At 35.1% G+C, this 142,082-nt stretch overlaps 7 protein-coding genes, 1 long non-coding RNA gene and 2 other non-coding genes across 18 annotated transcripts; 5 read left to right on the top strand and 5 right to left on the bottom strand.

Moving 5' to 3' along the window:
• The first annotated feature begins 36,024 nt into the window (after positions 1 to 36,024).
• Positions 36,025 to 40,467, top strand: LOC145964265 (spermatogenesis-associated protein 17-like). 5 transcript variants are annotated; one of them, XM_083086820.1, is made up of 7 exons: positions 38,565 to 38,654; positions 38,985 to 39,112; positions 39,200 to 39,236; positions 39,335 to 39,489; positions 39,548 to 39,629; positions 39,741 to 39,999; positions 40,141 to 40,466. In XM_083086820.1, the coding sequence occupies exons 2-7, from the start codon at positions 39,057 to 39,059 to the stop codon at positions 40,353 to 40,355; spliced, it is 804 nt and encodes a 267-aa protein (XP_082942946.1). In that variant the 5' UTR covers positions 38,565 to 38,654; positions 38,985 to 39,056; the 3' UTR covers positions 40,356 to 40,466. The 5 variants fall into 5 exon arrangements, 4 of the variants coding, with proteins under 4 accessions (XP_082942948.1, XP_082942946.1, XP_082942945.1 ...); XM_083086822.1 differs by lacking the exons at positions 39,200 to 39,236; positions 39,335 to 39,489; positions 39,548 to 39,629; positions 39,741 to 39,999; positions 40,141 to 40,466 and adding exons at positions 36,025 to 36,307; positions 36,683 to 36,899; positions 37,702 to 37,866; positions 38,259 to 38,338 and having other exon boundaries at positions 38,541 to 38,654; positions 38,985 to 39,106; XM_083086819.1 differs by having other exon boundaries at positions 39,200 to 39,489.
• LOC145964684 (5S ribosomal RNA) lies at positions 37,040 to 37,159 on the top strand. Its single transcript, XR_014436537.1, has one exon. It is a non-coding gene; the product is annotated as a 5S ribosomal RNA (ribosomal RNA).
• A 2,204-nt stretch (positions 40,468 to 42,671) lies between the features above and the next one.
• Vgn (vitellogenin) lies at positions 42,672 to 49,753 on the bottom strand. The gene is made up of 7 exons (XM_083087693.1): positions 49,648 to 49,753; positions 48,597 to 49,342; positions 47,554 to 48,417; positions 46,369 to 47,407; positions 44,541 to 46,298; positions 43,496 to 43,917; positions 42,672 to 43,396 (listed from the first exon to the last, which is right to left on the bottom strand). The coding sequence occupies exons 1-7, from the start codon at positions 49,676 to 49,678 to the stop codon at positions 42,824 to 42,826; spliced, it is 5,433 nt and encodes a 1,810-aa protein (XP_082943819.1). The 5' UTR covers positions 49,679 to 49,753; the 3' UTR covers positions 42,672 to 42,823.
• A 3,165-nt stretch (positions 49,754 to 52,918) lies between these two features.
• Positions 52,919 to 60,226, bottom strand: LOC145964679 (alanine--glyoxylate aminotransferase 2-like). 2 transcript variants are annotated; one of them, XM_083087695.1, is made up of 9 exons: positions 60,105 to 60,226; positions 57,398 to 57,497; positions 57,125 to 57,243; positions 56,757 to 56,991; positions 55,414 to 55,507; positions 54,723 to 54,931; positions 54,322 to 54,547; positions 53,384 to 53,782; positions 52,919 to 53,161 (listed from the first exon to the last, which is right to left on the bottom strand). In XM_083087695.1, the coding sequence occupies exons 2-9, from the start codon at positions 57,457 to 57,459 to the stop codon at positions 53,054 to 53,056; spliced, it is 1,452 nt and encodes a 483-aa protein (XP_082943821.1). In that variant the 5' UTR covers positions 57,460 to 57,497; positions 60,105 to 60,226; the 3' UTR covers positions 52,919 to 53,053. The 2 variants fall into 2 exon arrangements, with proteins under 2 accessions (XP_082943821.1, XP_082943820.1); XM_083087694.1 differs by lacking the exon at positions 60,105 to 60,226 and having other exon boundaries at positions 57,398 to 58,675.
• Positions 60,227 to 67,466: 7,240 nt separating this feature from the next.
• Positions 67,467 to 67,548, bottom strand: Trnas-aga (transfer RNA serine (anticodon AGA)). The gene has a single exon. It is a non-coding gene; the product is annotated as a tRNA-Ser (tRNA).
• On the top strand, positions 67,481 to 69,822 carry LOC145964682 (uncharacterized). Its single transcript, XR_014436536.1, has 3 exons — positions 67,481 to 67,582; positions 67,956 to 68,117; positions 68,490 to 69,822. It is a non-coding gene; the product is annotated as an uncharacterized LOC145964682 (long non-coding RNA).
• Positions 69,823 to 73,629: 3,807 nt separating this feature from the next.
• Positions 73,630 to 128,103, bottom strand: Dora (zinc finger SWIM domain-containing dorado). Of its 2 annotated transcripts, none has more exons than XM_083087699.1 (21): positions 127,711 to 128,103; positions 84,806 to 85,060; positions 83,614 to 83,783; positions 83,081 to 83,391; positions 82,585 to 83,011; positions 82,234 to 82,485; positions 81,855 to 82,145; positions 81,135 to 81,749; positions 80,871 to 81,047; positions 80,600 to 80,786; positions 80,309 to 80,435; positions 80,066 to 80,222; positions 79,792 to 79,988; positions 79,204 to 79,696; positions 78,996 to 79,124; positions 78,712 to 78,922; positions 78,314 to 78,597; positions 78,138 to 78,242; positions 77,687 to 78,054; positions 77,406 to 77,555; positions 73,630 to 77,321 (listed from the first exon to the last, which is right to left on the bottom strand). In XM_083087699.1, exons 2-21 carry the CDS (start codon positions 85,047 to 85,049, stop codon positions 77,255 to 77,257), a joined length of 4,962 nt encoding a protein of 1,653 aa, XP_082943825.1. In that variant the 5' UTR covers positions 85,050 to 85,060; positions 127,711 to 128,103; the 3' UTR covers positions 73,630 to 77,254. The 2 variants fall into 2 exon arrangements, with proteins under 2 accessions (XP_082943825.1, XP_082943824.1); XM_083087698.1 differs by lacking the exon at positions 127,711 to 128,103 and adding an exon at positions 100,352 to 100,623.
• Positions 128,104 to 132,022: 3,919 nt separating this feature from the next.
• On the top strand, positions 132,023 to 135,080 carry Mre11 (double strand break repair nuclease mre11). Of its 2 annotated transcripts, none has more exons than XM_083086691.1 (12): positions 132,023 to 132,240; positions 132,384 to 132,555; positions 132,621 to 132,757; positions 132,830 to 132,912; positions 133,104 to 133,305; positions 133,409 to 133,666; positions 133,743 to 133,824; positions 133,919 to 134,060; positions 134,143 to 134,306; positions 134,392 to 134,518; positions 134,585 to 134,800; positions 134,888 to 135,080. In XM_083086691.1, the coding sequence occupies exons 1-12, from the start codon at positions 132,141 to 132,143 to the stop codon at positions 134,951 to 134,953; spliced, it is 1,749 nt and encodes a 582-aa protein (XP_082942817.1). In that variant the 5' UTR covers positions 132,023 to 132,140; the 3' UTR covers positions 134,954 to 135,080. The 2 variants fall into 2 exon arrangements, with proteins under 2 accessions (XP_082942817.1, XP_082942816.1); XM_083086690.1 differs by having other exon boundaries at positions 132,024 to 132,240; positions 132,830 to 133,020.
• Positions 135,081 to 135,263: 183 nt separating this feature from the next.
• Positions 135,264 to 136,836, top strand: Rps14 (ribosomal protein S14). The gene is made up of 4 exons (XM_083087425.1): positions 135,264 to 135,375; positions 135,658 to 135,808; positions 136,162 to 136,249; positions 136,562 to 136,836. Exons 2-4 carry the CDS (start codon positions 135,660 to 135,662, stop codon positions 136,778 to 136,780), a joined length of 456 nt encoding a protein of 151 aa, XP_082943551.1. The 5' UTR covers positions 135,264 to 135,375; positions 135,658 to 135,659; the 3' UTR covers positions 136,781 to 136,836.
• On the bottom strand, positions 136,458 to 139,559 carry Dctn4-p62 (dynactin subunit 4). Of its 2 annotated transcripts, none has more exons than XM_083087423.1 (9): positions 139,300 to 139,559; positions 139,072 to 139,142; positions 138,806 to 138,999; positions 138,544 to 138,686; positions 138,305 to 138,473; positions 138,042 to 138,225; positions 137,753 to 137,939; positions 137,486 to 137,676; positions 136,458 to 137,410 (listed from the first exon to the last, which is right to left on the bottom strand). In XM_083087423.1, the coding sequence occupies exons 1-9, from the start codon at positions 139,426 to 139,428 to the stop codon at positions 137,194 to 137,196; spliced, it is 1,485 nt and encodes a 494-aa protein (XP_082943549.1). In that variant the 5' UTR covers positions 139,429 to 139,559; the 3' UTR covers positions 136,458 to 137,193. The 2 variants fall into 2 exon arrangements, with proteins under 2 accessions (XP_082943549.1, XP_082943550.1); XM_083087424.1 differs by having other exon boundaries at positions 138,305 to 138,470.
• Between the last annotated feature and the right edge of the window lie 2,523 nt (positions 139,560 to 142,082).

Genomic DNA, 142,082 nt, shown 5'->3' with positions numbered 1-142,082 from the left:
TCCACTATATGACTACAACCGCATAATATTATGCACGACTATCAGCCGCATCGTTGACGGTCAATGCCGTGAGCGGGACGCCGTAGAATTCGATCAAGGCGCTTGACGAGAGGCAACCACGGCCGGTTAACGCTTTATTTGCATAACCGCAATGTTGCAAAGTCCCGAATATCATCTTCGACAATCCACGTCAACGGAATTGGACGCTCGAGATTTCAAATCGCGTCAACAAGCCCCGTTTCATCAAATTTGGATTTCTTCGCGCAAATGTCAAAGACGATAAAAATGTCTATAAGTAAAAGAAATGTTTTTTTCACCTAAACAAGATAGAATAATTATTGTTTCATTTTTTTCTGAGGAAAGCTTCGCGCTCTTTTACTCGATTTGACGCGAGATCCAATTTATGATGTAAAAAATGCATGTGTTAAAAAATGCAATTCCGTGTGCGAGAAATCGTTTGAAATATTAAAGATAAGAGAATTGACGCACACATCAGCATTTTCCCATTACACGTATGCATTTACATAATAACGTCGATACGCTGCATAAGATATAGATTCAATAATCGCACTGTCACTATCGGACGTAAGCAAATGCATTCATTTATGAAAAAAAAATTAAATAATTCTTACAAAATCAATTATCATAATCATACTAATTTTTTCATCTGATTCTCAAAATCATGTTACAATTTTACTAATCCATTAATTCTAGACTTCCAGAATTTTGCGAGAGCGTGTGCGCTGAAGTAATTGATTTTTCTCGCATCATGCTAAAAATGCACGTATACATTACACTATGTATTATTCCTTTATGTGATATATTGGTTTCGCATGTAGTAAAACGCAGTAAGATCATGTAAATCAGGCGCGACACGATGTTAACGAATATAGACGATAATATAGTCGCGTGACGAATATCGCGATGTAAACATACAATTCATAACGTCGTTTGCCTTGCAAACTAACGCATATACGCGGGTGATATTCGATTCTCATCATGAATTATTCGGATAATCATAGATGATAATGTATGGGTGCGCGAAACAAGAGAAATGCGTTCCGTCAAAAATTCGCCAATTCGATTGTCCCAGGGTCTTGTTTGATCCATTGATGACGTTTCGAAAAAACCTGAGCATTTTCAAACCAATTTAAATAAGATCGGTTCAATTTCCAAGGTCGCAAGTTTTATGGCCGCAGAATAATCTTGCATATCGTATAATAATTGGACAACAGAGAGAGAAATGCGGGTCGGTGTTGCCCAAGTAATAGCCCAATTCGATAACACGTTCACGATTAAATGTGCGAGAGCCCGTTTTAATTAATTAACTTATCAACAGATTTTGCAAGATCATCTCGCCAAGATAATTTAAGTGCGAGTGCAAGAAAGTGTTCTATCGTTTCGTTTTAATTTTCACTTTAATCGATGTCGACACATCGTTCGTCCTTTCCCATTCACGCTCACATGATAATGCGTCTCGTGATATAAGGCTTGATCAAATTTACACGATTACGGGCACACAGTTATTTCCACAACGGTTATCGAGAAACTAATTAATGACTCGGAACCGCAAACAATTGCGACAATTTCAGCGAGTTGGACAAATTTCACCCAATTGGAATTTATCTCCAAGATTTTTCCTATTGACATTTTTTTTATTTTTTTAATTGAGTGCCAGTGGTTAATGACATAAAAGGTTGTTATTTGTCGATGCGTCGAGTTTTTATTCAGAGGTAGATGTAAATTGCGAATACCCGGTTGCGTGTACGTGTGCGCCGGCTTATGTCACACGTGTGTGTGTGTGTGTGGCTGTGTGTGCGGCTAATGGTTTTCATGGTCCCGGGGTGCCATGTGCTCTTTCGACGCGCCGCAAGCCAAATAGCGCGACAGCCTGATCAAGTTTTATTGATTCTGAATTGCCTCGTCTCCGACTAACTACGTTCGGCGCAAATAAAATCCCGCAACATCAAATCAAAACCGACTTGCCGCGTTACTTGAGCGAGAACAACGTCATCTCGAGGAGAAAGATATTGTTCTTAAAATATATCGCGAAGACCCCCCTCCCCCGTCTGTGTCCCCTATTTTTATCAACATGCAAATGCTTTCGTTTCGCGTCATGATCGCTTTCAGGATCGGGCTCCGGGAAGGAAGCTCGCTCTATTCACGGCCACGAATTCCGGTAACTTGGACCGCGATTTCGCGGTGATGGTGGTGGTAGACGCGAAAAACGTGGTGAAAGCACCAAACTCCCCGTTCCGGAATGCGACGACGATGACGATGATGGGGACGGCGATGACGAGAGTACGGTAGAAAAGCTCTTTGACGCCGCGGCCGGCTTTGACTCCTGAACTTTAGAAGCTTTCGACCGGCAGGAAGCGAAAGGAAGGGCGTGGCGGGACGGAAAGAAGGAAAAGGTACGAGGAGCCCCGTTCGGGTTAAGAGAGACGAAGATGGACGTTGTGTAATACGTTTCGAGAGAACCCTTAGCGGGCGATAAAAAAGGAAAAATTGCAATAATTGCTCGGTGAAAGACAACAATTTCCGCACGGAATTAATAACATGAAAGCTAATAAATTTATATAGGATAAATCCAATAAAAAACCTTTAATGAATTCTCCGAGATATTTAAAAAATAGATACTTCTTGTAACAAAAATTGATTAAATACCATTTTTTTATTTCACAATTTTTAACATTAAATCTTGAGACTCTTCATTGAGCTCCTTGACGTTTATCTGAAATGATTTTATTATCATTTCGCATCGTGCGTTGAAGCTTAATTTGCAAAAAGGTTCGTTTCAATCATAAAAACACTTAATATTCATTTGATTGTTAAATAATCTCTCCAACATAATTCTACTCTATAATTTTACATCGTGGTAAATTACGATGATGGCTTCTTGATCTTTGGCGAAATTACAGCAGATTATATAACGAAATAATCCGGAAAGGCGTATTTATCCAGAAATTAATCAACTTTCGCGAGAACATGAAGTATCTGCTCAGATCACGGCTGACATAACGCGAGTCAATGATTCTCTACGCGCGGTTTATTAGTGGATGTGAAAACGCGTTCCAGCGTGCATGGAACTGTTCCAAACGAGACGAGGAAATGACTAATCGATCTCTTTCTACCCAGACCACGGTCCAAGACCTACGCTCTATTTACAGTCACCGGACTCGTACGTAGGATATCTACGACATCTCCATCCGACGTGTACTTTCACGAGACACGTGACCGATTTGGATCGCCATTTAACTCGGAGCAATTATATGTGTCTGATGTGTGCATGCTATATGTGTAGTCTGGACGCATACGTATTAAATTGATATATCCGTCTAATTATGTATGCATTGGAAATATTGCAAACGCGTTGCAAACGATTCTTTGCTACATTTATACATCTATAATTAAATGCTCATTAATATCCACAACGTTAAGTAATTCCAAATCGATCATATTTAATTTTTTTTTAATAAAAAAGAGATCCGTTCTCTCTAAATCTATCTTGCAAAATTCGACGCAAGGCAACGTATCCTTCACATTTATCTTTCATTCATGACGTCAGGCATTCATTGTAATCAGTCGGTGGATTAGCGCTATCTTTCGCCCTGTTTATCAAGCGTATGCAAATATTACGTGCGCGTCGAATCGATGCGAAATCGCAGTGAGACGGGGCTACAATCAACAGTCGCCCGGTACAATTAATTACGATTAAATATGATTGCACGCTGGCAATTAAGCGCGATTCATTATTCGTCCGCGGCAAGGACGAGAGAGTCCGCGAGATATCCACATTCTATCACATTTTGCGAAATGCAATAAAGCCATTTAAAAGCTATGAAGAAACGCTGCGAAATGTAAAATAAAAAACAGCAGTTCATTTTCGAAATAAAAGCGCAGCTGAAAATAATGTTCGAAGATACGTTTTTTAATTTCATGTGAAAAATTGTGATATTATATATATTATTTTTCTCTTATTTCAAATATCTTATAATAAATACTTTAAATAAATTCTTTAAATAAATACTTTATTGAATTAATTGTTAAGTATTATATAAATAAATTAATAATAAATTGTTTAAATATGATATAAAAATGATATAAATTTAAATATGATATAAATTGTTTAAATATGATATAAATTGTTTAAATAAATACTTTATTGAAATACTTTATTGAATTTTAAGATTTATCGAATTTTAAAATTTGCTGACAAGAGAGAGGAAGAAAAAAAAGAAAGAGAGATGCTCGAGCTTTTAATTTGAATAGACGTACATGAATGTCATCATCTATCAATGGCAAACTATCATTCATAACTAGCTAAATTTAAAAAGCGCAAAGAGCTATAAATATCGTTTCCTTTCCTCGGCACCTTTTCCATTTTTTATCTCCTTTCACCACACCTGCTCGACAATATTCTATTATATGCTAATTACGTAATGTCATTCATCCCTTGATGCAATGTTTTACCTTCGTGCAAAAATAATTATCAAAGTGAAATAATATATCTATGTCATTGCTGATGCATTGGGTGAAATTTATTCAGTTTTTATAATAATGGTCCAACATTGTCGCCATTCATCGTGGCACAATTAATCTCTGACATGCTCACAAAATCACCTCTCTTTGGTCCCCTTTCTCCTTCTACTTCTTAATTCAATAAAATAATTTTCTTTCTTCTGCGCACAACTATGGTTAGACAGATTGCATCTCGTTACTAAAAAAAGAATATGTTAGATGATTCAAAACATTGCGAATCATAATAAATCACATGTTACACGATTGTATGTCATAATCCTTGGGCGAGAAGCATTTCGTTACGCGTGACGCGTCGTGCATTTAACGTTGCCGATTTCGACTGACAAAGAGTTCTGCCGACGAGAGAAATCCTCTGTCGCGGTGGCAGTAACGAGGAACACAAAGATTTTCCGCGGAAAGAACGGAGGTGTTCTGGCGCGAAACCAGGAATCGTGTCTTTCTGGCACAAGCGCGGCGCTCTTTCGCAATAATTTACTCGCACCCGGTAGGTAGGTATGCATGTAGACGTGGGTACGAGTATCCGCGACGGTTCGCAGCTCGAAATGCATACCGTTTTCAACGAGATGCTCGGACGATTAGTCTCTCGCCGCTCTTGCACCACCGGATATCGAATGCCCATGCATACCGTATTCATGGCGAGCGCCCCAAGACGAAATTCGAAGCCACCGTCGCGAAAGTTTGTCGACGTATGCCAAAAACTCGACCAGTCTGCTCCGCAACTTGTCAGTCTTGTCATATATATATGATCAGTCCTGTTATATATATAGTCTCTGGCTGAAGAGACTCCTCCTCTGCTGCGATATGAAAATAACAATGTCGTAAAAACAATAATTTATTGCGAGCTGCGATTCCTACGTCGCAATTAAATTACCGCGGTAAGTATTAATTTTAAATATTCAATGACAGACGTAAATGCAAACTCCGTCTGACACATGTGTATTAAAGTGATATTCGATGAGTGGACGAGCGAGGAGAAAAAGAGGCGAATTGCGCTTTGCTCTCGCGATAGGTTTATTACATCTCTCAGTCAATAAGCAGAGCTCGTTGTAATTATTTCCCGAGCTTTGTAGTAGCACTTAAGGATTTAATCTCCGCGCGTATGAGTCATGGTCGAGGAAATAGCTAGTGTTTATTTCTTATTACCGTAATCTCGCCAAGTTCACACTCGGCACGAGCCAAAAATTGCTTTTACACAATAATACCAGTAATACATACAATGACTAGGATCTTACCAAAGAGTGACTTGCGTCATAAACTTTCAGAAAAGTTCAATCAGAAAAAAAGAGATTGTAATATGCGTGATTAAATAACACGTGTTTACATGCTCCGTTGCAAACTATTGCGTGTCAACTAATTTACTAGAGTCGCTTGAAATATACATATATAAAGAAAGAGAGAAAAAGAGAAAAAGAGAAAAAGAGAGAGAGAGAGAGAGACAATTATTTCAATTTTCTCTTAAATGCAATCTCATAAAAGAATGAATGAAAATTAAAGCACTCATAATTGCACAGAAGAAGGCCATTTTCAGCTCAAAACTGCCAAACACGAATTATCCAACGTATGAATACCGCCGCACGTGTCAAGAGATGCGTTTCTCATGTCTCGTAGAGAGAAGAAAAATACAGGGTTTTTTTTGCAGATGTGCATTCCAATGCACAATGCTACGTATGCATCCGAGAGTGCATGAAAAATAAAACGGCAGGGGCGGAGAGAGGCGGAGGGAGAAAAACAGAGGGAAAGAGAAAAGCGTCGGTCAATGTTAAAAATGAAATGACCCGTTGCGAATGCATTGATGGACCCGCATTGTTACAACGAGCGTGCTGACGAAATGAAGGGAGAAAAAAAGTCATCTTCTACCGCCATGCACTCTCTCTCTCTCTCTCTCTCTCTTTCTCTCTCTTTCTCTCTGATGAATATAAAATTATTACTCCACTTTCTTTGCGAATTTTTCTTTGCCTCTTTGTTCAAAGCGCCCGGAAAATACGCTTAAAAATTAACCATGTATTGGATTAACCATTATAAAATACAACATTGTAAAATATGCAAAATCTCACGAATCGCTCGAGTCGTCTAACGTAACGAGGAGCGACAAGGAAACCTTGGGATTAAAACGAGATTATATTATAATTGTATTGTGTTACGCGGACACACGTGGCATACAATGACAATGTCGGAAGAAACACGTACGGAGGAAGAGATCGACGATCGCTAATTCTCGAGGGGCTGCGGAAAGACGCGCATATCTATCAAAACGAGATGTGAACGTGGAGAGAATTATTGCACGATCTCCATCCATACGAAAGAGAGCGCGAGAAGCGGCGCGATTGAAGATTGAAAAAAAAAAATTAAAAAAAAACAAAAAAAAACGAAATTCAATTTGCGTTGCTGTCGTTGTTCGATGCGGATCTGCGGTGCAAAATAAAAAATGAAATAACTCGCACGAGAGGAGGGGGGGGGGGGGTCAAAGCTCCCCGCACCCTCTGCCCGGAAGTTAATCCGCGCGGATCGGCGAATTAACGTTTGGCGACCTAAATTCCGCCTTTATTGAGAATTATATACTCGCATGCGAAGTTGATTAACGGCAAATTCGGAAATACAGCGCGCGAGAGTAATCAAGAAGAGATTATTGCGCAAACTTTTCGAGACGAGTATTAACTTTGCTCGATTAATTTAATCGCTAGTCAAATGTGTAAGCAAATTTCTTTCGCTAAAGTTTAGCTCCCGAATCTATCATTAATCAAGCCCAATTGGGGATCGATAAACCCAACCTTCGTTCCTCAAGAATAATTAAATTACGCTCTTACAACTTTATAAGATTGTACAAGGAAATTAAAAATTGTCTTAAAAAGAGGACAAATAGAGGAAACGTCAAATTAAAAAAATAATTTAAAAAAAATTAAAAAAATAATTAAAATAATTTTTTAAAAAATCTCGCTGCTGTCGTCGAGTCAGAGGGGCAATTTCAAGTATCCTCGATAAACGTAGAAAGTTCGAAAAAAAAGATACGTGTGGTTGAGAGATGGATCGGTAAGAACAGGCTTAATCTGATGGACGCTCTGATGGGCGCACGATGTCGTTTTCGCTCGCGTGATACGGGCTTAAGAAGGAGGGAGCGAGAGAGACGGGACGTCTTCTCGCCCGCACGCATGCGCGAGCGTATCGATTGGTGACGGAACGCGTCGCAGGATGAAGAACCATCCCGTTCGCCGCGGCTTATTGTTAGTCGACCATCGCGGGTCGACCGGAGCCGAATGGCAGGAGCGGCCCGTCTGAATCGAGCCTGGTGATCGAGCATCGCGGTCTCGATCGATCGGAGAGGAGGATTACCGGTGCAGGGCGCCTCCTTATTCCGGATCACCGGAGCCGAAAACGTCGATTTGGGAAGCTCGCCCGCACACGAGGACGATTCGTAACAACGGGAAATAATTCAGACCTCGGATCTTGATCTTCCGCCGCGATCGAGATGCGCGCCGATCGAGCTTGCGCACCCATGATTATTGAATCAGATCGGATCATGTTTTATGCAGCTCTTATGATATATCTATATATTGAGGATATCTAGCTAATGGCTCTAATGGATCGCATAATCATCTCTATTATAGCAATGATTACATCTAAAATTAGTATTATTTTTAAACACATCATCATTCTTATTGCAAGGCTAGCTGGAAAAATTCAGTAAATAGAAACCATAGTAAATTCTAGATAAATTCTCTTTTACTGTTCCAAACTTATTCAATGGAATAAACTGAAAGCAAAAGCTATGAAAATAATTGATATGTAAAACTAAAATATATTTGCGCAAAAATGAATTTTTGCTTTAATTAATAATTATCATTATAGTTTGGAAAAATTGAAATCATATCATCTAATAATAAAGTCTTTTTTAACTCAATTAAATATGTTACATTTTTAAAATAAAAAAAACTGGAAATAAATGTTAAATTAAATTTTTTATTAATTTTTAGTTTAATAAAAAAATATATATAATAGTGACGAAATTAAAAACTTTTATCAATTTAGATCGAGTCCAGTTTAACATCGTCTAACAAAAACTGATTTATTTGCTATGTCGATTCTTAATCGATTACGAATTTTATTTTAATTAAACTTAAATTGGGAAATTCTTTCAATTGACGAATAAAAACATTTTCTGTTGTTTTTAATACTTTTAACAAAAAAGATTATAGTTTTTGCTGATTTTTTCCGGAAAATATCAGTTTTTACCACTGGCATTTGGATTTTATCCAAAAAATGTGGAATTTTGCCAACCTTGCTTTATTGTCTTATTTCTGCGAGATGAAGTATTTTCGAATTTTGCAGAAACCTGGGGGGATAAAATTGTTCAATGGGTTCGCGAAAACGCGTCAATATCGGACAGATAACATCGAAAGAGCAAGAGAAACGAGTCCTGACGATGACGCGGAATATCCGGTTTTCTCAGGCGCGGATCCTCGATTTTCCAAGGCATTAATCCGTCTGGACACGAGGAAACGTCGGAAATGGCGAAACGTGGGCCAGGGTCTGGAAGGAAGGGAGCCAATTCAATTTTCGTGACGTTTCCTCTCCGAAACCGAACCTGGCAGGGAAGCGACACTTTCGTGTAAATTGAGCGCTGACCTTTCATCGTCGAGCATTTGAAAGAGGTTAATACGACGATAACGACAAAAAATGCGACGCTTCCAAGTAAATGTGTTACATTGTGATGCTGCGCAACCAGTGATATATTTATCTAATAAAGCCCGATAGATAACGCTTTACTTCGGACATACGTCAATCATCATATAAAAAATTATAAAACTGGATTCTAAAAATTATACAATCCATTTGAAGTATTTTGAAGTATTTTAATTTTTTCACCGATCTTATAATGGATGAAACATATTTTTCTCAAAAAATTCGATGCTATTTATTGATTTGAATATTTGACAGTTTACTCGCATAATAATAATTAAAAAATAATAATTAAAATAAATGATAATAATATAAATAAAATAATAAAATAAATAATAATAATAATAATAATTAAAAAAAAAAGGAATATTTGTGCACCCAAAATTTTTTGGATGAGTTTATAATATAAATAATCATATTAATATACATATTATATATGTGTAGATATCTGTGTGCATTCAGAGTATTTGAGAAATTTAAAAAATGTAAGTAGATTTAATCGAGATGCGTGGGAATTCGGCGTTTCGTCGAAATGCCGGATGTTCTTGCGTGGAAAATCGACATCCTCGACGACTGACTTTATATGCGCGCGGAGCGAAAAATGTCCAGGCAATAAAGTTGCTAATTTAACCGCCCGCTCGACATCTGGCGCGCGTTTCCTCGCATTATGCGACTTGCACACGTGCGCTCGCTCGCGCAATCACGACGATATAATACCGCCCGCAATAACTATCGCACGATTCCGCCGGCGTGTTTTTATTACATTTTGTACACAGGATGTATTATATAGAGTATCTACTTAAATCTTGGAAAAAAATTCCCTGACCTTTTAGGTATTATTCAACCTTTCAGGTTTTATTCAAAATTCTCCAGATAAAGAGAATATTTTAAAGATTTCTTGCAAGAAAACCCGGCGCGAACTGAAAAATTCTGACGTTGGTGAAATTTTATTTCAATAGGGGGATAAATAAATGAACTTGGGAATTTTCAATTATACGGTCCAAAAACGATTTTAAGGGGTGAAACCTCTCCCCTCATATATAGAGCTTTTCCTCTTTTCGATATATCTCCAAAATTATGCGTAATATCAAAAAAATGTTATACTTCATACAAAAGTTTCATGGTAAGAATACTTTTATTTAATCCCATTAATAAAAATATTTTTTTAAAGATTCTTGAAGAAATTTTCTTCAAAAGTTATATTTTCAAAATTTTATTAATGTGAAAGTGTTCTTACGATAAAACTTTTGTATAAAAATGAACTTTTTTCGACGTTTCGAATAATTTTTAAAATATATCGAGAAAAGCAAAAAATATCACTCTACATATGAGGAGTGGTTTCATCCCTTAGAAACCATTTTTAGGTCGCAATCGATAATTTCTAAATTCATCTATTTGTCCCTCTACATGTGTGTAAAAAAAGTTCCATCAAAATCAGAATTTTCCAGTTTGAGGAGTTCCCTTGTTGGTGCAACTTTTTAAAATAGAATTTTTCATTATTATGCGTTTTCTAATATTTTTCATTCATATATGAAAGAAAAATGCAGAATCTCGCTAAGTGCTAAATTTTCAAATGTACTGAAAAAAGAATTAAATATCTCTCATAAATAAACATTTTTTATTTGCATAACATTTTCATTTGTTTATCATTAAAAATTATGATAAAGAATGTGTACTGCATATTCAATATTTTGTTACGACACATTGAATATATAAATAGAGACAGATTTAAACAGATATATATTTAATGCATAATTTACAATTTGGATTGCCGATTATAAGAGCAAAATTATCAAAGAGAGAATTTTTTTTTTAATTTCTCCAAGTCTCAATAAAATTCCATGAGAATCCTTGATTTTTCTAGATACAAAAAACCCTGAAAATTTTAAGTTTTCAAGAAAGAGTAGACACTCTGTATTATATTTCGCAAAATAATTGATCTTACTGGTGTGTGCGTCGCTTAAATAATCGATTGCCTTCGATGCTAGACTTTCGAAGTTAGACCCTCTCGTTAGAGTCAGATCAGTATCTCTAAAAATTGAAGTGAAATAAAAAATATATACAAGGGATAGATAAAATAATGTGAACACCTGAAACATAAATACTATATTTATTTATTAATATTCCTCCTTGGAATCATACAATTTTTTGAATAGTCTCCAGTGAAATATTGTCTCATTCTTCTATCAAATAATGCCAAATTTTTCAAGATGGTAACTCACACATAGACCCAGCTAGAAAAGTTCAATCTTGATTTGTATCAAAAAAACAACAAACTTCAACATCTTCTCTAATTAGCACAATTATCCAATTTAAATATCAAATATGGATAGTTTTGGAAAAGAGAGTATGAAAAGCAGATCCCCTCCTCCAACATCTCTAAAGCAATTGGCAGGTATATGATAAAACAATAGGACAATATTCTACTGGAGATTATTCAAAAATTGAACGATTCTATTCTAAGAAAAATTGAAGCTATTAAAGGCAAATGGTGGCCCAACATCTTATTAACAAATAAGTGTATTTTTCAGGTATTCCCATTATCTACCCCCCGTATATAAAACTAAATCAGATAGAAAAGCGAAAGTAACGCTTTAAAGTTCGTGATATAAGCGCAACGTAAATAGCGAAGGTAAATAAGTCGCGAAAATAATCTCGCAACATCGATCGTATTCCAACGATAATAGGGACCGAGGGTGTCCGAGCGAAATGTTATCCTTACGGGGCCTCCTGTCGGAAGTGTGGTCGATGCGGGGGCAGTGACACGTAACTAAGATGCGGAGACCCGGTTGCAATAAAGAAAAATAGCCCGCACTCGAGGAAAGGAGTCGCGGGGAAAGAGCGAGAATGGCCCTCGAGGCTCTCGTACGAGCCACTCGTGCGGAAGACAGAATGGAAGAAAGGATCGCCCGGGGAAGAGCCTCCTGAGCGAGAAAGAGCACGAGACGCTGCGCGCCCTTTTCACGTTAAGACAAATTGATCGCACGTATTTATATCCGGCGGTAAGGTACATCCAAGGACGAGCCCCATGAGCTGGGTAAAATGCGCGTTGGATATAGATATGTTGTTGTACATACAATTCAAATTATGCTTTTGCGACAACTCGATCATTGGCACGTGAATTGAATTTTAAGTCGCGGTGTAAGTACTGATTCGAAAACTTTGTTACCATCTTTTCGAGATTTTAAGCTCCTGGGAATTACCAGCAAACATCCCGAACTTATCAATTACACAGTCTACTTAAATCTTGCAAAAAGAATTCTCGGATTTTTCAGATATTTTTGTTTAAAATTCTAGAATATTTTAAAGATTTTTTGATAAAATAAACTTTGTAAAATAATTTTTTATTACATACGTTTTCTGATATTTTTCACTCATTTAAAGAAAAAACGCAAAGCCATTTAAGTTTCCAGTGTGTTATAGTTACAAGTATACTGAAGCTTTCGTTAAAATAAAAATTTTTCATAACATTTTCATTTTTGATCATTAAAAATCAAAATAAATATTACATACTTTATATTCAATATTTTGAATATATAAACAGAGAGATAAACAGATATTTATATTTGAAACATATAATTCACTTGGCTCTTGCTGATTATTTACAATAAGAGCAAAATTATCACAGATATATTTCTTTAAAAAATTCTCTGAGTTCCAATAAAATTCCACGAGAATTTCCTGATTATTCTAAATACAAAAGAAATTCCTGAAAATTCTAGATTTTCCTCGCTTTTCCAGTGAGTAGACTTTACATTATATTAAATCTTATAATTAATTTTTAACGTGATAAGAGATATCTCCATTTTTTTTACACATGGCTGAGATATTTTTAATATCTAGAAGATACTTCCTATTTAAAATGATAGATGCGCGTATATATTTCACCGCGTGAGCGTAAAATGTAATGTTCGGATGACATACGACGATGAAACGTGAATCGTGAAGCGGAGAGTATAAATGTCATCCGATAAGTAGGTAAGATTAATTCTCAAATCGAGGACGCTCTTTATTTGCCGCGCAACGTTGCTTACTATGTTCGATACTACGTCGATAACCTTGAGTTTATCAAGATTCTGCGTCAGTGAATTATATCCGTGGACAACGCAGATAGCCCCGTGATTGCAGAAATAACATGATACTTGAACTTTATTGCTCAAAATAAGTATATCGCTCTTGTGGAATCGTCAAATGTTACGATTAAATAATTATAATATCAAAAGTAGCAATTATTAAAACCGATTAGCGGCTATTTTATTTTAAATTATCCATCACACATGTGGAAATTTATCGTAATTGTGGAAATTTTCATGAAATTACATAATTATATTTTATACAATTGTAAAGTTTTCATGAAATTACATAATTATATTTTATACAATTGTAAAGTGATGTCATGATTCTCATTAAAATCCAACGTTATCTCTATAAAAGTCATCTAAAAATATATTTGTTAATAAAATTTTTCAAAAATTTCAGAAATTATGCAATTTTCTAACCTTAGAAAAAGTTTAAAAGTTGCATAATTAAAAAAAAGACATTTTATTATTCATCCCATATGCTTAATATTAATTATTACGATATATCATATAAATATAAGTAGAAAATTTCAAGATCACAGTCACAAAATATATCCAATATATTCGGATATTTATTCGAAACCGATATTTCCGCATTTCAGCGTCTCTTTTGTGTACACGATTCGCATATGAGTTTTCTCCAATAATAAGAAATATCGTAAGTGATATTCATACAACATGCAAGGATAGAAAAAGAAAGAGAGGGAAATTATAAGATATTAAATTACAGACTTGACGTCTTCATTATCTTTCCGAATCAACCTAAAGATCGAGGAAGCGATGTGAGAATTGCATATAACCAAGAGCATCGAGATTTTCGGGATTTTTTCCTACCATTTAAGCATAAACGCGAGCGCGAGAAGATTGATCCGGGAGATATGGACGATGGGAATCGCGAATCGAATGAAAAATTTATGGCGGGCAGCCGGACAGACGCAATCTCGAGTTTCCCAGGCAGGCAGGAAACTCGAGTTCGTCGAACTTCCCCGTCCTGGGCAAGGAAGTGTCAATAAAGTAAGAAGTTCTCGACTCAGGAGAACCGCGCGAGCCGTTTTGAAGGATCCCTCAAGATGATATGTCTTATGGACCCTACTTTATGTACCTGTATTCCTGAGAAACCGCGTGACAGACTAAAGTGACGGATTAAGTGTCAAGTGACAGCTTTAGTGTTTATGCATATTGATAAGGAAGATAATCGACGTTAAATGATTCTTTTTTCGAATATCACTAACTTATTTAAGAATGTTAGCTTAATTCTTGCCCGTCAATTAAAGACTTTTCGTGATCTTTCCTCCTCCTATTGAAGTTTACGTATCTCATATGATTTATGTAATTACAATAAAGTCAAATCTATGATCTATAAAAATTAGATCGTAAAATACAAAAAAATATAATAATCATATTAATTTATAATACATAAAAATATAATAATAATTATATTTTGTACAAATACAATTTTTTATCACAAATAAAAAAAAATGGTTTGGATTTAAACACATCTAATTTAACAAAATTACAAAAATTTATAAAATCGAGTTATATTTTTATTTAAATTTCTATTTTAATTTTTCTCTCCCCTTCTGCAGCAACAAAGAATTAATACATCATTGTTCGTCATATAACTGTTTTCGCGATAGCTCACTTAATACTTCGCACTTGGTTCATGATAATCTCTACCATCATGGCACAACAGCGTTTTATTTATCTCGTGCGAAAGACTCGTGACGCCTTTCCCGCGGGGATGCATAAACCCTTATTATGAGAAGAAATAACACATTTTCTCTCCTGTGGCTTACCGTGGACGATCGCCACAATTTTTTCCCGCTTAGTTAAGTCTGTCAGAAGAGATCCAAAGTGATGTTATAAATCTTATTCGATCCAAGCGATATGATGCCACGTGTTTCGTTTCGTGATAGTGATATTTTTATACATATATATGTGTGTGTGTGTGTATGTGTACACAGATATAATTATAATGACGATATAATAAGAATATAATATATACAATAGTAATAAAAATATAAAATCATATCAATGTGCAAAAATTTCCTTTTTAAACGAAAACACAAGTTTTTTTTTATGTTTATGAATTATTTATATTAGAAATTTATAAACTATTATATAACTATTTTATAAACTATTATGTAACTATATATTTCAAAAAAGTTTATATATATATAATATGTATGATTCCTTCTTAGTTTATTATGGAAACATTCAGGTAGTGTCCGAAATGATTGGAAAGTTTCCGACAAGTTGCCTCGAAAAGGGACGACTTCGACAAAACTGCGAAAGATTTTATGTAGTGATTGAAGAAGACCGCTGCCGTTTGTTTCAAATTTAAAAAAAGTTTAATTTGTTAAAAAAACACTGTACATTGTCAGTGGGAAATGTAAGTAATCCCATAATAAATATCCAGTCACATTAAATTTTATTAATATAAAATAATCTTAAAAATATTATAAAATTTGGATTTATGTGTATTAAATTATATCTAAAAATGATTCAATGTTTTGTGCTCTGTTAAATTAATCTGCACAATTCAACGACTGATTTTATAAGAAATAATTCATAAAGAAACGAAAATAAAGGAATCATCGTATCGTTAATCGACGTTTCGCGAAAGAATCGCTGGCCTCGTTCATCTGTTTGTTATTTATGACGATGATCGGATTGAATTCTGATCGCTCGTATCGTTAAAGCGACCGTTTTAAGCTTCAGCACGCGAGATGCATTTATACTATCGCGAACACGACGTTGAAACAATCTCGACAACAAACGCGGCGACGAGAAACGAATTTATTCATACATGTGCAATACATTATCGCAATAAAATCCAACAATAAACAGGATTTTAATATTAATTATAATTAATCGACCTCAAACTTTCGCAATGTCGGTTTGGAAAAAATCCTTTGGAAAGTAAATCGCAGACTGACGAGTGCAATTTCGGGGGAATCTCGCAGAGTTTTCTCTGAAATTCTTTTTTTTTTTTTTTAATTCGTTGTTAAACACAAGTTGTGAGGAAACAGTGGAGACGGCGGATACGCTATGAATAAGGTAATCTATACGATACTACGGGGTTGGCCGTGAGTATTGATCGGGCCCCGCCTGCCTCTCTCGCTCTCTCTCTTTCTCTTTCTATTCTCTTGCACTCTCCGCTATCTCGCTCGCTCGCTCGCTCGCGCGCGCACACAAACACGTATACGGACGTTCTTTCTCTCTCTTTCTCTCTCTCTCATCGTCTCCTCGTGTTTTCTCCGATCCACCCTGCCCGATCTCCTCCTTTATCCGCCCTCAAAAGACTCGAATATTCCGTTTTCCCGAAGGAGGAGGGATTATTTCTTGTTGCCCGGTCGGCGCTTGTCAAAAGAGGCGCAAGATTGTTGCCCGGAAAAAGGGCACGCACCTTTGAAAACTAATAACGATCATTTACCTGTTGATATATGAATTCAAGGACTGATTATCCGCGGTTTTATGTAATAAGAGAAAGCACTCTTGACATATGTTGCTATAATTTAAGAATTAACTCATGACTATATCTGTTGAATATATTGTGCAGTTATAGGTTTCTCTTTCTCTTTCTAAACTTTATACATGCTAATATCGTTAGAAACTCATCTAACATAAAACAAAAATTACGCAAAAATATTTATGTCAACGTGGCATCTTTGACAAGAAATCAAATTCAAATATGGCATAATTAAATATTAATATATCGCTAATTTGTGACCTAAATTTTGAATGTATTCCTTTAATTAACAAAATTAATATGTGAATGCTGACTTGACATTACGCTAGCCTCACAAATCAATTTCGAAAATTTACATTTTCGTAGATGTACCAACATAGATTATTATAACATTTTATATATATATATATATAATTTTACCTTTATTATATTTATATTAAATTATTAATTACATGTATAAAAGTTATTAATATTTTATTGGATATTTTAATAAGTATTTGAAAATAAAACCAAGAGAAAAAATATTTTATACGTATTTCATATTACACTGGATAATGTAAACTGGATCAAAACATAGATGAGCAATTCATTTTACATCTTAATAAAATTAAAAAAATTATAAACTACTCACTTTATTGTTGCTATTGCTCGATACTTTCCTAGATCTTCTTTCCCTCTCTTATTTATCCTTTCCTGCTCCATTATAGCACTCACACGACACATTCACTCGCGAAAATATGGTTAATTATAATCGTACACGCGTTTACTAATCATTAACCATCCGAATACGATTACGCAGTATTTTATACAACACCAATGTTAATCCACACGACGTACCTTTTATATTGGAATGACGCAAAATCCACTCAGCGTTTAGGAATTCGCACGATCAAGTTCATTCAACGCTTCATTGATAACGAATAGTATACGCAAGAATTTTACGTCTATTTTATTACCCCCACTCCTCATCTCACCTTCTCGCTCGAGTCTCACCGCGCGAATGACAACAAACTCACCGTACGTAAACAACGCGCGTTCAAGGCCGCCGAACTTTTTGATCTGTAATTCAGTGTCATATTATAAAATGTTTAATGTATTATAAAATGTCGATTAATTAATTACCGCGATTAACGTGTTTCAAATTATCATTCAATCATAGTATCGTATAATATTGCGTAATATTATTTTTCTGGAATTTCTTCGTCATTAATAAAACATCACGGATTAGATACAAACGAATTGATTCTTTTAACTGAGCGCTATTAATTTATAAATATAGCTTCGTTCGTTATTATATTGACACCATATTTTAATATTTATTAAAATCGCATAAATATAAATTTTTCGCTTACATCATAATTTGTTGTGAAGCGCGTACATTTTACGTGATTTATTCAATCAAAGTAAATCGAGAAAGCATATTCTTGAATATTATATTCTGCAGATATGTATTCTTAATTTTAATATGTACATTTAGTCACTCTTGTGTTGTAATAAGATAAGATTATCGTCAAATGCTTGTGTATATTACTCGTTAGCGATAGAGATAGTGTTTTATCGCGCAATTTTCCAAGTATAAATCTTGGTTATAAATTTTCGTTTTCGTATCTAATCCTTGAGGTTTTATTAATGATTGAGAAATTCGAAAATAATATTGGCTTTATCCGATATTGCAGGATACTATGATTAATGACTACTTGAGACACGTTAATCGCAAAGGGTAATTAATCGCGCGGGTGCGATTTAACATGTTATAATATAAATTTACATTGACTTTAATACATCGAAAAGTTGAGCGGCTTACAACGCACTTGTTTACATACGATGATCTTGAAAAAGTTTTGCCTATTCGTTATCATCGTGTGAACTTGATCGTGCGATTTTCGCAACTGTTGATTTTTGCGTTATTCCATCGTAATATAAAATAAAGTGTACAATTAACATCGAGAGTTCTATATAAAATTCATCGCATTCCAGTGATTAGTACGCGCGAGAAATGTAATTAACAATATTTTCACGTGTCGATCAATTGAAAGAGCAACAAAGTGTAAATAAGATAAGAGAAAGTATCTGATGGCGGAACAATCATGGTGAATAATTCACAACTTTGCTAATTTATTATTTGCAATTTGTAAAATTGATTATTTGTTTATTTGTGCAATAGAAAGTCTAGTTTGCATCATTAATGCATATAAAATATTGTTTATAATTAATTACAAAATAAATGTAAAATATTTGTAGATATATAAAAAAATATGAAATAGAAAGTATAAAATTTATTTAGCTCATATTCTAGAAAATTTATTTAATGATAATCTCGAAAAATAATTTAGAATTAATAATCTAGAAAAATAATCATAATCTAGAGAATCAATAATCTAGAAAAATAATTTAGAATTAATAATTTAATACTTTTTGAAATTTCTTTACAAAAGCTTTGAACAGTTGATTAGCAATTAATTCTAGTATATTTGTTCTTCATTTATGATTCAATATAAATATTTTTTGCAGACCAATGCTAATATAATATTAAATCAATACTCGCATTTTTTCAATATCAATTCCTTATTAATTGATAGATGCAATAAATTCGGAATTAGAAGTACAAATGAGCAAAATTAGCTTTTAATTATGATATATATCCGCGTTTGATTTCTCGTAATACGAGTCAAATTAACGGAAGTCACAAAAGCTCACATATGCGCATTATGTAATACTACACGAGAGAGAAACGCTGTAGTCTTAAAATGTTTTCAGGCATCACGCAATCAATATATCGAGTTTGTTCTTTCCTTCTCTGCTCTCTGGTTTTTGTTATCAGCAGAAAATTATTGGCATGTTCTCGTGACACAATACAAAAGCATTCGTACCACCTGATCTGTCATGATGACGAGTTTCAAGTTCGTCTTCAAGAAACGTTATAGAAAGAGAAGAAAGATAGAGAGAGAGAGAGAGAGAGAAAGAGAGAGGGAGGAATAGAGGGAGGGGGGAGAGGTGGGGGAAAGAAATTGTAGATGCCAAGGATTAATTAGAATGTCGTCGAGCTGCTGTCTCGCGCTACAGAATAGATGATCAGGCTGCAAGATAGAGGACTTGGGTGCAAGAAGCAACGAAGAAAATAGCCATGGGACAATTAGTTCGTTAGTGTCTATCTGCATCAGTGCTCTGCGGAGCGTCGCGACGTAATCACGCGGACCGAGAAACATCAACGAGAAATGGCATAAACGCGAACGGATACCGGCCATTATTTATGCGGACATAAATCAAAATGAAGCGACGCACAAGAAAATAAGGCAGACGCGAGAAACCAATCCAGCACGTCTTCTCAGGTCGTTGAAGAGCACTTTTTCGACCATTTCCAAGGTAGAAACGAAGCAGTCCTTTGCAAAATCTACTAATTAATTAGGTGTCTGTATTTCCTTTAAACACAGAGTACATACACATGTACAAAGCTAATAATTTGTTACCGGGTTACGTAACTAACTTTGCACAAAGGATGTATCGAGCAAATTATCAACAATTTCGTTGATTTCCCCACTTGTTCTCTCGTACAATTGCCAACATATTCTACCAATATCATGAAATATGTACCCAATCGTTGTGTATTTCTCTACTTAACGTAATTTACCATCTGAGCAACCTGGAGACCAACATGGAGACGCTAGTTGAACATCTTCCCTCGATTCTGGTGCCTCGTAATGAAACCAAATCGTAAAATTGGTCCAACTTGGCGCCTCTATTCGAAGGCAAAGTATATACGACGGTGAACAAATCGCTTCCGGCTCAGAACATGTAAATGAAGCGTCGTTATATATTCAATCCTCCCTCCTGCCCTCAAGGCGCCGAACACGGATCGTGAAAGCAGGTTAAGAATCAGTCGTGAGCGAACGTCCGTGAGGAAGGCCAAGTGGAAAAAGCGGGAAACGATTTCGCCGACCGGATAGTTGCCTTCGATCAGATATATTCCGTGACTCGAAAAGCGGGCCACGTAATGAATTCGTGCGCCCTTCGCGTCGGCTGGCCTGGTTTCGTTGCGGACGACGATATGCTAAATGAAGGTACGACCTTCCTTCGCAAGGGGATGGGATTCGCGCGAGGTCACGGATCAGCCGCTCCTTGGCCAGAAATTCCAGCGAGAGCCGATCGATCCAATCGCGAACGATCGGCCACGATCGACATTTTTTTTAGCAATTCTTTAGCAAGGTGTACGCAGAAAAAAATGGAACTCTCTTCCCCTCTACCTCCTTCTTCCTACCTGGAAAAGGGAGAGGGAAAATCTGTTCCGGGGCGTATTAAGCCCCGGATGAAAAACCGAGTCGTGGCCGGGATTAAAGTTCGCTCGCCGCGCGATGAGAGCAGAGCTGAATCGACTAATCCAATTTAATCACCGTAAATATAAAATTTTATTTCCGGCATACAGTACGTTTTAATTTCTCCGTGCAACTCACTTTTTCGCGCGCGATATTTATTCCGCGAGATCGGACATCTCGCTCTTGCCAAGAACTCGCGGGGGCAAATTTGAAGGACGACGCTACAAAAAAAAAATCGAGAAAAGTTGCGAACATTGATATTATTATCGCGCAGCTTTTCTCGATAATCCTTATGATGGCTAATTATTTTCTCTCTCGATAAAATACATAACACGATTAAATAGAGAGTAACGATTTGCTTTTAGCAGCATAAATAGGATCTGACAAGGCAAACGCGTTATATATAGGAGCCGTATCGATCTCCGTAGGAGAAATTCGCTGACAAGGTTGCAAGGTTGCACTAATTGAGGGTTTTAATTTCCTGTCCTATCATCCCAAACCGCCAATTTATTTGTATACGCGTAAACACACGACAGTCTCTCTCTCTCTCTCTCTCTCTCTCTCTCTCTCTCTCTCTTGGAAAATGTCGATCGTGTCGAGATTCAAAGATGATAGTGTTCAAGAGCTACGCGTACATAATTATATCATGAGAAATTACGAAGATTAATCGGGAAAATAGACACCCACCTTCGCGGCTGAAGTTCCTTTCTCGCATATAAATAAATGTTGAAGTTTATACAACGAGTCTGGAGAAAGCTTACGGTATCTCGATCTCCCTGGAAAAGATCAATTTGATAATCGCTTTTGTATCGAGTTCATCTTTCTTAGGACTAGTGCAACTTTGCAACGCGTAGGAGTGCAGCGTCTGCTTTCGCGAGAATTTCCAGAACTTCAGAGGCAAGATGCTACTTCGCCGCGACTTCGATGATCTTCGGCGCTCGGTTACGTTGCCGAGTATTAGCATATCGAAGTTTACGCATTCTCATCTCGGCGCGTACAACTTGTTTACAACGTGCCGCCAGTATTCCTACAAGGAATGCCGTTGTGCCGTAAACGTCTGTCGCCCAACACAATGCACTCATTGTGATAAAATTGTATAGTAATGGAGTCCGCCGACGCTCAGGCGCGACAGACGTTAACGTCTAACGAGGATTCTCAGCTTCTATGATTAAAAAAAGTAAAAGTAAATTGTATTATATTATTAAAAATAAATTAAATTATATTATATTATTATAAAATATTCTTCATAAATTTCCCCATGACACTTTAGAATCATATCTCTTGATTAATTCCAAGATTCACTGGCTTTATGCTCGCAAAGAACGAGAAGAATTAGAGTCAAATATCATGAAATATTCATGTAAACGTGGGTGGTCGTTGATTTCTTTTTTTTTTTTTTACCGCGAGGAGTTCTTGAGGCTGCAGCAACGATTGTTCCTTTCAACCCTCGCGATCGATAAGCAAGATTAAGAGAAAGGAGATCAATCCGAGAGCCTATCTCTCCTCTTGGCGAATATTATCCAGGTTCGTCGTCCACGAAAATAAAATTCCCGGTCGACACGCCTCATCGACCTGAGGGGAGAGAATGATAGAACGCACCCAGGCGAACACGTGGTACGCACAGAGTCGTGAAACAGAGGACCCGGCCGGACCGGCCGAATGGGCTCGCTCCTTGTTTATTTATTCTTTCGTAAAGTCAACAAAAATTTCGCCACCGGCCAGCCGGACCCGCCACGAAGCGAACAGTGGACCGCGGCCGAGCCAAATGTAGTTGGCCGACCGGCCAAATGAGAGTTTGCGTCTATTATTACACATCGCCCAGCGACCGTAAGCCGCTCGAAGAAGGAGCCGACCGACGAGGAACGTATGTGCGAGCGATACGGGATTTATCCGAGAAACGGTGAGATTGTCCGACGACAGAGTTTCCTTGGAACCCAGATCGGAATCGATCTTTATTCGAGGGCACCTGTTCACTTATAGTAAAATTTTACTACATGTAAAATGTACAGTACCGGGCCAAAAATATATCATCTTCAATTTTTTGAGGATACCTTAATTCAAAGTGCATACATTTCTATCTAGTCACATATGTTTTAATAGCAGGTACATGGATTACCGAACAATGGACTTTTCATTCAATAATGGAAACAGCAATTTGGGAAAAATAATTAAATATATGCACTTTGAATTTAGTTATCCTCAAAAAAACGTAAAAGTGATATGACTTTTGATCGGTATTGTAAATTCGCCTCTCTGGTGATTTAATATTTTAAATGTTACGTCACGGGATCGCGCATGAAATTTTTGCTGCGTACTTCAAGAAATTGACATATATATCTCTGAAATCCATGTCGTTTTATTTAATGTTACCCAAAGAAATATAGTGCAGATTTGATAACGCGATTTTTGCGTGTGTTATTGTAGAATGAAATTAAAAATGCGACGTCCTAATAAATTCGTTTTATGTAAGCAGAGGTATATTAATTTCTTTTATAAAATGTCTAGATATTATTGCGGATAAAATAATTACGCAGGAGTAAAATTTACAAAAATATTATATGCAAATAAATCCAATCCAGTGTCCCACTTTTTTTCCGTTCTATAAATACATTTCTATTTAAACTTGTCCCTTTTTTAATAACCGGAAATAAAAAAAAAATTCCCTCTCTCAAATATATTATTCCATGAATACTAAAAAATTATATTTGCGTAATTTTACAATTCAGATGTACATAATGTATATTCGTTCAAAAGAAAATAAAAAAAGAATTATACGCGATTTGTTATTTTTAATATTAAGATATAGAAAAGCAAAGGTTACAATCCCTCATGAGTCAGAACGGCTACTACGGTATATCCATATTCTAAATATTCATAAGCTTACAAACGTCCGGCTATAGACTCCATTTCTACACAAAACAGAATTTTGTAAAGCTTCGGATGAGAATGAGGTAATATCGTTACACTGCGCCAAACGACGTGGATTGTAGAAAGACTGTTATCGACCGCACACGTTGACATAGAAAATTCATGAGGGAATATTTAATTGAGAATAGCATGATCCCGACACTCGCGCTCGTCTATTTAGCGGAGATTGAAATATCAAAGTCCGTAGAAACGCACGAGCCAATATAACAGTTATGTCGATAGTGAAAGCTCGTGTAAAATTTCCTAAAAAAAAATTCACTTCACTTTAAATGTTTTTAAAATTAAAATTAACAAAAGATTAAAATTAAGATTAAATCGGATTTTGTAGAAAATTAGGATTAATTTAAGATTAATCGACAAAGGAATTAATTGAATTGGAGCGCTAATAACGTGGGTGTTAATTGCGCGATATTTGGCGCAAACAAGCCGAAGAATCTGCCGAGTCGGCGATTAGGTAAGACGAAAACACGCATGCGTGCGTCACGCATCGCGCGAACACGCCGCCTGATAAGATCAATGGCAGTATCGCGTAATCGAGAAATCCGTGGTCGTGATAATGATCTTGCGGTATATCTCGCAATCGAATAATTAGCTCCCAGATAAACGCGAGCTGTAAAGAAGTTCATTCACACGGCGCTTATCAACGCAAGTGGAACCAGCATTAAACCCCACATGTATTGTATTTTTAAATATGTGCATAAAACAGGACCAATGTTGACGACTCTCGAGGAGGATGATAATTAAAAAATTCAAAGGGAGGGGACGAGTTACATCTCTAATTATGCGTCGAGAATTTAATTAGACTTTTATTTTGCACGTTGACAATTTGAAATGTCTGTGCGACGTTCTCGGAATGAATGTATTTATGCAAATTACCGCTCCGAATGATAGGTATTTGAAGGAATACGCAAATAATACGCGGCCGTCAAGACGCTGCTAGCGAGCAATATGCGCGACGATATCACAATATGCGATGGATGCCGTAATTTATCGCGAGCGAGCGACGAATTTAACGCGCGAGACGCGTAATAAACGAAAATAATCATCGCGCGCGCGCGCGCGCGCGTGCGCGAGTGTGTGTCATGTATATGTGTGTGTGTGCGTTAACGCGACGAGTGTCTGAAGCTCTAGTTGTTGGAAAACTGCGTTCTTGGCGGTCGAAAAATTCGAATTGTATACGACTATTGTATTATAACACGTGGTACAAACCTTCGCGAAATCAAGTCTCTCACGAGACAACACCAGCTGCTTTGTAAAATCTATAGTTCGCTTTAACAAGCATACACCGACCGAATTTGAGGCAGTTACTGTTCCTTGTAGATCGCATCATTTACATATCTACCATTGGGGATGTAAACAAAATTGATTTTCTCCAATTTAATAATTTATAAAAACCGTGCTCGAGGATTCTCCAAGTTCAAGGACTCTCGAGATAATTGCGATTCGATCCTCTAACGTGGAAAATATCACTCTCGCAAAGTTCGACAAACATGTCTGGAGGATAAATATTAAGCGTAGTTCCTTCGCGAGTCATTAATGCGGCCTAAGTTCGAGAACGTCTGTCTCTCGTCGCGACGCGCCGTTATTTATCAATGGTAAACAGAAACGAGGCGAGCGATATAAGCGGCGGGCGCGGCAGAAATGCACGGGCACTTTGCATATTTAATGCGATCAGAATGCATCGGGTCAAGAATATCGTGACGCGCTGCGCTATTTTTCTCCGCACAAAAGAAATGTCACGCAGGTGACGCACGTCACGTATTATCCGCGATACTGTGGCTTCGCGCGTTGAAATATGCACGCTGTTCGATTGAAAGAGAAACTGATGCGATTCTAGTTTACTCGGCGGAATAAAATTCTCGAGATATTTATAAAAAAATATATACGTTCCATGTCGGACGGACGCGATCTTGACGAGAGGCCTAGCTGTCGCTCGCGCATAAAAAAATATTTCCAGTAAAGATATTCATCTCGATTGCTTTGTGCGACGAATATCCAGGTCAAGCATTCACCGAGAAAGAACTTCCTCGTTAATTTATGTCAAAATTATCGCTGTTTTATAGAGAGTATATATTTTCCCGAATAAATATTTGGGTAAAATTTCATGAATGTCAATTTCAGAATTGTACAAATTTCCCTCTTTCTGTATAATCGGAAAAAAAATGGAGATCGGGGGCACCGATGCACGATGGACAATGCGATTACAACATGGCCCACCCACGACGGACGCAATTAGACTGCAAAAATATTAGCACGGTAACGTGAGAGCGGTCGTAACGTGATGCCTTTTAAATTCGGTAATTGTCTCGGCGTGAGAAAGCGCGGCCGACGTAATTGACGACGCGTCGCGACGCTACGAGACGCCCTAGTCTAGCTTCGCCTCGCCCCCCTTTTTCGCGCGCGCGTTGTCGTCAGATTCTAAAATAATCCCAAGCCGAGCCGGCGACTGCTAGAGCAGCGCGACTTTTGGCAGCGACTGTCGTCACGATTAGACGGACGAATCGATTGTCATCGACGTCACCGGGCGTCATTCTAATGACGAACGGAGCTTACGTAATCTAATTTTGACCGGATTGATTCAACGACACATATAGATCAAACGAGATGCTCGCATAAGTAGCCGGAATTGTCCGGAATTGTCCAGAAAAAATTATGGTAAAAATTCCGGTTTCTAATTTTATTTACCAGAGTAAACTGGTAAAAATTATAAGAGTAACTAATATGCAATACTAAAATATATCTATATAACTAAAAACATTTTTTTTTTGCTTTAATTAATAAATTCATACTCATCACAGTTTAAAAAAATAAAATCAATATAATAATAATATTACTAAATTTTATATTAATTTTTGATAAGAAAATATAATAAATATATTTAAGAAAATAAGAGAAAATTAAAAAGAATAAGGATATAATAAATATTTTAAAAATATATTAAAATATATAAATATATTAAAAATATATTAAAAATATATTAATTTTTGATAAGAAAAATAATAATAATAGATAACTATAAGAAATTAATAATAGAATTAAATAATAATAGAATTAAAAATTTTTCTCAATATACATCTTGTTTACTTTTCCTAATAAAAAACTTTTTTTAATAAAAAAATTAATTTTATTTTGAATAAATCTTATTGTTAAATTAAAAAGTATTTTCTCAATTGATAAATATCGATAAAAAGACTTTCTATTTATTTTAATAATGACCAGTTTATGCTGGTTTTTTCCCGAAAAATAGCAATTTTTGCCGGTGGCATGGATTTTATCCAAAAGAATGTGGATTTTTGCCAAGCCTGATAAGTATTATTGCGGGGAATCTCACGATCGAAGCGTGATCCAATTTTCAACCGTGGAATTTTTCTCCCGAGGAACTCCTTTTCAAAGAGACCGTGCACACAATGTTCCGAGAATGTGTTTTGCATTAAACGCGCGCGAGGTCGCGCTCTTAAAAGCTAAAGCTAAAGCGGTTTATAATATTAAACGCATACATCTCGAAACGCGTCGACCTGAATTTTAACTTCGCACACACCTCTCTCTCTCCCTCTCGCATCTCATCGTGAAACATCGAAATTACGAGTACACGTTCGCCGAATAAATTACGACAGGGACCTCTCGCACGCAGCTCGATTCCTTATTCGGGTGACATTTCGAAATTACGTAAAGGATAACCGAGGATTCGCGTGGAACGCCGGACGCGCTCCGTTTATTCGCGTATCAGGGAAAGCCGAGATAAGCCATGGCCCGAAGATCATTCCTTACGATTTGGCACGTTCGAGGGGAACGATTACAACAACGTGCTCGGCGCTAAATGCTTCCCCCTACGAGCGCGTGCATTTACAACGAAAAATCATGCTAATGCATCAGCCACTTGGAGATTACGATACGATCTTGAAACGATGCGGGGAAGAGAGGACGCGAGGGGGGAGGAGAGAAGAAAGATGGGACGTCGAGAGAAGCTGGCGGTTAAAAATCATCGATTACCGGATACATTCCGACGGCGTTCTTGGAGATATTCCAAATTTTACACAACTGTACGCGATATAAATATTATCTAATCATCCGCGCTGCGGACACAATGAATTACGGCCGTGAGATCATTATTTACGCGGCTGTGGACATTTGCGTACGGAGAGTGGGACAAAAATGAGTGGGGGTGCAAGCTTACACCCTCTGTAAGCCAATTACGACGGTGACAAAAACGACCTTTCGCTCGCGGCGTTTCTCAATCTTCCGGATAAAAGAAGTAAACAGCTGACGCTTGACAGATGTTTATCTGTCAAACGAGAGGTACACGTGTACTCGCTCCGCGTTTGGTCCCTTATGGAATGCTTTAATCGATTTTCGATTATCCCAAAGAGAGACGTTTAATCTGTCTCGTTCGATTCGCGATACGAATCGTTGTGTGCGAACGAAACTTGCTACTATCCATTGTACGTACACACGTATTCTGATACACATCTATCTCTAACTACATAATCGGCATACTAGAGCCGGATTATCCGGCGCTCGAGTATCGGATTACGCCATTAAATTTTACGATCCCGGTTAAGCCGCCGACATTTCAGACAAACGTTGAGCCTCGCGCGAAACAAGGTTGCGCATAAAGCGATGACACGGCAAATAAACGTACACGTGGAGAAGAAAAAAATGAGAAAAATAAAAAAAGACGCGCAAATTCCCGCTCCCGTGTTTTGAAAGCGTCAAGTCAAACGCGAATGATTAAATAATATTTATTATCGCGCGCGCGCGCGCACAGTTTTGTGCGTGAAATTCGGTTTCTCGCGTCGAAAAAGATCTCCCCCCCCCGCGACGCGGCGTTAAAATATTTATCGTTTGCGCTTTTATTTCGTCAATTTCGTGACCTGGATATTCACCCGTCGAGAGAATCGAAGAGTTATGCGTTCGTACAAAGCCGGAAACGGGATGCCGGAGATGCGGCATTCGCTCGCCTATAGAGACCATAGGGGTAAAAAAAAAAAGAGGAAGAGAAAAAGCGAAAAAAAAACGAGCCGGAAAAGAGCGGAGAAAAAAAAGAGAGGCGAGCAAAACAGAAATAAGCGCTATTCGACGGAGGTCAATGACCCGAGGTACCATACCACCTGTGCGCCCTAAACCGGTCTCATTTTCGACGCTTGTTTTCGGTGATAAACTGCAACGCTCGCCTCCTCTCCCCTTCCCCTCCCTCCCCGGATATCGAAGCATCGATATCGTCGTAAAATTTGTTTACTCTCGACGTTTCGAAGAGAACAATTCGCGCGAAATACGCAACAAGTATCTCCGGCCGTAGTAAAATATTCGATCTCTCAGTCGTCTAGATACGCTCAGTGTTCGTGGTTTCTTTAAATGACGATGATGTGCCGCGTTTCGAAGAAACGCGCACACATATTAAACGACACACGTACGCGCGCGCGCGCGCGCGCGCGCGGCCTGTACGTGACAGCGACGCATCAGCTGTTCGAGCGATGCGTCGGGTCCGAAGAAAGGGACGGAGAGAAGAGAGACGAGATCTCGCGCTCGTCCTCCGAGACGATCGCGTTCCTCGACCCCGCGGAAACGAGGCTAACCGAGCGCGCCGCTCCTCCGGGGATGAAACCTCTGGGGAAGATGGGGCAGGGGTGAGGGGGAGTCGATCGCGCCGCGTCGAGGTTAGGCTAGGTTAGGTTAGGTTACCGCTGGACCGCGGCCTTTCAACCCCGAACGCGCGAGGGAGTCGAATTCTCTCTCCCCGACGAAGACGCGAGAGCGGAGCTCATCAGGAATCATCCCCGCGGTTCCGCTCCGCTCTCGCGAACGAACGAACCACCGCCGAGGCACCGGCGGGCCAGGTCGATAGCAATGGCGTCGCCGAGCGGGCAGGCAGAAAATCAATCGCGTGCACGACACGCGGCACCTGTTTTGACGCGCCTATCTCGCTCCGTGTCGGGAGCGACGTCGGGTCTCTCGCGACCGACGACGGGGGGAGGACAAGGCGAATTTGCCTCTCTCTCGGAGAGAGCCTTGGAATCTACGCCTCCGTCGGAGTCGCGACACCGATTTCGATCCTCGTCGTCGAGAGTCGCGAGCGAGCGAGCGAGATGCGGAACGGAGTAAAGAGAAAGGGGAAAATAGAGGACGGAAGGAGGCGACGTTACCGACCGAGAGACGGCCGGAAAAGACGGGGCCGCGGGGTCACTCACTCACTCACTCACTCGCACGCACGCACGCACGCACATTTACATACTCGCGAGTCGCGCGGTTCGACGGGATCGCGGGTCCCGTCGAAGCGCTCGCGCTCGAGATCGTTAACTTATTGCTTGTTGGCTTACTTTTAATCACTCGGTCCGTCGTGGGGAGCTTCTGCGAGTTGTTGGAGGTCATGCTGTACGAGGATAAATGACGAGTGGGCGCCTCTCTCTCTCCCTCGCTCTCCTCTTCTCTCTCTCTCGCGCGCGACGGGATGGCCTCTCGCGCTGTCCTTGTCACTCGCGCCCGCGCTCCGCCGTGTGTCACTCCGCCCGCACCGTTTCTTTTCCGCTTTCTTTCACTGTTACTCGTCTTCCTCGGATCCTCGTTCCTCCTCGGGTCGATCTATCCTCCTTCCTTCTCTCTCTCTCTTCGTCCTCCTGTTCCTCCTCCCTGCTCTCGCGTGTTCACTCGCGCGAGAGTTATAGCGGCTACCTTCGGAGGGGTTGGGTAGAAGGAGAGGGCGGTATTTTCACCTCGAGAGCCCGGCGCGGCCGCCACACACACACATGTAACACACGCGCGCACGGAAATACGCCGCCGGGAGGGAGAGAGCGGACGACGGGGGGCCGGGGGGAAGGGAGGGTGGCGGCGGAGAGGTGACGGAAGTTATCGCACGGCGCGGCACATCGGTGCCTAGGAACTGTTCACGGGCGTTCTTGACGGATCTCGCCGATCACCGAGAAGGAGAAAGGGGAGACGGCTGCTCTCTTCCTCTTCTTCTTCTTCTTCTTCTTCCTCTTCCTCTTTCTCTTCCTTCAAGGCGGTCCCCTCTCGGCACACACCCTTCGCAGGGGGGTAGGCGCGACCGTGCACCTCGCGAATGCACGCGGATGCGACGCGGGGGATCCTCGACGGAGCTCTCGCTCGCCTCGGGATCGTTGGACCACGCGCGAGCCGCACGACGACGACGACGGCGACGACGACGACGACGGCGGCGACGACGACGACGACGACGGCGGCGACGGCGACGACGACGACGACGACGACGACGGCGACGACGACGACGATGGCCGATTTAGATGGCGACAACTCGATTGACAGAGAGAACGACGACGACGACGATGACGGTGACGAGGACGACGAGTCGAGCGAGCGTCCGCTCCTCGCAAACGCGACACTAACGCGTCGCGATTACGGACAGTAGTTTGAAAACGAAGAGACGATTACGATCTGTTCAATAGCGGCGGCGGCGGTGGCGGTGACGAGAACGATGTGAAGTACGTCGACGACGGAGACGGCGGCGGCAACGGTCGCAAGGACGACAACGCGGACCGGGACCCCGATAACGATACGAAGCACCGCGACACCGACACCCACGGTCGAGACACCACGCCGCTAAATTTTATCTACAAGATGTCTGTCTCTCTGCTTCTCCGCGGCGCGCACACTGACGGCTCCCCGCGGACAGGAGGACGAACGGTCGCGCAGCCCTCCGCGCGCAGCGATCATTCGCGACAGCCGATTGGCCGCGCCGCCACCAGCTGCCGCCACCCGCGGCGCTATAAGAGCGACGGTAGAGGCGCCACCGACCACTGACGGCGCGAGGGCCTTCCTCTCCTCGTCGATACTCGGCGCGTCTCGCGTCAGATTAAATCTGTTCCCCTCGGCTCTTGTTTAGCTCGCCACGTTTCCAACGGTATGGAATAAGGAACGCGTCGTTCTAGATCCGGATAGAATCTGGGAAGGAACGGAGATTAAGTACGGTTGGAATTATCGAAATAAAATATGTATTTTATAGCCCGACATTTTTGAATTTTTGAATATGTCATCAATCAATATATGAACTGTATAAAAACTCGAGCGTAAATTGTAGAATTGCTCGAGCGGTATTAGGGTAATTTTATTATTTATATTATATTAATGATACTTATACATGCGAATAGAATATTTTATTTTTATTTTTGCATAAACAAATGGACATCAAGGCACAGTAGTGTTATCGGGTATCCTTTATGTGAGTCCGCGGGATATCCGTTTACACGCGTGAAGAACCGAGTGTTTGAATGCAATTTCAAAGAGAGATGAACGAGCGATTTTTCAATTCTGCGATGCTCCAGTTTCACGTACAGAGAAAATATCCGCTCGTCGCGTTTTAGAGGAAGAATTGAATATAGCAAAATGTAATTATCACATTTTTTTCTTAATCTTAATTATATTAAATGAAATCTCGTTTTTATTGCATTTATTATTAAATAAAATTCACTTTGATAGAGGTTTAAATAAGACGGAGGATTTTAAAGATGCGTCTCTCTTGATTTTTCTTGTGCACAGATATTGATAATATAGAGCACAATGTGATTAAAGATCATAAAACATTACATTAATTTTATCCAACGTTGGTAATAAACAAACGCATATAAACGACAGCCAGTAAAGTTAATATCTGTTTTCGCTTGATAAGATATTCAATAAGTAATGTGCAATATTTGTCAGTTATTATATATTGTATCTATAATCATAGGAAAAATGAACTTTATTCTATAAGATAAAAAACATAGATGTGTGATCAATACAAATATGAACCATTTTTTATATTAGTAGTTATCAATTACATCACTTTAAAAATAAAGTTATTATATTCAACAAAATCTATCAATCAAAATATAGAAGATTAGAAATTAAGAAATTATAACGTTTTATAAATTTATGAAGAGTTTTGATAGGATTAATCCACAAAACTTTGTACAAAATAGTGCTTGTCTAACATAATAGCAGATCATTATGTCCGTACAAATCTCGTCATTCATTTCCATAAAGACAGCCGGCTTTATTGACGATGATACTGTAAAAGAGAAAAATATGTTATATATTTTGAAATAAAAGACAGTATATTAAATTTAAAAAAATATACATAAATTAGATAATAGGTTCTTATTTCAATTCACATTTTATTCATATTTAATTGGTGAAATTTTATTTCGATTTTTTAATAATTTAAAAAAATAGAAACATTTAGGATTAAAAGCAAAAAGAAGATGGAAAGAATATATGAAAAGAATATATAAAAGAAATCAAATTTATATAAATAAAATGTTTAAATATATTAAATAAAAATATTCATATATATATTAAATAAAATATTTATATTATAAATCGAAATTAATTGCTTTGTTTCAGGAATTAATGAACGAGCTCTATAAAAGAATAAGCTTTCTTTACAAAATCTTCTTGATAATAATATTAAGTTCAATCTTCAATTTAAGCTTTTCGACAGAATTAATTTTTATAAAATGCTCCTCACTTACATAAAATGGCATTAACAGGATTGCTTTCTTTTGCAGTTGTATTTTTTCGATCTCATTTTCCTGTCTTCTAATGTTGCATATATCCTTCCGATTGATGAAAACATTTATCGTTATTGTCGCAGTATATTGGGAATTGTCGAAAACTTTTGGAATCGCATCAGAGGACCTTCGACCTTATATTGTTATATTTGTTATTTTCACCATTATTCCTTATGTTGAAAGTTATCTCGTTGGATGAACTTTCACATTTTCAATATTATACATTTCCATATTTCCTATGGTAAGCGTCAAGGAACATTATGTAAACGAGTAGAAGGAATATAGAATGTGATCGTGAATGGCTCGGCGGTAAAATGATTATCAGCTAACAATAAAAGGGAGCTCTTACAAATAAAAATTGTGCGTCCATATGTTAAAATTTTCTTGTGTTACCACGTTTTGATTAATATTTCAATGTAAAATTAACGTACAACTGATATGTTATTATTTTTATAACGTTTTCATGTGTTACATTTACGTCAACTTTATAACTTAACACTTTGTATATGTCTCTTAGAAATGGAATATTATTTTGAGTATTTTTAACATAATCATTTTAAACAATCAACATGTCTCAAAGTCAGTTTAACATTCTAGGAAAAGTTAAAGTAAATCTTCAAATAATCTTGAACTTTGACGTACAAAATAATCAAATTTACTAAAATCAAATGTTTCTATTACAAATAATTTAAGTCAAAATAATGACTATTATATGTTAATATCCTACAACAATTCTTACGAGTTATTGTAACTATTTTTTTATGTAATTTTTAATTAATTTGTATGTTATTTTTACATTACACTTAAAGTCACAATAACAAAAATAAATGTAAAGTATCGTGTCAATTATTTAACATTTTTAGTTTGTCAATAAGTAACATACGACGAATGAGTTATTTTAACTTAAAATTTAGAGTGGATTTTCTGGGATATGTGAAAAATGTTATAATTAACATTTTATTTTTTACTGTGTACTTAAGATCAAATCTCCGATTTGAAATATTGACTCTCGGATGCTGCATATATGGAATTCTCCAAGGTCTTCAATTTGCCTCATTCCATTCTCTCTTGGAGAGAATTAAAAAAGTAAAATTGACTCGATTTTTCCCTCATATTGATACCACTTACAATTTGAAATGTCATTTGAAATGTCATTCGAATTTATCAGTTATACCTGACAATGTGGTAATTATCAATATGACAGAAAAATCGATTTAATTTTACCACAATATTAAAAATTATTTGAAAAAGTAATCTTGGAATGCAAAATCTCGAGAATTCCTTGAAATCTTGCGTTAAGCTGATTTTGATATCGTCGAGTTCATGGACCGATGCTGTCCGGATTTCCGCTCGTCAACGTCCGACAAAAAGACACAGCTTTCATGATTACATACTATCATAATTCAAATTCGCTATTATTTCTCTCATATAAGAAATGCTACAAAGAATTTGAATAAAATATGACACATAAATGAAAAACCATACTTCTTTTTATTAGGAATATTTACAAACAACTATTCTATAATAACATAATTTATTTTCTTTTTTAATATAATCAATGATAAGAATGAGAGGATCAAGTTTGATCGATCCCGTACAAATTTTTCTTATGATAAATGTACGAAAATTATGAAATGAAAAAATTTAACTATACTCAATTTTTCAATCATTCATCTTTCGTTCAATGTTTCCAATCATAGGAGAATAATTTTATTAATATGATGTACGTAACAATAATATAAAAATACATTAAAAAAAAAAACAAATCGAAAGAAGCGTCATAATTATTACGATTAAAGTAGTTTTATGTGTTCTTTTTGTACTATTATTCCAATTCTTGCATTTTTTAATAAACATCCAGAAGCGATATGAACACGAGAGTGAGCAATATCGAGGAAGAAGAGTTTAACACTTTGACTGACTCTAAATAAATTCATAGAGATTCGATCAATGATTAAAAGCGATCGATTTTGTGCTCTGTGTTTTATGTAGTGTGATTTAATATTACTAATAATTTTATATTACAATTATTTGTGAAAAGTAATCAAGAAGAAAAAGGATACAGCACATTTATAGTGTACAAACGTATGTAGATTATACAATACACACACTATGTAATAAAATATCAAATAAATATCGGATAAATTTATTTATGTATATAATAATGTTCTTTTTTATAAATATTTCACATAAAAACTGTTCAAAATGAGAGATTGCATATATACCTTTGCCTTTCGAAATAAGAATTATGTCTTTATGACCTCTGATTTCAAGCTGCGAGAGATATGTCTTTGGTATATTTAGTTGCCTAATCAGGTGACAGATAAACTCTTCGCAAAAATCGAGAATTCAGTAGACGATCAATGGGGTGATGCAGGGAGTGTGTCTCTTGAAACAATATTTGTAATCCGCCAATGTTCATGTATGGCATGACACGAGCGTGTTGTTATCGACTTTATCAAAATCTCTTTCATTACTCGTTGGGCTATGTACAAGCTGGCGTAAACAGCCGGCAGCGTCGATATTCGCTGCCTCTGGTGTCTGCGAGAGTGCGATAGTCAGTCTGCCTGTCATTCGGCCGCGGCGAGAGTGTCTTCTCTTCAATATAATGGAAACGAACGGGACCGTGCATTACGCTCTGGTGGCCCTTTGGGAGAAGACCGGCTGCAGGATCGTCGCGGATTATCCCGCAGATCAGGACCCGACCTATCGTGCTCTCACCCTCAGCACCGTCGACGGCCTGAAGACGATCGAGGACGAGAAAATCAGCGTCGATCGGGGCAAGTAAGATCCTCCTTCTTCGCATTAGCTTGTGTATTCGATCACACACGAAACATTCTTCTCGTGTCGTATGTGAAGGATACATATTTATGTCGTAATAATAAGATTGATATTTATAGAAGCAAAGTTCTTTAGAGATTTGTACATTTCCAAAGTTGTTTTCTGATTAGAGGGAAAAGAGTTAAATTTATTACGAGATATATTAGAGATATGCGAGAGTCAGCGGTTTTTCTTGTTATTGCATACTACGAGCTAAACAAGTATTATAAAATAATTGTATGAATTATATAATAGGTTGCAACGGATTGATTATGCGGGATAAGATTGCTTTATTTTTTTGTTGTTATTTAATGAACATAAAGTTGAATTTTTCTACAGATATACGGTGCATGTGTTGATCGGGGAACTTCATTATGCCTGTCTGACATCGAAATCGAATTGCCCTACGTCAGCAATACAAATAGAATCTTGTTCTCAAATTTTTCTTCAGAAGCTGCGTGACGTTTATAGAGAATTACCGATATTGGCGGACTTATCGAAAGACCTGACCAATCTCGCGGTGGCTGATTTCTCGAAACCTTTAAAGAAAATAATTGTAAGTGATCAAATAATTTTATGGCACATCAGGTGAAAAGAGGCAGTAATATAAAATTTATTATTTTTTTTTTTTAGTCTCATTAAATTTTAATATCGATATAATTGTATATAACAATTTACACATATGCACTTATTTATGCCAACAGTCATACCACGTTGTAAAGCACCAGTTCTCGTCCGATCACTGAAGTTAAGCAACGTTGGGCATGGTTAGTACTTAGATGGGTGACCGCTTGGGAACACCATGTACCGTTGGCACTGGTTTTTTTTGCTAATGCAAATATTATTAATAATATATATATATATACTCCTGGACAAAATTAACACATAATTTTTTCTTTAAAAGCTGATATTTAAATTTTAACGAAAAATTTTAAAGAAAAAGTGAAAAAAAATTATGCGTTAATTTTCTCCAGGAGTATATTATAGATTGTTAAATTTCCTATGGATAAATTAAAAATATCGTGTATATATATTATATTGTATATACATTTATATCGATATCAAAATTTTATAAGGTATGACTACAATACTGAATTATTTTATATATCTGGCTGACTTACACTTACACATTACTTTTTACTTACACGTATATAAAGTATTATAATAGAAGATACCACAATAGTTTATCAACTTCTGCTTTCTCACTAAAAAATTCATAATATTATCTTCTCGTCTAAATAAACAATTCTATTATTATTGCAAAATTGATCTTTTAAAAATCTTTTAAAAGAAAAATAATATAAAAAATAATATAAAAAAATGTAGTCATACAAAAAATGAAATTGATGTTATTTCAGGAGGAGTATAATTGTCAAGATATTAATTCTAAGAGTCTGATCTCGCGGTTAGAGGAAGATTTGGCCGAGATACGTGGCCTATTGATGGATGGAGTTCAAAAGTTGATCGATAGGGGCGAGAAATTGGACGAACTTCTCCGAAAGACGCAGAGTCTCGAAATTTCGGTATAAATAAATTATCGTTTATTTTCGTCTCCTTTTTCTCTGTTAACTATTAATCATATTGTTCGTAAAGGTGAAACGTTTTAATTAAGCAAATAAAAATGGAAATTGTGGCGCAATCCTATTGATACCAATGTTATATTTAATTAAAAATTGCCAATTTCCGCAATAATTCATACGATTTCCAAATCGATTTGTTAAACTCATTTAATACGATCCTGGTAATTTAGTTCCAACGTGGCTTCGTTTATAGATAACTATAAAGGTATGAAGAAAGGAATTATAGTAATCTTGCGTGCAGATTATAAGAAGCCACGAATCATTGACCTCGAGACGATTATGGCAATCGCCACTCGTTCGATACATAACATTTATGAATACTTTTTTTTTTACAGACACGGGACTTTCACGTAGTGAGGATTCCGGAGAAGAAAAAAAAAAGCGTTTTCGTAGCAACCGGTGGGGCACTGTTGATGTTAGTATCGACTTCTCTGTTAATAATTCTGATATATTCAGGAATATTGTGATCATTTCTTACATAAAAACATTCGAAACAAACATCAAGACTTCTCTTATATAAAATGTTTCAAAATGTATGATTAAAATATTTATTAAAAAAGTGTAATAATTTTAAATGTGTCCTTTGAAAGTCTATATTAACTTTTTTCTCTTAATAGAATTATCAGCCAGATAAACAGAATTATTTCTGCCTATTTGAGAATAGTGTCAAGCGAGCGGCCTACGTTTCTTGATTTAATTTCTACATTGCATATTTTCTATATTATTTATTTGTAAGTATGACTGTGAAAATGACTCTCTATAGTATTTTCTTTAAATGAGCATATAGTAATATATAGTAATATATATTTTATATATCATGCATATCATATAAATATTTTATGTATCATGCATATCATATAAATATTTTATATATCATGTATATCATACAAATATTTTATATATATCATGTATATCATATAAATATGTATATTTTATATCTATATGTATTGTATACAATTCTCTTTAATTAAACTATATTCATGTTGATTGTAAAAGTTCCCAAAAAATTGTGGTTCCTATATATTTATCATTATCAAAAACACATATTTTTCATTCATTAGATGTAAGAATGGCGTCGATGTTGAGGTTCGTAGTTAATCCTGTTGAATTGCAAAACGCGATTAAAGTTAAACATGATTTGGCCGAATCGTCGAGACGCTTGCACTTTATCGCGGCTCGTAAAATTCAGGTTAGTCATAATAATCTGATATAATAAAGCGACTCTATGTCTTGATGCTACTAATAAATATAAAATTTCAAAGTTTGTAAATTCTAGGCTTGGTTCCGTGGTATCGTCACTCGCAATCATCTCCGTAAGCTCCATGAAAACGCGACGATTATACAACGTCATTGGCGCGGTTATCGCGCCAGGATGTTCGCTAATCAATATTTGATTCAACATGTTCAGCAGATGTGGCAGGATTATTATAATCGCATGGCGACGAGGATCCAAGCTGTTTGGAGAGGCTACTGGATTAGAAAAACACAGATAAACTTTCTACAGTTACGACGATGGTTGAAAGACGTTTATACGAAGAACGATGAAACTTTGGAGAACATGAAAAAGTATGTTCGCATGCGTCCATTGTTTGCTCTATTGTTAGCATGAATTATCTTTTTATAGATTTAGACAGGGAGAACTTGAATATGCGGAAAATGTAACTGAACAAGAAGCGATGCTCGGGATTTTATTCATCTTATTTAAAGTAATATAATTGATTACTTTTCCTCTTTAGATGTTTGTATCATAATTTTTTATCTGAAATTTAATATGCAAATATTGCTGATACAATATTTCTGTCTTCGTCTTTCTGAAGCTGCATCATCTGTTGAGGACCAAGTGCCGTCCAGGTGTCATCACGCGAATCGATAAAACTCGTTTTACATACATCGAAGAAATGTTGAAGTGTCTAGAATACGATCAATATATTTCCAGAGCAAAATCTACTTGCAAAAACTGTCAAATCGATCGTAAACCTTCCTTAATTTTTCGTGGCACTTATTTCGAGAGATATGAAAAAGAGATTCGAGAGTTTGAGAAGAGTTTAGAAGCTGGGAACGTATCCATTTTTAGAAGTATAACTGATTAGCAAATTAAATTATGATCATGTGTATTAATTTTTCAAAATTTTATGCCATCCTGATTTGAAAAAAAATTAAATATATAACTTATAGTTTCAAAGATAATAATTGTACTTCTCTCTACATTTTCTTTAGATCAGCCTTTCAAAGAAAGAAGTAGAAATATCATCAAAAGTAAAATTTTAGGTCAACAAAAATATAAAGATTTCGGAAAATGTTTACAAAATTTCACACAAATGCAATCGAGTGAATTGTATGAAGCTATTAATAAAATGGATTGCCAAATGCATCGATTTTCCTTAAACTGTCCAATCCACAACCATAACTTATCTTTTAAAAGCCTGCATTAAGGCAAAAAATTCCACATGTAAAAAATATCAATCACATTTACAGGGTTTATACTTTAATATAAATTTATATTAAATAAATATAATCTTCTATTTTAAAATATCTTTAATCTATTTGACTGTGTATGATTTTTAAACATAAAAACAAGAAATTAAAACAGTTTAAAAGTTTATGTTATTGTATACATTATTTTAATTAATAAAAAAATATTATTTGCAAAAAAATTGAAAGAAAAAAATGTATAAATAAATTTGGCAGTTAAAATTATGTTTCCTCCAATATGTAATTTGAATTAAAGAGAGATCATAAAGTTGATTATCCAATTATTGTAGATAAACTTTTTTGTTATTCATTTGTCGGATTGTGACAAACACTCTCAATTTTTCCAGAATAGATAATTGTTTGTCAAAATTATTAAGACATATGATTATTATCACGTGTTAATATTTTAAAAGATAAATTTTGGCGTCAAAATTAATAGATTCGCTGAAACTGCATTAAACTTCAGAAAAAATCACAATAATTATATATATTATATATATATTATATATATATATACACACACACACACACACACACACACACACACACACACACACACACACACACACACACACACACATATATATATATATAACATTATAAAAATAAAATATATATATCTCCGCAGTATTTCCGGTCATTATAACTCACAAGATTGTTATGTAATAAGTTGTGATTAGTAACAAGATGATAATCTCCTTAATTGTAGAATGATTTTCATTGTAGATAATCATTTTCTGAATATAATATGAAAAGATCGAATAGATCTAACTATAATATACATTGATATACTATCAATATATTAAACTATCATTATATTTTTGATTTTCGATATTTATCATTAAATGCATTTATTTTTATAAAAAATCTGTAATTATATTCAAAGTAATCCCATTAATTCCTAAAAATCGTGCATATTCATGCTCTTAATTTTTCTTTATTCTAATCGATTAATCGTTTCTGAAATTATAATATTGAATCTCTGTCATTTTTCTCGTTATTTCTCAAGAATATTGAAATACTGTCGAGTTAAAGATTTGCTTATCATTAGATGTGTTTACTCTCTCTTCTTTAATCAACACTTTGCGGATATTCTAATGCACATATACATACATCATTAGCTGTTCCGCAGTATCTGATTTTATGTATCAATCAATTTTTGTGAAATTGTTTCGAAATAAAGATCTCTAAGAATAACTGCTTTCGATCTATATTTGTTCTCTAAACTTTAACAGTTTTCCAACGTGTCCAGCGCATTCTCTCGATTTCTTTCTTTTCCAACCGCATGTCTCGATTGTTTACCTTTTCAATAAAGAATTTTATACGTCACATGTCTTTTCATATGTCTTTATATTTTCAATATAAAATCCTAAAATTATTATAAAAACCCTAATTATTTTGTTAAATATTAAAAGAAACTAATCTGAATCGCAAATTCTATTTTAGTTTCGAAATTTATGTGAGACTGTTTATTCATCTCATCTTTCATTCTCTTATGTAATCGTAATCGTAACATTAGATATAGATTTTGCAATCTTTCACAGCTGTGTTTCCACAATGTATTAATATATTTGCTGTTTAAGTGATAAGCAGAAAAACAGAGAACATAAATTCATAACAGGTCATTGATAATTCCTTATAAATAAACCGTTATTTTGTAAAATAATCACTATTTGTAAGAACTGTTTTCATAACGATTGCTAAATCACATTTTATCGTCTTTTTTTCTTCTCTTTATTTTTACATTTAAAGAATAAGAGCGTTTGTGCGATTTCATTTCTCTAATTTTACAAATTTAAATTGTATTCTATTTCTTAGAAATTATCGTAAGATTTTGTTTTGTTTTTTTTTTAATAAATTAAATATTTGCTAGAAGAAGGATATTATTCATTGGATATTATTACCATAATTCAAAATTACTTATTATTACTGTAATTAAAAACAAGCGCTGTTTCAATAAATAAATAAATATTCTTGTAACTGTCGAAATTTGCATGCAATAGAAAATGTAAGATTATTATAAAGCTATCGACAAAATGATCTTTCAACTAAATTATCCTGATCTAAACTATGTTTGATTTATTCGTTATTTAAAATTTTCTATTGCAATTTAGAAGAAGAAATTTGAAAATGTAAATAAATGTAAATAAATATTATATCAATAAGATCCACTTTTGCTTCTATCATTAAATATGATCATAAATATATATCTCGTGTATTTTAATGTGCTTGTAATTGATTTGATTGAATATCATATGAGAAGGAAAAGACCGTAATCACGAAAATATTCAACTTTATTATTGCTTACATTTCTTTACTAAATTACTAAAATAACATATCTGTTTCCTAAAAAAAGGAAGGAAACAAAAAAAGGGTCGTTTCTTTCGATTAAATATGCGCGGTCGGTATATCTATACATATCATATGATTATGCAGCTCGGCAACTAAGAGGAACTTCGTAAGCCTTCTTAAATGAGACGGATTTTTGAGAGAAATCTGGATTGGCTCCTTTCTCGATCCTGAGTTTCAATTGTTCAGAAGCTTCGTTTTTCGGCAAGCAGAAAAATTCAAAGGTCTTCGATTTTGTTTTGGTAGGTAGACTGGTGGCTTCACACAATGGGATAGGTCTGGTAGAGAAACAAAGCTCATCATCCTTTGCCTGGATCTTTGTGCGATAAATGAATGAAATTTCAGTTTGAGGATCTTTGATTTCCTTGCGCGAAGCCTTCTTGCTATATGGACTCCAATCCAGTGGAGATCTTCCCGCCTCTATGTCACTAATAACATTGCTCCGATAATGCTTTTGCTGAACGCATGGATATTGTTTATCTTTGTTCAACGCACAATATCCTTGCTGGCTGTCCTCCACCAAAGTATACATGGCATTGAAGTCTTGAGGTGTCTGTGCGATGCAATTTTGCGGACTGAGGAAATCGTTATCGGGTTTAGAGTCATAGTTGCCACAAAGGCCGATTAGCCTATTGATATACTGATCAGCTACCTGTGATGAGAAAATTTATGTTGATATTTATTTCTTGTGTTATCATAAATAATCTTCAATCTTACCAATTTTTCCTTCTTCGTTTTCCACTTTACTCACCTGAATTGCAACAAGTTCTCCATTATATACGACATTGGTTCCATATTTGCAAGATTTTATCTCGATTGATTTGTCTGGTAGTTCATAAATTTCGACATAAACTTCATCATTGTCACGGATCTGATAGCTTGTGTTGTCTGGCTTATCTTGCGTGTTATATTGCTTCACTGGACGTCCATCAACTAAGACTTGGATATCATCATTCGTTTTCCGCACATCAACGTCTTTAGAACCAAGGAGGAAGCGGAGCTCTTTGAGGCCATCATTTTCCTTAATTAAGATACTCATTTCCTCGTTTTCCGGAAATGTCCCCTCATGTGGCGGAGTAGGAATCACGAGTATTTGCCAATATTTCTTTCCATATATGGGATAAGTTTTACCGTCAAAGGTAGTAATCTGATGTTTACCGACATTACATGTAGCTGCGAAAAAAAATTTAGCAATTATTTGCAATTGTTGCGTTATAGAATTGCTTCTATAAATGATTTATCTGTATGAAATATACGCTTGTTATACATACAAGCATAATATATTTTTATCAAATTAATAATATGATTGTAAAAAAGTATATGCTTATAGAATAGATGAGAAAACATTAAAAGATCAAATGTAAATATGGTATAATCATCATTTTCCGTATTATTATTCGAACGCATTATCTTATTTTCAAATTAAAACACATGCTATTAATATATTAAATCAAAATAGTATCCTCTCTTTTAATATTTATTTTCCACTTTATACGTGTCTCTTATGCTGCATTGGCTATTATATTCTTTTTGTGTTCGATAGTTTACTAAAAATGGCTTAAAGTGGATCGAAATGAAGTATAATAAACATTAAATATTTTTATTTACGATTATTACCGCGCGTTTGATTCTTATAGTCGGCTTTTGTATATTATTCAATTTATATTATATTATTCAGAACCTATTTATATATATTTATTGTTAAAATACTCTGGTTTTCTCTTTTAATATTTGATAATATTAATAAGTGTTTCTATCTTTTTCCTATCTTATAAAAATTTACATGTACAACTTACATGGTTGCTGTGCGAATTTTAACAGAGAATCGATTTGCTTCTCAAGAGATAATAATTTCCATGATGGTGCCCATTGTGATTGTATGCGTTCCAGCCATCCCGATGATAGCAATCCCGTTGCTAAATGCTGCCCTACTTCTACTGGCAATGGCCATGACAATTTTGATACAAGTTGTGACACTTCTGATAGCCATTCCCATGACAATGTCAATGGCGATAACTCCAGCATTGGTGTATTGGAATGACTGGATAAGGAAAGAGAAATATCCTTGTCATAACTAGATACAAAAACGTCTGCTTGATCACGATCTTGTGACATTTTAACTTCCACGTCGATTACATTCTTTTTATTCGCTCTTGGGCTTATTTTTTCTACTATTCTGTTATACATGCGACTAAAAAGATCAAAAAGAATTTCAACTATCGTTGTTTGTGTGTCAGAATCCGTAGCTACTGAGAAATTTATTCGATCTCTTAGCCGGACCAACTGAGTTGCCTTTTGACAAGCTTGAGACTCTTTGTTAGCTTTAATATTTGTTAGGCATTCCTTGATAATTTCATTATTTCTTAACGTATTCTTCAGATCGTTACTTTGTAACGTATTTCCTTTGATATGCACTTTTTCGCCGTCAACATAATTCTTTCCATATTGCAGACTACATTCGAAAGTGTCTCGTTGTTCACATTTGTCTAACATTCTTTCGATATCTAGAGGAGTTTCTCGTGATAATTCCGTTATTCCAGTACTGCAAATTTCATATTCGACACTTTCATTCGTCGCCGGCTGGATATTCCAGTAGAAAATAGTTTGATATTTCTCGTTCGCATTGCTATGTCCCACGCCGATGGTGACAACTTGATGTGTCAGTTTCTGTGATGTATTCGTCGGGTATCCCACATCTATGTCCCATACATGATTGTGGGGAGATTGCAGACCCTTGCTCACTTCTGTCAGGAATTGTTTTCTTCTCGCTTCGCTGTTTGGTTGTCTATCAGTTACTGCACATTTCTGTAAGTGTAATTGCTGAGTTGCGGGACTATTGGTATTGCTTTTAGCGTGTGCAACACTCAGATGAAGGCCTTTGATTGCCGTCGGCACGGATACGTCGATTTTCTTGTAACTGTTTTCTCCTTGACTCGCAGATGAGAACAACTTTAAGATATTACTCAGATTCGGTGTTTGTATCAATTTTTCATGGCCTTCGATTAGGATTTGGAATATACCCGCTTGGAACTTGTCGCGCTTCGAGGTTTCTTGTATCTTTCCTTGTAACAAGCTGTTGCGAGATAATGGTTCAAAATCCAAGACATCATGTCGTATTACGAAGGGAACAGTACTGAAGTACATCAAACTATGATCTTGTTGATTCTTTTGCAATAGTGCCGGGTTCAGTCTCAGCTGCAACTGAAGATGGTCTCTATCGAGTTGCTTTTTAAACTTGAGTTTTGCTGGTAAGTATGTATGGAAATCTCTATCGATACCGGCGTGATATTGCTGAAACTCGAAAGGTACTGTGAAACCCCATCTGTTCTGTACTCTACAGGCAAATAACATTTCGATTGCGGTTTCTACTTCGATATCCTTGTCAAGTGATATTTTTGGATTTTTTGGTATTAATTTCTGTACAATTGGTGTCTGTATAGTATGAACAAAAGGCAGGCCGGTTTCCGTTGGGAAGCTGAGGATTTCATCGTGATTGTATATAGTATTCACGCTAAAATCTTCGCTTAATACTTTACTGATATTAGTTACCATATCTGTAATACAATATCAGTTACAATTTATATGTGTAAAAATAGAATTCTTTAAAATAAAATTTATACTTACGTCTGACATCTCTTTCAAGAGAGCTCTTGTCGAAGGGATAGAATTGCGTTTCATATTTGCTGTCAGAAAAAATATATCCTTCGAGTGGCTCTAGAGGTTTGGGCTCGATATTAAGTGCGCGCACGAGCTCTTCGACAAACGTTCTTTTCTGCTTTTCTTGTTTAGGCAATAATAGGTTGTAATAACCGTAGAAGGAATCTAGAATCTGTTTAACGTCTGACACTCCATATCCAAATCTGAAGTTGAATAGTTTTAAGTAATCGTTTACAACATTTAGTCCTACGTGAAGATAGTTCACGTCAGTTTTTCCGCTCCCCATTGTTTCGACATAAAAGTTTCGCAAAAGAGTGTCCTCATTATCCGTGTCTGTATAGTAGCCTATAGAGTTCAAGGAGCCGATGAATTTCTTATTTAATAATTCTGAGGCGAGGCGAGCTTTGAAAGCGATATTTCGCGCCCTCGCGTGTTTTAACGTAGTGAGACTCCTTATGGTGGTTGTAACAGCAGAGTTCACTAGAGGGCTTTTATCGTAATTGGTAAATTGTGCCATGCGCATATAAGTAATCATAGGTGGATCGGTTTTGATAAGAGAGAAAAATGCCGCGACACGTATCTCATCATTCTCATGTGTATTCAAGTAGATTTTGGCAAGGACGGATCTAGCTAATGCCGGGTAAGTTCTGGCTAAACGGGATAATCCAGTGACCATCATCCTACGTTGACATTTGCTTACCGGTTGCTTGCCTTCCAGATATGGTTCGAAAACTGAAAGTATCTTCGGATGACCGGTATAACTCAATGCTGCTATATATGTATGTATTCGTTGGGTATTATTTTTCTGAACAGCTTCTTTCAATTGTTTGGCGAAGTAAAAAATATACATCTCCAAATCTTCATTCGTGATCATCGTACGACCGTAACTGTTTGGTGGATACCCTTTTCTGTCATCTTGGGCAGTACAAATCAATTCAGCGAATGCTATAGGCGCGGATACGTTGAAGACGTCTTTGTCCATTGTTTCTGGCATGGAAATCAGTTCCTGTGTACAGATCAGATTGCAACAAATTAAAATTAATACTTTAGATGCAAAAGCGCAATTTATAATTACTGATATCACTATTTTTTTGCAAATTGGAATTTCTCTTCTTGTTTTAAATTTTATATTGTATGTAAATATTTACTTACGTAAAAGTGTTTCAGATATTCCGCCGTAAGTGTGCGAATAGTTTTGGGAATTCTCGCAACGAGGATTGCCGCATCTACGTTCGAGAACGCTGCATTCTTGATCCAATTTGTGAACTTCAGGAGGGAAGGTCCTGTTCCGATTTGCGCTATAGTTTTGTAAATGACCTTCTGGACTGTATCACGCATTGAGTCACCTGCCAATTTTAATGCGTGTTGCTCTACCTCGGTGAGCTGATCAGTAATCATGGTACGAAGCAGATCTTGCAAGATCGTAAACGTCTCTATCATTTCATCGGGTTGGTAAACAGTGGGATCTTCTATTGCTTTGGTTATTCGCTTTATCAAGTTCGCGGCTAATACCACTGCGTTAAAATCTTCAGAACTGTTCTTGCCACTAAGGCCGATGAAGACAGGCATGAACGGATTATACGGAGCCTCGGTTAAGCGCGCTGGCGAATATTGTATTAAATCTACAGGCATTTTCTCCTCACTAGAGCTTGAATCACTGTTGCTGTTACTGTCGAAAAAGTCTGACCTAAGAGTCTCCTTAAGCCTAGATTTATCGGACGATTGGATTTGCTGCATATTTCGAATGATCGGATGTGGATAGATCTGTGATTCGGCGAACGGGTTTCTATCCATGAATATTAAGTTCCCGGTTGATGTCATTAGCTCTCCTTTTCGTTCTAGATCTTTGAATTTATTGTTCACTTCGACTAACGTTAAATTTATCATGCTGTAAACGTTTCCAATGACACGGTCTTTTTTGTCAGATTTGATAAATATAGTACTCTTCGTCACACATGATTGGGTAGTGAAACGTCTCAGATTGCCCGAGATAACCAAGCGAGTCATAGATACTTGCTGTAATAATCACATAATTGCAAATAAATCTTATTATTTTATTGCGTACAGTAATTGCATTTTGAAGCATAATTGGCATAGAAAAGTAACAGTATTTGAAACAAAGCTTTTTCAAATATTGCTAAATAATGTGACTTGCTTTATCAGTTATAGAATAGCTTATACAATATTTAACTTACCGAAACAGGTGTGTCAGGATCTGATTTTGAAGTGTACGGCCAACTCAGTCGCTGATTAGTTTGATTATAAAGATAGTTATGTCGCTCTTGGCAATTTTTAAAATCCTTCGTTTTCCTAATCTCAATAAAATTTTTCCCGTCGAGGCTCGGCAGAGGTATCATTTCCGGCTTGTTTTTCGCAAGATTTTCCTCCAGCGGAACGATATCGTAAATAACTTCGCAATTGCCGCCGACAGAGTCTTCCATGACTTTATATGAGGCGAATGGCTGTTGGGCGTCCTCGGGCATTTGATTGTACTTGCTCGGTATTATATTTTCACCATTTGTATCGACCTGCAACTGGCTTATGAGGCTCTTCAATATGTTTACTTCCCAAATAGGTACTTCCTTCTGGACCATCACTTCCTGGATTACTCCGTTCTTGACGGCAATCTGGAACGATTTTCCGGATATCGGAACGTTGTGATATGTTTCATCATGCTCTTGAGAGCCCTCGTGTGGTTGTGTTTTTGGTATTTTTTCCTTGTGAGCATATTGCAGCTCGCTAACTTTTCCGTATAACGTGTTTGGTGTTACCGCTTGAACAACGAGAATACCTTTCATCATAATACCGGTAGCTTCATTATCGCCTAGGCTCGTCATCGTCGTACTTTGTACGAGATATTTATATTCCTTGCCTTTATTCCAAGCATATTCATGAGTTTCGACAGTTTGATGATGATCGCAGTAGCTCAAGGCTACGCCAACTATTGAAGCAAAAAAATGTCATGTTGCACAGCCAAATTATAATAATTGCATTATCCGTATATTTCATTGTAAAATAATAGTTTATAACATTGTTTAAAATATTTGATTTGCTCTCGCAAAATATAAATTATTTTCAATGATAGATGTGTATATGAGACATAAGTTAAAGATTTTACAATCATAATTTTACAATTCCAGAAAAAATATTTTTCTGTTTCTTTTAGACACTTTTATTGAAGTATTGAAATTATATTTATAATTTTCATAAAAGCTGCTACTTATCGATAAATTAATGTCCACTTACCAATTAAGAATAAACTAAGTTGAGACCACATGGTGTTTTGTGGCCAGTACCCGATGCGAAATGAAAGCTTCCTCTCATTGATTGAATTTATATCCAGGAGTGTGCCAACTCAGCTTGACCCTCCGATGGCCACAGATTCTATGTCTGCACGAACTTGAAACTATATCATTCATAAACGCATGACAAAATTTTTTTTAACCTCGCGCGCGATAGATTACTTCTGACATCCGCAATATAGTTAAGAAAGTCAAGACGCGGTCGTGACATCGGACTTCCGGCCAGAACTTTGACTTTATTCGTAGATATTATTTACTTTGTTAGTCGATTAAAACATATTAATATCTATATTAATAAGAGCTGTCTTTAAATTATTACATTAAAATTTATCAAGTTGTGCGTGTAATTGAATATTGTGCGTTTGATGTAATTGAAAATTAATCGAAAAGTGCTCTCCTTTGTGATATAACATGATAAAGTAAAATTTTAAAACTTGCACACAAAGTATATCTTTATACATCATATATTTTTTATTAAAGATTAGAATTAATATTCTAAATTTTATATGAAAATTTATATGAATATGAAAATGATTAATATAATTATATATAATTAATATAATTATATATGATTATTATGATTAATATGATTAATATGATGAAAATATATAATATGAAAATTAATATAAAAATTTATTATTAATATAATATTTTATATTTAATATGAAAAAATAGAGTGTTTTCGCACGCATGTATTTTGCTAATTTTTATCTAATTCTAATCATAATGTAGATAAAAGCGGCAATTTTCATAATTGCGTTATACCTAATTTAGTTGAATAAACAGAAAAGCAACTTATAAATTTACAACACATCATTGATAATTTTCTCTAAGTGTTAAATTTCCGCTAAGATATAGAATTCATTCATATAAATACTCCTATGTCATCAGATACTATTTTATTTTATTCCTTTTTATTTTGCATTTACATCAACATACGTTGAAACGGCAGTGAAAGACGTGCAGCAGGAAATATTTGCGGATGTAATGTGAAATTATATTTTTCACGGAAAATGAAGATTTAAAAATATCAAACTTTGATCCAGGTCGCGAGATATCGGTGTCAACATATTTTCTAATGATGATTACGTGATCAAAAATCTATATGTGAATAACATTTCTGTTGACGCATTTTTCCGCCTATGTCTTTTTCCAAACCGCGATAAACTTTTGCACGTACAAGAAGCATATGCAGGTTTCCTTCTTCAATATTTTACGCGCTTTCAATCTCTCACGATATACAAAATAGTATTTATAAAATACTAATAAATAACATATCTCTTATATCCTTAATTATAAAATAAAGATTGAAATCTATCATGATTGAAAAGAAATCAATCAATCCGTTCTTTGTTAAATGGAAGACTACGTAATTTAAAAGAAAATATCGGGGACATACAATATATAACAAATATTAGATTATATATATGTACAATATAAAATACTTTTGAAGTGTTTATTCAAGTTTTACAGAGGATATTCCAGGATCCAGGAGACAAATTTCATACACTGAAAAAAAAATTCTGGGTAAATCTATGAGATGCATTTAGTAATGCATTTTTTGAAATATTTAGTTTTTATCATCAAGTATGATAATAATAACAAAATATTTAGTAATAGTTATAAACATTTTCCAAAAATAGTTATAAATATTTTACGTTTAATTGAGTTCACTAAATATTAAAAATAATTAAATAATTTCGTCTTAATACCTATACGTTTAGTTGAAACTATTTCACCACAGCGGTGGGTAACATTTATCAAGTTTGGATTATTATAACCAAACCTTTTTTTCAGTGTAGGATCTCTTCATGAAAATCTTTAATTTTGATTTTTTGTTGTTTTTTCTTAATTTTAAAGACTAAATGTGTCACTGCTGTCATGTGTAAGCTGTTGCCTATCTCGAGGCGGTTCGAATAGTTGCTTGAGACTTCTTCTCTTTCTTATAAGTCATATATCGGTATCAGATGTCGCTTGTCATTTATTGTATGTTTTGAGTATGAATACGATTTATCATTCTATTGAATCGCAAGTCACGGAATAAGCATTAAGATAATTTAAATATTAAATATTAATTTTTGTTTTTATATATTTTCGAATGACTGATAATTGAAGAATTTTTTAAATCTACAAAAATGTCAGTACAACTATTCGATTATTTACACAAGTTTTTAAAATCAAAATTACGATTATATTACTAGATAGGAGTTGACCATTTTTCCGATTGCGACAGCTGATTTGCAGTAATTTTATACGACAACTGATAGCGCGCAATACATATGCGCCTGACATCCGACTCTGATATACTATTTATTGTAGAATAGATCTAAAAATACGAGTTTCTCACAAAGATTGATTCTCTTAGTGAAAATTATCTCCTAAAATTTATTCCATAGAAACATCCATAAAAGAGAGGAGAGAAGTATGAATATATTTTATAAATTACAGGTCAAAGAATTTCTTTATGCAAATATAGATTCACGAATGTATTTTTTTATGTATATTTTTTATGTATAAACATTTGACAGAGAGTTGTGTTAATAAAAAGATTCCAATATATTCAAGTAAATTGTCATGTATTATGAGTCATAGACAACATATCACTACAGCAAAATATTACTAAAATCTATTAACAGAAAATTTATTTCTTTACAGATATTACTCATTATTGAATAATGACAAGAACAACATTAATTCTCATGTCTTTGAGACTGTATCATGTTTTTGGTTTTCTTTCTTAAAAGCAGATTTTTAACATTAGCATTTTATTTTTTTTACCTTTATGTTTATTAATTTTAACAAACAATTTTTAATAGCGCATGCTAAACTTTTATTAAAAATTTATTTTTGTATTTGAAAATTATAGAATTACAACTTTTGTCAAGAAAAAATTTACTATTTTTAATTCATTATGTTCATTTCTTTTATTAGTACAATTATTGAACAATGTAAAATATAATTAAATGTGTTAAAGATATTGCATACATTAACATTTATTATATTAATGACAAGTTTAATTGAATTTTATTTTAGAGAAGGATGAAACTAATAAATAAATTTATTTATATAAAATTATATTTATTTAATTATATATATATATATATATATATATATATATATATATATATATGTCTTATTTTAATAAATTAATCCTAATTTGTATTTATGCATGTTTTTGATGAAGTTGTATAAAATATATATATATGCATGTATGATAAGCGATAATATGCGATATTATTTATCTTAATTAATATTTATCTTCATTATCTTAATTATCTTAAAAATAATAATACTTTAAATATATAAAATTACTGAAAATTTAGTATTTCCAATATTTGCAGATTATATTATTAATTAGCGCGAATAAATAATGAATTTCCGCTATTCACTGCGGTGTTTGTATCGACTTCTATGGAGGAGATCGTTGCTTTGATAATAGTTGTAGTAGGTTCCTGCTCCTGAAACAATTATTAAAATACAATTATTAAGTTATTTTTAAATCGCGCAAATTTAATTTAAAATATTTATTTTACTCCAAATAAAAATTTTGTATTATGACAAAAAACGCATGTTGCCTTAATAAAAATAAGTATAATTTCCGATATATTTTTATATAAAAATGTAAAAAAATTGTCGATATATTTTTATATAAATATAAAATATAAAATATGTGCAATTACCTCGTCGAAATCGATATCGACTTCTTCGAGTACTTCGTCAAGAACGGATACGAAATGATTGACATTTTCAATAGAAAAGACCATCGGCGGCTTCAGTTTCAAAACGTTGTTATCAGGTCCGTCGCTACTGACGATGATCTTCTTGTCCTTCATCCTGGATACAACGTGCTTCGCTTCCGCCGTCGCTGGTATCCTCTTAATTCTGTCGCGGACTAACTCAATACCTATGAATAATCCAGCACCGCGTACATCGCCGATAATCTTCCGCCGCTTTGCCAGTTTCTTCAATTCCGCGATCAGATGATTGCCTACTTGCAAGGCGTTTTCCTGCAGGTTCTCGCGTTCTATGATCTCCATCACCGCGTTCGCCACCGCGCAGGATACAGGATTGCCACCATACTGAAGTGAGCGAATAAAATTTGATTATTATAAAATATTTTTTTTCTCAAACACACATTTCACAAGTTGACATCAGTACACAGAAAAAAAATAAGTGTCAAATGAAAACTTATATACTTAAACTAACGCGTTCATTGTTTCGTATATACGCAACAATTTATAATCTTCTTAGAAGAATTTAATAATTTTAAATTTCAACAATGATACAATCTTATTTTAATATTGTAATTGTCACTTTAAGAATATATAATTATTTAATTCTACTTTAAGAAAATTATAATCTTTGATTTAAAAATGTTATTTTCTATCTAACATTGTTTCTTTTCCATTCAAGAAAATTAAATCTTAAATCATAAGAATATATTTTTCTTGATTGAACTATATAAAATGGCTTCATTCAAGTAAGGAATTATTCAAGCAATTATATTTTTCTTTAATTAACGCAATATAATCTCATTTCAAGATTTCCATGTTAAAACTAAATATACTTTCAAAACAAGAATGTCCTTTCTTTCTGTGTATTTTTTTTGCAAACTGACCGTGTTGAAGTATTCAATTCCAGTGTCGCGAAAGCTGCGAGCGATTTCAGGCGTAGTAATGACAGCCGCAACGGGATGACCATTACCCATAGGCTTGCCCAAAGTAACTATGTCTGGAATAACGTCCTCGCCGTATAATTGAAACGCCCACATGTGAGTACCGACTCTCCCGAAACCGACTTGGACCTCATCCGCGATACAGACACCTCCAGCTTCACGTACATGTCTGTAAAATCAGTATTTTTTTTACATTCACTGCCATATTTGCTGTTCCAAGATTGTGTGTGTTCATGTGAATAAACAAAATTTAATAAAGATTTAATAAAAAATTTGTATGAAAAAATTGTTCATATAAAAATTAGATCATATAAAAATTTGTATGAAAAGAAATAGTTGCTTACTTATATACGTTTCGGAAGTAATTCTCTGGGGGTAAAATTTGACCGCCGACCGATATAAGGCTTTCCGCAATGTAAGCGCAAACCCCGCGTCCTTGGGCTTTGATGTTATCGCAGATTTGCTTTACATCTTCGGCGTATTTAACACCAAGATCTTCGTCGATGTAATCATTGGTGCGATATTTTCCACGGTACACATCCGGACAGGGAGCCTAAGAGAAACAGAACCAGGATGATGTATCAAATGTATAAAATATGACTCTCCTTTTTTTTCTCAAAAATACAGATGATATAAATGCTAAAATAATATTAATTTTCTAACAATAAAAATTTTTTCTTGCAAGAGTGCTTTTCAAATGTCGATATTTTGATTCGCCGAATTCTTGAATCAGCGTTGTATATATAATTTTATCTTTAATCACAAGATATCTCAATTTGTTCATCACATATTGATTGAAAATAATATTAATTTTCTAACAATAAAAATTTTTTCTTGCGAGAGTGCTTTTCAAATCTCGATATTTTGAATCGCCGAATTCTTGAATCAGCATTATAATTTTATCTTTAATCATAAAATATCTTAATCTATCCATGTTAATTTAATTCCTTTAGAAATGATAAGGTGTTGATTTAACTCTTCATACACTATTCCACTATGTTATTTAATAATTCTTTTAAGATTCTAAATACTTACCACGTGTACCCAGTCTTGTTTGCCTGTACCGTTAGGCTTGTTGAATTTGTATGGTGAGATATCGATTGTCGTGATGAGGTGTCCATGATAAGCGCTAAAAGTAGAAAGGCAAACGTGAACAGAAATTTTCTCTTTGCTTTTACTGAAACTAAAAACTCTTCGAAGCCCTCCAAAGCTATAACGTAATTTTCTGAAGATTATTATATAGTCTTTTCTCATATATAATATATAATATATATTTTTAATAAATGTTATTTTATCTAATCAAAAAACACAGTTCCTGAAAATACAACTTTCATTTTTTCCCATTGTTGCCGAAGACCAACGACCCCACCGTGGTTACAATATCTAAAAGTTGCCGGGAGGGCTACTCATTTATAAACTCGATCAACGATGTGAATTAATTATTGTTAATTCGTGCGAACTCTCGACGTTATTAATATCGATAATAAGACAAAGCGCAATTGTCTACAACACGTTGCGATAATAAAAGTACAAACGCACTAATATCAATTTTTTCCAACTCTGTATAATATATTTGTGAGATTAATTATATTTGTGATATAATTGTTTTCGGATTCTCTGTTATTATCTCACACAATAATTTTCATGAATTTATACATTTCTAATGCTGACGCGAAACTTGTCTAATAGAGCCGTCTGATTGATTTCGCTTTGTGTGATGTGACCCCGCTTTGTCTAGTTTACGACATTCTCAGATCATTTATCATTCTTTTTCTTTCTTTCTCTCTCTCTCTCTTTTTCTCTCGGATAAAGTCCAGTCCATCATCATTCAGCGACATCATCACCGATAGAAAGAGAAAATAAATATAGTGTGTGTATCATACGTGGCACATATGTCGTCGTGAGGCTTACGCCACCTAAAACAGCGACAAGATCTTTATGGCGGTGAATTCTATTTCCGCCGTGGTGAAAAGAATCGGATGTCCACATCCGATTTGTCCGAATCTGCTGGACACGCTCGATTTCGGTGCTCGTCGACGCTCATCGAGGTCCCTGCTGATTTAGAGTGGAAAGACGCTGCAAACAAGCAAAAGACAAATCGATTCCATTAGTTCGGCAGTGAATTTTCTCGCTCGAGTTTGTTCGCAGCCTGAAATATCCAACGTATTCGAGACAACACTGTGGAATTGCTTGCGCCAAGAAAACCGAAGTCCGATCCGAAGTAGGCACGAACAATGGAAGTTCTTTTCATATTCGTCTCGTTAACTTGAAACGGAACTTTCATTTCAGACGTGGAACGTGGAACACGTGGAGCTCAATGTAGAATGTTACAGAAATATCGCATGTAGAGCACCTCGGATAGCGAGAGGGAAACTTACTGGTCCAACGTAATGACATCCTTGCACTTGGTGTGCGTCCGAGCGAGACGGAGAGCGAGATCGTTAGCCTCGCTTCCAGAATTCACCAGGAAGCAAACGGACAGCGGTTCCGGCATAAGTGATGCCAGCCGGCTCGCGCATATCACCAAGTTGTCATGAAGGAAACGATTGTTCGTACACAATAAGGCCATCTGTTCCTGCCCGGCTCGTACGACGTCCGGATGGCAGTGGCCAACTGCAAATTAATTAATTTGCGTTTAATTAAGACAACTGCGTTACATTAAAAATTTACAATTATCGTGTAATGCATAATCGATGCGATATTATGAGTAGATTGTCTGATTCTTGAGAATTAAAAAAATACGTACCATGCGCGACATTATTTATGCAGTCCAAATATCGATTATCCTTCTCATCGTACATGTATTGTCCCTCGGCCCTTACAATTTTGAGTGGATTCGACTTGAAAAACAGCTTACACGCCTGCCTGGAATTAAAATAAATATTTAAAAAAATATAAAATAAATATAAAATAGCTGAAATTATTGTTTATTTATTTTCGCGAGGCCTAAAGCGCGTTGAACCAGAAGCGAAATGTTTCGTTATGTATCTTATATCCTGTTGATTTAAATTTTACTTACCCGATATGTCGATCGCGAAGTCTTATGGTATCAAATTTTGGCATCTGTTCTAAAGATTCCATAACTGAACTTTTCGCCAGGTTGCTGATACTGTCAATATCTACAAAATATAATAAATGTTGCAATCTTAGGAGCCTGAAGAATTTAATAATTTGACTTATCATATCAACAATTGATGGTTATGCAATATTTGATTCTCTAACATGTAATCACATCATAAACTCTCTTTAAGACAATTATAGAATATACCCATATTAGTCATATATGTTTTATGATAGATAGATAGATAGATAGATAGATAATCTTTATTGGTTAGCCAAAAGGCCTAAAGCCAAGGGACTTGGTTTACATAAATTCCTTAACCTCACACACTCTCGCTCTCTCTCACGTCTTCCCTGTTCTCTTCGCCCTCTCCTCTCTTTTCCTCCTAACCGCTTCCATCCCTCCCACTGCGCCCTTCCTTTCTTCCTCGCTTAAGATATCCTTTATTCTAATATTCATACTGTCTACATGACTCCTTATGTGCTCAATTGTTCCTTCCTCTTCCTCGCAGATCCGGCATCTTTTTTCAGCTTCACCTTTCCAGTACTTGTTTCTCTCCTCCTCGTTCCCGCACCTCCACCTTGCTATTAGCTTCTGACTTCCTTTCCTCCCTTCTTTCCTCAGATATTCCGGCAGTCCCAGTGTTACAATCTCCTTATACCGTATATTGTATTTCGAATTCCTTATCTTACCCTCCACCCATTGCCCTAACCTCTCTCTTTCTCTCTCTTTTATTATCTCACATACGTCCATATCTCCCACTCTTAATTGCTTAATTCCCTCAGAGCTAAACCCGTTCTGCCTATAAAAACCTTCCCTTTCATCCTCCTTACCCTCACTCGTTCCCCTTTTCTCCCTTTCCTTTATGCATTCTATTATTAGTTTCCTATCTCCTTCTTTCAACGCCTTCTCTTCAAATTTAACTGCTCTTCTTCCTGCTATCATATATGTTTTATGATATCGGATAAATATATTGAAAGAGAGAGAAGCACATAAGCATTATCAAATTTTTCCGATGTTTCAAATTTTTCCGAAAAGTTCTTATCATCCTTATATCTTTACCATTAAACGACGTTCTTATCATCCTTATGTCTTTACCATTAAACTTTGTTTAATGGAACGAAGTTTAATGGTAAAGACATAAGGATGAGATAAGAACTTTTATCGCAATTAATTTATATATCATTTTTAGGTTTTCCTGATACTACAAATGAGATCATATATATAATATGATATTATGATCAGTCCTCACGTATCGTTAAACTTATTATTAAATATTTAGGAGATTCTATAATCAAGTGTGCGTTGCCAAAATATTTGATTAATTTGTATATCGATAAAAATAGTGTAAAATATTAGAAATTATTACAGTTTTCTAATTTTTAGCATTATATATCTTTATAAGCCTATATTAAAATTATATGCATATATTGTTTAAGCCTATATTAAAATAACGTCAAAGCAAATTTTGTTTGAAATTATTATAGCTGACAAATGCAATTTGACTATCCATTTCCAGTTTTTCTCTAATATTCATAAAAATACATATTGTTTATATATAATTCATTTTATATATAATATATAATTTATATATAATACATAAATCATAATATTCATAAAAAGCTTTTTTTTTCCTCAATCGTTTATAACTGAAAGATATTATTGCAATCTATCTATTTCGATATTTTCGCTAAAGAGACTAATCGTCTTCAAATATGTCATAGATTTCGTTGTGAAAATAAAGTGCGATAACAGAAACGAAAATCTAAAACAATAAGCAAGTGCATGTAAATAAGATAGGAGATTTGAACAGTAATTTTCCGGTAGCTGATAAGTGCACGTGATTATTATATATGTATAAGTATATAATGTGTTTCCGCACGTGGCCTCGTGCGTGACCTCGTATTGCAAAAGAAACTTTGACAAGAGAGAATATATATATATAATACTAATAAACAATATAAGTGAAGGTTAATAATTTAAAACTTGGAAAATACTTTAAAATAAGACAATAATGATTAAAAATTATTTTTTATATTTTTATTACATATATATATAGAATAATTTTAAATTATTATTGTCTTAACGATATTTTAAAGTATTTTTCAAGTTTTAAATTATAATCTTTACTTATATATATTTTTTTGTGAAAACGAATGTAAGAGAAATTTATTTATTTTAATTTCTCGTTAGAAAATTATTTTCCTAGTTACATTTATCTCATAATTAATTCTACGACAATTATGCAACATAGTACATGGATTGGACATAGTATTCGACTTTTTATTTGTATAGAAAGTAGCTTGAAAATTTTCGATAGTTAATGAAACAAAATGAATTTTTTTCCTTCAATATTTCTGTCAAAAAGGAAAAAAATAATGAACGAAAGGTGAGACATTTTATTTGTAGTGCTATTTTTTAAAGATAAATAATTAATAAAAATTGAAAACGTAATTTTATACTGCAAACTTTCGAGAAAGAAAAAAAACATACATAATAATTTAATGGTGAATGTGCATCTGTGAAACAATACTAACACAATAAGCATATTCTAAATAATTTATCTATCATTTTAAAATGCATGTTATTTCGATGGTAAAAAATTACAACAATAATTAATAATAAAATACAATAATTAATAGTAAAAGAAACTCTATGATCGTACCTGAATTGTCGTGGTTCGACGTCACCGTCGCTGTGATTACTGCGAGTGCAGTCGAAAGCAGTGCCACAACCCTATAACAGTGACGTCATATATAGAGAGAAATGAATCGGCGGGGGTAAAAAAATGCGGGGATGCGCACGCGTGCCGGACCAATGGCATACACACTCCCTCCATAATCGACATCCCACTTCCCACGCACGTGCGTCATTTAAATGCCGCGCAATTGTTCATACTTTAATCAAACTTATTATGTGTATAGTAATTACAGCATTCAACACATGAATGACATGAGATAAGCATCCCACTTGAAACTGAGATATTAAATTAAGATTGAATATTTTATTGAAGATATGTCAATTTTATTTAAATTTATTATATCGCAATTATATTAATGCTGTAGAAAAATGTAGAACGTTCTACAAATTTAAAAATGAAATTTGACAGTCGCTTTCAAACTTTTGCAATGTCGTAGCTAATTTAAGAACAACCTTGCACGGTGATATTGAGAACAAGAATTTGGCAGAATAGATCTGTGATGCATTTCGGCTGCAGTCGCTTGCAGCTCAAAACTCGAGGAAAATAGAAATTATTAGATAAGGAATATTGCAAATAGGCGTGTAATTTAGATGTAATAAATTACAATTATCGAGTTACATTTATGGTTGTTTGTATAGTTGGGAAATCTCTTCTTAAAAAAATTTCTGATTTTAGAAAGCTCATCTTCTCTCACTTTTAATCTTTTTAGAAAACTTTAAAAGACTCTTACATAAAGATATTTTAACGTAAGCGGAGTTCGCAAATATTTCAAATGACCTATATATAAATTAATATCATAAAGTGTATTTATTAATATCATAAAGTCCATTGGCAGAATCATGGGCAAATATCGTGGTCATGATGAAGACGTTCACGTGTATTCACGTTTCGACGATGGTAGCGATGTACGACACGTGATATGCGCTATCGGGCAATTTAGACAACATCAATGATTTCGTGATATGACCATTATAGCGACTGCCATTATATCGCCTGTGATAAATCACGTTCATGCAATTACAAATCTTCCACTGTGGATATTAGAGCCAACAATCTTCGCTATCGATTTTAAAGGAAATGTACTGGCAGGAACATTTGACATCGTATCATTTCATTAATAATTCATGGTTTGATAATTTTCAAACGAAACAATTAAAGCATAGTGAGTCACCTTAATAAATTGTGGAATTATGCAAGTTCAATAATTAAAATAATATTAAAATAATATTTAAACAATTTTAATAATTAAAATAATATTAAAATAATATTTAAAAAATTTTAATAATTAAAATAATATTTAAAAAATTAAAAAAATTTTTTTTAAACTTAAAAAATTTAACATGATATCACATTTTTGTGGAAAAATTTTCTGAGACTTATATTTGCTTATCTTTCTTTTCATGAGGACGATTTATCTCATTATTATCAGACTTATATATTGCACAACCTCCATTGATTATTTATGTCGGTGCGTAGTTAAGTTGATTATGGTGGTAAAGATAAATTTAATCGCGAGATATTGCAGCAATGTTTAAAAAAAAAAAGAAAAAGAAAAAGGAAAAAGGAAAAAGGCTAAAAAAATAAAAAGGCCAAACGTTTATCGGACGATATCGCAGACTGGCGCCGCGCCAGTTGCTCGATATATTCCTGCTGTCTTATTGGTGTCAAATCTTAAGCGAAATGCAAATTGCAAATTGTTTTGCAAGATTTTATTGGCACGAATAAGGCGCAACGTCGATGCGATGTGCTCTTACTTGTTATTTTGCATCATATTCATGCTATATACATCCTTCGTGAGATAATATTCTAGAAGCGAGACTTGCCTCCTTTAGTCAACCACTGAGCTTACAGTCGACAATCTACTGACATTTTATTCTTAAAAATATTATCGCATCATTGAAGTGAAGAGCTTCGTACATTACACATAAGTTCATATATTAAATGTCTAGTGTTATCTATTTCTACACATTTTACTTTTTTTTTTTCTTTAACCCGCCGATTTTCCATCACTTTTGAATCAATTTTTCTTCCACGAAAATATATGTGAGAAATTAGATTTTTAATTATAAATATTAAAACAAAAATAAATGACTTTTTTTTAAATTAAGCTTCAAAACTGTTAAGATATTTTTATATAATTAAATAATCTTGTACAGGTCAATAAAAAATGACATAAAAAAATAAGATTATATATCCATGCTTGTAAAATGAATCATTTAGAAATATCTATGCTTGTAAAATGAATCATTTAGAAATATCTATGCTTGTAAAATGAATCGTCTAGATATATGTGACCCTCGTAAATATTTATTAATTTGTCTTCATGACATGTGTGTTATATTAATATTTCTAAAGCATTTTTCTAGGAATAAGTATACCTGAAAACGCATAGAATTAATGTGTCATTCTATTTATGGAGCTAATTTTCGGCTGCTTCGACATTTTTAAAGGCTTCTGAGTATTCGCCGCGAAGCTCTGAATTGACGGTGACGACATAAAAATAAAAACCATGCGATAAGAATAAGATTTATCAAATAAATGAAGTATATTACTAATTGCTAAAACAATCAATTAATGAAATCAAATAATGAATTGTCAAACATTAAGCGTAAAACGCACACAAAGAAAGAGCATATATGTATGAGCTCGAAGTTTATTATTAGACCAGTTTAGACAAATAAGGACAGCCACACACAAATAGATTGTTTAATTCTTTCTCTTTCGAGATATTTGCCTGAAACGAACATTAATTTATTTACAATAATGAGATGTAAATAAGCTCGCAAATAGTTTGGGTATGTTTGCAAATTTTAAAACTTCAATAACTCTTGTAATAATAATTAATAATTCGTGTTTTTGAATTTGAATATATTATTTATATCTAAGAAAATAATAATTTATAATTTTATGAAAAATTTTAATTTTTTTTTCTTTTATGTTATTCTTTCTTAAAAATTATTTTAAATATAATTCTGAAAATTTAATCTGTTTTTTTTATTAATTAATTTATTTAATATCGTCAGTCCAATTTAATTGTACATTGAAATAAATCTTTACTTGTTTTTATTTTATTAATAATTTTATTGATAAAAATTTATATATTGTAAAAGTTGCAATTGGTTGGAAATTAGTTGCGAAAGAATTTAATAAAATGTGCAATTTTATATAATTATTTGACTGTTTTATAAATGCAAAACTGAATATTGTATGTCATTGTGTAGCAAAATTTAACATTGTAAAACTTAATCATTTTTTTCAATAAAATAATTCTAATATAAATAATTCTCTTTAAAAAAAAATATAGAAAATAAAAACAAAGATACTCCAAATTATAAAACTGTCTGTCACAATATTTATCTAATCAATAAACTATCTATTAAAATATCTTATTCTTTATATATATCTCCTTTTTACATATATAACGCACATATAATCTATTTGATACTCATTTTTAATCCTTCTTGGAGAAATTTGTAATCCAAATTTCAAGTTAAATTGCAATTGCAAAATTTAACAATTTAAATTTTACAATTTTACAAGTTTTATAATGTTAAATTTTGCTACACAATGACATACAATAGTTCAGTTCTGCATTTATAAAACAGTCAAATAATTATATAAAATTGCACATATTATTAAGTTATTTCGCAACAAACTAATTTCCAACTAATTGCAGCTTTTACAATAGGCTATTTGCAAATAATGTATTTTTATGTTTGTGCAAAAATTTAAATTTTAAAATATCTATTTTAAAATATTTATGATACCTATTGCGAGTTTTAAAAATAATTGTAAATTCTTATAAAGAATATATAGAGAAAGATATTTTTTTATTAGTTGTGTTTTATTTAAAATAATATAAAAAGAATGTAAAAATTGATCAATATAATTATTACATAATTTAACATATTAAATAAAGAAGAGTTACATATAAAGTGAGATATACAATTATATTAAATACATTGAATATTGCATTTAGATACATTAATGATTTAAGCAATAATTCTTACAAAGTTTTGCATAAATAATTTTTACAAAATTTTGAATAAATAATTTTTTGAGAAAGATGCAGATTAAGAGAGAAATTTGTATAACGAAATTACTTAATGTATGTTATATATCTCTCTCGTTATACTATTTTTTAATAATTTATAAAAATAATTTCAAATATCTAAAGAATTTTTCGTTAATTACAAGCACTTTTACTGTAGACAATTATGGTTATTAATATCAAATAATAATAATACTGTCTAATGGTAAGAATATTGCCCAATAATAATAATAATAATGCTTAATAACAATGATTATTAGCAACATTATCATAATAACCACAAACGCTCTAATGGCACCCATTGGCTCTATTATATGTTAGTCATGTTTGAAATTATCAAACATGACTAACATATAATAGAGCCAATACTTATATGATAAAATGATATAGTTGAAACGCTCTAATGACACACGTTATAAACTTTTTTCTTTCTTACTTCCATAATATATAAAAAAACTTATATTAATAAGATGTTAAACTGTAAATAATTATTATTCACTTTATATTAATAGTGCTATGATACGTTTATACTAGTAATGTGTTTATGAAGTGTTCCGAAAACTATGTTTAGCAAGATATATATTGTGTAAAAAAACATTTTCCACTCTTTTCAACAGTTATCAAACCATGTGTTTTCTTTTACTTTGATACTCATTTAAAGGCTATTTATTAACTGTCAAGGGAAAAACTTAGTTTTCAGAATATTTTACAAGTGTGTGCTAAAACGATCTGTAGTGTTATTTTTTCAAAATATTTTTTTAAAATATTTTTGCAAAATATTTTTTCAAAATATTTTTTTATTTAAAAATGACAAGAATTCTCAGTGTGTTATTTCTCGCTTCTGACGTCACGACTTCAATGTGGCTGCGGTGACTACTCAGGATTACTCAGACATTTAGCACGAAACAAACACTTGCGTTTTGCGACTTGGCCGGCTATTAATTCCCCTATAAATGCGACGAGCGATATCGCGTAACCCACGAGAATAATGAGGAAAGCGATGTGTATAGAATGATCACCGCCAATGATTTTGTTTTCGTTTTTCGTGATATTCTTCCAGAAATCTTTTTTATGCTTCTTCACGAAGCCGTAATCCATTAGCTTCAGCAGCGCGTGGTTAATTTCGTCCTTAAATGACGATTTTAACGGGATCATGTGCACGCGCGACTGCGACATGATGCATAGATCGGAGACCTTGAAGAATCGCTCGCCCTTATGGTCCAAGATCGCCATCTCCAGCAGTTTGCCTTCCATCTCGGTTTTGAAATACGCCCTGGAGGTATTTATGGAGATCCTCTCCTCTTTCTCGGCGGACATGAATCTTCCCATTAATCCGGAGGGCAGATCATCGTTCGCCGCGAGCTCGTCGTACACCATATTCTCGGCCACCACTTGGAGCCCGGTGGCGGACAGGTCCTCGAAACTGGATACGCGCTTCTCGACCGAGAGTTCTATCGCAAACTCGAACATCTTCACCTGGAACAGAGCCGTGTACTCCGCCGCCGTCATCACCATGGTGAAGAACAGCACCTTCTCCACGAGAGTACGGGGCGGGTGAAACGGCGAGATGCCGAGGAACAGGCTGATGGTGTTCAAGGGATCGCGAACCCGCTCGCCGACTCTCAGAATCGTCGAGGCGCACCACACGATCGCCGTCAGCAAGATACCGATCAGGATCGTGACGATGATCGGACAAGGGATCGGATCCTCCGCAGGCAAGATCGGTATCAACAGGCAGACCCTGTCGTCGTCGACGGCGACGCTGAAGTCGTAGTCCGCGTATTGATGCTCGTACATGAGTTCGGTTTTGTATATCATGTTGCTTTCGTCCACAGAGTCCGTGTGTATCACCGTGCCATTTAGAATGCTCGACAAGGCGTTTGAGAAAACCTTGGCCAGACCACCCACCGCGCCATTTGCTGGCTCCAAGCTGCCGTAAGGACTCCATACCTCCTTGAAGTTTACTTTGAACGTACCACCGTAGATATTTCGCGAATTTGAATACCAATCGATGCTGTCATCATAAGCGGTTAGTCTCATGTAACTTTTGTTGAATCCGTTGAACTGATGCACGGCCACGAAAACCGGCTCCGAATACTTTGAGCGAAGGGACGCTTCCAAAATGATCACGTCGAGGAATTTCAATTCCCACAAGTATTCGAGCTGTCGTTGGGCGTTCAACGTGCGCTCATTCGAATCCATTATAAGTAAGAGTTTCGGCAGGTGTTTCTCATGGGATATCGCACAGATGTCTTTCACCATGACGTTCAATTCTGCAGAAGTAATATCGTCGTTCCATGGGAAAATATAAATCAATATTGTGTAGGAGGAAGCCTTGTTCCACGGCTGATTGTCAGGTCCCAAGACAGAGATTTGCAACGTGGTGATTACATTTCGGGCGACCAGATCGAGCATACGTTCCGAATAAATATCACGCCTCTGAATCCTGATGATTGCATCCTGACGTACGATCGATCTTAAGAACGTTTCGATCGATCGATCAACATGGTTCCCCTGGTAAAAATTGAAACTTGCAACATTACTTGCAACGTAAAGGTATAAAATAGCGATCTCTCCCTTCATGTTTCGATCACAATAAACCTTTACTTGTGCGATTAGATATCTCTGTGTCGGAAGAAAATATAAAACACGCTGCTACTTCAAAGTACACGTGTACTCCAAGTCGAGAAATCATTATGCAATTTATTATCATTCAATTGGCTGTGTAATATGTAGAAATAGTTGCGTAATGGCTTTCGGTAACGTTGATACAACATTATAGCCAATAATATATCCTGATTTTATCTATAATTGCAAACACATGGGGATAAAATTGTACGAAATCGCCCTATTTCCTCCCGATTAACAGAGATTTGCATCTATTGCTGTCTCTATAATCCATTATCATTTTCCACCTGTTTAATGATTGATTATTTCATTCGGTTCATGCGTATCGTTGCGATTTCCCGTATTTCTTATTTAACTTGGATTTATCGATTTGAATAAAGATTATCTCGACTCAAAAAAAAACACACATACGTTGCGACGATTTGATAAGCATGGCATATTGACGCAACGACTAATCGTACATTCATAACACAAAAACTTTTCAATAGACTTTTATCGATATTACGAAAGAAGCTGTATCATCGCATTACATATTTATCAGTTATTATACAAAAATAAAATATGTGAACCATGACTGTTTACATTATCGAAAACTATTTGCATGTAGATATCGATAAAGATACAAAAAAAATTTATCCCACGATTTTCGCAGTCGGTAGGACTCGAACCTACGCTCCCAGAGGGAATCTGATTTCTAGTCAGACGCCTTAACCACTCGGCCACGACTGCTACGGAAACTCCTTGGCATCTTCATCGTTTCATAGTAAGCCATAGACACATTTTTCAATAAACGAATTTATATATTTTTCTATTTTTATAAATAATATGCTAAATTTTTATAAATAATGTTTTTATAAATAATATGCTAAATTTTGATAAATAATTTTTTTATAAATATATTAAATTTTTATAAATAATATTTTTATAAATAATATACTAAATTTATAAATAATTTTTTTAAAGATAATACCCTAAATTTTTATAAATGATATTTTTGTAAAAATAATATTTTTTAACTCGTATCTTAAGAATTAAACTTGTACAAAATTATCATATAAAGAAGCATATTCTTGATTATTTTCTTAATTATCTTTCCAATATATTCAAAAGATATTAATTTTTAAATAATATTAAAGCGAGGCAGAAGGGGAAAGAAGAAGAAACGCAAGAGTCGATTTTAAAGTGTTCTATTAAAAGTCACGCACAGAACACGTTTGATTACATTAACGATCGACGGATTCATAAATAGATCCACTCCACAACATTCACGATTATCATGCCGTATAATAGCCATAATAGTAAGTATCTTAGCGGGAATATAATGACAGATTTATATATATATATTTATATTTATATTTTTATGCGTATGTTCCGTGGTGGAATAAACGAGAGTGGCCTCGGTTTCCCAATTATGTAGAGAATACGACAAGAAGGGGCCACCTCTCTTTACGCAATTAATCTATAACAATACATCCACGATGTGAAATTGTACATTCGGATATATATTTATAGTATATATATATTACATACACACGCGTATATATAATGTGCCCTTACGTGATATATAATATATACGTGTTTTTATAGATACATATATATTTTATATATATATATATATATATATATATATGCGTACTTATAAAATATTTTTCTTGTCATTTAACACTTAGAAGATGAAAAACTCTACGCTCTACTCAATGACCTGAAGAAACCTGATATATTATACGATAGTCATGATGAATATATATATGTATATATCAAATAACAGTGTCGTTGATCGAGAGCAAGATAGGCCTAACAACTTACACGCATTGTGCGAGATGATAATTGTAGCATGAGATGCGTGAGAACATCACCGTTTATACAGCCTTAAGTTAATGCCAATAGCGGATTATAAATAAAAATCCGAGGCTTTGATAGAAAAATTATTTCTCTTTCCTCTCGCGATCGGGAATGTTAGACCTATCCCACATCACGGAACAAGTTTAAAATTCTAATTTCTCGGTATCCAAATCTGTAATTAAGTCTTTAGAAGCCTTGACATATGTATATGCATGAAATTAATATTTTTTTAAAACATTCCTTTTTCCGTCGATATTAATTATCCTGTAAAATGAACAAGAGATGATTTCAGATTGAAAATTTCCAGCAAGTTTACATCTTTAGTCTCGAGATATAAAAAAACGCAAAATTTAATTCTAATTCAATCAACGACGTGATCAATTTTTACACAATCAACGCGTATATGTATTTATATCGTAGATCAGTGCAGCGATGCGGAGAGCAAAGACGTCGCTTTTGTCTGTAAAAATTTACTTGATCTGTAGCCGAATTTTTGCACATTTTTATTAGTAAAAATCGATAAATCGATATTTCGGCTGATCAAAGCTTTAATAAATAATATATATCGTTTTCGTGTAAAACCGTTTGCTCGTCGCCGCAAAACTGCTCTGTTCTTGACATGTCTGAAAAAATCGCGTATTTCAAGATGAGTAATCGATCGACTACTACGATGTCGCAGGATCGTACCACGACAAGGACTCGACTTTCCGAACAGGGGGGAAATTTCGTTAAATCTCTGAAAACTCGTCATTCTCGAAAAATATACTTGGCGCAATCGAATTTCGCGATTTCGCTAAATCTTCGTTATCTTCTATTCTGGTTAGAGAGAAATGTCGGTCCTTCGTAATCGCGATCGAGCGGCAACACGGCTCGTTTTTTTTCTATTTACAATATAGAAATATGTCGTAATATATCTCCGAACGATAAATGTGTCTCCGTGTTACATAATAAAGACACAGATTAAAATAATAGGTTTTTAATAATAATCATTGTTTCAAGGGATTAAGCGCCTTTGCGACTTCCTATTGTTGTTACATGTCAGATATGTTTTAACGATAAAATTAAGTAATTTCTAGACTCTCTCAAGAGAGAAGTGTGTACGTAACTTAAATAAATTTTTAGTAATGAAAATAGAAATTATTACGTAGAGTACGAAAATAATATTGTATATTATTTATCGCTATTGGAACGTATCGTGAATATTTTTGTAGTAATGATAGAGATGAAAAGATACATATTAATTTGCTAAACGGATGTTATTCACATACACATAGCAATATCTTAGCACACTTGCACTCAATTGCCCTCAATTATATCATATCGTTAGAAACGTCCATATTTTGTCTCGCTACCGGTATCGCTAAAAAAAAGATATTATCTACTACCAATAGAAAAATAGAAAGGACTTTGATTCGGAATGCGTTCTTCATTCACTTGCAATCCGTACATCGATATCGGAATGTCATTGATATCGTTGCAATTTTTACGTCAAATATCCTTTCTTTCATCAGACATATCGTTTCGCATTTTTCTTGCTTTATTATCTAAGCTGCAATAAAAATGCGTCGATATGTTGATTCCTTATTGAAGATACTTTATTTATCGGCACATCCATCAAATTGATGAGATCAAACAAAAATTGAGCAAGTAATTGAAAAAGTATTGATAGAACTAATAATCTACTGAAGAAAAGTATAATTATATGTCAAAATGTGCAATTATTTGTCGCTGCAATTTAAATACTATCACCTAATTATCATGACTGCTATATATATAATTTATCGATACACACAATAGAGAAGAAATTATCTTAATTATATGTATTTGTAAATTGTTAAGTTGCTTTCCTTATTACAATGACACAACAAAATTAGGAAAGTTAATTTAGCAGAATGCTCATTCGGAATTCTACACTAGAGTATGTTTTTATGTGTTAATATTAAGAAATACACCCGCGATTTATTTCAACGTGCAATAAGAATAATAAAATGACAAAATTAAAATATTATATTAAAAAAATGTTACGTCTCTCTCGATGATATTAAATTATTATCGAAACTATTTATAAAGAATCAAAGTTTCTTATGACCGAGAAACTCGTCATTTTATATATGATTTTATATCCTCCTTTTTTATTTTCAAATAATCAATTTCGATATTTTTAATACAAAGATATTAGTCCAATTTTATATTTCTTTTTATTCAAGAAGTCATCTAAATGATTAATTCACAATAATCGTATAGAATTATTAGCGCGATCATGTTCCTTGAGACTTTTCTTCCTTCAGTAAAAACATGAGTATTTTGCATCAAAGTTAACATATTCGTAAATTTATATTTTATAAACACGTGTCTAAATTGAAGTAAAATTATTTGAGTGAATATTGCTTGACGTCATAAAAATAGAAAAAAATTTAGAAAAGAAACATAGTCTCTCCTTTTATCTGTATTATGTTACGTACATCTTCAAAAAGCTTCAAAAAGAGGATTATTAATATTTTTCTAATAATATTTGTCATTGTATTAAATATGTATGTGGCTTATATGTACCGAAGTATGCTGGTGCAATATCATCTTAACTTACAATACGTAAAATAGACAATAGATTCTAATAGCCTATATATATATAAATACATCTAGTATATATATATATAACCATCGCGCTGAAGAACGACATTTCCCTCATCCTAAGTGTATGTCCTCTCATCGTGAGATATTATGTGTGTATGTGTGTAAACTATAACTTCTACCGCTAAAAATCGTCTAATCATAAGTAGGCTAATGAGACTAGTCTACGACTACGATATCATTATCGGTTATACGTGCAACACGCAAATGTCATATCTAGAGCAAATACTACGATGACGCGTTTCCTCTCTCGTGGATCATTTATTAGAGATATCGTTTATAATATGTAAGAAATCTATGAATAAAACACGTGTGTTTTCTTTGTCCAAGTAAAATCCCCGCTTATTGATCACGACGCGAAGTATTTGTACAACATTGTCGACTGTCTGTGTAACGAATAAAAATCACGACAATTAAGATACAGATCTTATTTTTGAAGATAATATCGACAATATCCAATAAACTCATCATGGATGTAACTAACTTTGATGAATTTATCTTCCACTAATCCGAGATTGTATTTATCGTCGCTTTGCATCACAAGATTGCCATCATTAATCTCTTTTCATTTATTATCTTTCGCTAATCGAATCGATAGCCGCTTAATGACGAATGAAACTTAAAGCGTTGATCAAGGATTATTATTTGAAATATGTTTTCATAAATAAAAATGAAAATATATTTAAAATCACATAATCATTAGCAAGATTATAATCTCAAAGTCGGATTTTATTCTAACAATGATCTATTTATATGGACAACTAGCTTCAATCTTTTGAAGAGCGTGAATTTTTAAAAAATGCCAAAGTTAATTATAGTCCTTCTTCGCTTCTCTTGAAAAAAAAGAGGTGAGGAAAGACTGTAATTATATCTTGCTTTAAAAAGTATCGGGTAGCCTTAACTTTACGAGCGCGAAAATACATCTGTCTACCTGTCGTCTGCAGTCTCAACGTCGCAACGCAATGTCATTAACGCTTAGTATTGCTAATTGCAATCACATCGTCAAGATATCGTTAATTAGTGGCAGTGCCATTTAAAACATTTGTTTCTCGTGTACGGGTTGAGCCTACATGACGACGCATCTATTTATTACATATCTACGGATATCTAGTCGCACGCTAAATCTCGCTTAACGCTATCTCAAACGACATTACGTAGAACGCGCAAAAATACAAGCCGCATCATCGATGTGTGTTATATCGTGTTGAAATGGAAACGAATTGTCGTTCCTGCCTCTCTTTCAGCGTTTTTTACGAAAAACGTCGATCCTAGGGTGACGTTGGAATAAAAAAAGTCAGATTAGTCGGACTAGTTGCTCGCTAGCACAAACTTGGGATGTAGCTTACACATACGATTCTAAATCCACGAACTTATGCTAATCGTTTAATAATTACTCTCACATCGATGTTACTTCTAGAATTGAACTTATGTTAGCTTCTTCTCTATCTCGAGTGATATAGTCCTATGATATAGAGTCGACGAAGAATACGGAATAACAGATAGTAAACAATATCGTAGAGACGAATTATATAGACGCTAGACCTTATGCACGGAACATCTCTCGACTTGCGGAAAGGGCTTCACATAGATTTTGACGAGGCACTGTTCAGAGTTCACATACTAAAAACAATAACAATTATTTATCTTTATCGTAATACACTTCGCATGGCGTGTCACCCGCGTGCTATAGCTTTTAATTACATAGTGAAAATAAATCTTTCTCCTTCTTATACTTATATGTTGCGGTATTTAATTATTTAATCTTTATAATTCACACACTTAGGCTATCACGCAGATTTAATGTAAGCAATGAAAAACTCTCTTTTTCTTCATTTTTTCTATAATAGCTTAACAAGTGTTTTAAGTAATTTATAATGAACGTAAGATACATACCAAGATTTACAATTATCATTGACGAGCCACCAATATATATTAATTAGCTTTAATAAAAAAGAAATAAAAATGGCATTACATTTTTATTTATACTCTTTTAACAAAGCGGGAAACGTAACGCATGCAACGAGAAGAAAAGCAAAGACAGTAAATCTTATAATCAGTTGTGTATTTTATAGGATACAAGGTGTGTGTGTTGCGTGGATAGGTGGCTCAAATCTGAAAGTGATATGTCGACTGTAAGTTTTTTCTTTATTTATATATCTCAAATTATTTTAATTTAAAAATTACAGAGATCATTTTTCGAATTGTCAATAATGACAAACGAGAATATGTTATGATCAGATCTAGAATAATGTAAATCTACGATACAATAGAAAACGAATATTATGTGTGTGTGTGTATATATATATAGCATAATGGGATAAAAAAGGAAAAATCCGAAAGAAGGCTTTACCATCTTTTACTTTACTGTCATTTGTTTACAAAAATAAAACAAAAGAAGAATTAATTCTATCTATCGATAAAAATAAAATTTCCTATCTAATTGCGCAGCCAAAGACATGAAATTAACTAAGAAAATGGCTCCGCGGTTTGATTCGGTTATTTTCTACGCGTCCAACAGGAGTCCCAAACATATATTTTGATTTTTGACCGTTATATAATACATCGTCATTTTATGCACAAAATTTTTATAGTAAATTATTATATCTTAATATCTATTCATTTTTATGTTTTCGCATTTAAGGACATTAATGTATAACAAGCTTTAGAGTCCGCATTAATACGCGATAATACGGCCAAACGAATTCACATCATTCTCTTAAATTTTATACATATTCACTTTGTGACTTGCACAATTAAGTAAGATTAGATTGAATATATATATGAGTAAATTTATTATTTCTGTATTCTCATATATGATGAAAACATGTACGTAGAATGATGCTGTAGCAAATAAACTTTTATGTGAATTTTATAGGATGCACTAATTCTCGTTGACGCACATTGAAATGTAAACAACTAGGTAGTACACAAATTTACATGAAGAGACGTATATATAGAATCCCTGGTGATCAATAATATATCTCGATCTCACACACACATGCACACATCATTTGATTAGGACACGTACACACGTTTAGCATAGTCCATGATTTCAGGTTAATCATGTGAGTCACAAAGTAAATATGTATAAAGTGAATATATATAGTATACGTATGTGTAAAACTTAAAATAATGTGAATTCGCTCTAGAATGCACTAGTCCGTATTAATGCGAACTCTTTCTAAAGCTTGTTGTACATTAATTTGCCTAAATATAAAAACGTAAAGATAAATAATATAACCCAACGAATCATGATAGACGGCTCGCATCCGAGTCTTATTTTGTCTCATTCTTCAATGTATCGCATGTGATACATTATAGAAAATATTTTAAGTAAATATAGACCATCTCTGATACAATTAATTATGTATTATAGTGTCCTTATGCAAATCGTGTCTAAATCGTACATTTTGATGTGCGCCAATGCATCCAACCGACTTCGCATAAAAGTTTATTTGCTACAACATATATTGTGAAACTTATTCATATATTCAATGTAATTTTACTTAATTTATAAATTTTATATATGTTTTTGTCGGTATAAAAACTTAGCAATATAATACTTTTTTCGAATTATATTTAAAAAAATTGTGTTATATATTATATAAATTTAATAAATTATATATATTTAGTTTTTAATTTTCATAATTCTTTATTTACTTTTTCTTTCTTTATTCCCTTTTATTTTTCTGTTTTTTTTTCCTCCTCTTCTTTCTCGTCTCTTTTTCTTCTCAGCTTTGTTTTTCTCTATTTTGCAAGAAATATTATAATATACGAAATACAATATTATTTCTTAAAACTCATATACGTTATATATTTGAAATATATTGAATCAATTCGAAAATAATATTTCTCTTATTCTATTTTCTTATAATTGTGTCGAAATTATTCTTTGTGAACTTATTATTGCCTAAAATAATTCTGCATGTTTGATGACTTGCTTGCAAATTGGAACGAATCATTGAATATATGTAGAATATGTAGAAGCATTCCTTCGTGAAATTTAATAATTTTAATTAGGTAGGAAATTTTAATCGCGGCTAATAAAAATAGTACAAGAAAGAACGTAATTTTTAATATATATTTATTATATATTAATATATATTAATATATAAATAAATACATATTATTTTATGTAATTATTTTGCTGTTATAAATTAGTGTATTCAATGCTTCATTATTTTTATACGGATCTTATTGTTCGACAATAATGTATGATCGTACTATCCTGCAAATGCAGCTTTATGACATTTTGTAATTTAAGATATTATATTACTGCAGAATGTGTTATATAATTTATACAAATGTTAATTAGCACAGCACATAATATATCATATTATAAAATCTTTGTAACAAAAAATCTAACATATATGTTATATAAAATTATATTATACTTATGATACTGATTTAATAGATATCAAATTATTTAATATAACATTATTTTTTGCAAAAGATACTTTTATGAAATCAATATTTTATTTTTTGATCATATCGAATCTAATATAGATAGTATATAACAAGCATAATCATCATTATACATATATGTCTGTGTCCATAAAGAAGTAAAAAAGATATACAAATATAAAATATGATAATAAAGAAACAAAATGTAAAAAAATATTTTTTCTAATACAAATTTGATTATAATCTTCATAAATAAGTGAATTGAAAAAAAAATTAGGGTGATATTCTCACATACTGCATCTTCCCCAAAAATAAAAAAAAAATAAATTATTAAAAAATGCAGTTATTATTCATAAGTAATTTAATTTAATCTAAAGAAATGCTTTGCTTATATGTTATTATATATATATGTACTAAATTTACCTAATCTATATGTGGTTTCATTAATATCATGTTCATTTAAGTATAAGGAAGTAAAAAAGCTAATATATACATGCATACATACATACATACATACATATATATTATATATATATATATATATATACACACACATATAAGCATGTATATTAAGTTTTATATATATGCTACTCGCATAGTGAGATTTGCATAAAAATGATGAATTATTAAATGATTCTAATCATATAGATGTATCTTTTCTGCATAAAGTGATATGTATATATAAATAACTATGAATCAAATTTCATGTTCTGACTTTGAATCATATAAAAAACGCGCGAGCAAGTCATAAGCCAAGTATTTCTTTAGATTTTAAGTTATTTATCTTTATAAATACACACATAAGTTACAATATATATGTCTAGTATTTTATACTTGTTTTTATAATTCTTCATTTTTCTTTTTCTTAGATGTAGTAGATGACTATATATGATCACACTATTTTTTTTATATTTATATATTTAATGTATCTAAAGCCCATCTATTCAATAGAAAAATGTTTCCATCAATCATTTTATTATCTTGTTTAAAATCGCAACAATTTTGATATCTGTTAAGTCAGTATAAAAAATAACTAATATAATTTTATATAAATATATTTAATTTGTTTGTTATAAAAACTTCATATAATATGTTATTTTATTAAATTAATCTAACTCATATTCGTTCTCATCAATATCTTGATCTTCATCAATTCTAGAGTACTTATGCGTTTCTAAATATACATTAACTAAACTTAAGATAAATCTCGCTCGTCTCTGGTATTGATTCTCTGAGAACCACGGCCATCAGTTGGTTCTTGCCACGCGGATGGTCCTGGTAGACCGGCGATCATCTGATGTTGATGAGGCGGTGGTAGCTGATGTGTAGTCGGTTCTTCAATGATGCATGGTATAGAAATCTTATCCCAAGCGAGCTTATTGACTGCAGCCAGCCCGTGAACGCATACGACGCTCTGTGGATGGGGGTGACAGGGATGTTGATGCTGTAGAACGAGAGTTGTCGTTGTCGGTGGCGGTGGTGGTGGTGGTGGTGGTGGTGGTGGCGGAGGTTGAGGATGGGGAAGGGAAGTGAGCCACGTCACGCCTGGCTCCGCTCTGTGTCATTTGCCGGTTTGTTGTAACGCCGCGTTGATTTGTGCCCACAGATCTTTATTACACGACTGAGATCTGAAAAGATCGTTGTTAAATTATTGTTCTCACATATTCGCGTATCCATTTCCTATGAAATATTTGCACTTGTATTTATTTCACCTTTTGATCGATTGTAACCACTCTTTGAATTGAGTATTTCCTTCGGGATTAATTTGAAAGGCAGCTCTTGCTGCGCAAACAATACTTGCGAATTCTTCATAATCGCCAGCTGTTAAATGATACAGTTTTTGATGCATGCATTGAATATACCTGAAATCGAAAGACGTACAAATTATTATCTAAATCACTTAATTATTATTAATCACTAGTCGAGTATAAAAGATTCTGAAAACCACGATCTTTAATTCTTTCATTTTTATATAATAAATATCAATACTAACATTTGTTGGCACTTGTGTACTAGAGGAGCCAACAAGGCAGATCTCAGATGATGCACGATGAACGCTGGATTGTTTCTAGCGAGATATTGGGCCGCTTCCAGAGCGACATGATGAAGAACAAAAGGACTAACAATGCTGTTCACAGCACAAATGCAAAGCTGATGCATGTACTGCGTACCGAGTCGCTTCGCAACTCTGAGTAAAAATTTAACATCCTCTCCGTAGGGCGGATTGCGCGCATATTTGGCTTGAGGCCGATCATCATGCACTCTGCGAGCCAAAGTTTCCAACGCTAGCATACCCACACGGTATGCAGAAACAAGAGTCCGCAATTGTTGTTGACTAAATGTCTGACTTTGTCTATGAACCTAAAGCGCAACATATAATCAATATATTTTTATTTAAATATATTATATTATCATGTGTATTGCATTGCAATGCTGGGAATTACCTGAGGTTGAGCTCTCACAGTCGATATTATGGGTTGTGGCTGAACTAACGCAGGTCCAGCCAAGCTATTTTGCCCAGGGAGAGGACCAGCCACTCCTGCTTGGGCCTGAATAAAATATATAAAGTTTCTTATCTGATTATTGAGACTATAAAAACACGCAACAGAATAATGTTTACCGGAAGAGGTTGTTGCATCGTGTATAAATGACGCGTTCCTGGCGTCGGTGGAGGTTGCGGCGTGTAATACGGTCCAGGTGGAGGTGGGGCAGCCGGAGATGGATGATGTGGATGCGGTGGATGTTGGGGGTGTCCAGGATGATGCGGAAACGGATGATACATTTGCATATGCGGTGCAGGCGGTAGAGTGACTCGATGCGAAGGCATCGGACCGCTAAATGTCGCGATAGAATGGTGAGGATGTACAAAGCTGTACGGGCCTACAGCATATGGCATACTGACTCCTAAAACAAAAATATTAATATTCAAAATTATGTAGAATGATACTTCTCTAAGAGAGTGTTTAAAATGATACTTTTAAGAAATAAAGAAAATTGCTTAAAGCTTGATTGTTTTACCTAAAGGCGCCAGAGTTGTAATTGTTGGATGAGTGTAGGGCTGAGGAGGTGGTTGCGTGCTAGTAACGACAACTGTCTGCGCCGGTCCGGGCATCATTTGAGTATTCGATAGATCTACGGAAGGTCCCGGCTCGACTAATAATACCCCGTTGAGATCCAATTGCAGAGGATCATGAGGAATCTCATCCTGTTGATCTCCACCAGGAGTTTGCTAATCAAATAAAGAAAAAATAATAGAGAGGATATATATAATAAATTAATCCATTTACACCAGTTAAACTTACCCGGAGATATAACTCGTACCAATACTTTGCCACTTGGAAAAGCACTTCTGGATAAACACCGCCACCTTTTGCGGTATTCTCCACTGTGATACAAGCTTTCTCTAGCATGGCCTCACTTTGTTCTTTGCACTGTGGGGACAAAATAGAATATTCAATAACACAAATAATCTTCCATTGCACATAACATATTTGATTGCATTGTACATACTTGAGATATGGCTCTCTGAATCTCATTAGGGTTGAGCGCATGTGCGTGTGGTAAGCAAGATAAAGCAAGCTCCGCCGCCGCTCTAACCATATTTGGATCACTGCCTCTTGAAGACTTATCGGCTATACTGACAGCTTCCGGTGGCGTCAAGTGTCCTTCCCAACTATCAATGAGGAACCAGATGGCTGGCGCACCAATTTCCATCGCCTGGCCTGTTATCCAGGATACGTGACTCGAATACGTGCGACTGAGCCAATTTGGGCTAACGCAATTATGGAGTCCAAGGGCATACAAGCCAAGTTGGAAGGCGCACATGTGAAGCGCTCTATGCGGACCATGATGATTTTGACTGGTAGATGGTTGAGTGAATAAAGAAGTTGAGCTGGTACCACCGGCCTTTGATAACACGGTCTTTGCTAATTCGCACATAAAGTGCGCACTCGCTTCCGAAGGCTGATTGGGAATAGATGGATATAGCCTTTTACTCTTATATCTAAAAAAAAAACAGAAGGTATATCAACGTAATGTTATACGATATAAAATATATCATATTATGCACATGCATATATATTTCTACAAAAAACGCACCGCGTTTCTTTAGTTCTAATAGGCACAGGTGGCTGAACAATCGGCGGTTGTATGGTTAGTGTGCTGATACCATTTTCCAATTCCGCACTCGTACTACTATGAGGTCTACTGCTAGTGCCGACGATGTTATCACCATTTCCACCATTGTCCGTTCCAAGCGGCGACGAGCGTTCTTCGTCGTGAACAAATCGTGCCATCTAAAATTTTACAAAATATTATTAAATAAATGTTACGCGCAAGTTCTCATATCACACGAAATATCTTAGACTTTTACTTCGCTTTTAGTAGGTGGATTCGAAGTGTAATAACTACTGAGAATGGGTGACTTAATGAGTTGATGAACGTCTCGATCCAGCAATTTGTCCATGATTCTGGCCAATTTCACGGGATCATCTTTGTAATGCACTAGCAAAGTAATAGCCAAATCTCCTCTGAAACAAAAACAAAAAATTGTACATGTTATCATCTGCATTAACAAATATATAAATATATACATATGTAATGGCGCAAAAGTTACCTCTGTCTACGAGTTCCTTCACAAAGAAGTGGATGATCGGCTTCGCTCACATTCGCCTTCAACCCCAAGACAGCTACAGCAGCATCAAATCCAAGATTTGGATCAATTTCTGCAGGTAGTTTCACTCCTGCACAAAATATTTCATATTTTTATTTCCTATTTATAAAATATAAGAAATATATGCATAATCTTTTTTACTTATAATTATAAACGTACAATAAGATATTTATTTGTAAAAAATTCATTTCAAGGTATATATGTGTATTAATTTGAATACATAATATTCCATACTTGGTACGTCAAGCGCATCATATATGAAGCTAGCTAACATAATGGGCAAGAGCGCGTGTCCTCTTGATCTCATAACACCATCTCTTAGTTGTTCGGCTCTCTGTTTTATCATAGCTAATTCTGTCGGTCCCAAAGGAATTCTTTTTAGCAAACCTACCAACTCACTTTCTTGATGAGCAAGCTTGACCTAGTTAAAAATAAGGCCATTAATTTTCAATAAATGATATGAAATAAAATTTACTTTTTAGTCATTTCATTCAATTTTTCTTACCTCCAAAGGTTTTGTGTTAGCTGGTGGTCTAGCCATCTCCAAGCCAAAAAGACCTACACGAAATGCTAAATTATGATATTCCGGATTCTCGGCAAGTACCGTGCATAGAAATCCACATTTTGCTAAAGTCGCTGATGCGAGACACGTTACTTGATGAGATGCCGGGTTCACATGTTGCTGTACCGACAACATATTCGTTTTGTTGATTTAATATTTAATTAACATTATTTCAAATCTACATTTTTTTATTTTCAAAAATCTTACCCTTTTTCGCTTGTTTTTCACCGGTACTGGCGGTCCTTCGATCATAAGATCGGGAGGATTTGCCAAAAGTTCCTCAGCTAGTTGTACTCCAATAATACAGGCTTCCCTCGTATGACCATGAGCATAAAGCCCCTCAGCCCGCGCGAATAGAATGTCCCATGGATCTTCCGTTTTCTTCAAATTATTCAGAACTATACTAGCATCCGGAGTGGTGGGGGCATGCATATTGCTTTTAACATATTTACTCGGCAGACCGCTATTATTAGTCACTGCTTTCGGATCGTAATAATAAACATTGTACTCGTCACCGGAAGGACTGTCACTACTGGACGAGGAGCTCTCATCCTTAAACGGTCTACCGGCTTCCTTTTCCTGATCGGATTCTTGTTCGTTTTTAATACCAACCCCTTTGGACACAGCCGCGCGCGACTTGTCACGACACTCCGCGAGATTCGTCCTACTACACTTTCCATTCTCGCAAGTAGGTTTGTTATTACTACTATCACTACTATCACTATGTGTTTCGGACGAGGCGTTTGAGCGATGCTTGTCCGATCCTTGAGCGTTCTTCATGCTAACGTTACTGTTGGAAGATGACTCGCTACCAGCCCCTTCCTAAAATAATACGTTGTGATTTTGAAAAAAATATCTAAATAAAAAAGATGACAATAATATAACTATAAAATAGATCTGAATAGGAAATGAAAGAATAATAATAACCTGCGAATCAGTGTCGCCGCAATTATTTAATTGAGCACAACCTTGTCTAAGAACAACCTGAGATTCAGATATATCGGGAATGTCGGTATCATTCTCGCAGAAACCTTCGGAGCTAACGCTGCTACGATTTCCGTCGCCGCCGCCGCTTCTCGAACACATTGGAAATTCGCGCGGATTCAACCGCCGTCTATCCAAATAGCCGTATTCGACAAGACCGACATTCAACGGCCGTCGACCGTGATGATGCGAGATCGGTGGTTGATAATTCAATACCGCTGAACTGGAATTTACCTGAAATAGACGCGTTTATAGTGTTCCTCGACCTATTATATTTACTTAATCGATATGACAATAATTTGTTGCGAAAATGACTGCCAACCTGATTAACTTCCGTCCTCGTATCGCCAGCATGTCGAAAACAGGTGAAAGGACAATGATACATAGGATTATTCTCGGCGGTATACGTGATTCCCGGCAAGACGTATTCATCCCAATCTAAGTAGCAAGCCTCAAGCGCCGACTTGAATCCGGTGAAGACTGCGAGATCATGTTTCAGAGAATCTTTCTGCGAACTGTTGCTTCTATTATGTGAGTTATGTGAAACAGAACTTCCGCCACGGCATTTGGCGACCTGTAAACAAACACATAATTAATTTGTTAAACTTGCCTTTGTCCGAATTACTCAGAACAAGGGAGAAGGGAAAGAAGCTTTGGGGTACGCGATGCTCACTTTATCCATGATCTTCAAATGCCAATTCATAAATTGAGCGTGCAACATCTCGCGTTCCGAAGGCGAGAGACCGGGATTGAGAGCGGCCAATCGCCAAAGGACAACGATCTCATCGCACAGAGACGAGCACGCATGTTGAGAAGCGTGAACGTTACTGTTCATATTATGCTTGCTGCCGTATCCAGTGCCGTTCAGTAATGCAACTTTGGTGTTGAACCACCAAACGAGGATCTGCTCGCAGGCCATGCATTCCTCCGTGATGATCTCCAAAAGAGGGATGGCGTTGCGATCATTTCTCTTGAACATTTCTCGCACAATGGAAAGAAGGTTCCACATGCCCTCCGGTTCGCGACCTCTCAGCGGTCGCAGCAACGATGCCCATTCGGAAGCGGCTGGCGGCGCGGTAGTGCTCAAATAATTAACATCACTGAAAGAGACATGTCATCAGCTAAGTTATTATATGGGTGAAGCGTGCTTGTCAAGCGGCGCTATTCACCTAAAGACTATGGGAGCTGGAACGCAGAACTTGATGAGGATCTTCTTGATGTTATCGTGCAATGTCTTCTCGTCTAAGTACCAGGAAGTCTGATCGTGAGCGGAAGCACCGGCTGTTGGATCTGGTGCTCCGCAGTAACTGTTGATGGCGCTCGGTTGGGTCGAGAGTAGCTCGTCCAGAAGCCGTTGGGCAGTAGGTAAAATCTGCTGCGGCAATTCACTGATGAGGTATTGAGCGAACTTTTGCAGTTGTTCCCGATGCAGACGAGATAAGGATTCACTAACCGGCGCCCTCAGACATACTTGTGTTGGCTGAAAGAGTATTGCGTTTACAATTGAAATAATCAAACCTTTAGCTGAAAAATTGGGTAGTAAAGGAACAAATTTTATTTCCGACTGCACATACACGTACACACGCACACACACACGGCAAGATAAAAAAAAAATAAAATAAAAAACCACCGAAAGCTATCTAAACCCTCTTTTATTTTTTTAGGTTCATTGCGTATCTCTTTAAATTTAAGATGCATATACCATGTGTATTCTGTGTAGGCAAACGGCTACCACGTGTGCGCACCAATAGGCCGTGGAGGAGCAGGTACAGTTACATGATGTGATCCTGCGTCGGTCAAAGGTTACAGCGACGTTGAACTGCGCTCTGACCCCATTCGTTTGCGAATTTACGCTGGCGCTCAGATGGAATCCTGTTTAATATAACGCGCATAATAAGATAATTGATAAGAGAAATTATTTAAGGTAAAAAGAGATTACACAAGAGATATTTTACGGAAACTTGCCGCAAAGAGTGTAACATAAAATCTTAATCTATAGAGTTGCATGAAATACCAGAACCAGTCTTAATATTGTCTTGTCTTATCTCGAAATTCGAGACAAGATTTTTAATTTGATTCAAGATTATACCAAAAGATTGTTAAGATTATTGGTTCCCAAAAAAAGCTAAAATATGTATCTTTAGAAATTAGATGAGAAAAAAATCGCTATGTTATGAATTAAAAAAAAAAATTGATTGACTAAATAAAAACATTTAACAAATTAACAAATTTTGAAACAATCATACAATAAAAAAAATAAATAATATAAAATTTTACATAAACCTTTGTATACTTGTATGGTTCTCAGATTATATGTGATTATTTGATGCTTGGGAGGTGTAAACAAGAATGATATAAATAGAAATAACTATCTATTATAAAGATTATGTTAAATATTATTTTAAACACTTGTTCAATATTAAATAAAAAATGTAAATAAAATTGAGGTAAGACAACACAAAACGAAATTTTTGTTACAAAGATTCATTCAAAATTTAGACAAGTTTTTTCGAAAATTTTCAATATCAATACAATATTTTTAGGAATATTATTTTGTCTTGTTCTTAAGTCTTATGTGGACTCTACTAATATCGACAAATTATTTTTGAGTATTTTTTACTAAAATAACATTTTTTGTAAGCTCTTTATCTATATTTTCACTCTATATTATATATTATAAACTATTAAATATAAACTTGATATACATTTAATATGCATTTTAATGTAATATACGTTTAATGTGATATTATATTTATTATACATTTACCGATATTGGAAGATCATAGGATATTAAAAAAAAAAAAAAACAAGAATCTTCTTTATAATAATACTCCTTTTTCTTCGATAAAAGGAAAATCGCCAAATAAGAATAAATGAAGCGCAAAGTATTTTACCGATCTGCAATGGCTCCTTGACGGTTTTGGCACGGTAGAGATGTTCGCCCCGGAGAAATTCATCGGCACTACCATTCGCGAGACACGAATAAAGCCGTATATCCTCTTCGTTATCGGGGAAACTCCAGAAAGCTATTCTCAGCTGGAGTTGCTCCGGTACAGGAGGATAGAAGTGCTCCACCAACTCGAAGGGAATATGAGACGCGACGCATCGTGCCGAAAGTTCGCAGAGGGTAGGCACCATTTGTTGTCCATCTGCAATAAGATTATATCAATATAATTGATGATGATAATAAATAAAAGAAATCGATATGAAAAAATTTATTCGATAATTCTTCAGAGATTTAGGGGAAAAAAAGGATTGAATAGACAAGGAAAATCGCTCATGACATATGTGTATAATTTTCTTTTTCCTTTTACATTCATTTATTGCACAGCTAGGCAATATATAATTGCATAGTACTCCCTCTTCCTCCTCTCTCTCCCTCTTTTTCTATAATTACGTATACCGGGCTCGTGCAGAAAAATAGTTTGTCGCGAGTTTAGCCGCGACAGCGATATTTTCTTGCGACTTCGTAACCACCGAGAACTGCAATAATAATCGAGCATATTCTCGCGAGTTCACCGCTTGCAAGTTAGCGTGTCTAGCGGTCGATTTTTCCAAGATAAACTTAATACGAGTACTCGAGAGAGAGAATAAAAACCATCTAAGGACATTGTCGCGGGAAAACGTACGCACATCATCTGTAAAAAAAACTTTTAGTCTTCGCTAAGTTTTCCTTTTTCACTGGAAAACTTGAACAAAACTTGAGTAAAACACATCTAATTGTTTTCAAATGTAATAAATTATAGTTTTGTAATTGTTAAATGTCCTTATTATGTACAAGTGTGTGCAATTTAAAAAAATTAATATAACTACAAATTATTCTAATCTAACTACAAATTATTCTGAAAAATAAAGAATATGTGTGTGTGAGGAAACAATCGTTTTTAAAACTTTTCGTTGCAAAATTAGATTAAAAGTACATATTAATATACCCGACACATGTGTTTCATATGTCAAACTTATTAATTATTAAACTATTTAACATATTTTTCCTATATACATATTTTATTATTTATATACATATATTATTCTTGTATATATTTTTCCTATATACCTCAGATATCCAGATTAATATCGAACATATCGCAAATAGTTGTGGAGATAATTGGAAATAGTTGTGGCAATAGTTGGCTTTATACATTATCGAATCGCCGAAGATGTCAAGTTGTTAAAAATATATAAATTATACATGGCATATAATATTAGTCCATATATTATTCCCCCTATATTAAATATTCTAAAAGCTTACAACTAAACAGTCAATGGGACTAAGTGGTAATGTGGTTTCGAGAGGGAGTTTCATTTAAATTTACAGTCAATTAAATTTAGAGAAGTATTAAGAATAATTAAAAATAATATGAAAACGATGAGTATTCGGAAATATTTTTTGACGATAATTATAATTATTATAGATATTAATAATCGTTTCTGATCGACACGAAAGATTATCCAAATTTTATTTTACCACATATATAATTACATAAATGATATCATCGTATGATTAATTTCGAAAATATCTTCTAGAATAGAAAAAACAAAACGGTTCGATGGGACGTTTCTCTGGATTCAAAAATATGAAACTTAATACATTGAATTATTTGAAACTTTATGACCTTCCATTTATATGCATCATTTCATGATGTACTGCAAAGAAAGAGATAAATTTAAGATGATTTATACCGAAGAGAAAAATTATATGACTAAGATATGAAATATGTACAATTTCTCTATAAAATTCCGTGTTTCCTCTATCACATAATGATAAATTATCGTCGGAAAATTTATACCTATCCGTGATTAGATTAAGTTGCAGGCGTAGTTTCATTTTTCCAATGCAAGCGACATATGCGAGAATTTCCACAGAATATGTTACTCAGCACTTTATCGATCTTGGGCTAGGAAGACCGGCAGGGACGCAACTTTGAGTTTCAAACAAAGGAATATGACATCGCGAATATATTTTCTCGGAAGGTAAGACCGCCGGAATCGAAAAACGTATTCCTCGCAACGCGAAAGTATACTCTTCGCATATTCATGCATATTCCCGCCTTACGTGAAATAATAAAACGAGCGAGGAAATAATTGCTGTCGTTCTAAAAATAGTCGGCAGGATTAATGAATGAACGCTCGTTCGCGAATTTATGCACGTTTAAATACTACGTTTATGCATTCTCTAAAAGTGAATCAGTGAAAATATCACTAATTTCAACAGTAAAATAAAATTTCATTGAGAATCAGTGAGTATTTTACTGATCTTCAGTGGAAACGCTTACTTTTCGTTATTTTATCTTATATCTCACTGATTATGGTCAGTTAAAGTAAAATTCACTAAAATCAGTAAATTTCACTGTAAAATCAGTAATCGCTAGTTCATTCATTACCGCTATGATCGTTATCTCTCGTATTTAAATTTTAGTCATAAGAATTATATAAAGTTTGCAAAGAGCGACAGATAAAATTAGAAATATTACTTCGATTTAATTTCTGATACAATAGATCTCAATAGAGAGGCTTCAGAGATTAAATCGATTTTATAAGTCGGACAAATAAATGTCTGGCGACTTAATGAAAATTATTCGTTCGTTATCTATTTAAAATAACAAGTTCAATATGCATGTAATATATAAGTAAACTAAAATTTTTAATATAATAAATATTTAATAAATATAAATAAAATTTTTAATTTTATATGAAATAGATAGAGAGATGAATTGTAGTTTAATATTACTGATTGAAACAGTCAAAATTATTAACTAATTCTTTCAATAAAATATCACTGATTTACGGTGCTGTACTTATAACTGCTGTAATCAGTGACTATTTACTGTTTTTCAGTGATAATACACTAATCATTTTTAGAGAGCACGCGTTTGCACGTCGCACGTGACATTTGACAGGGAAATTTACGCGAGCGATTCTTCGCGAGGAATTTCCAACAAGTTATCGCGGATGCGATGAACTGAGAGAAAGAGAGAGAGAGTAAAGCACCGTTAAATGAATAAAAAACTCACATTTTTCCCCTCGCCTTCTACTTCTCCCAGGTCTTTCGCGTGTAAGGATCATAACGAGCTTCGCGGTCGTGGTTTTGCCGCGCGATGCAATTTCCTTCAGTTTCCGCGAAAACTGCGGCCGGAAAATTCTCCCCGAACAATCCCGCGAGTCCAATCTCGCGTCGAGTACCAACAATTTGCAAAAATTTCCCATTGCTTCGCGGCCGCGTTATATACGCGGAATTTGCTCGATCAAATGGGAAGAGCGCTATAATCGAATTGGCGCCTTTCGATTTGGATCATGATTTAATTTTGCGAAATGTTATTGCTCGCCACCGGCATTAAAATCTCTTAAAATCCCTTTCGCTAGAATCGAAGTAGAGCAGAAAAATATTGAGCAAAGATACTTCGCTTCGCGGAATAAAAAAAATATTAATTAGCGATATTTCGATTTTTCGGGTCCGCTTATTTTGAAAGCTCCTCGCGATTAATTAAGAAATAAAATTGCAAATATCCCGAAGGGGCGAATCACGCAGACGGGAACAATAGCTCTAGGATCGAAATATATCTATGCGCTATTAAAATGTATTTACGAGAAGGGCGGTGGATGTGCGAGCAAATATTTCTACAAGTCCGCATAGCGCTGTTCAGTTTCCGCGATCCGGATACTCGGCAATCAAATTGAAATTGAATCAATAGAAATTGAATTTCCATTAATAATAGGCCGCAGCAACGGTAACGTTATTTCCGTTCGGGCTCTCGAAAGCCCGCGAGAAACTCTCTCGGTTCCATCGGATGAGCGCGGTTGCATTTCACGGATACGGCAAATACGATCGGCGCGATAGAATAATCGAACTGTCGAGCTTAGCAGACGCATTAAGCCGCCTGCTGCGAACAATCGTCGCAATACTTACAATTGCGACGATCCGGTGGATTTAATCATCGTGCTCTCCTGATTGCGATAGTTGAGGAATAATTGCGGCAATATTGTGTAAAAAATCAACGATATATTTATTTATTAAAAATGAGGGAAGAGATCCCTTGGTAACTCGAGTAATTTTAAGATCAACACAATAAGAAATAACATCACGAAAAAAAATTAAACTTAAAGAGATAAAAAAATGAGAAAAAAACAAAGAAATAAAGAAATAAAAAACAAAAGATAGATAATAATATTTTTCGCTTGCAAAGTGACGAAGGCAATTAAAGATCCGTGAATATTTTTTGCAAATGAGCACCGACCGAAACTCATTTTCCACGCAAATGGAACCGCTCGAGTGTACGCATAATCACCGGGATTATCTTTTTTAAATCCCTCGAAATACAATCTGGATCGGGAGAGAAATAAAATTTGCATATAATTCCGAATTCGTCTCATTACGCGACACACAGCGGCGAGAATGTTTATACCAATTCGTAACGCGCTGGGGGAGAGAAGGATCCTTTTTTCGTTTTACCCCTAATAATACACCCGTTTTAACGATTGAACGTTGCTGTGTCGTCCAAATCGGAAAGAAACTCTCTAAAAGTGAATCAGTGTATTATCACTGAAAAACAATAAATAGTCACTGATTACAGCAGTTATCAGTACAGCACTGTAAATCAGTGATATTTTATTGAAAGAATTAGTTAATAATTTTGACTGTTTCAATCAGTAATATTAAACTACAACTCATCTCTCTATCTATTTCATATAAAATTAAAAATTTTATTTATATTTACTAAATATTTATTATATTAAAAATTTTATTTTATTTATATATTACATGTATATTGAACTTGTTATTTTAAATAGATAAAGAACGAATAATTTTCATTAAGTCGCCAGACATTTATTTATTCGACTTATAAAATCGATTTAATATCTGAAGCTTCTCTATTGAGATTGTATCAGAATTAAATCGAAGTAATATTTCTAATTTTATCTGTCGCTCTTTGTAAATTTTATATAATTCTTATGACTAAAAAAAACTTAAATACGAGAAATAACGATCATACCGGTAATGAACGAAGCGATTACTAGCGATTACTGATTTTACAGTGAAATTTACTGATTTTACAGTGAATTTTATTTTAACTGACCATAATCAGTGAGATATAAGATAAAATAACAAAAAAGTGAAATCTTATTTTACTGTTTAAATTAGTGATATTTTCATTGATTCATCTTTAGAGAGAACGATTTGTCGAAATATAAAGGCGGAATATTGGATCGCCGCAATTCCGGAAATACGCTAAATAATGGATTTTTATTAAATCGATGAGAACTCTGCTTCGTCGAATGAAAATATCGTAATCTCGAAGGTAAATTCGAAGGTAAATTCCGGAAAGGTTCACCGGTAGACTACTAAGTGTATGATTTTCTTTATGTAGCACGTTCTTATCTCGACGGAGTTGCGGGACGGAGATTTCGCACGTTTCGCCGCTAAATTTCATATTATGTCGAAACTCGCGAGGAATAAAATCTAACCGTTGCCCGAATCGCGAATGGTCGTCACGTTGTCGGAGCGATACCTTCCAATTGTACTATCGAAATAAATTTGCCAGATATGCAGGCGCGACTTTGGCGAAGGCGCTAAGTCTCCCTAGCAAAGTGTCGATGAATGGCGATGTCAATGAATGCGAGCAGGTTGGGAGAGAGACGGGGACCGAAAAAAAATCGCAAAGACCTGTATCACGCTTCGAAAGATTAAAAGAGGATTTTTCCTGGGAGGGGACAATTGTATTTTCCGCAACTTCGTACGCTTTTCGCCTTTTATTCAGGGAAGCGCACCGTCGTTACTTCTGTTTCTTGTAGCGAGCAGTAAGGGAAAAGTGATTGTTGCCGACAATCGTTGTGCAATCATGGGACATCAAAGCGCCTCCATCGATGTGTTGACCGATGGAACCGAGTAACGGTTCGTTAACTATTGCGCGCGCACGTTTATTGCAAATTTTCAGCTCGTTCTCCGCCGAGTTCCTCTTCGCGGTCGACCCTCGATAAAGGATCGATGTCGTCGTTATGGACCACGAGTCTCGCGATAAAAACAAAACGAGCGATTAAATTGACTTGTAAGCGGTTTTGTTTTTTTAGAAAACAGCCTGCTCTCATTATTTAACAAATAATTTTATATCAAAGAAAAGAGAGAGAGAGAAGCAATAATGATTTGATATAAAATTTCTACGGGTCTGTTTGTCTGTTTATTTGAAGGAGAATCGTTCCATTCTTGATTAAAAGCGCGCATTATTCAAAATCAATCGATGATAAATTGGAGCTTTCGAGCTCGGAGGAATTTTGTTTCGCTTATTGTTTCAAAGAGCGGGTTTTAATCTAGAGAAACCGCGTTTAAATACGGCTATTGGGAGGGAGCACGTCCCGGGGCCAGAGAAGCCAGCAGGAACTTTTAACGTAATAAAGGGACGTCCGTCTTGTCTCGGTTCGTCGCGAAATGAAATTGCATTCTTGCCAAATGGCGAGAATATAAGAAGCCTTTAACTCAGTGCGAATGCTTAAACTTTGTTTTAATATGATAGTTTACAACGTGACTCTATTATTTAGCGTTACGCACACATGCTTTCCTCAAGTCATTCCGGATAGGAAAGGACAAAAAGGAAAATAAAATATTGTTCCAATATTGAGGACTCAAAACACATCCCACAAATGAATATCTAGATGATATGGATGTAAAAAGCGACTTTTTGTAGACGTGTGTAAAGGAAAGTCCGATATAAATTTTCTGATTGGATTGCTTTATCGGATTTTTCGTAAAAGCGTATGATATCACACAGCGCGGTTCACAGTAAAATATATTTAGATCACAGAGTGTTTGCGCGGGCAAAGAGATAGATCGAATGAGGGAAGTTTGAAATTCGCTACGGGAACCCGAGAAAAGTGGACCATGCAGATTTTTCAGCGGATCTCAGATTGGGAAGATTGGGAGAAACTTTTCATTCGCTCGGAGATACGAGGAAACGCGTTTCCTCGTCAGAGCTCGCCCGGACTCGCATCGTACAAGTGGATATCACTCAACTTTCCGGCTTGATAAACTACTATTTAACTTCGTGTCTTTCGTCACGCTTTCAAAAGTACGACGAGAGGAAAGTAACACGACGAGACTAATAAACGAAAGTCGTATTTCGTAATCCCGACTTCTCTCACCATCGACCTGGGACTCGCTATTTTAATGATTAATCAAAACTCTTTTTTTTTTATCGATTGAATCGTGAATGACGCGTCCATTATGAGCTTCTCGCGCCAATTTTCGCGTCGATCGAAATAACAAATTGCTCAATTCCTTAGGCTGCGTTGGCTTCAAGGCTTCGGGAATTTCTCCGGATTAAAAGTTTCCCTTAACGCGAACTTTCGCGACTGTATCATGAATTAAATATGATTCATGGGGCACAGTCAACGTATTAGAAACTTTCTTCTTTACCCGGATGAGACAGAGATCGGATGGAAAAGTCTTTCCGCGAACTATCCTAAATCACTAAAGGTTAAACTTCACCTCGGATGCCACAGACAAATTTTCCCACTTGAACCCCTAGTAAATATACTTTAATTTAATGCTTTTATCTTTCGAACGCATAATTATTAATCTTCAGATATATATTAGTTGGCAATTTATTAAGAGATGCGATAAAATAATCTGCTGAAAAATTCGCTAGTCTGCGGTAGATTAGATTATCTTTTTCTTATTCTCGAATCGCACATTAATTTATTAATTTCGACTTGGAAATAAAATAGAAAATACCTTCTGACGGAAACTTTGCTTACAAACTCTTTGCATAAATTAATTTATGCGATTAAATGGTAGCAAAAATGTTATCTTTCGCATCATATATTTTTAATAATGAAATTTAACAATCAAATGTAAAAGATGCATTTATTATTCGGAAAGAATTTAAGTGCCCCGAGGGTTAACGCATATTACCTCAGTTTCGCCTCATTTTTATATTCCGACTTTAATCCTTTTTTCGAATTCCATGGCAGAGAGGAGACATTTTTCCGATTACAACCCCGGGCATTAACCATTGTTTTCCGTTCCCAACGAGAGCCCGGCCTCTCCCTTCCATCCGTGCTCTCCTCATTTGCGTAATGCCCCTTGTTCTCGCTCATTTTCGCGATGCACGAGCGTTTTCATCCCTCTTTCCGCTCCTTCGGCAACGAGGCCCGTTTCTTGATGCTTTTCGTTGCTCTAACCATTACCCTTCTTTGCCAGAATTAATGCACGTCGAAAAATGCTCGACGAAAATTGTGAACAAAGTAGATTCCGCAAAAAATTGTACAATATTATTATTTATTAATTTCATATTATTTAATATAATTACGAGATATTTATCATTTCCTGGTAAAGAACCGATAAGATTCTCTCTCTCTCAAAGACTTCTCAACGGATTAACTTGCAGTTTAGTCGAATGCCGTATTTCTCGTGCCAACATGAGAAAAGATTTATCCATCCACGTGTGACCGGGATTTGTCGAAATACGGCCTTTTTCCTAGCGATGAGAAACGATAAAACCCAGCACGCCTGGTGAGCTACGCCCCCGCGAGTCGCTCTCTTTCTCTCTCTCTCGTCGGGGATAAAAGAGCCGTGCATTATTCAACGGACGTGCGTTTAGCGAAGCATGTTAAACCGATCCATCCCGTCGCGGACGCGTCGCATTTTACGCCCGGGGGATGCTTTTCGCGAGCACTCGCGGCCCTCGAGCCATCGTGTTTACAAACTGCACGACATAATGCGAACCACGACAAGCTAACGTACAAGGTAGTCCAATGGAGCTGTTCCTGGGGAACACACACTTCCCCTAATATTTACTTTCTAAACGCGGAGAGAGATTCCGTTGCGACATTAATGATTCAGCTCGTCCATCCGAGTGTATGTATTTCGCCAGAGTCAGTGTAAATTTCACTGTAAAAGCAGTTGCAGACAGTACAATAATTCCATTTTTTACATTAAAAACGAACCCGATATTCGGAGAATCCTGTAGGGATTTGAAATACGACAAAGCGGAATAGTTTGGAAAAAGGTTTAAAATTACAAAATGTTTACGCGACGCAATATACCGCGTTTTATGCGCTACTTCCTGAGGGAACCGTTCCGTTAATTTCCACCTAAAATAATGGCGCTCTCGCGCTTTGTTTCGTAGTTTACAATGCCTCTTTGCAGCTCGCGTCAACGTTTTCCCAACGTGTGCCACCACGTGCGTCCTTCTTTTCGAAAAGATCTCCCGCGAGATGCATCGTGAAAGTTACTTCCCATATAAAAGTCAAAACTCCGACACGTGCAGCTATTGTAGAAGTTATATTAAGAGATCATTTATTATAAAGTTATATTAAGGAATATTAGATTATTAATATATAGGATTATATTAAGGAATATTAGATTATTAATATATAGGATTATATTAAGGAATATTAGATTATTAATATATATCCTCCAAAAATGGAAATAAAAATTAGGTTTTTATTTTTTAGGTTTTTATTATAATTTTGTTTTTGTTCCAATTTTCCCAACATTTACTCTAATTTTATTTTTATTTTAAAATTTAACTTCGTAATTCGAAACCTATGCTATTCGTCATCGTGCTGTGCACGATAACGTATTTTATTTTTTTTCTTGAAAACTACTAATTTTATGAAAAAAAATGAAAGAAATAAAAAAGTTTCTAAATAAATCAAACTTTTTAATGCATATTTTTAGATGATCATATTCCGGCCCATTAAAAAGTTCTAATAAAAAATTGAATAGGGGTTGCTAGTTTCATCCCCTTATAATAATACAGGAGGCTAAAAAAATATTAATAAATAACCTTTTTACTAGTAGAAAATATCCATCTAATTTCATTTCTTTAACTTGTTCCAAATTTGAAAAAAAAATAAATAAATAAAAACCTAATTTTTACCCCCATTTTTGGAGGAGTGTAACTCCACAAGGAGGGATGTAGGAGTATATGTTTATATGAAAAATCCCCCTTAATTTTCGACAAAATATCATCTAACATTTTTCGAACTTATTAAGAAACATCCTATATAATATTAGGTTATTAATATATAATATTAGATTATTATTAAATATATAAGGTGTATACGGAAAATGAAACGCGTAGCATAATCTCGTATCCCATTTCGGAGTAATTTATCCTTTTATATTATTCTAGAATATATAAATGATTTTCTAATTTTATATATATCATAGAATTATTAATTTTCGTATTAATGACATTTTCAATAAAGTTGATTTAATAGCACATTGGATGGAGGGATAAATTAAAGATTTCGCGAAGACATATGCACAGCCGCAAGTTCAATCGTTTCTTAAGATACGCGATTGTTAGAGAAACGAGGATATATTCCTCGTAATACTTCCGCCTTTACGTTGTTCGTGGATGACGATAGCATGCACGAGCTATTATTACAAAGGATCCTTATAGGAAACAAGCTCTTTGCTAAACTGTTCGACCCCTCGCAGCCCTCGAGCGACGCTAATGAAATACCTTACGAATGCCAGAAATTTCAGGGAGCATCGAGTGCCTTAATTAAAAGCGGTATTTAATGCAAAAATATCACGTTGCTCCTACAATTGTAACGGTCGTAATCGCGTAATTAGCAATTAACAACGGACGACCGGATGGAGAATTGTTTCTCGCGAAACGATACGGAATAATCGTAATGCGGTAATGTATTTTAAGCAGCGAGGGAGGAGCACTTGCGGGAATGACAAAGGAATGTAAAATATAACGCAGCAATCTACCGAAATAGAGATGTTGAATGCAAATCTGATAGTTGTCTGGCATCCTCCGCGGCATGGAACTGTGGAATAAAATATATAGACAGAAAGGGAAATCGAATGCACGACAGGCTAATGCATTCGGACGTAGTCGCGAGACAGGGTGGCGCTTTTCAAAGCACCCTACCTCGACTCGACGCGCGAGAAGGACCTTTTTTCATTTTTTTAAAATTTTTATCCCCCCTTCATTCTTCCTTCCGCAATCGCGATTGACATTTTTGTTCTATTCCGTTTTACTTCCAGCCGTGAATTTCAGAACACCTCCCCAGGGGCCCCTAAAAATGAATTTCGCGTAGCGCAACGTTGGTAGTGCATCGACCTCCGACGATCGATATCCGCCGGCAGCTCGAAAAGCGGGGAGAGGGATGAGAAGGGGCACCCGTGAGATTTCAATTTTTATCTTCGTCCCATAAAAATTGTTTATTCGTCTTCCGCGCGTCCCGCGTGGACCGTTTGTCGCCGGCGAGCGAATTTTTTTCGCCCGCATCCACCCGGACCTCCCAATTGCACTGGCTGATTTGCGTCATATACCGTATTTCTCCGAAACGTCTCGCGATGCATATATCATGCGTGAATTTATTATTGTCGTCCGATAATGAAATCTTGCGTACAATAAAGGCGATTAGCGATTTCTGATATCATTATTTTTCCGGTTCCTCTTTCCTGATGCTAATCGGAGAGATCAACGAGCATCATCGTGATGCTTTAAATTCGAGAAAGGAGAGATTGATCAAATTTATCGTTGCCTGAGAAACTAAATTTATTCAGTGTCGAATGTTAAAAACCTGCGACTCGAAATTATAAAATACTGGTCTGTTATAAGTCTACAAATAAAAGTGATTCTCGATCAATGAACTTATAAATAATGGATGAATCATTAATGCGATTGTGAGGAGAATGTATCTTCCTGAAACATCTTCAGTTCCTTGACATGCAATTAAAGTAAATCCTTTTTTAACAGGACGTTTCATATTCTTCGAATCTTTCGCGGTTTGTCTCGATATCTTTCCGGCAAGGAAACAATGCTTTTGACTATAATACCACTCGGCGACGAACCCTGTCCTTTCCATCGGCCGGAACATCTCGTCGATTTTTATCGAGGCCTCGGTGTCGGCGGTATTGAATTTGCGGTCGAGCGAGATGGCTCTTCCGGGTCGAAGGTAGATTCACCGAGCATTATGGAAATAAAACAACAAAGAGAGAGAGAGAGAGAAAGAGGGAGAGAGAGAGAGAACGTTTTCGAAAGCAAGACGAATAGCTATTACCAGCAAAGTTTTCACAATTTTCATTCCGAGAAATCAGTAGCCATTTTGCAAATTTAAAACAAATTTCGTTAACATTTCATGATGACTCGATTATTTTCCCAGTCTTGGTCAAATATTTATATATATGGTGTTTACACAGTTAAAGATTAAAAAGTCTCTAATTTTAAGAGAAATTTTTCTACTTATGTCAAGTGTCATTTAAGTAATCCACAAATTAGAAAGCGTTTTTGAAAGCAAAACGAATTAATTTCCATTTCAAGAAGTCGGTGATAAAGCAAATTTCGTTAATATCTCGTGATTGGTTATTTCATTATTTTCTCGATTCTGACCGAGTATTCATATATACGATATACGTTTGCACAGTTAAGGAAGATTTAAAAATCCCTAATTTGAAGAGAGAAATTTATATGTCAAATATCATTTAAATAATTCGCAAATTAGAGAGCGTTTTCGAAAGCAAGATTAATTAATTTTCAACATTTTGTGGCCATTTCGTAGATAAAGCCAATTTTGTTAATATCATACAAATTGAACTCGATTATTTTCCCGATTTTAGTCGAATATTTATGCGATATTTATAATTAAAAATTAAAAAATCCCCAATTTGAGGAGAGAAATTTACATGTCGAGTGTCATTTAAATTTAAATAATTTACAAATGAGAGATAAACCCTGACAGAGAGATATACATATCTGTCAGCGCGCTCCGTAACTGCCATTAATTCCACGCAAGACTTTACGCAAAATATTTCGACTCCTCTATTAAAATGTCAAAGTCAAGCGTCGTGCCTACGGTCGTTCAAAAAAAAGAAGAATGACGTATAATCGGGCGTTCTCTCTCGCGCGGCGATTGTGCAGCGACGAAGGATATCCGAAAGGTATATGTGTGTACACAGGACCTTTCTCGCGCAGCTCCCGCTCATATTTCAGAATCCCTTTCTACCGTTGCACCCTGAAAGAGGTCGCCCACCCTCGCCGCGCGAAAACGAGGACAAAGAGCCATTTTGCCGTAATGCGATATGTCACGTTGCCGTACGAAGGCCGTTTCTGTGTAGCTGATTTAATCTCGCGTGAAGATTCCTCCGCCGTCGTTCGCCTTGATGAGCGACGCGTAAAAACGGCAAGATGAATTTCTCGTCGGAAACCTTTCGCGGCCCTCGTGACTCGTACGGAAAGAAATTGATTGAAGAGGATAAAGAATTCTCCGAGAGAGCTCATATAATTTTTTTTTTTTTTTTCCAAACTTCTCTCATTCCCCGAAAAACGCTCGAAACATCTCAATATTCCCAGCGTTTAATTTGAAAGCAGGTAGCAAAAGTCGATCAAAGTTTGATCAACGTGCGCTCAAACGTAGCCTCGTTATTTTTCCAAAAGCGAATATTTTTCGCGAGTGCTCTCAGAAGCTGTCTATCGATGTGATTGCGAGATTTATCGATCATATCTGTCGCATTAATCAAACCGTACAATGTCGGTATTCGCGCATGGAAAGCCCCTGTAAAATCATACCTCGCGCCGGATCCAACTCGCTCGAATAACCGATTTCATTAATCTTCTTACGCCGATGCGATGCCTTTCATCTCCGTTGAATGTTACCACGTCGATTCCTACATTTACGTCGTTACATGCCGTACAAAAGCCTCCCCAACGTACGCAAATCTCTCAACGACAATCTAATCAATTTTGTCCAGGCGCGTTATCGGATTATTTAATATTAAATCTCTATCGGGATAAAGTCAGTATGAAATGTTCAATCGACGTCGGGCGATCTTTGTCGATCAATAAATACGTTAAGACCCAAGAACATCGGAAGTGAAATTCACGTGCACAAGCACCCACGTCCACACTCTGCGACGGAATGAACGATTCTCTGGCGCTGGAGCCATGGATATGAAATATGGTTCGTAGTAATATATACGTCCGAGATACGCGTACCAGAGATACTCGGAGTAGACGAAGCACACGATGCATTATTACCATTGCTTGACATTTGTCTTCGTCAGGACGGTTTTTCAGTTTCGCTATTACTAGCAACGAATGAAACGAGCTTCTCGCACAGATGCAATTCGAAGGTTTTTCTCATTTAATTGCGAGAACGTTATTCTCCGCCTCACCGTCTAATTACCGTATTAAAGGAACAATTAAGATTGAGCGAACATGATGTTTAAATACCTCGAATAATTTTTAGAAAAATTAGATATTTTTTTAAATAAGAAAATGTATACATATAATGAAAATTATTTTAATATAATTATATAATAGTGTCTAAAAAAAATTCTTTTGTATTTACAAATTTAAAAAGTGAAAAATAAAATGATTATTTTTAGAAGCGTTTCAATTAAGATTGCGCGAATATGATGTTTAAATATCTCGAATAATTTTTAGAAAAATTAGATATTTTTTTAAATAAGAAAATGTATATAATGAAAATTATTTTAATATAATTATATAATAGTGTTTAAAAAAAATTCTTTTGTATTTACAAATTTAAAAAGTGAAAAATAAAATGATTATTTTTAGAAGCGTTTCAATTAAGATTGCGCGAATATGATGTTTAAATATCTCGAATAATTTTTAGAAAAATTAGATATTTTTTTAAATAAGAAAATGTATATAATGAAAATTATTTTAATATAATTATATAATAGTGTTTAAAAAAAATTCTTTTGTATTTACAAATTTAAAAAGTGAAAAATAAAATGATTATTTTTAGAAGCGTTTCAATTAAGATTGCGCGAATATGATGTTTAAATATCTTGAATAATTCTTAGGAAAATTAGATCTTTTTTTAAATAAGAAAATATATATAATGAAAATTATTTTAATGTAATAATATGATAGTGTTTAAAAAAAATTCTTTTGCATTTACCAATTTAAAAAGTGAAAAATAAAATAATTATTTTCAGAAGCGTTTCAATTAAGATTGCGCGAATATGATGTTTAAATATCTTGAATAATTTTTAGGAAAATTAGATATTTTTTAAATAAAAAAATATATATAATAAAAATTATTTTAATATGATAATATGGTAATGTTAAAAAAAATTCTTTTGCATTTGCAAATTTAAAAAATGAAAAATAAAATGATTATTTTTAGAAGCATTTCTCTTTCAAGAAATACATTTATACAATGATGGGAAAAACAAACGCATTAAAAAATAAAGAAACTTATTATCATGGAAAAACAGTATAATTGCACTTTGTAATTGCATGCATAAATGTGCAATAATATGGAATGATGAAGCTTACACTATTTTATTTTGCCTTTACTTTTTTATTCACTATTTCTTTTATCGTTTTCGAAATATAATTTGTTTCAATTTCGCAAAAGAGAGGCTGTACATAAACACAAATTCTACAAATATATACTAAAACTACATTTTCATTTTAAATGATGACTGCGAAATTATTCGGTACGGATACCTTTTTTGCGACTTTTCGTTTCGGAGACGTTATGCCTTTTGCCAAGAACTGACAGATCGATTCGAGGGTTGATTCCGAGACATCATGGGGTTAGTGTATGTGTTCACAGGCCATTAATCCCAGCGAGCACGTCCTATTATATTGTACCGCGGGGATGCTCCTCGAAGGACAAGGATAGCACACGATCGAACGCATCCATCCGACTCTTCCTGGAAGAAGCTTAAGGGTGCTTTCGATCGACTTTGGGAGCCGATAATACGTAAGTAGTTACGCGTGGTTGGCGGCTCGAAGAAGCAGGAGGATATCGGAAAACAGGGAAAGATTCTTGAATCTCGATGTACAGCTTGCATTATGCAGATACTATATTAAACTATAGCTTTCAGGTGGAGATATATTTTCTGGTATTTCTTCAGAAAATATAAATAAATATATTTTGACAAATATATTCTCAAACAAAGATAAAAAATAATTTCTATATATATATTTGAATTTAAATACATGATTTTATTGCATATTAACTTTTGCAATTTTTATTGCAAACTAATTTTTAAAATTAAAGAACACCTAGTGTGGAAAATTTATATAGGCGAAATTGTGAGATTTTATAAAATTTTTCTGTTGAATTCTGTGTCATCAAATCGTGTCAAAAGGAGTTTGTGAAAATAACAATAATATCAGGAAGTGCATTTTCACCGCGCACTTGAATGGACCGGAAATTCTCTCGAAAATCGAGAAATCCGCAGAATATTCCTTGGAAATTTCATGAAAAATTCGAAAAAGCATTAATCATTAAAATATAATAACGTTAATTATTGCTAGTTATAAAAAATTGAAGTATATTATTACTTTAACATTATTACGCACGAAATGTGAACGAATACATTTTATAATAAATATGATAAGTATTGCCTCTCTAACTCGATCACTTCGAAATTCTTTCGTAATTTGAATATCAAGTTTGTATTTTTTTCTGAGCGTATTTTCCTGGTGTACGATTTAAAAGAGCTAAATGCAAAATTGCTGGATATCGGAAATACTGAATGCTTCATTTCCGTTTGCGTGACGGAGAAGGAAGGAAAAAAGGAGATGAAATGCTGACGGTTCTTTTTTTTCCGCATCTGCACTTTCTTCACCTCTTTGATCGAGAGTTTAAGCTCGTTCTTTTTTCGAATCGAATAACGAATCGAACGATTTCGTCATTGAAAAACACTACTTAAGTCCTGGGATTCCAAGGCACCTCTTTCATGACTAAAATTAAATTTTCGCCTATCGCAATGCGTCTCTACGCACATTAAACATCATTTTTAGCGTTATTTTAAGCCTCCACATTGCCTTTTAATCCAAGCCTTGTTGTAATTCGCGACAACTTATAGCAGTTAAGCATGTAATGAGACACAGTCGCGTTTTGCGAAGGCAGAGACTCGTTTGAGCGGAACGCGATGCACGCACACGCAGTTTAAGCGCGAAATTCCCGACTTTAATTACGCATCGCGTGCAGTTTCCGGCAGCAAGCTGCGAACTCCGCGACCGCAAACGACATCACATTGACTCGCGTGTCTCTCTCTCTCTCTCTCTGTACGTGATTATTTCGCGAAATATAAGCGTAAAAATATTCGCGTATTCCAAAAGGAAGAGCGAAGATTGTCCTCCATCGTTTCCCTTTTACAAGTCCCCTTCTCTCGGATAAAAAGGCACGAGTCCGAGTCTGATGGACGCGAATCGATATTTCCTATTCGATACCCGACGCAATACGCCGCTCGACGATCGTATTGCCGGAGATACGATGCAGTCGTGTGTCAACAGGAAGTGTCGTCTCTCAACAAACAGTCGGCCACACGAGAAACTCGACCGTGTTTCCGCAGCGAGAACAAAACTTCTCGTCGCTGCCGCGGCGAAATGAAGACCCGGAAGAGGTAACTTTCATACGAACCGCCGCTATTGCCGCAAGTCAGCCGAATCGAGAACGCAGGTCGAGCTCCGCGGAACGTAAAATAAAAAACTTTGATCTCGCTCACAAAGGAAACGTTAACATTGCAGTTCTTTTGCGTATTCTTTTTGCCTTGCGCCTAAAGTAACGTAATAATAAAATTTTCCAGTATATATTTTTCTTCGCACGAAGAAGCGACGAGCAGGACCGATCCCGAGGCATTTTGAATAGGGAAACGAGAGCATAAAAATATCGAAGCGCTTACACGCAAGTCAGCCTGGATAACGGCTCGTTTGCGCGAAAAGTGGCTACCATTTCCGGACGAGATTACCTGTCCGGATAATCTGGAAAGAAAATGAAGCGAATTCTATCGGGTGCGCGAGGAATCGCCTCCGAAGAAGTCGCAGATCAAGAGATAAACTGACTGAAATTGGATTACAAAATAACGACGAAAGAGTCGAATCACATTTATTATCGATCTGATGGAGACTTTGGAAACATCTATCATGTATAATCGTAATCTGCACAATAGAATACTTAAAATTCAATTAATTCGCAATTAACCGTCTGAGTTAAAATCTCTCAGATTGAAATAAATTTTTGTCTTCAATTTATGACGATAAAAAATGCGCGAACGTAAATAATGAAACTTTTTTAAGTCATACGTCCTATATAAAATTTTCAAGGAAGAAGCAGATCACGAACAAATTGCATAAGTTTGTCACAATGTTTGTATACAAGTTATTATAACTGCAAATAAAGTGGGTAATTGGAATATTCTTCTCAAACAAGTATAATACGAGCGGAAATATAACATTAGTGAAAAGCTTTGGGAAACTGCTTTTAAATGAGCAGCTGTCGTCTCGTTGGAAACTCGGAGAAAATAAAAAATACGGATTAACTCGTTGATTTTTTACATCCATCGCAGCATAACGATCTCTCCTCCTACGCCTATGCATTTTACGTAAAGCCGAGCTTTTTCACTGGAAGCCGGTGTAGTCAAACCGGAGAAAACGCCTCGCATTTACGCTCTTTTAAGCTTTCACAGGTCCGAAAGCCAGCCGAGGGGTCAAAGAACTCTAATGCGACTCGCATTAAGCGACGGACTAAAAGACGAGTCTACCTAGCATCTTTGCAATCTTGTTAAAGTTTTCGTTGCCGCCGACGTAAATGCAACTGCAAATTATACCAAGCGAGAAGCAAATTGTTTAGATCGAATTAATTCTTTTCTTTGATTTTCTTTTCTCAAATGTCAAGTAAAGCTGATTATATCCCTGAAAACAATGGCCGATTGCTCGGATGCAATATCAACGTCGTGGAACGACAACGTTCTCTTATAAGTCCCACGATGCACCGTATGCTGCAAGAAAGAGTCGCAGTTAGGTGCACGGCTGTCATCTTTTCCCCTCCACCGAGAACCTTTAAAAGGGCCGTCGGGCAGGATCCGTTTGTGCGTGCTGACGTTTGTGGAAATACCGACCTGGGCAGGTCCCCGCCAGCAGGTCATCCACCGTCTGTCGCTGGAACTCCTTTGTTGTGACGACTATGACTAGTCAAACTGGAAAAAAAGACATTCACCGGACCAGCAACGTTCCTCGGGCATAATAATTGCACCTTGTGCGAACAACCGACGATGATGAATGAAAAAAGCGGAGGAAGATGGGTGGACGGCATTTAAATGATGCTACGCGTCGTGCGTAGATCAGTCTGCTTTTCTCGCATTCTGGTATCCTCGCCCATTATTATTATTTTACGAAGTCGGACTTCCGAATCGGAAAAAAGCCTGGCAACGCGCAGCGATAGTTTTGCAGAAATCTGATTACGGTCTACGCTGGAAACCTTTTCCGGAGGAGATGTCAATGGGAGACTGCTAGACTTTTCACTGGCAAACGTATCTTCGCTTTCTATCGGTTCTTTGGTTTAGGATAACCAAGCGCGACTCTCGCGTATCTCATCGGGAATTTTACCCCTTTTGCGTTAGCAGGTCTCTTTGCGAGTCATGGATATCATCTCTTCTATCAGCAATTGAGATACGCGAAAGAAAATTTTGCGAGTTTCGCGGCAGCAGAGATAACGATTCTTCAACAAAGCATTAATGCTTGCGATAAAGTCGACTAATGAAGACATTAATAAAAGCTTAACGATCCCGTTGCTCCTGGTTAAATAAATTTAAAGCGCACTTTCGTGCATCATGAACATTATATGGTTCTTTTTCTTTTCTTTTTTTTCTTCAAGAACACTATTGACAATGAATCTTGAATAAGAGAGTTTATTTTTACGAGAAGAATTTTGTTTGTGACGCATTCAACATCGAATGCATTTTTTTTACGACCTCATCCAATGACAGCCGGAAAGAAAGAAACGCGAGCATTGTTTAGTCTGAAAACGGAGCATTTTGCAGCTGGTGCATTAATGACGACCTTGGCTCGCCAGCCGGCGAAGGTGAAGAATCAACCGAATCAGCTGTCGCACCTGTCAAAATTTGTAATTTAATTTCACCGTTCCAGTTCCATCCCATTGTTTTCGCTACGACAGCAAAATACCAAGCCGCGAAAGCATACATCAAATACATATGATTTATTTACGTGGCACGGGAATCATGTCAGGAATAAAATGAAAATTCGACAGCCGCTTTTCAAAGGCAAACATTACGTATTGGAAAAGAGGTAGTATCGCATGTAAACTCCACTTTGTTTCTAATATCTCATGAGAAAGCGCCCCTTCCATATAAACGCAACAATGCACGTCAAATTTCCATATGATGCGATATGTTGCTGCAAGCCCGAACTCGGATCGCATCGAATTCCGAGGATGAATCCCCGCAGGAGCGGGCGACGACTTTTCTGAGGGAGGATCGAGGAGGAGGGGAATCGTGGGAAGGGGGGAGGAAGCGGGGAGAGGAAGCGGGGGGAGAAACGCGAGAATTAATTTGCGGCCAGGACCGGGTACTCGCTCGCCTAACTCTCGGCCAACTATCGCGTGTGCTCTGCACGCGCGGGGTTCAATGTGGCACACAACTCGCAACTCCAGAGGCAGAGAGCCTACTCGTATTAACGCGCCAGGATAGAATTCGCTAACTGCGAATCGTTTCGTACATATCTCCGCGGTCCGTGGGGATCGATACGGTCGCCATGACGACAGAGGTTCCTCTCTCTCTCTCTCTCTCTCTCTCTCTTTCTCTGTCTCTCTTTTTCCCTCAGTAGGGATACAGATACAGGGATATATCTCAATACGAATGTACACTCTCTTTCTTTCTCTCCCGAACCCCTGCAATCGCCACTTTTCTACTTTGCTCCCTTTTCGCCTTGGAATCTTTGTCTTCTCTTCTCGCTCTAACTTATCCAACTCAATTTGCGCAATTCTGTTTTTTTTTATTTTTCTCGTTGATAGTAATTGTCGAGATTACAAGAGAGGGAGAGAGAGACGGAGGGAGGGTATGATGAGTCTTAGGAATGGCTTGAACGAAGGAAGCTACTCATGCATCGATTTTCTTGTGCAAGCCGATAAAGTCTAACGAGAATGGTGCATCGATTCGGAATATGTAATCTAAGCATTGATGGATATACGAGGATGTTTGTTATCTTCACAAAGCCGTTATCCAGCTTGCCACCGATAATGCTTGCACGATCTTATTAAGTTCGCGAGCCATAAAACCCGCAGGCGATATGTGTGCGTCGTGTACACGCGCATAATGTATTCAGATATGAGAGGTTGCCCGCTCTCTTTCATATTGTCCCGACTTAATTAACAGTTTTCCTATTAAATTAAATTCACGGGCTGCCGAAGCACGCGCGACGCTCGATCGTTAACAAGCGTCTATCCGATGTTCCAGCTACTTTGTGCGAAATTATATTCGAGAATTATTAATTGTATCGCGATATTTCAGAGTAATAGATGTCAATTGCATGAAGTATAATTGTGTAATATGAGGCAGAAATAAAATTCTTATTCCTCATTATGAGAGTTATTTTCCGTATTATAAATTCGAAATCTGATCGCGTGCCAATAATCGAGGAAAAGCTCATCTCGGCTATTTGTACTCGAACGATCGAACAGTGATGGAAATCCAGGGGACCGGGGAACGATGAGACCAGGCATCGCTCAATGAGCTTTGCTCCAAATGAGATCCAGTTCGTTTCCTCCACCTTCCGTCAAATCTAGCCAATTTATCGCGAATTTATTCCGGCGATGATAATGAGAGTTCTCCACCAGAGTTCAGCAAGTATACGTGAATGCATTAAGGAAGATTAATAATATTAATGAGTGGTGAAAAATAAATATGCGCAATGAAATACTCTACAATATTAAAATCTAAACTAAATTTATCGCATTAAATAAATAAATCAGTAAATTGAAGAAACATGTTTTGTCAATTCTGTTCAAAAAAACTTTCTCTCCCTCTTCAACTTTTATAAAAAGGCTCTTGTTTTATCTAAAAAAAAAAAAACAGAACACATGATTAATTAAATGATTAAATTTTCTCGAGCGAGTGCTTCTCTTTTCCGTCAATTTCCGCGAGACTTTCTTCAGTCTGCTAATTCAAATGCCAAAGAACATCTTTTTGTTCGTTAGTATAATGAGGTAAAAAAAAATACGCATCGCATTCTGCATGTCGCGAACTGAAAAATGACGAGACAATGGATTCGCGTTCATAATGATCGTTGCAAGTAGTAGAACGTATTGTTCGGACACGATCGAATTCCTTTTTAACTCGACCGAATGAGCCGTTTTCTCTTGATCTTACAATAATTCTTGCAAATGCTAGAGTTCTATGTAATTCGAATAAATAAATAAAAAAATGTAAATAAATAAATAAAAAAATATAATAATGATAAATAAAAAAAACGTACGAAAATTTTAGAGAAATCGGTTTATCATGATTCTAATAAAATTCAATATTGTTGCGATATATAAATTTAAAGTTAAAAATTTCAAATCTTTTTATAAAAGATTCTATGCATAAATTTTGCTCTTAATTTTGAGAAAGAAAAATCGCGAGTTAATTTATTTAGATCCAAATAAACTCGACAGAGTCGGTTAAAGTTTCATAACTCGAGGAAGTTATGACATTATTTATAGTAACGTTTTCATATTAGAATGTATATCGTGCCATTATGTATATCATATTACGTAGACGACTTTTGCTACGTTGCTTTCGACAGAAAATATGACGTATAATACGACCCCAAGGGCGCAAACGACGGAAGTAAAATGTAAATTTCCCACGTGTACACCGGAAAGATTTAAGAAACTGTTCCCGCTTTTGCCGTATAACGCGAGCAAGGCATCGCCATAATTGTACGATTCCTTGTTGTCCCTGCGACCATAACGTTTTCTCTAATAATTTATCTCGCCGTCATAGCCCACATGCTCGCCGTCCTTTTATTAAGCCGTAAATTAATTCTTTCAAATTCAACTCTCCCATCGCAGTCTTTACGTCGCAACCAGGCCCGACTAGGACCATAAAATTTAAATGCAGCGAGTAGGAAGTTGAGGCGCAGCTGCTCGAAAATGTAGGAGGCAATGACTCACGAGAAATCCGAATCGGTGGGAGGGAAACATTCGTAAATTAAAAGACTCGTCTCTTAAAAGAGAAACAGCGGGTGTCGAGTGAAATAATAAGTTAAAACGTCCTAATATCAAATTACAATAGGAAAAGTGTATTTTACTCAGACATCGTTTCACGATAATCTGTCACGTTGACATTTGGAAAATTAAAATTCAAACGCAATTTATGGGTTTTCGTGTGCTCTCATCAATTTGTTTTATTTCTCATAATTACGCGCCGCTTTTAATTGCCTTCAATTATCTCTATTATGTAGCGAATCGTATGTGACGAATGCTGACAGCGAGAACACACTGATCCGAATACATTGCGTGACTCATGCGTGAGAGGATTACACGAAGCACTTTTTTAGGAAGACACGGTGATTCAGAAAATTCCTTGGAATTCTATTCCATCCTCCGGCGAAGAATTACTTATGAATCAACGTAGTTGCAGCTCGTACAAATGGAAATTCCGAGCGTCATAGTTTTAGTTATAACGGCCCCGACTTCGTTCAGTTACCATAGTAGATATACCCTCGGTCAAAGTAGTTAATTTACAAGAGAAGAAAAAGGGAGCGTGTGTGTACGAATGCATTACATTACGTCTTGAATCTTTTTTCCCCGTAATAACTTATGGAATATGCATTGTGACAAAAAGAAAATAGAATATTTTAGAATGTGCATTGTATGTATGCGTGAAGGAAAGGAAATAGAATATTTTGGAATAATCGATTTTTTTGTATTTTCCTTTATACATTTTCTGCCGACAAATATCGACATGTTTTTTATAAATTGAATGATAAAATAAAATGCAATAAAATAATACGACACGCACAGGCTTTGCATCATGTGCACGGTTTTTCGAAAAAATATCCAAGTATCAAGACTATTCTCGTCTCTCAACCAAACTTACGACATCCCACCAACCTGTGTCAATACCAATTTTCTTGTTGCAACGTTCGCACAATCCTATATCCACATCATCGCTAGCACATCGTGAAAATATACCCTCGATCGACCCGCATGTTCGCGCCAGGCACGCTTTTCTTTTCCCCGTCGAACCTATTATATTTATTCGTTCGCTGTACAAAATACAAAAGGCGCGATCACGATTCCTGTCAAATATAAAATATTCAGAAATTGGAAATTCTTTGGGAAAGCCCGCAGAGCTCTATATCAAAAAATGAGTATCAATTTTATAGGTGTGATATAAATATTCATATAATATAAAAACACAGCAGCAACTTTTGTTCACGGTCATGGCGACAGATATTATTGCGATATAATACCCATCATGTTATAAAAAAAAAATGAGAGATTGATTTCCAATTGAATCTAACTGTTTTATCGAGTATGTCTCACAATATCGAAAGATGTTGCAATTTTCATGAAAATTAAAATCGAGTAAATTATAGAGATTAATGATAGATCTCGCCAAAAATGCTCGAAATATTTTGAAAAATAGAACCCTCTAAAAAAACCTTACAAAGGTAAAAAAAAATACGCCAAATACAAAAAAAATATTCTACCTTGTATGCAACAAAATGTTTAATAAAAAAAGTCCTTCAAAATAATTTACAGTAATTTTCCCTCACAAATCATTTTTCTAAAAATTAAAACCGACAAATAATTTTCCTAAAAAAATATTAAAAAATAAAATATCAAAACTAAATATGAAATCAATTAATTATTGATTTCATATTTAGTTTTGATATTTTATTTTTTAATATTTTTTTAGGAAAATTATTTGTTGAAGTTTTAATTTTTAGAAAAATGATTTGTGAGGGAAAATTACTGTAAATTATTTTTAAGGACTTTTTTTTATATTAAAAACATGTATTTTATTAAACATTACTATTAGCCAAATACTTAAGAGCAATTTATAAATTTGATATAATATTTGCCATGAAATATATATATCAATCTTACATTGTAGAAATATTATACATAAATTCTCCCTAAGAAATTAAAATTATTTATATTTATTTAGAGAAACTTGATTTTTAATTTAAAAAATAGAACGAGCGATTCATGGAGTCTCAGGACTTCTCGAATTGAACGAGTGATCGAATCGATCGCTGGCGACGCGACATTTCCCCGCTCGTTAAACGCATTTTATTATTTTTTTCCAGCGTCGACGAAACACCTGGACGGCCAGTGACCTCGTTGTCGCGAGATTAAAATTTATGCCAGAGCCTGCGTTGCCGTTCTCGAGCTGCACCTGCCGGCGTCGGCCGCACTATAATCTTATCGAACGACGTTGATCCGCTTCAACCCCCGGTCGTTGCCACCGTTATTGTAGTAGGTCGGAATGGATTTCGCCCTACGCATACTCGCGTGTAGTTTACACGGCATACAACATCCATTATGCAGGAGAATCTCCCATTTTAATCCTGGAAAAATATCTCCGGATCGATCATTTTAAGTCGTAATTTCACAATTTTTTTCTTTTAATTATTAACTTTAAATTCAAATCTTATGAGATTCAAATTGAATTTAATGGGAAACCTAACGAACAGACTTGGCTCAAAAATGTTCTCGATGATAAATTCTTGGATGAATTTGATGTCGTTCAGAAAAATTAAGATAAAAATGATATCGTGAGACTGATGGCAATTGTTTAAAGAAGACTATCGATCCTTGTCTCTGCGAGTGATTCTCATGAGTTGATCAAGTCGCAACTGATTCCATAGCCCGTTCAAGTTAACGCGTCGTCGCGTTAAACGTTACCGCGAGTATTTTTAGTGTATCGAGTCGGAGCGAACTAGACGAACAGGATGAACGCAAGACTGCTCTTAACGAGAAACGCGTTTCGTTCGAGATCCATCTCGTGTATCTTTTGTATTCCTACCCTTTCATTTTAGATATTCTTTTCAACTTTGTTACTCGTGCGTGTTAATTGATAAAAAGCTTCGGAGCAGAGAATATCTTGCATTTTTTTGTTACTCGTCCAATTTCAAGTCAATTTTTTCTTATTGAAAATTTGAAAGGAAACCCTTCATTTTTAATTGCTTATAACTCGAGATTTAATGATCGATATTATCGTCGAAGAAATTGGCTCGAGTATCCGCAGATCGAAAGATATACATGATTGATACGAGATATCTTGTAATTATCATTATCAACTATCATTAAATTCCAGTTAATAATAATTACATTACATCGTCATATGTTATTATGCATCGTCATACAAAATAAGTTAATGATTAATTAATTCGTCTATATTGATATAATAGTGTGTATGTGTGTGAAAAACTAGATTGAACAGGACTATCTAGGTAGATTAAATTTGCTTTCTTGTAAACGCCATCAACTCGTACATATATCCTTTAATGCCTGATGTTTTCTCAGAAACGAACCGCAATTCATTCCTTCATTGGACTAAATCGCCCGTGCAATTAACTGACCCTAAAAGGGCTAAGGTCGCGTAATGCCACTTATTGTAAGTGCTCCATTTTTTTTTCTGTATCCTGCACGTGGAATTATCCGAGAAACGATGTCATTATTCGCGTGATGGATATCCGATACAGCGAAAAGTTATGTTAGAGCAGCCGTGATCTATATACCTGTGAAAATTTGATATAACTGTAGTTACTCGTTCGCGGAATCCAATTCATATAAGTTGTTGCAATATATGCTACCTTGCAAGAAAAGAGAGAGCAATCTCACGCATATCTTGAAAATACTTCATCAATTATCATCATTATTATCAATATCAATTTTGTCTTTAACAATTAATTCTTTCAATTAATTAATTATTTCAAAATTAATACGTGTAAGCCATATAATATTATCATTCATAGATATCCAATACTATCAAGAGATAGTAAAACAATCTATTGTCCTCTCGCATGTCTGCGAAAAAGCGAGGAATCCGAGAGGAGAGGTAAATTTTCCTCACGTCGGACCGGTCCGTTATTTGTTATCGTAGCTGGTGCCTTTTATTCTCGCATTCGGCGAGACTTCGTGAATAAGCTATGCCGTTTTCACGCGTGCCTAAGCACACGAATTTACATAACGATGTAAGCGCGGTCGACGCCAGTGATATGGACAGCCACTGTGGATGCTCGCAAGAAGGCAAGTGATGCAATTCGACTGTTTGAAAAGAGAGAGTCTTGCTCATTCATAAAATAATATTCCTTCTTCATATAATTCAATTATAAATTAATTGAACATTATTTCTACGCCTTTTATTCATATATATATTGTACGTGTTCCCGAGTGAATTACATGTCTTGAATCCTCTGCGTGTCGAAAAAAAAGTAACAATGGCGAATTTTCTGTTTGTCATGAGAAACGCTACACGTGCGCTTGACTCAGACGGTCGAGACTTTTCGCGTTTAAGTTCGAAGGAGCAATCACTTATTCATAGCATGAGCACGCGAGCGAATTTCTACTGCCGACGCGACGATAGCCGGTCGACATCGATTTGTTCTCGAGAAAATGGGGGAAAAAAAGGGGAATATTTACCAATACAAAGGGATATATTCAATTGAATTGATATCAATCATTTTATAAATTTTTATATCTATTTTATATCTATTTCTCTATTTTTATATATATGTATTATTTAATTAAATTGTGTTTTATTTATCAAAAATAAAGAACAAAACAAAGGGATATATTCAATTGAATTAATATCAATCATTTTATAAATCTTTATATCTATTTTATATCTATTTTTCTATTTATATATATATATGTGTGTATATTATTTAATTAAATTGTGTTTTATTTATTAAAAACGAAGAAAGATTACCATAAAGGTGGTGGCGATAATTTATTAAAGTGAATTTCGATCGTCGCGACATACGTCATGAATTAACACCTCGGCAATTTCTCGTTTGCGATTAACGTTTTCATGCTAATCGCAATTTGCAGACACGTAAAATTTACCCTCCACACATGCCGCGGGACGTGGGATTATTTTAAGGAAACTAATGCATTTGTGCAAACTGCTGCCACTATTAGCATGTTACATTGGCGAACGAGTAGAAATTGTGTGGAATTAGCATATAATTGCGAGAGAAAATACTATTATTTCTCCGGTGCCTCGCAAAATGAAATATTCCAAAAGTACAGTTCACGTGCACAAATCCATATTATATACGTTTTACATTATTAGACAGATATATTTAATACAACATTCGACGACTTTTCACATATCCGATAATTAAATTCCATTAAATAAATTACGCGATTTAACGTGACTTTAATGGAGATACAAACGCTTTTTGCGAGCTTGAACAGCGAGCTTCAACGCGCGACACCGCGGGTGTCCGATCGATACAACCACCCTCGCGTGCGCGCAAAACATCGTAAGAATTGCGGCATTTAATCATTTGCGAGAGGGCGTGTGCGGCGAGAGAAAAAGAGGATGAGGTGGAAACATTTTTCAATATTTTAGCCGGTAAATCAATTCGCGCCGACGATGAATCAAAACGGGCTCGCGCGCAATCTACGTCTATGAAAGAAAGAGGAAAAAAAAAACAAGGCGAAACACAAAGCAAATTCGAGAAGAGAGAAGATTCTGCTCGCGCATCGAAATATCTATAGAATCCTCTTCTTTTTTTCTCGCCGCGCTATTTTCGGACATTCTCAAGCCAAGCGAGACGAAAACAGAGCCCGTTATTAATCTCGTGATGTCATAAGCAAGATTAATTCGAAGCCGTCGACGAACGCATGACGAATTATTCGATCTTGTCGCGGCGAGATTTTATCACATGTATTAAATGTTAATTTCATCCACTCGTGATATTTGGCAGCGAATGAATTTATGTCTATTTAATTTAAACAGTGCCTCTCCGATCACTGGACTGGAGTCCTATATGCGACGTATAATTTGTTATCAAAGGATCAAAACAATTTTAATTAAATTAACACAATATACGTAAATGGTCCAAGTGATAAATCAATAATAATAATAAGGAAGGCTTATTTAAGACCAGGAAAAACGCAGGTATTGCGTGATATAAATCTATAATTAAAAAAAAAACAAATTCTAAAAATACAAACGTTTCGGTCCCTTTCGAACCCTCCTCATCAGTGTGACAATAATAAATTAATAGAACATATAAAAGAAATACAAAAATAAATAAATGAAAAATATGAAGTACAGGTCGAATGATAAAATTGTAAAAATAAACAACGATCAAGTCGGGGAAGGTACTAATAAGATAATTTGTTTATAAAGATTAGAAAAGATGAATAAACCTTTATCGCAAAAGGTGAATAAACCTTTATCCCCTTTCATCGCGAAATTACAAAACGTAAGAGCGACTTGTCGAGAACAGAAGAAGCGACGAGAGAAAAGAATCGCGTTAATCGTAAATGCGTAAGAAGAGAGAGCTCCGGTTGAGAAATACTGGTGCAATGACTCGACGAGGACGCGCGGATCATGGCGTTTATAGGACGAAAAGTAGATAGGACTCGCACAATTAGAACTTTCCCGTACAGTCATCGTTCTTTCTGTCATCGTTATCCGTCTTGTGCCCCCTCTTACAGCTTGTTATTGTGGCTCGCCGTTCCTGACCTGAGCGAAAAAGGAACAGGAGGAACACGAGGGGACGAAAGGGCCGTGCCTCCCTCTTCCCTCCGGAATCTCGTCGCAGAATCGATCCTGCGGTCCCTGAAAGGAGACGGCCATGAACCTCACAAAGAGACACACAGTCGCCTCCTCCTCCTCTTCCTTCGGTGCATCATTCTGCCGCCTTCTCCGACTTGTATATAATGTCTTTTTACCCTATCAATTCTACCTCTTTTTCCGCGTCCCTCTCGATCGTGATCGATGATTTCGAGCTGGTAGCCGTGGCCTCCACGCGAGCCTTCAAGATAGACATGTACATCTAAAGCGCTCATCGGTTTTACGAGCGACCGAGAGTTTTTCTGAGATACCACGTGTGAAACGTGTTTACTTTCGAATTGACGTAAGTGCATCACATGAGGAATGCGCCTGTAAATTCCATCCATCAAGCAAAGAGCGACTATATTCGACATTTTATGTTTCAAGAAACTCATCCTTGAAACTATACAACACGCGCATAATGTCACTTTCGAGCGATTTAACCATTGGCTACTCCGTTGAAGCGCGTTTTTCTCGGTAAATTGTAGTAAAAAGAAAAAAGAAAGCAAGAAAGAGAGATAAAAGAGAAAGAAGGACTGAATGATGGCACTCGGCTTGCGTAAGAAGGAGACAGCTCTCGGGGATCGGACCGATGCTGCGAACCAGGTGCATTGACTTCGTTCCGCGGCAAACCGGATGTCTGAGTCGACTACCTGCCCTATCTCGCTGCGCTTTTCTTCGGATTCGGCTCACAGACCGCGCATGGTGAGCGCTTTGTTGTGGTTATTTGTTTCCCGACACAAAGCAATCCTGCTTATTGCATTCGTGCCCTCGCACCTAATGCAAGCATGAAATATCGACGGACCGTCGAATACTTTCCGGAATATCTTTCGATGTAATATATATTTAAATCTCAATTTTTTCTTTTTACAAAATTTAAAATACAAAATTGATCATATATTTTAAATTAATTTTAAATTAATAACAATTAATAACAATATAAATTAATAACAATTTTAAATTAAATACACTTTCGAACTTTAAATTAAATACACTTGAGCGTATAATGAAAATTTTCGAAATTCAGAATATTTTTTCGGATTTTTCTTTAACCCATTCAGACCCTATGTACATAATTATGCACAAAAACTTTAAAATCATGTGAAATAGTTATTTTTTAGAATTAGTTTCCCTGCGATCTCTCGGTGGACTAAATAATAATAAAAATAATAATAATAAAAAAAAATAATAAATAATAATAAAATAATAATAATAATAATAATAATATATAATTTTTTACATTACCAGAAAAAATTCAGGTCTGAATGGGTTAAAAAAAGACGGCGGTAAAATATTTATCTTCAAAGTAAAAGCGTCAAATTACACGGTATAGGTAAAGAATTTTCAGCGGCATAATTTTTTCTCCTCGAATTACTTCGTCGCAAAGTTGCTCCAATCGCGGTAAACGTGTTTACGAGAAAAATTCGCGACGCAGCTTCGCTTATCAGGGGTACTCGCCCTTCGTGTGCAGTATAAAGATACTTATCGCACGAGCCCCGAGACGGTCACTAAATACTAATGCCGAAAGTCGTGAGTCCGACGAATAACGCGCCTCGTGTGTTGTGTCTCGCCGCTCGGGTTCTTTGTTGTACCCGGACCACGAAAGTGCAACGACCGACCCTGAACCAGAGTCATCGACAAAACAGACAAGCAGCTATTCGTTATTGTCTCGTTCGCCGCTTAACCCTGCTCTGCACCTCGTTTAAAGCACGCCATGGACGACGCGAAGAAAATGTCTTTCTTCGGATGATTCAGGGTATAAAGTGACTTATGCAGAGAACCTGAAGATTCGATCGGCATAATTTTCGATCGAGTTTTTTCGATATTCCCAAGATTTTGCTATTTTATTGTAAATACTTTTAAATTTCGAAAATAATTCCGTCAAAATGCATGCAAAATTGCATCAATCAGAGATGCAATCGTTAGATATTCTTTTCCGAATCGATCATTTTTTGTGTAAATATGTCTTCAATTTTTGCAAATAATAATAATAATTGTATCGATTATTTTGCGTACGAATTATCACGAATAAAATGACTCATAAATAATATTTAATAATCTTCTTGTAAGCGATAATCTAATTCAGCATCATGTTTTATTTTATTTAATCATAAATTAAGTCCGAAATCCTTATTTTTTTTTTTAAATCGCTCATGATCAAGGATACTAACAAAAAATATTTAAAAAATTATTTAAAATTATTTAAATTATTTAAAAAATTATTTAAAAATTATAACAAATTCAATGAAACGAAGAAAATTCAGCTTTGAATAAATACTTTCGCTTTTGTCTTAGAAAGACGAGACGAGTAGAGAAAATCACAGACATTATTGCGATTGTTATAAAAGAAACTTTCCCAAGAAAAAACGACACATGAAGTAATGCCACCTTAAATTACGACATGCGAGAAAACAATTGTTATTCCCATACGATTTGCATCGATCAGTATCTCTTCGAAAAAACCAGGATAAAATGAGTGGCAATACAATCTAATACTGGATACCTGCCTTGTAAAAAGGCACACACGAATCAAATAATCGTGACGTGATAATATCGCGTCTGCTGAATTTTGCAATTACACACGAGATGTAATAACCAACGTTAGCACGCGCGCAATTGCAAGAGACGTGACTTTATTACAAGAAATTATATCATTAATTCGAGAGTGTTACAAGTGCAACTATAACATCGATATTAAAATAATCGAAAGGAAGTCTACGCACAGTTGTAGGAACGAATTCATTTTCGCCAAGGGAAGAACACGAATAGGAACGAAAGCCTCCGGTGTGCAAGGAGAAGCGAGCAAACCCTTACGTTCGCCCTAAAACGACCCTCAAAGTCGACACGCGGTCGTAATGAACAGAAAGACCAAGTCCGATCGTGCCGATGCCTTTTCACCCACGGCTGTATCGTCATGCGACTCCGGTAATTAAATGCGAGCGATGCCAAACGCCGGGAGTGCCACTGTGTGCGGACCCTCGGTCTGCCCTTTCAAGGCGACAGGAGCTATTTGTTCGCGGTAGGACGTAACACGTACCGTGCGGAGTGCGGGTGATGTTTCATCGGCGAGGTGAGGTGTGAAATCGAAGACGAAGTTTGCCGGCGAATCGAATTTGCGGCCATCGTTAGCGCCCGTTTCGTGCCCCGTTTCTGCACCCGTTTCTGCACCCGAGCGTTTGAGCTTCAAGGCCCTATCGATATCTCTCAGGATTGTCAAAATTCCACATTTTTTAAATAAAATCTATGATAAAGAAGAATCGGAGAAAATCGTTGAAAACTGATCTTTTTTATTAAGAAGGATAAAATAAATAGAAAACCTTTTTATCGATGTTCATCAATTGAGAGAATGTTTATGATTTAAGCTTTGTCTGAAATAAAATCCGTAATAAATTAAGAATCGCAGAGCAAATAAATTAATTCTTTGATAGAAGAGTTGAAAAGTAAAAGCAAAGATTTATATTGGTAAAAATTTTTAATTATGTTACTTCTTATTAAATTAAAAATTAATATAAAATTTAGTAACATTTATATCTCTAAAGTTTTTGTATTAAAAACTTTACATATAAATTTCAATTAAAAAAGACTTTATTATGAGATTGATTTTATTCCTTTTAAATTAATAGTGATTAATATGATTTATTAATTAAAGCAAAAATATCTTTTTACATAAAATTATATTTTAATGTCACATATTAATTATTTTTATAGGTTTTAGGCAGGTTATTCCATTAGATAAAGTCCAAGACAGTAAAAATAAAAAATTTATTATGGTCTTACACTCACTGGGTTTTTCCGAGACCAATCCTGATTATTCTTTACTTGTTTTAAATTTCTCGTGCAATTTAAAATTAATTTTAACTTAAAAAAAATGCCGGGGTAATTTCCTCTTCATTATAAGCGACTAAGAGGACCTGCTATAAAATTAACGAGTGAAAAAATTAACTAATTGTGAACTCAACGCTGCAAATGGATAATAAAATCTTATTGTTCGTTGAATTTCAAACAGACATTTTATCTTAAAACGTTAATTTGCGGTTTAATCATTATAATATTCAAGAGTAAGTATTATAAAGTAGCGAAAAAAAAGAGAGATGGTATTTGCGATCAAACTTTTATTAAGGAAGAAATCTCTTCAAAAATTACCAACAATATAATATCGCAGAATATTATAAATAATACCTCAATTATCTAAGCAAACTAGCCAGTTCACATGCCTCTTATGCATTCGTACTATTCGTTCATCTGTTATACGTATACAACTTTGACAAATCTTAAGACGCGAGAAAAAAATTTTCGGTTGGGAAGCGCGTCATCTGTTACATTCGCGATTCGAATCGTGCATTTCAACGAAAGTACGACAAAAGTACTCTCGGATCCTTCTCCACACGGCCATTTTATCCGACTTTCCCGAGACTTTCGGACGACACGAGGAAATTGTGCCGCTCTAGGCGGAAACTTCTACCTCTCCCTCTCTCTCTCTTTTTCTTGTCGCAACTGAAATTTCCTCGCGAACGACGACAGAGCTCGCCGGTAAGCTCTGTGTAACAATAGCTATTAAGTAGTTTGTTTGCATCGAGGAATTCGCTTCGAGCGCTTCATTCTCATCCGACCTGACAAGGATTTCTAAGGAAGACGATCTTCGCGCGGCAGACGTAGTAGTTTCTGCATTTACATTTCTGTGCGTAGCGATATTCCAATTTCTCATTTCTCATTTTCTCCGAGCGATTATCCTGCTGAAACTCCAGTTTCGCAGACTCGCGAGAGCGAAAAATAAAAAATAAATCAAACGGAGAAATATAAAAGAATCGAAAACCGCTATAAATCATAACTCCCCTCGCTAGTTTATATACAAATGTGCAATTATAAAAATGTAAATAAATGTAATTGAATTTCTTTATATAGGGAAAAGGCGTCTGGCAAACGTCAAGAGTTATGATGCCTCATAATTTGCATCCGCGCGATATTTACAATAGATGTATTCGCAACATCGACGATACGAGATATCGAGATTGCGAATTTACCACTGATATTCTTGTGAATCGTCCAATCGTTATGCGCCTATGTGAATGATCGATTGATCCATTAACGCGGTTATCTACAACGCGCGCTCTGCATAACGAGGAATAATTTATTTCAATTTCCTACACGTCAATATCTCTCGATACGCGTACGCCGAACGCATTCGCGATGTGCCAACCAAGCCGCTGACCCGGGAAAAGGAAAAATCGATACGCGCCGCCGGGGGGAAAGGGCGGGATTCTGTGTGTGCGATAATAACGAAAACGTAATTTTCAGGAAATTGAACGTCCGACACGAGACCGTCAAAATTTATTAATTTAACGCTATTGCCGAATTGTCGCTTACAAAACATTTGCCATTAGAGCGGATCGCATTAACTACCTTATAATGAAAAAAATCTAATCATACAACACAAGCAAAAAATAAGTTGCTAGATACAAGTTTTGAGCTTTTATTGATGTACGGAATTTTTAAATGAGTGACAAGATTGTCACGAAGTTTCTCGTATCTCGAAGTAAACTTTCCCACGTTAAGGGGCGACGAATTGAACAAATCTTCGCAGAGAACGATAATCTAGCGCGCGCAATATCTCAAGAACGCACTTAACGCAGTTCAAGAACACGGACGAGAAATCGCGCATCTGTTGGCGGAACAGTAATTACGGTCGCGAGCTGGATAAGTATGGCGATGCACGCACGTGTGCGACCAAACTGCACGCTCTCATCTCCACATGTGCACAGCCCTAAGTAATAACAATACGCCAGAGGGATGCGCGACATACGATCGGAGTATTTCTCAAACTGTCAAATTATACGTCGCGACAGGCCGTCGAGCTCTACTGTAATCAATAAAATTTGCATGGGGATTTTAATTTATATATTCCTTCCCATTTTCTCTCCTTCCTGTTCTAGTCTGTAAATGTAAAATCCGTCGCATAATATAATTCAACTGCAAATAATCGCATGTGTTTCCGACTATTATCAATTTATCGATAACGATTATATATAGGGTGTTTCTTAATAAATGTGAAAAATTTTAGATGATTCTTTGTCGAAAATTAAGGAGGGTTTTTCATATAAACATATACTCCTACATCCCTCCCTGTGGAGTTATACTTCTCTAAAAATGGGAATAAAAATTAGGTTTTTATTTTTTAAGTTTTTATTATAATTTTTATTATTATAATTTTTATTTATTATAATTTTTTAGGTTTTTATTATAATTTTGTTTTCGTTCCAATTTTTCCAACATTTACTCTAATTTTATTTTTATTTTAAAATTTAACTTCTCATAATTCGAAACCTATGCTATTTAGCATCGTGCTGTGCACGATAACGTATTTTATTTTTTTTCTTGAAACCTACTGATTTTATGAAAAAAATAAAAGAAATAAAAAAATTTCTAAATAAATCAAACTTTTTAATGCATATTTTTAGATGCTCATATTCCGGCCTATTAAAAAGTTCTAATAAAAAATTGAATAGGGGTTGCTAGTTTCTTCTTATAACAATACGGGAGGCTGAAAAAAATATTAATAAATAATCTTTTTACTAGTAGAAAATATCCACCTAATTTCATTTCTTTAACTTGTTTCAAATTTGAGAAAAAAATAAAAACCTAATTTTTATTCCTTTATTTTCGACAAAGAATCATTTAAAATTTTTTGCACTTATTAAGAAACACTCTGTATATTTTTCCTTCTTTTTTTTATTATACAAAAGCGCTGTTTCGTTTAAACCAATCAATTCACACTGTTCACTATGCATAATAATAGCAAAATCAATCTTAATATAAAGTCGAGCGAATGTATATTAAAGATATTGCCCGTTTCTTTGTAGATCCGGATCCGACTCAAGAGGTAATTCCATGGGTTGCAATTTCCATGGGTTAATATCGAAGGTACGCACCCTGGTCCAAACGAACGTTATACGAGAAAGACCCTCACCCTCGAGCCGCGATGGTAATTACATAGGGGAGACGCTCTCATTGTTCTACGTTAGTTGTGTAGCAGGTAATGGGTACTTATATGCTGGTAGCTTTCGCGAGGACTTATATCGTTGCGAGAATTCTCTAGGCGGGCCCGACTAACCATACTAATCGATATTATTGCAAGACAATCCTGTCAGTCGCCGATATATCAGCAGTAATACTCTCTTCTGCGATACATCTCCCGCGAGATACGACAATGTATTGATTACTCTACGTTACTAGATAAGGAAATTTAGCAACTTAACTTCTCCTTTCATATGCAAAATCGAATGCAATCAACAGGCCAGAAAGAAGAATAGATAGAATCCCACCCTCGCTATTTAATTATCGCTCGCTGTACACGTCGTGATGATCCATAGTATAAAATAGGGACAAACATGATCATCTGATACGCTCAGATGCTGGGTTTGTCCTCGAGCGAACTGTAGGATGAAACTCAACAAGTCAAACGTCCCAATCCAGGCGAGTCAATCCTCTAAGACCGAAAATACATGCTCAGATTCACGTTTGCGTCCTGACGTGCAATCTCGTTATGCGAATCGCTCGATGACTTCAATGCTAATGCTCGCGCACACAAATGAACGCTGATTCGCTCATCGATCACTGTCAGCCCGGGTCCTTCGAACGGGATACGCGTGATTTATATTATACACAACTGTGCGCGTGTATGCGTCGCTCTTAGCGTTAAAAAGCACCCGGCAATTCATCGCGCGGAATCAATCTCGAGCGTCACTCAACATCAACGTGCGTTCGGGTGCAAGGAACATGGTTGCTCCACCCAAACCTAGTATACCGGGTAATATCGTACGATTACACGACGTAACGCCATTAAATTTGTAATCTCATAATGGGATAAGTTAGGTGTTTTGGTGACAATGTTTCAGTCATCTGCTACCGAATTCCGTGTAGCAGAGTTTCACAAAGTTGTTACATAATGCTTTCTCTGGTCTATTAATAAGACCCTAAAATTAATCAGCAACATTAGCATGTTTGTCTCGTATTATTTTCATGTATTTAACAAAGCAAAAAGCGTAGCTTTTTTTATAGATTATTTATTTTAAATTGTACGATTAAATTTTTTACAACAGTAAAATTGATTAGAGTAATTGTCAACTTTCCACGGTCCGCGTAAATTCGAAAAAAAATAAAATTATACATGCGAACGCACACTTGACGTGGAACGTAACGTCATGTAACGCAACGTAAAAACGTTCTTCGCAAACCGTGTTGTCGATTGACACGATTCAAGCGCGAAATATTGTCGGCGAAAAAAGAAAATGAGAGAGCGAGAACGTTGAGCAGGATGACGGATAGAATATAAAGCCCGCATGTGAAAACCGCCCTACATCAAGGCGGAACTTATGCGCCTATATGTATCAGAGACGTGTATGTGGGCGTACATCTCTCTGGAAATGCACCTTCAACCGCTCAATCTAACGGAAATTTATGCACACCGAAATTCCGAAGCAGAGCCTGAGGATTATGCACGTTAATTCGTTAAGTTGTTAACGAAGTGAGATTAACGTTAGCGAGCTAGCAAATATCTTGTTTACAAGACATTTATCCTTGTCGCGATAAAAAGGTGAAAAAAGAAATACATATACAGGGTGTTTCTTAATAAATGCGAGAAATTTTAGAAGATGATTCTTTGTCGAATATTAAAGGGGGGTTTTTCATATAAACATATACTTCTACATCCCTTCCTGTGGAGTTACACGCCTCCAAAAATGGGGGCAAAAATTAGGTTTTTATTTTTTTCTCAAATTTGGAACAAGTTAAAGAAATGAAATTAGGTGGATATTTTCTACTAGTTATTTATTAAAAAGGTTATTTATTAATATTTTTTTCAGCCTCACGTATTGTTATAAGGAAATGAAACTAGCAACTCCTATTCAATTTTTTATTAGAACTTTTTAATGGGCCGGAATATGATCATCTAAAAATATGCATTAAAAAGTTTGATTTGTTTAGAAACTTTTTTATTTCTTTTATTTTTTTCATAAAATCAGTAATTTTCAAGAAAAAAAAAATAAAATACGTTATCGTGCACGATGCTAAATAGCATAAGTTTCGAATTACGAGAAGTTAAATTTTAAAATAAACATAAAATTAGAGTAAATGTTGAGAAAATTGGAACAAAAAAAAATTATAATACAAACCTAAAAAATAAAAACCTAATTTTTACCCCCATTTTTGGAGGAGTGTAACTCCACAGGGAGGGATGTAGGAGTATATGTTTATGTGAAATACCCCCCTTAATTTTCGACAAAGAATCTCCTAAAATTTTTCGCACTTATTAAGAAACACCCTGTATAGTGTACCCATTGAGATACGAATTTATTTCCATAAATATCGGCATAAAAATATCAGCGTAATTATCATTTGCAGCGAGTTCATTAAAAGAAAAAAATTAAATAACTTTTGCATACAAAATAATACATGTAATGTATATAAACATACGTATAAACGTACGTACATATAATATTTGTGTGAAAATATGATTAATTTAGCCTCTAAAACTTTTGTGAAAAGTTTCTTATCTGGACGAACAAACGTCACATTCTCCTCCTATGAACGGTCTCCGCCTTTAAGGGCGAACACACGAAAGTTTCATAAAAGTTTTCAATATCGCGCGTTCTGTCTTTATTAAACTTTTCAGAAATCCTGTTTAATTCTTAATGAAGCTACGACCATAATTTTCCACTGAATACCGACAGCAGCAACAACACCCGTTGCAGGAAAAGTTTTAGTCGTCAACGTTGAAGCGTTTTTGCAAAATACCAGCTCCAGCTATGTTACTTTTATGAAAGAAGTTTTATACCGAAAAAAAAAGAAATAAACACGCGAAGCAGTCTGTTGAAATTGCTCATGCCTTCCACCGTTCGACAATTTTAGAGCCCGGAGAAATGTAGAAAAGAGCAACGGAGATTTGCATTTATCCTCGAAGGGGACGAACAACGAGCGTGGGACGCTCGTGTGACAAAGTTAAAATTGCATTAATGCATTCGGTGCGCAAACAAACTGTGAAAACTGTTTGCGAACTGTGCAAGTAATTTGCATGATTGTATATCCGCAAATAATTTTGCTTTTTACGAAAAATCGACATATTCATTATTGTTGAAAAACAGATTTTTCGCCAAGTCGAGATATTTTTTTTTCTACTTTCTTAATCTTGCATATTAAGTATATTTTACTTTCTCACACATGTGGTATTTTATGCAGAATTTAAGGATCGTCATGAAGATGTGTACAGAATATTTCAAGCGAGCTTATATATTCCAATAAAAGCAACTAACTGTCTGTTTTATATAAAATCATTATTATAATTCTGTAATAATTATGAAATTAATTTCTTGAATTTATCGCGACAATTTTCGTAATTTTTTCACGAGGAACTAATAGCGTAAAAAACATAGACCGCAACGAAGAATAAAAATTTCCACAAAGAGTTGCCACATAAATATTATGAAATATCAGTCACACGTGTACTTATCAGTAAAATAGACTTGTTTATCAAACCACGACAATGGCGTACCGATATAGTACAACAAATTTGTTCTGAATCATATTCTAGTTCAATGAATCTAATCGTGTCTATTTTATCGCGGTCAAATCACTTACATTAATTCTTTTTCTCTCTCCTTTTATCTTCTTTCATCATAATATAATATACTTGACTGTACAAAACTAATAATATTTCCAATATTCTATTCCTTTCGATTTATATTTCAATGTTATTTTGCAAAATTAAAAAACCGAAAATTTTTGCGAGCTAAAATGAGAGAGAGAGAGAGAGAGGAGGAGAGAAAATGTCTCTCTTGCTCTTGTATCACCATGATTTCGCCATGATAATCACCGAAAGCGGATCGTAAATTCAGCTTTAAATTGTATCCTGCATTAGTTTAATTGAAATTCAAACGACGGTATTACACGCGTGACCGATATCTCAAATTGCGATTTAACTGAGATTTATGTTAACGGTATACTGACTGATGCTACTAAAGTATGCGACTGACCGGTAACACCTCCTTACGACATCGTACTTGAAATCGTTTTCGTGCAAAGAATATGTAAGTTGTTGAGTTATTTCACAGCAATATAATTTCTTTGCACATGTGTATTGTTAGTTTTATATAAAAATACACAACACGTAAAAGAAGACAGTTATCTCTTTTCACTTTTATATAATTTATATACCAGTACACATACGTATATTGAATGCTTCTGGTAACCGCTAATAATAAATCGAGCGAGGAAAAATATGAACGTGCGCTTTTCTCAAGTACTTCAAGTACTTCGCGCCATCGCTTTCGATATTACGTATCAACCATATGAGAAAGTGGATTCAAATACTTTTATCGCAAACACATCGCTTTCATATTGCATTAATTCGTCCATAAATAAACTTGAAAAATAATAAAAGAATACAAGCGCGAAGACGATTAAATAATAAACGTGATGATGATGTAACAAATATGTAAATCTGCAAAATTGTGAATCGAGAGACTGAATATTCTCTTTGGATATACATATATATCGTCGAGTGTATAAAATTCGGTATTTAAATCCAAGCTCATCCACGAGGACATTTCCGAAAACTACTCGCATTCATCAGGATTATGTCTTCGTTAATGCAAAACGCAACGTGCACGAAATCTCGAAGCAGAAACCGAGTGACTTGATCGAGAGCGAATAATAACTTTCGTTTACTCTCTCTCTCTCTCTCTCTCTTATTTTTCTCTTTTTCTCTCTTACTCTCTTTCTTTCTTTCTCGTTTCAGTTTGGTCTTATTCCCGGCCTTGATCGTTCCAGCAAGGAGCAAGGACCGAAAAGAAAAATAAAACAGAAGCCAATCGCAGCTACGAGGATAGAAAACGAAATGAAATCGTGAGTGTACGTGAAGGCATCGAAAATGAAAAGTAACTACATTTTTTAGATACTTATCACTTTCCCGTCCAAGCCAAAAACATATATATTGCAATTAATGAAACTCAATTCAAAAGTGTTTTATGGGGTAATGTTATTTCGAAAGCACAATCTTTCGCATCATTCCACTTTTTTTTTATATAATGGGCATCGTTAGCTCAAACTTATTGAATTGTCGGTCAACTATTCCATAAAACTGTTAAATTATCAAAGCTTATGAGCTTGTTGCAAACGTGTGCATATTATATACATATATTTATACATTATTGATATTAAAATTAAAAATAATTAGATAAATATTGCAAATGTAAATAAAGAAGATGAAAAGATATATAGATGAAAAATGTTTCTTTTTTATTGACCGTTTAAATGACACTTGCTTCATATTTGAAAATATTATTTTCAATGATTTTAACTTATCTTTATTTGAGATTTTCTTATTGTGTTTTTTGCTATGTTTGTTAATAAAAAATTATAAAAATTGATCTTAAAATATTGATGGAAGTAAATATAGTAATTTTATTATAAAGATATATTGACATTAAATAGACTTTAAATCATTATAATTGTAATAAAATTAACTTGAATCAAATCAGTATAGAAAAAAACTAGAAATTACAGTTGGCAAAATTCTATATTTTTCTACCAAATCCATGCCAATAAATAATAAAAATTGGCTTCTGGACCGGCAAAAATTGGTTTTTTCTACAAAAAAATATTAAAATAAATAGAAAACCTTTTTATCGATACTCATCAATTAAGAGAATGTTTTTTTAATTTAAGTTTTATCTAAAATAAAATCCTAAATAATAAATAAAAATCGACAGAACAAATAAATTAATTCTTTATAGAAGATGCTGAAAAGTAAGCACGAAGATCAATATAGAAAAATTTATAGAAAAATTTTTAATTCTACTTACTATAACATTTTTCTTATTAAACTAAAAATTAATATAAAATTTAGTAATATTCATATATCTCCAAAAATTTTGTTTTAAAGATTTCGCATATTAATTTGAATTAAAAAAAGACTTATTATTAAATTAATTTTATTTCTTTTAAACTATAGTGATTGGTATGATTTATTAATTAAAGCAAAAATATCAATTTGCATAAATATAATGTTATATATCAATTATTTTACAATTTTTATCGATTTATTCCATTATCTAAAATTCGGAACAGTAAAAATCGGAATTTATTTCCCACTCACTGGACTTTTCCGATCAACCGTGAGTAACTGACACAATGAAGAGGGAAAATAATAGGTTGAAAACAGTTTGACATTTAAACGGTCAATTACGAGAAAAAGGGAAACAGGCCACTCACCCTCGCAGAACCTCTTGGAAAGGCCGAACGTCGCCGTCGGTCGCCTCCATCCTCGCCAATTGTTGCAGAGGGATTCGGGCTCGCTGCTGAAACTGCACAGGGAGTCCTCCTCGAAGCGGTCCGAGTCGTCGAAGGAGAAACGGTCGTTCTCCTCCCACTCGATTAAATGTCCGCCGGCCGGGCCAGCGGCCTCGTCCGCGACGATTCCGGGTTCGGCGGCGGCGGCGGCCCCGGCCGCCCCCGCGTTCCTGGCAGACGCTCCGCCGGCGCCGGCGGCCCCGCCGTTTCCACCACTGGCCCCGGTTCTACGTCCACCGCCTCCGCCGCCTCCGCCGCCGCCGCCGCTGCCGGACGACCGAGCCAGGTTGCCCGCCAGTTTTAATTGCCGTGCGAATCAGCACACGCGACACCACGAGCGCGTCCTCGACGGTCACCTGCCACGACGACGGTGGTCTCCGACGACACGACGACGAGTCTCGCCCAGCGACGTAGAGTCCTCCACCACCGCCCCGCTCCGGGGAAGGCTGCATCCGAGAAACGTCACACACATTTCGATATAAACGTTACTCACTCTCTTACTCAACATCCTTTCCGCCTGACTACGATTTCCAGAACGACGACGTTCGAGTTCCCGATTAATCCGCGTACGCGAAGGTCGTCCGCGAGGAAACCTTCGTCGGGACGTTCCTTTCGAAATCGAGTTGGTAAACATCGCGGCAACTGTCGCGATGTTTACCAACCGGCCTTACTTGTATTCGTACACGGATAATATTTTCCCCAAACGATTCCTTTCACGAGGAAGATATGTAATATCGAGTATAAAACTTATCAATATAATAATAATAATAATAATAATAATAATAATAATAATAATAATAATAAATTAGTTTCGAACGTTGCTTTTATATCATTAAAAAAAATCGCGAATATTTCTCAATTCCGTTTTCCAGTTAATTATTTCTCAATACAGTTAATTATTTCTCATAAATCAAAGAAAATTGGAATGAAAGCATGTAAGAGAAAGTCGATTATAAAGTACACATTTCCAGCGTAATTCCATATATTAATCGAATGATGTATGATTCGGAAGAAATAGACTAGAAATTAATCGATATTTAAAAATAATAAAAATAAATTATTTAATAATAATAATTAAAATAAATTATTTAATAATAAGATTATTAAAAATTATTATTTAATAACAATAAAAATTAATAGTTATTAATTGTCATTTATTATATGGCTCGGGAGAAATCGAATAAAAAAAATTAACTCCAAAATATAAAATAAAATCCATATTTCCGGTAGAGATCGAAACGAATAATTGCAATTTCATATTCCTCGAATAATTTGTCAACCTGAAAATTCGAGTATTTGCGAAATAAAACTCGACGGCTCCGATCAGTTTCCCGTGCACAAAAGACGATACCGATGATCCTCCGTCATGCATCACGATTTCAAGTGCGATTGAAAAATAAGGTCACGGAAATCAACAAGTTTTTCGCGATACCCTCGGCGCTCGCGATCGCTATCGCCCCGAGTGTGCGCGTCGCACACTCGATATAACACACGCACGCCGTATCAACATCAACGACGTCTCGCACATCCCGAGCGAGAGAGCAAAGCGGGAACAGCTGATTCACGTTACCTCATAGATACGTATTGATTTTTCAGCCGCGGAACGCGAGCCCCTCGTTACGCGCGAATACCACGCTCCTCGTCGGTTCGCGAGGAACGAGGGAACGCGAAACGTCAAACCAGCGGCAACGCTCGCGCGCGCTCAAGAGACGAATCGTTGGACTAGGTTAAGATGATACGATGCGCTAAAGGATATTTAATTCCAACGAGAGAGAAAGAGAGAGAGAGAGAGAGAGAGAGAGAGAGACGGGCGCGATATATCGATGACGCGACGAAGCGATGAACCGCAAGGACCTTGGCAGGTCGACAGACCCGCGCCAAGAACGTGCAACGACCCCGACACCGTGCAACCCCTCCGTCGCTCTCCCCCCTCCCCCTCCCCCTCCCGCGTCTCGCTCTTTCTTACGCCTAACCATCCCGCGAGAAGCTTACGCGACTCCCCATACAAATATATTTATAGGAACGCGCGGACGCACGCACGCGCGCGCGCGCGCTCTTTTGCACACGCACACACACACACATACGCGAGCGCGCGCGCGCGCGCGCGCGCGCGAGCGTCCTCCAACCCTTCTCGCTTACCTCCACCCCCGGATGCGAGTATCTGCGAATGTCCGTCACCAGGCGATGCACCGCCTCACACCCCGCTTCTTATCAGCATCGCGATCGCGAACGTCATCGAGCGAACTGTACGTAATCGCTGTGGAGCGAGCGGCGATACACAAACACGCACACACACGACGGCGCGTTCGAGTAGGTAGGTAGGACAGCTGAGGAGCCGTCAAGTGCCCCATCGATGGTTTCTCTCTCTGTCTCTCTCTCTCTCTCTCTCTCTCGCTCTTCTTCCTTCTCTCCGTTACATTCGGGGCATCGCCGCGCGCGCACTCGCGCGTACCTTGATCCGCGCGCGTCGCTCGACCCGGCCGCGGAACTCGCGCGTGTCAACGTCACCCCGGGCCACGGGACTGACCCCCGCGTCGGACTCGCGCAACGTTACCCGCGAACCGTGCCAGCCGGAGAGTGCGAAAACTCCTGGGCTAGCCTACCCCATCGACGACAACAACAAATATGGCGAGAGCGTACACCACCTCCCGCACGTTTGCTGCTGCGACTGCCGACTGAGCGGCAGATGGCGCTGCGCGCCTCCCCGCCTCCCCATCCCCACTCCTCCCCCCCCCGAGTCTCCCGCGATCAGTCGCTCCTTCGGCCTATCTCGGTCGTTTCCGCCGACCGTCTTCGAGTTCCCGCGTTCCAGCCTGCTACCTGTCACTTTCGAATCTTCCCGCGGCCTCAAGGAAATAATGCATTGTTGTATTTGTCCTCTTATTCCAAGGCTGCGTTCGGAAACATCACCCGAGTGCCCCCGGGTATCATTTTATCCTTGTTGTTCATTGAATGTTAAACAAGGATAAAATGATACCCGGGTACATTCGGGTGATGTTTCCGAACGCAGCCCAAGAGTGGAATAGGGAAAGACTTTTCCTTTCCCTTTACATTCGAGAATTACATTAAGAAAAGATTGTTTTAAATAGAATTTTCAAATTTTTTTTCTTTGGCTGTATTATGTAAGGAAAGGAGAGAAATGTCACTAATCAGCGTTGATCAAGCAACATTATTGTGTTTGCAATTGCCTTAATTAAAAATGTAACAGTTTGCGGTCGAAGATAATATTATTTCTGTCGAAAATATAATTATTACTTTATCAATTAGAATGCAATCCACGCTCGAAAGATACATACAGGGTGTCCTAGACCACCCGTACACCCCTTTTCTTTCAAAAACTAAGCATTTTAGAGAAAAATGTTTCAGACAAAAGTTGTTTGGTTTCGAGGGGGCCATAAGATGTAAAGAAGCCATAAGGTGTAAAGAAAACACATAGTTGTTTCGAAGAAAAAATATGTAATTTGTAATTAACAATTACATATTTTTTCTTAAAAATAACTGTGTTTCTTTTACACCAATTGATTCCTCTTATTATTTTGTACATAAAAGTATTAAGGTAAGATAATCGAAAAATGAATATTTTACAAGATATTTTATGATTTACGTAAAATTAAGAAATTACTTCAAGCCTCAACTCGGAAAGTACTTAATGAAAACTAACTTAATTATAGTGTTTTGGAAAGCTCTCGAGATGAGCTACAAGAATGTGCAAAAATATATAGGGTATTCCATTTAAAAAAATTGAAGTGACCTTCACGTGACCTTCAAATGACTCTTCAAGGTCAAACCAATGGTACCGTCTTATGGCCCCCTCGAAACCAAACAACTTTTGTCTGAAACATTTTTCTCTAAAATGCTTAGTTTTTGAAAGAAAAGGGGTGTACGGGTGATCTAGGACACCCTGTATATCGGAGGGGCGCCACTGGCCGCATTCAGCAGACTGAACAGTTGGGCAACATTACTAGATTTTCCGATGTAATTCGACGCTGATTGGTCAGACCTGAAAGTAGAAACCAATCATGTTCGATTGCTACTTTGCGGTTGAGTCCGCTGAATACGGCCACTGATCTGATACGAGGAGGCTTTCCAGCAAGAAAACAAATGTCAACTGTCACGCGATTGGCTGTCGAATAGAGAATTTTTATGGTCCCGCAAATTTTTCTATCGATCAGCCAATCGTGTGACATTGTTTTTATGCATGTTTCTTGCTGAAAAGCTTTCCAAAGTAGATGTCTCTTTTGATTCTCGCATTTCGCGCCATTTCGAGTTATTTCTGAAGAAATAAAAGTTGATAAAGATCGTTAGAATACCGATTAATTATTAGGTGTCATTTCATACAACAGGAATAAAAGATGTCAGAATCTTCCAGTGCGCATTTGGATCCGGAAGATACTATTGATATCTTGGTAGCTACCGATATCCATCTCGGTTTCGATTACAGTAAAAAGAGAGGTTTGTTTTTACGACGAATATTTTCAGCCTCAAGATACTGTCGCAAATAAAGAAACCTGATAAGAAGCGAATTTGAAATTAATATTGCGTTATTAATGTAACAATTCCACAAATATTACAAAGTATCACATCTTTTCTTAAAGGTGGACACTCTGACGACAGTTTTATAACGTTCGAAGAAATATTGAAGTATGGCAAGGAAAAAGAAGTCGATTTTATTTTGTTGGGCGGAGATCTGTTTCATGATACTAAACCAACGCAAACTACAATGCTTAAGTGTGTGGAATTGTTGAGGAAATATTGCTTAGGTGGCAGGTCAGTATTTGAAATGAGCTATAAAAGAATTAAAAATGATATATATAATGTATCTTATATTTCAGAGAATGCAAGCTGGAATTTTTGAGTGATTCAGAATTAGTATTTCGGCACTGTGCGCAAAAGCATGTAAATTATGAAGATCAAAATTTAAATGTCTCGATGCCAATATTCACTATCCATGGAAATCACGATGATCCAAGTATGTTTAATATTTATACATATAAATTATATCTTTAGAATGAATATTTGTACATATTTTGCATTCTGTTAGGTTTTGGTACTGTCGGCTCGATGGATGTATTATCAGCTACTGGACTTGTAAATTACTTTGGAAAGTGGACAGATCTTACTCATGTAATTATACCTCCTATAATTCTAAAGAAACATAATACACATGTTGCACTTTATGGCTTGAGTTATATTAATGACCAGAGATTATCTAGATTATATAGGGATGAGAAGGTATTTATTTCAAATATATGTCTTTGTCCAATTATAACATTTAATATTGATGATAATTTTATGTCTGGTTTATTTTAAAACAGGTGGAATTGTTACGTCCAAAGGACATAGAACCTTTCAACATATTTGTTTTACATCAGAATCGTGTCAAGCGTAGTGATTATGCTCATATATCAGAAAATAGACTGCATAAATTCCTCAATTTAGTTATTTGGGGTCATGAACATGAATGCCGTATTACTCCTGAAGTGAATGAAGAAGGTGGCTACTACATTTCTCAACCAGGTAAATTAACATATGTTTCTTTTTGAATTTATATTTGTACAGTGTAATATTTCAGAAATTATATAAAATATGAAATATAAACTTTAAATAATATAATTTTTAGGAAGCTCTATTGCCACCTCTTTATGTGAAGGTGAATCAAAACCTAAACATGTGGGTCTTTTAAAAATAAATAAAAATAATTTTAAAATGAAAAATTTGAAATTAAAAAGTGTCCGACCATATATCTTTGAAAACTTGATTCTTAGTGATCATGACATTAAAATGGACGATTGTATTTCATTAGCTGACTCTGTAAGTCAATATGTAGATCGATATATTGAAAATGAGCTTATGCCTAAAGTTGCTGAGCAACTCACAGGTATGTTAATTACTTTATTGAATATATTTATTATTGTTGTATATATCTATTATTTATTGAAAATGTGATATTGTAGGATATCCTAATCAACCAAGTCAACCTTTGATTCGATTAAGAATATTTTATAATGATGACAATGAACAATTTGATACATTAAGGTTTGAAAATGTTATATTAATTTTATTATATTATTATATTTTTCGCCTTTATTTGCATTTTCAAAGAAAAGAATACATTTTTCTTGTACTTTAGTTTGGCACAAAAATACTGTGATGAAGTTGCTAATCCAATGGAGATGATTATATTTCGTAAAATAAGAAGTGGAGAAAAAACAAAACGCTTTAATGATGAAATTGATGATTTGGATGATATTACAGAATTATTTCAAGCAGATGTAAAAAAATGCATTTTGTTTTTATACATTGAACAAATTGTGCTTCATATCTTAATAATATTAATTAGATTTCTTTCTATAGATAGGACAGGATTGGATTAGTACAGTACCAGGAGGGATCAAGAAATATTTTGATATGGAAGAAAACAAAGATAAATTAACAGTATTGACTGTAACAGCATTAAATGAAGCATTAAATCGATATGTTGATCGAGGCGACATAGAAGCTTTTAGAAATATAGTGAGGTGATTATATAGTGATTATTTATTTTTAGAATTTTAGCTATTTTTCACCTATATATCTCTGAATTGTCTTATTTTTGTTTGCTAGAGATCAAATGAAAAGGACCATTGAATATGTAAAAGCACAAAATAGTGCGAAACCAGAAGATATCCGTAACGAAATTATAAATTTCCGCAATAAAAGAATTTCAGAAGAACAAGAGGAGCAGAGTAATGTAAATAATATTTGAGATATTTATTTGCATTGTAATATATATTTTTAATTTTGAATTTGTTTACAGGTCCTAAGGGCATTAAACAATCCAATACAAACTAAAAGTGTTAAGCAATCTCACAGTGTTGTAAGTGACAGTGATGACAACGATGATTTAAATTCAAGATCATCGACGACTAAAACTAGAGGAAGAGGCAGAGGTTCTAGAGGTGGCAGAGGATCCAGAGGAAGTCGTGGAGGAGCAAAAGCTAATGAAGGAAATGCTTCTATTACAAGAATGCTGGTATAAATACTATAGAAATATATTATTGTTAATTATTATATATTTATAACGAAAAAATTATAATTTTTTTTATAATTTTTTTTTTAGAGTTCCAGGAGTGCACAATCAAAACGAACAAATCGCGATCCTATTATTATAGATGATTCCGATTAATTATTAATTATAATAACTATCCATAAGAAAAGATATATATATGAAAACATGTATTTTTTTTATATGTATGAAAATGAATATTATTATTTTATATTTAAAATATAAAGTTCAATAAAAATCTGCATTTTTACAATGGCTTTTTTCATATTATAAAAAAAATATGAAAAATTACAAGTATAAATATATTTGACCTGATCTCTTTTTTTGTCGGATTTGTGCCGTTGAATATCGAATATTTCACTAGATTCGCAACTAAATGCTCAATTATTTCGCGCATGCGCAGTCTGTTTTGTCCAACAAAAAGTCAGGCGTGTTGCTCTACTGCATATGCTATATTGTTCGTGCTTGGAGCGTTCTTTCATGGTTCCTGTGTTAACCTTACTTGACGGGAAGTTATAAGATCACGCAAATATAATTTGCAGGTATTTGATAGCAAGTATTTATGCAATAAAAATATTAAGTTGAATTTGTTAAAAAAATATTTATAAATAAATTGCAACTTTGGAATTGCTTTACATCCGGCAGAACGCTTGGATGTAACCGGATGCATTTCATGACCTGAATTGTGTATTTTCTTCTATGCACATGATAAACTTAGAATCTGTCTCGGTTATTTATACAAATGTTTCTGTAAAAAAAAGACAGAAAGGAAAAATAAATAGCAAAATAGTCGATTAATAATTGAATACATGCAATTTTTATAGAAATGCCGCCAAAAAGAGGAAAAGTACAGAAGGAGGAGGTCCAAGTTTCTCTTGGACCGCAACTTCGTGAAGGAGAGGTAGTTTTTGGAGTCGCCCACATCTTCGCCAGCTTCAATGATACATTTGTACATGTCACTGATTTATCCGGCAGGTTTGTATCATGTTAAAAAATCATAGACATATTAACATAGACTGCTTATAAGGTAGCGAGGAGTGTCCTCCTGAGAGAAAAGGATAGCATGAATTAACTTGTGTTTCTATCTTTTTCAAGTTATTAAAGTTAATAACTTGAAATTGCATCATGCGTGTGTCAGAGAAAGATAGATACACAAGTTAATTCATGCTATCCTTTTCCCTCAGGAGGACACCCCAACTTAGGTTTCACTGTCTTAAAAGGAGTGTATGTTAATATGTCTATGGTTAAAATATATTGATTATACTTTGCAGCTAGAAGTACAAATTTAGCAATTTTATAATATATAATTATGTGTCTGATTCATGCAGGGAAACAATCGCTAGAGTTACTGGTGGCATGAAAGTGAAAGCGGATCGTGATGAAGCTTCACCTTATGCAGCTATGCTTGCAGCTCAGGTATGTCATTTGATATAATTATTATATTCAAATTAAGTACAGAAAATTAGCATTTCATATTATATTACCCACATTCAGGCAGCTACCTAGATAATAAATCTTATCTGAGTAGCGTTCATGTTTGTGGAAAAACAAATTCTTTTTATTAATTGAGAACATGTGTTTATGCATCATATGCTCTTCTCTAAATAAAAAAAGAAAACATTCATAAATGTGTAATATTGTATATTTTATATAATATTACATAAGGAGATTTAAATATGCACAACATATATTAAAATTTTAATCATGAAATAATTTTGTATTTTGCAGGATGTTGCAGAAAAGTGTAAATCACTAGGTATTACAGCACTGCACATCAAATTAAGAGCTACGGGAGGTAACAAGACAAAGACCCCTGGTCCTGGTGCACAATCTGCTTTGCGTGCTCTAGCTCGTTCGAGCATGAAAATTGGACGTATCGAAGATGTTACTCCTATTCCTTCAGATTCTACGCGCAGGAAAGGTGGTCGCCGTGGACGCAGACTCTAACTCATTATGGCGTTCTATATCTCTTTTATCTTTCAATAAATATTTAAAGAAAGAAATAGTGGATTTATGAAGCATATAGCCTTTCTTTCTAATTCCTCTACGTATAAAAACTGCATATGTTATTGTATATTTTTTATTGCACTACAATAACAACATAGATGCAATTATATAGATTAACATAAGAGAAGCATTTTCTTAGAATATAAATTATATAAAAAATAATATAGAAAATTGATGTTAGATTTTGTGTCACTAATATATATATATATATATATATAGCTTAATATAACAAAATAATACAATAAAGTATTAATATTTAAATATTTTAATATCTTTAATATTAAGATAATTTGACTATTGACAAAAGTATGCATATAAAGCACGTGTATATATTTATATCATGATGAAAAAAATTATGCTTTGTCAACTAACTGGCCAACATTAAGATACAATTTAACCTTTACGTCCACTTTTTGAGGTGATTTATGTTCCAGTGCTGCAATAGTATTCACATATCCATGTTGCATAACAAATCCAACTATAACTGGTTCTTCATTATTTTCATTAGTATCATGCGGAATTACATGTAGACGAATCACAGCTTTGTTTCCTTTTCGCCATACTACGAGTCTAAAAAGAAAAGTTGTGTAAATGAAACTCAAATCATGTGTTTAGAATAGTTCTACATTTTTATATTTTACATACTTGGGATCATCCTGAAAATTATGATTATCACTGGTATCATCATATTCAGCAGCATCGTCTCTTGGTGGAAGAATCAATGCACTGTGAGGCAGTATTAAATCTGCATTCGGTATGATTTTTATTGACTTAGGATCCTCTGTTACGGGCACCTGCCGTACAGTAGACGGCAATAAACTTGGAGATTCACTTCCCTATTATAATCTCAATTTATTAAGATGTACTATTTGTGTTTGTCATATGATATATATATAAAATTTTAGATATTACTTGCTGCATGTCTTCCTGTTTAAGATCTTTTTCCTTAATAAATGAAGTTGATAACGAGGTATCTAATGGCAATATAGTTATTTGAGTCTGATGCTGTGTTGGATTGCAGAATTTTAAAAGCAATTCACTTGATTTTCCTGGCTGAAGTGGCTCACAAGTAACAATTTTTACTTCTGGAATATGATAACTAGAAAAATATATTTTGATTATTATATATATGAATGTATATGATATAAATCAAAATTATCCTGTAATATATTAATAATTTATCTCTTAACATAATTCTTACAATGCAGCTAATAAAATCTTGAACTTTATAGATTGCGGACAGAGATCTGATTTGCTGACATTATGTTCACACACTCTGCAACGTTGTGACCTTTTAACTAAAAACTGTCTATGCTGTGGGCGCAACTCGTTTATCTTTTCAGCTTGCACTTCTGGATGTTGTAATCTTTGTTCCAATGTTGTAACTAAAAATTTATGTACATATAATTGGGATGAAATTTTTATGTATTTACGCTATTTTACAAAAATTGCACACTTTCTTACTTTTAGTTATATCTATAGGTTCTGTAAATATATCCTCTGATAATTCTTCTATTTCCTCAGTTGCAATAGATGATACTGGTTGAGCAGTCGATTGAGATTGCATTGGTGGTTTTAAGGGACGTCCAATACGTTTACGAAGCAATGTGGATGTAAAACTATACATAGTCTGCTATTGACAAGCAATAGTTAGAAAAATATCTTTGTAAAAATGTCATATAATTAGTTTTTGTCAAACTCACAGCTGGCATAAAAGGACGTTTTGGATGAAATTTCTTCCTTTCACATTGTTGTTTCTCTATTGAAGCTAATATTTTATGATAATCAATAAGAGCATTAATGCGTGTTGTATGTGGATTCTCCTGCTCAGGCCATCCTCCAGTTGCTATAAGTAAAAATTCAAGATATTTCATAAGTAATTCATTCAAGATATATTATAAAGTTCTATAATTAAATCATTTTAAACTTTTATATGTATATATATAATATTATAAATTTTCTTACCCACAGATTGGTCAGGTATCCCAGCATCTCGAGAACTCCATCGGCACAATGAACAAAACAAATAATATACTTTTTTAGGAGTAGCTTTAACATCCTTATTTTCTTCTCCTTCTGTTGCTTTTACAGTTGCAGCTAGTCCTGCTCTTGTAGATAATGTTTGAAAGCAACAAGGGCAATCGAAGCAATTAGAACATCTGTCAACATATTATCATTATTATCATGATGTTATTTTTAATGTACGTAAAATTTAAAATATGCAAACGTACTTGTTCTTTTTAAGACGTACTTCAGATGAGGGTAAATTTTCCATACAATTTGGACAGTAGTGGGAATCCACCTGAATAATAAAGAAGGTTTCCTTTTATGGAAAATATATGATATACTTTGCACACATTGAAAATTATGTTCACATAATAAAAAATCAATTATTATATATATATATTTTTAATTATATTTTTCTATTAGGATTTGCTCATAGATTTTAAGAGACACACCTTTTGACAGACACAGTAGCCGCATCGTATCATCAAGCAATGTCGACAAAAATATATTTTTGATATAGGCTTTAATGAGCCACAATTGCACACATAACGCACATAATCTGGTTGATTTAAATAAGTCATACTAGAATAAACAGTCTAAAAGTTTATGAGATAAAAGAACAGAAATGTCACACACTGTGTGAATATTTCTTTTCTATACTTTGATAACCTCACGGTGTTTAACCATTTTCTCCTCAAAATGTCAGTCAGTCAGATGGTAGATGCTTTGGGTGACATTACATTAATACGTCAAAATGTTTGTCGGATATATGATTGGCTGTTAGATAGAGACTTCTCAGATCTCAATAGAGACTCTAGAAATTCCCTATCCAACAGCCAATCGCTACGTTCGACAAACATTTTGCCGTATTAATGTAATCTCACCCATATGAAAGTATTTGACGTAACGATGACGTTTTAAAACGCATAAATGGAGCCTTTTACGAGAAGCTGATGATAGTGGAAAGATATGCTTATATAAATGATTAATGTGTTAGAATACTATACCTACATACTAAATAGAGAATCTACTAGGTATTAAAGAATATCCATACATATATATATATATATATATATATATATATATATATATATATATATATTAAATATAGAATATAAATTATATTTTAATAATTATTGATCAGACATTTTTTTTCTCAATGCTTATCAAATATTGAGTTTAAAAATAAAAAAAAAATAAAATTAATTAAATTTAATATCAATCATATGTAATATTATTTAACATAACGTAAATTTGATTTTTATTTAATCATTTTATATTATGACGTGTATGTGTATAAATAATTTAAATGTTAGAATAGTTTTACAAATTATTATATTTAGTCTACGTTGATTTATGCTCACATGTCATCGCGTGGAATCATATGGAGAAAAATCACTCGTCAATATTACTTTTAATCTCAAAATTATAATTTTTCATCGCTTATACATTTTAAATATATTATTACTACTTTCTCGTCCTTCTGTCTATTTTAATCTTTTTATTCCGGAAGTACTCATGCGGATGAAAGTAGAAGGATTCGTGAGTGTACGGCCATGAAGTACCATCACGCGATGGTATGTCGAGTGTACGTATAAATCCAACCAAGCGTATAGAGCAGCTGATAATTACAGTGTGTGCTGTACAAAGAGCTTGGAGATGTAGTAAGAGAATAGAATATCTGTCGGAGGCAAGCGACATCGATTACAAAATATTTTCCTATTATTTTTGCAGATGCGCTCCAATCGAGAAATCGTAGGAATCCAGCTACAGCCAAGACTTCCTGTGCGTTACGCAGCCAAGACGATATGGCAATTGCAGCCGCAAAAAATTTCTCTGGACAACCACGGATCATTCTGGCGGAAAGAGAGAAGGGCGACGATCACGTGAGTAAAGAGTGAAAGTTATAGCTTGTTACCGCTACAATCTTCGTATAATAGAAGATGATCGATTCATAATTAAACGTTTATGTTCCCACAAAGATGAAGCTTTATTCCTAATTTTCAGTCGAGCCCATCGTCGTGCAAATAATTATGCGAATATATTATAGTGTATGTTACAATCTTCATAAAATTAATTTCAATTGCGTTGGAGAGACAATTCCCGTCCATGTCGAATATATTTCGATATCATATGGTGATCATGTGGGGGAGTGCATGAATTAGAATTGCTAATCGCACACTATGCAATCTCATCATATCTTCTAATCACGCTTGACCGTAAGGTTAATAACTGGAGAACACACAAATCCATCTTCGTTTTCCTAAGATCAGTCTAACTGTACACGAAGTGGTAATCGCCAAGAAGAGATTCAAGAAGAGTTAAGGTTTAATTTCTCTCTTCCTTTCATAAATCTAGAAAAAAGGATCACAGATTCTAGGCATCTTAAATATTATTAATCAACAAGTTTATAAATATAAAAAACGATTTCTAAGCTAATTTTGCACCAAACCTTTGGTCTCTTCAGAAATACACTTTGAACTTTTGAATTTGAACAATTCTTGAAAGAATGTTGGCGCGATGAAAAAATGCTTTCCCTGAGATTTCTTAAATTGCCTTTAGCTATCTTCGCAAAATGCAATCTGATTTCCAAGGGTAGACTCTTACTAGCGAACATCTGCGCGAACTAACAGTATACTAACATAACCGTATTGAGATTATGCAAGGCTAGTCGATAGCCGATGGATAGTAATGGCAGATGTTTTACGCCAGTAAACATAACATTAGTCGACGTCGCCGCCGCGATAGTGCATAGCGAAGTCTAACGGTGGAACCATCATAACGCCCCGTAATTGCGATCCGATTCTCCTCGGCATCCTTGGAACTCGATGCTATTTGGAACATCAAGGTAACGTCAAGGTATTCAATAATTGATGATACATTCTGAATGAAGCCGGTATTTCGTTGAACGATAAGATTTTACGTACTTGTCATCTTTTATTGAGCACATTTTTTCGTTGAACTGCCAATTTTCGATTCGTTTTTTAGTGAAAAATAATTTTTTTCGATATTTTTCTCTAAAAGTATTATTTACAATTTTCCAAAGTATTTATATGTATATTATTTATAACTTTCCAAAATTTAATTTCTTTCATAAATTGAAATTCTATCAAAACATAATTTACTCACACAAGAAATTAACAATAGAATTAAAGATTTTTTTTTCAATATTTTTCACTGAAAGCATTATTTATAATTTTCCAAAATATATATTATTTAACTTTCCAAAGTTTAA

The sequence above is a fragment of the Camponotus vicinus genome, unplaced genomic scaffold (assembly GCF_025532165.1).
Source record: "Camponotus vicinus isolate PSW18456_S1 unplaced genomic scaffold, iyCamVici1.0 SCAF_13, whole genome shotgun sequence".
In the NCBI taxonomy this organism is placed as follows: domain Eukaryota; kingdom Metazoa; phylum Arthropoda; class Insecta; order Hymenoptera; family Formicidae; genus Camponotus; species Camponotus vicinus.
The sequence above is the reverse complement of the archived record's forward strand: the minus strand, read 5'-3'. Positions and strand labels throughout refer to the sequence as shown.

Coding starts and splice junctions, on each gene's coding strand:
- Vgn (XM_083087693.1), bottom strand. CDS start 49,678: ATGTGGTCTCAACTTAGTTTATTCTTAATTG. Junction 49,343..49,647: donor ACTTAGTTTATTCTTAATTG/GTAAGTGGACAT, acceptor TTGCTTCAATAG/TTGGCGTAGCCTTGAGCTAC. Junction 46,299..46,368: donor TCTTGAAAGAGATGTCAGAC/GTAAGTATAAAT, acceptor ATTGTATTACAG/ATATGGTAACTAATATCAGT.
- LOC145964679 (XM_083087694.1), bottom strand. CDS start 57,561: ATGATAAGTCAAATTATTAAATTCTTCAGGCTCCTAAGATTGCAACAT. Junction 55,508..56,756: donor GATGTCATTACGTTGGACCA/GTAAGTTTCCCT, acceptor TTCTACTTTTAG/CGCTTATCATGGACACCTCA. Junction 53,162..53,383: donor TCGATATCGATTTCGACGAG/GTAATTGCACAT, acceptor TAATTGTTTCAG/GAGCAGGAACCTACTACAAC.
- Rps14 (XM_083087425.1), top strand. CDS start 135,660: ATGCCGCCAAAAAGAGGAAAAGTACAGAAGGAGGAGGTCCAAGTTTCT. Junction 135,809..136,161: donor GTCACTGATTTATCCGGCAG/GTTTGTATCATG, acceptor TGATTCATGCAG/GGAAACAATCGCTAGAGTTA. Junction 136,250..136,561: donor CAGCTATGCTTGCAGCTCAG/GTATGTCATTTG, acceptor TGTATTTTGCAG/GATGTTGCAGAAAAGTGTAA.
- Dctn4-p62 (XM_083087423.1), bottom strand. CDS start 139,428: ATGACTTATTTAAATCAACCAGATTATGTGCGTTATGTGTGCAATTGT. Junction 138,226..138,304: donor ACCTATAGATATAACTAAAA/GTAAGAAAGTGT, acceptor ATAAATTTTTAG/TTACAACATTGGAACAAAGA. Junction 137,677..137,752: donor AACAGGAAGACATGCAGCAA/GTAATATCTAAA, acceptor AGATTATAATAG/GGAAGTGAATCTCCAAGTTT.
- Dora (XM_083087699.1), bottom strand. CDS start 85,049: ATGGTGCCTACCCTCTGCGAACTTTCGGCACGATGCGTCGCGTCTCAT. Junction 82,146..82,233: donor CGAGGACGGAAGTTAATCAG/GTTGGCAGTCAT, acceptor CGTCTATTTCAG/GTAAATTCCAGTTCAGCGGT. Junction 77,556..77,686: donor GTACACAAGTGCCAACAAAT/GTTAGTATTGAT, acceptor TTTCGATTTCAG/GTATATTCAATGCATGCATC.
- Mre11 (XM_083086690.1), top strand. CDS start 132,141: ATGTCAGAATCTTCCAGTGCGCATTTGGATCCGGAAGATACTATTGAT. Junction 132,241..132,383: donor CGATTACAGTAAAAAGAGAG/GTTTGTTTTTAC, acceptor CTTTTCTTAAAG/GTGGACACTCTGACGACAGT. Junction 134,307..134,391: donor GCTTTTAGAAATATAGTGAG/GTGATTATATAG, acceptor TTTGTTTGCTAG/AGATCAAATGAAAAGGACCA.
- LOC145964265 (XM_083086819.1), top strand. CDS start 38,993: ATGGCGTCGATGTTGAGGTTCGTAGTTAATCCTGTTGAATTGCAAAAC. Junction 39,630..39,740: donor TTTTATTCATCTTATTTAAA/GTAATATAATTG, acceptor GTCTTTCTGAAG/CTGCATCATCTGTTGAGGAC. Junction 40,000..40,140: donor GAACGTATCCATTTTTAGAA/GTATAACTGATT, acceptor CATTTTCTTTAG/ATCAGCCTTTCAAAGAAAGA.